Source organism: Onychostruthus taczanowskii, unplaced genomic scaffold (assembly GCF_017590055.1).
Source record: "Onychostruthus taczanowskii isolate IOZ18803 unplaced genomic scaffold, ASM1759005v1 scaffold111, whole genome shotgun sequence".
Lineage (NCBI taxonomy): Eukaryota > Metazoa > Chordata > Aves > Passeriformes > Passeridae > Onychostruthus > Onychostruthus taczanowskii.
This window is the reverse complement of record NW_024497741.1, coordinates 941,933-1,086,111: the sequence shown is the minus strand read 5'-3', so window position 1 is coordinate 1,086,111 and position 144,179 is coordinate 941,933. Positions and strand designations below refer to the sequence as shown.

The following is a 144,179-nucleotide window of genomic DNA, read 5'->3' as shown; positions in this document are numbered from 1 at the left end:
TGCCAATACTAGGAAGCAACTGATGATAACCAAGAATAGAACGCAGCAAAATTTAATTCCCAGAGTCAAACCAGCTTGTATTTTCCACTACTATAATAAGCAAACTCTAATTAATTGTACCAAGCAAAAGCCTGGCTTGCAGAAGCTCTGTACAGACAGCAAAAACTCTGAAGGGCAGGACATGCTTTATTTGACAGCCTCTGCTAGAAAAAATAAAAATAAATACTTACAAGGAACATTCACATAACCCCTTGCTCATTTCAGAGTCTGTGGTTTGTAGATCATTGCAGACAAAGTGAAATTGCAGTGCTTGGCTAAGTGAATTCCCACATATCTGTCTCAAAGTCTTGTTGTTTTTGAAGACAGAGGAAGTTTCAAGTATTAAAATCATCTTTAAGAACGTTATGAGGCAGTGGGACAAGATACTTGGTAGTTGTAGGGAGATGAAAAAACCAAAGATCTGTAATTTTTTCCCAGCTATTCTTATGCTGCTGGTAAAGGACCATGGTACAGGGAGATACTTTCTTCTCACCCATCCATTCTCCTCTAATCCCTAATCTCCCCTGCAGTTTCTGGCAGAGTTGCTGGTAGAGAACCTTGGCCTGCAGAGCAGAGACATTCAACTGTTTGAGAGTTGACACTTCCTAGGTCTCAGTCATGCCTCAGCTGTGCACCTCTCTACACCACTTAGTGGCCTGTAGAGGTGTCAAGGTCTCCAGATCCAAACCCTGAAGGATCAGGTGGGGTAAATTAAAAACATCTCTTCCAGTAGGCAAGATCAGAAGTTGCTTTGCATGAGTTTTGTGTCTACATTAAAACTTAAATGTATGGTGACTTCCAACAGGATCTGGAACTATCTGTCTATCATCCATCCATCCATCCATCCATCCATCCATCCATCCATCCACCCATTTGTCCATCCATCCATCCCTCCATCCATCCCTGCCAGTGTTAACTGGTGTTAATAAAGCACTGTACAGTCAGACTTAAATAGAAACACACATTTCAAATTCATAAAATGACCACCAAAGGTTGACTCCATGCTAGTCTCTCAGCTGGCTGCTGTCAGTGTGATGAACTAAGCAATTCCATTTTTTAATGCCATGTAAATGATAGTGCTGTGTTGTGATACATCAATTAAGTTCTTTGAATAAATTAATCAGAAAATTCTGTAAGGATGCTTCTTTGCTTTCTAAAGGGAAGAAATACTAAACCCAAACACAACCCCAGGCTTTATCTGGTGGTTTGTTTTCCTCTGGAGTTAATTTATGGGTTGAAGTCTCCATGCATATATATTCACACATGTAAATAAGGAATGAAAGGCTTCACATTCTGTGTGAAAAGCCTCAAAACACTTCTCATAATTTAACTTAATAGATGTTAGCAACATGCCAACTAAATAGAGTGCCTTACACACATTTAGATGAAGCATCAGTTTTGCAGCTGACTGACTACTGTTCCATTATTTCTACTAATTACATATTTATCTGCCTTAAGGAGCAGTTTTAACTATTGATTCAACTACAAACAGCTTGCACAAAGCCAAAACTAAAGCAGCATTATGAAGTCAGACTTTTACATGCAAATACAGGACCCAGTTAGGAGGGTATAAAGCAGCAGTCATGTAACTTCAGAAAGAGCTGCACCACCTCGTGTGACAACTAAAATTGTTTCATCTCAGGTTTTAACACAAAAACACAGAAGCTGACTACAATGGGAGGAACTTAGGAATGACACAGTACATGAGAATGTCCTGCGGTCAATGTAAACACGTCAGTGCTACACAAAAGAACTAGATTCATAAATGCTGAGTATTGCTCAACATGATACAAAGAGCTTGGGACCTTCAAAAGGGAGAAATGCTGTGTTTTGAACAGACCCCAATTTCTCAAAAATTAATATACTCTTCTTTTTGCTTATGTACTCACAGAATGATCTGAAATCAAATCTTGATTATGATTGACCTATGTTCAAACATTATAAGAGTCAACACCCTTGCTACCTAAGTCTGGATTGCTGCACCAAACTTACATCTTTATGTATAATTTAAATTCCAAATTAAATTTATGTAAATTAAATCACGATTTTCAGTGCTTACAGCTTCTCAGGAGTGGCTCTGGCCATCTGAGGAAATGAGTACAATGTTTATCTGTTGCACAGAACTCTCAGATGTTGATTTTGCTCACCCATCTCCAGTTATAATACACTTTCAGTAACTCAAACAAGGTTCATCCTGTCCCTTGTCTTCCCCAAACAAACCAAAAAAAGCAAGCATTATCATATGTCATGGACCTAAATATCACCTGGCATGGGCCAAGACACTAATGCTGAGAGTCTATGGAGTTGCACTGATTTATGAAAACAGAGACTAGGTGCTGAACTGCTGCAGTTTCAAAATATGTCTCTGTAATGTTCTCCAAGACTCAAAGCCCATAAGTGAATATCACAGCCAGGTCAGGGAGCAGAAGCTGAGGTCTTGCTGGTGATGAGACTGGAGCCAGCCTTCCTTCCTTCCTTCCTTCCTTCCTTCCTTCCTTCCTTCCTTCCTTCCTTCCTTCCTTCCTTCCTTCCTTCCCTTCATCTCTCTTTCTTTCCTTTTATCTTTTTTAATAATTAATGTATATGTTTATGGATTTTGACATCTAGCATATGAAAGGTATGTATGTGATCACTGTATGTAAAAGGAGAAAAGGTGTATACAGTATATAATGCTGAAAGTGTACTCATGCATGTGTAAATGTCCATATATGATATGCATTTCCAAGAGAACACAGGAGTGCTGCTTCTGGAATAATGGAGAGATAAGTAGATGATTGGGAGGGTGGAAAAGTCACCCCATCCCTTGGAAAACCAAGTATCGTCTGTACTGCAGGCTGGCAAATAATAAGCATTAATGCCCTCAAACAATGTGTGCTTGAAGAAAAGGGATGGATGTGTTGAGGGAGGGGAGATTTGTAAATATTGCCCACAAATCATTCAGTGCTGCATTCACAGTGCACTACTAAAGACAGACTAAATTAGCAGTCCACTTCCCCCACTCTCCTTCCCACTCAAGTCATGTCTGTTTACCCTCAGTAATGACAAAACGTAGACAACAGTCTGCTAGGACTGTGGTGACATTGGCACACACATACCAGACAAGCAGAATGTTGTGGGAAACAGAGATTGAAGCATCTTGATATATGAGAAACAATTATCATGGGAATTGTTGTTTCTCAATGCAACAGCTATAATAAATAGTTGCCATATGCTAAGCACAGATGCCTCCTTGAAAAGCAGCCCTGTGATGGCACAGCCCATGTCCTCCAGAGTCTAGGGCTTTGATGAAATGACTGGATTTTTGCAAGAACTGCTGCCCCAAAGAAAGGTATCTCAAGCCGCTGAAGACCTTAAGGGTAAAAAAAAACCCCAAAACATAAAAGGGCAAATGTGCATTTTGCAGGTGGGATTTGCAGTGGAATCTGAAGCTGATTCCTTCAGTCAGCTGAGAGAGCTGGGATGCCTCTCGGTAACATGATTTTTACCTGTGTCTGCTTCTCAGAAAACCAGGTAAGTGGAGGGGCACAGAAAACCTTTCTGAGGAAGAAGTGCTGCCCGCATTACACAGGTTTCAGAACTGCAGGAGCCGGGACCTCAGGCTTTGTTTGATTTCAGGACTTATGGGTGGAGTGCTTCATCTACATCTATGCAGACAGACACACACAGAGGCACGTATGCACATATGCATGCATGCACATTTCTGCATGCATGTATCACGAGACTGTTCTGTCCATCTAGACAGGAAAAAGTTATTTTTGTAGCAGAGGAGGATAAAGATGCAAACAGATGATGATGATTTTGTTCTTCCACCTATTTCGCTTATACATCACAGGAGATTTGTGCTGTGCGATACAGAAAGCGAAACAAAAAAAACCAAACAGGTCCAAATAAACCAGGCAGTCTCACTTGCACAGCGTCCTGTTGAGGCTGCCAGAACTGATGTTATTTTATAATAACACTCGCGATTCTGCATCTTTCTAGAGGCCAGGTTCTTTAAAACCCTATCTTCCTGGCATTCACAAAACCCTGCAGGCACATTCCCAGCCTTTCCCAAGCACAATGCCAAAGCTAGATTGTTTAGGTGCCTAAGAAGAGCCCAGCCCCCGGGCCATTCAGTGTCTGAAGGCAGCTAGTTCCCAGGTTATAGTGACAATTAGAAGGTTAGATTATGGGGAAAAAATCTTATCTTTATCATTAGGCATCAAAAACTTAAAAATAACCCCTGCCTCTGTATTCTTCAGGTTTTACAGCACTCCTCAGTCTCAACCCTTGCACTGTGCTATAAACAGCTACTAAATTTTTCTACTTTGCTTGAGCTAAAATGGAATTATGGCTTCAGTCTGGGCATCCAGGTGTTACTGTAACAGAAACATCTGTTTAACACTTGGGTCTTCCCTGCCAGGACACACAAGACCTGACATTCCAACAGGTTCCACTAAGTGAGAAAAATGGATGAAAATCTAAACCTACCAATGATGTGGGGTCTGTGTGTTTTTGTGTGTGTCACTTTAAGAACATGGCAGGGCATATATTTGGAAAGCCAGCTGTAAACCCCTTAGATAGGCTTTGGAAAAAGCCAACCCATCATGCACAGCAGATGCTGGCTTCATAAATGTCACAGAAGGCAATGATGTAACCTGCTGTACTGTTTGGCTGACATAATTTATGTGTGCTATCATGCAGAATGCTAATAGTGTTTAAAATATATTTTTAAAAGTGTCAACCAAACTAAGAAACGTGTTACAGAAATATCAGCTAGTTTTTCATTTCTCATATGATTAACACAGCAGTGTTTTACAGCTACGAGGAATTTCCAGTAACTTTTCACTTTTTTCATTCATGCAGTCCCTTTTAGTCAGAAACTTTCTTTCATCTGAATTCAGTTCTATGCTCTGCTAAGAACTGTTACTTCAACAATACCAGGAACTTCCTTATTATTATCCTATTTATGCCAAGGATTCTGATTGCTACCCCCCACTCTCATCTCAAATTTAAAGGAAAATGGGAAACTGTTAAGGAAAATTAAACCCTGCCGAGTGGTTGCTATGCATTTTGAATGGACCTTTTGTGCATGTATTATACATACTTACATACTACATGAACCTTTTATTGGCTAAATTTGTATGTAGTGTATGTTTATTAAACAGCCAAAAAAAAAAAAAAGGCACTGTGAAGAGGCTGCCTGTTTTCATCCCTTACTGGATTTGCAACAACACAAGATAGCTGAATAAAGGACAAATGCTGAAGTGTTAAAGATGCTCTTTTTTAGCATATGAAGACTTTACAGCTTCACACTTGGAGTTCTCAGAAGTGCCTCTCTTTCCAGGATCTTTTGAGCTCTTATTTAAACCTGTCAAACACAAAAAACCCCAAAAAACAAAACAAAAAAAAAACAAAAAAACCACAAAAACCCAACAAAACAAAACAAACCAAACCTCCCAAAAAACCCCACCAAGATTTTTCCCATCATCTTTTCTATTAGCCTATTCAAGATATCATACAATGATGACAACATCAATACACAGGCTATTTTAACTCTGAATTCCATATGTGAGGGACATACAGACTCAGATCCCATGGCTGCACTTGGCTGGTGACAGAGCAGCCTTTTCAGTCTCTCAGAGCTGACAAGAAGGAATTAAGTTCAGCACTGGCACTGGAGTCTGCTTGACTTTAGACTTAGGGCTGGAGCATCTTGCTGTCCTTACCTTAACCTTCTCCTCACAACATTTCTATGGAGAGCAAGGGAAGCACCAGCTGGAGTAAGAATCCCATCAGATTCAACCTGTAGGTAATTCCATGCAAAACAAACGTTTTGGTTAAATGAGGTTGCTCTTGACAAGTGTGGCACAATGACGCTGTTTAGCCTATGAAGTGCACCCAACAGTTTTCAAGGCTGAAACCATGTGGATGAGAGGGAGAAGTTCAGTTACTCCAAATTTAGCTGGAATTTTGCTGCAATGTGCAAGTTGGCAGTTGCCAGCTGTGAAAAGTAACAGAACAAGTCAGGAGCCTGCCTTTACAGTCTGTTTGAAGGAGAAGTTCAGGCACATCAAACACACTATGATGGACCAACTGTGTTCGTAGAAGACAGGAAGTATTCCTCCTCTTTTAGTCCATGCTCATTAAGGAGGGCAATTTCCTTCTGCTTCCCCTGGATGAGAAGGCTTGTTCTGGAGATATTTGCAAGTGAAAAATCTGACACTCAGATGAAGGGAAGGGTTAGAAAACCACTAGCTGGTGGAGATAATGACAAGACTGCTCCTGTGTGTTGCATCACGGTGTGTCTGAGAGGACAAAGCACTCTGCAGGACAGATCCCATTGAACAGAAGGACACTCACCTGCCGAGTTACACGTTTCAGCAAGCCCTGCTAGCATGAACCCTGCCTCAGCCTCCCTGTACAGATCTCCTAGCTGAGCACACTGATCAACCAGCAACACATAGCACTACAAATACACAGCCTCAGGACGTAAGGGTTGGAGCTTTTAGAAAAGATACATCTCTAAACAATTTCTGCATTTCTTCCTATGAGCTCAGGTGGAAATATGTTTACAGATAGTGCTATGGCAGTGTCTGCAAGGAATTCTCCAGGAATGCCCTGAGCTTGAACTCTAAATGCAAAGTGATGTCTCTACCATACCTCAACCCCTGCAATGACTTACAGCACACGCTGCTCCAAGTGTTTCCTGAGCTGCAGCAGCTGTGGGACAAGAGAGCCATCACTCCCATGTCTCACCAGCCACTGGTTACCATGAAAGGGACGAGTATGGGTGGCACCAGCATGTCACACTATGGTCCAAATGCCACCACAATGGAAATACTGCGGGAACAAAGGGCTGAAAAAAGACAAGTGCAAAATGTTACTCTTCACTCCTGCCGTAGTGCTTCTCTACAGCCACTCAATTTTGACATTTATTCCATCATCTCTAAGCACCTCAGATGATTTATTTCAGTAACATCTGTATGTTTTTATGGCAGGTCAGATCTCAAATATTGTTACAAATCCTACTGCCAGCAGTCACCCCATAGCCCTGCTCTGAATGGGGGCTACTGCAGCAATCCCAAGGGACACCTCACGCCCATGTTGCTCACTCGACTTGCAGGGCTCCCTTTCTTTCACCTCCTCTGTCCCAGAGACTGATTTCTGATGGGCAGTGAGGCCTCCAGGGAGCACGGCTCAGCCTGCTGGGCACAGTGGCTTTTGTTAGCTCTGCTTTCTGACACCTCTAATTCACGGCAGTCTCTTAAGCTTTTGGCTGGAGTGTCAAGAGTTCCTGTAGTGGGATCTTCGTCTAATCTCCTCTGGGATAGTCTTAAATGCCTTGTTTTCCCTTTTCCTTTTGCTTGGGCATTGTTCTTTTTAGTTTGCATGTGGCTAAATTCTCAAGTTGACAGCAGTTACTGAGAGTGTGGAGGCAACTTCAATTACTTCTTTCATGGTGAGAACTCCCTCCTGTTTTCCTAAGCTCTGCTTTACACAGACTGAGTAGTTGCTTTGCTAATTACCTTAATTGTCCTGCTCTAAGACAGAGATACTACCTGTGTTTGACCCTTAAGTTTTCCAAGGCATAGAAAAAAAAATAGGAAAGAATGACCAATGCTTTCAAGCATGTTTGAAATAGGACAAAACCTCACATTTGGAGACCTATGTCTAGGTTCATTGTACCTGCCTGAATTTTCAAAGGAGATAGGCTGTTAGAAAAAGTGACCTTCACATCACATTCCTAAATGGACACATCAACAGATAAGAAAGTGCCCGACGCATCATGGATTCACAATTGCAACAAAAGCAGGAGCAGGATGGAATATTATTAAATAAAGATGTTTAATAATATCAAACATCTGATGATGTTTTAGAACCATCAAGCCTGATGTTTAACAACCATTTTAAAATAAGTTTACTAAAAAAGAGGTTTGTTGATTAATTTTTCTGAACATTTGCCCAGATTCAGGTACACTTAGCTCTCTTAATATCCTTCAAGTTGACTGGTCACTCTCCACCAGGTTTGATGGAAGTTGAAATTGCACTACAAGTTATTAAATTCCTACAAGTCTCTATGTAAATAGACACCTGGGTTGAGGAAGGTGGTTCTGTTTGTGACTTCACTGAAGACAAGTCCCTATCAAATGCTAAAGCTTACTAGGTGCAGGGAATCTCTATGGGTGACATTACAAATTTCTCAGACATGGGGAAAAATCTCAACTAGAGCCAACATTTTATTAAACATCAGAGTATACAAACACAAAGGAGAAATCCTGCAGACATGATGCTTCTCAAGTTCCTCTATTCTTGCTGTGAATTTCTTGCCTTAAATTTTAAATTAATTTGCTTAGATGGATGATTCCCAAGTTTCTCTGCCTTACTCATTATGGGCCTTTTGAAATATCTGAATCAAAGCAAAAATACAAAGCATTATACAGGCAGTCAATCCACCTTATTAATCAGATTATTTAGTCTTGCATGTCTGTCCATCCAAATGCAGGTGATCAAAGAACGGTGAGTGGGAGAACCGTCCTAACAGTGTTCTGCACAGGATGTTGCTTTCTGAGAGTAAAATTTATTTCATTTATGGCACCACCAAATACTGTTCTCCAGGCCTAAAGAGGGCATTCGCAACCACATAAGTTTTTGCTAAATATGTTGTTTTATTAAAGATTAAATTCTTCCCAGGAACATATCCATTTCAACAATTTTCTGGTCCAGATCTATCTAGTCACTTCTTGTTACAGAGAAGAAGAGTAAAGAATGAAAGGAAAGGTTTCAATTTTCAAGACTATGTACATGAAAATCCAGTAGCAGGAGTCTTCTCTATCTGATTCTAAAGGGGAGACAGAAAATAATAGCAATATCAGAAATTTATATGAGTTGAATAAAGCAAAAATTTGAATGAAAGCAATTCATTCTGATGGAACAAATTTTGTTCTGATGGAACAAAACATCTTTGCATTATTTTGCTGTTGTATCTTACTGAAGTTGTAAAATTCTGCCTTTTTGCTAAAATTTCACACACTCAGTGTGATTAAGGGAAGTCAGGGATAGTGTAAAGAATATCTGTATTCCTCCTCCTAGTCCTGTTTGAGTGTACTCTGAGGTGGAAAGAGAGCACTTTTCTTCTTAATCAATGACCCTGGTAATTAAATGTATAATTCAAAGGCCAAATTTTAAGTTAGGATGGATTTATTATATTTTATTTTTATATGAGTCATCAGACTTTTCATCATCTATTTGGTTTGGCTGTTGTTACAGAGCTTACCTATGTGTTTTAACAGTTTGATGATGAATTACTGCTATCAATCTGGTTTAGCTTTTCCAAGATGGTAACCAAATAAATGAAAATGGAATGCCACAATATCGGTTTTCATTATACATGTGCTCATTCTGCTTATGTTTACATGATGGTGAACTTTGCTGCTGCCTCCTGTGCACACCTTTTGTTGCAAATTTGTTACATCAATGAAAGTAAGCAGTGGAGAGAGGAGTCAATGTTTCTGAAACAACAGAGAGAGTGTGTGATGGTTCAAACACTTCACACAATTTTGGAGTGCCAAGCTCTAAGCTAAAGTCACATTTGACTGTTCATTTGAAAATAGTCTTCTAAAAGCTGCCTAAATCTGCAACTAGATTCTGCTTCAGGATACTGCCTGAGGGTTGAACAAAAGGGAAGCATCACATATTTGATATTATGAAAAATATGAATAACCATGGCCAAAAATAGATCTTCTGGGGTGTCGTTGGGTAAAAGGACAAAAGCAGCAATGGCTGCACAGGGAGACATCTATAGAAAAACAAAAACCAGGATTCAAGTAGTATGAATTTGTGTTCAAAAAGAAAAAAACCCACAAAACTCAAAACCCACAGCTCCCCAAAATATTCCCCCCACGTGAAATACATGAGAAGACAGAGGAGTAGCAATTGCCTCTAAGATGTAATACACCATGTGCTGATGCTCAAGGAACATTGCAAAGAACCAGCGTCCTTGCCATTTTCAATAGAGAAACTGTGACTGCAAGAGTTCACTAATTTCGGATGGTGTTGCTATTTTTCTTTCAAGCAAAGGCAACCAAAATAACAGCACTGAAAAATACCAAATGGATAATCCAAATTTTGGATATTTCACCAGGAAAAACCCTTTTGCATACCAAGCTATCTTTGCAATTTCCATGAAGCGTCTTTGTCAATCCAGATATGACAGCAACTTTTATCTCAAAGCAAGAGTGATTCTATTGAAAGAGAAAAAGTAAAAACCAATAAATAATAGTTCAGGTGAGAAAAAAAGCCTTTGGAGCCCAAAAGACCAGGTTTAAAGGAGACACTGGGTATGTATCAGTCAGGGTGACAAAGGGAAAACAAATCACATATCCAGACAACTTGTTGATGGATATGCTTGCCAAAGATAATTTAGTGCAGAACACTGAGCTGAAAGCAACCAAGTAAAAATCAATAGGCATCCGAGTGGTGCTGTGTAGAGCAGTTTTACAGAGGACAGCAGACATCAAAGTACGCAGTGAGAGTGAGCTATGGCCTTTTCAGTCCTCAGAACTGAATTAAGTCGAATGCACATGGCTTCCTCATACAATGCTAACAGGATAGAAGGAAGACTTAAGCCCATCCGCAAGAACAGAGCAATGGATAAACCTCTTTGACTAAGACTTAGTTTATTTAGTCAGATGGGGAAAAAAAAGCAATCCTCCAAAGCCCCCCTGAAACCATCACTATCCCATCTGTCTGTGTTATTAACAAAGACTTGTCCAAAGGCTGAGTGGTGTTAACAAGATGTCTCTGCTCATTTGAGCTATACGAAGGTGCAGAAAGTCATAAAGTTAAAACATTGTTAAGCATTTACCAGACAATAACAACAAAAGGTACTGAGAAATCCAAAAGGATCCTCTACCAGCAAATATTTCAAGGACACAACTGCAGGACATGAAATCCAAATTGGAGACAAGTTTTTCTCTTGTCCCATCAGCAAGTCAAACGTCATGAAATTCTTTATTTAAAGATAGCGTGGGGGTGTGGGTGTAAATCACAACAGTAAAGTACATCTCAATTCCGCTGTGATCCTCTCTTTCTTCCTAGTCAGAAGAGACCACCACAAGAACACAGGACTTCTCAGAGAAGGAAGATGTGTGTTATACTGCATGCTGAAACAATGGGCACAACCCAGCAGAATTATAGATCTTGGCTAGTGCATGAGAAAGTCAGAAAACAGCCACAAAGCATCACTGCCTGACAGAAATGTAATGGTGTGCTCCCCCGGGAGTGACGCATGCAGGGCACTGATTGGCCTGCATATCTTCTGGGGATGCAGTGCTGTTGGTGTTTTTTTCACACAAAGGAAAACTGGGAGCCCTAGAACTCATGCAAAGAAAATGTCATTATCAATATAACTTCTCAGTGTTTGGACAACCCTGGGAGCTTTCATCAGGCTTCTTTCAGAAATTGCAAGAATTCACATGCCATCTGTTTGTCCCTAAAAGTGCAACAACTGATGCCATTATCAATCCTTCTCTGCCAAAAGGGATGAAATCGACTCCAGCCAGCTTCCCCCATGCAAAGATTGCTTATTCCAGCATGAACTGCGTGCAAACCATTAAGCAGGCATTTGGAGATGATTCCTGCAATGTGAACCCACTCTGCTGGATCCAGCGAGTTATGGCTGGACAACTGATGCCAAAGGGAATTTGGACATTCAGTGGATGCCTGAATCATCATCACCAAAAACTGTCTTGAAGCTTATGAATTACAGATGTGTAGTGTCCATTCCTGCCAAACTGATGAATGCTTATGCATTAGTAATGGATTCAAATGCACAGAGATAGGCAAGTTCCAAGCTGTAACAAGTAAAAGACTGAAAGGAACAGTTTGCAAGATCACTTCAGTGAAGATTTGGCAGAGAAAGATTAGAAAGGAAATAATCATGTTATACAAGACCTGTGAAGAAAATATCTGACATGGTTCCACAGAGGGAAAATATAATGTTGTTTATTACAGTATATTTAAAATTATCAGTTCCCTCCTTGTGTTCAGAGTTACTTTTTTAGCCAAGAATTATGTACTGATAAAGTGAAGGCTGTCAACAAAAGCATGCTTAGCAGCTCTGAACTACCACACTGAGGAAGCTTCCACATCTAAACAAAGTCTGGAGGTAGCAACACGTGTGAGGAGCTTCAGAAGAATTTTGACCACAGGAACCGCGAGCCAGAGGAATGCCTGACCTTGTCTCACCAGATGTTGGCTGGACAAGACACATATGCATTGTAAGATCTCCTCAACTCTCTTCTTTTGAAAGGTGATTCTTTCAAAGCTGCTAAGAATGGGAAACTATCATTGTTACATGCAAATTAAATCATTTTTGGTGGAGAAAATAAGATAGTGCTAACACAGGGAAAAGGTGGCCCTGGTCTCTCTGTGTCATGGCTATCGCTGTCCATCCTGGTGGCACATTGTCCTGCCTACTGAAACATGGCCTTGTATTCATGCAATGAATTAGACTGGGGAAAACAGTTTCAGGTACACCCCTGTCCTCTCCCAGCTCTAGCTGAATCTGCTCCAGTTTGCCATGAAGCTAGTAAAAGTACTGTGGAAGGAAGACAATAGCACAGGGTGAGAACAAGCAGTCAGAAGCAGAGGAAGTGTGGATCTACTGCTTTTATCAATACTGACAACTTATGCCAGCTTAAATTATTTGTCTGACTACAATCCTGAGATCTTACAAATAAGTTCTCATTCCAGCTTCCATATTACCACTCTATAATCCTGTCATCACTGCCTGAAGCTGGTCAAAACACTGCAAGGGAAAAGTTTTATGGAAAAGAGGGTTTCTTTTTCAAAAACTAAGCTCAAGGCTTTCTCCATGTGTGAAAAGGACTGAATATCTGAAGACTACTCCTGCACATTTGGATCACCCCAAAACCCACTTTGTCTCATTGCCCTTGACAATCATTACTGCCTGATTACTGAGCACTGAAGGTTTAAAGCAGAGAACATCCTACTGTGAAGATGATTGAAGAGACTGGGGAAGAAAACCAAAAACCAAAAGCCAAAGCTGAATGAATTGCTCACACTCATTCAGAAACCAGCCTAACTTAGCTTGAGCACTTCTCTCCCAAGTTATGGAAGCAAAACCATCCCTTTATTTCCCTTTTTTATTGCATGCCACACACAGTTTCTTGTTGAGCTCTGATAGTGTGCAAAATCCATGAACATCTCTCATCTTCAGTGGGAAAAACAAGTTTTAGTCACACAGCTCTGGCTTACTCATTTCTGTTCACTAACAGTGTCAGCAAAAAGTGCCAGCTTGAAAGCTTTAGGTCAGGATTTTAAAGTAAATATCTTTCTGTCCATTAGAACCCCCATCTCCAGGATGTTTTGATTTCTACATTGCAATGAAAAGAAAATTCTTTTAATTTTATTAATTTTGTCACAACTTCTTAGTTTCATTTCACTTGTTATCAAATTGGATTTTGTAATCAAATTATATTAAACACATTTTAATAAATATTTTGTTTTAAAAACTTACCATAATCTGCCATATTTTACCATGAATTAATATGCCTTTTAATATTGCATTTTTGAGTGCTTTAATATAAGGAGCATAAAGAAACTGGCATGACTGAAATAAAAATTTCAGTCTTACTGTAATAAAAATATTAGATCAATCTGAAAGAGTAAAAAGTCTCTTCTTTGACCTAGATAAACACTGATACTGAAAAAAAGCAGATTCCTTCCACACGATTCTGGAAAAAAGCACCCATGACATTCATGCCCTCTCACGTCCTCTCCACCCCTGCAGAGCCCGGCTGTGCTGGCTGGCTCGGTGGTACAGCGGCTGCTGCTTCACCTCCCTTTGGCAGAGCACACAGCTTCCAGCGCTCTCCCCAGCTGCAGCTCACTGCTAACAACTTTAGGGACATTGCTTTTCCTTGAAATTGATTGTTAGGCCAAGCTTCTGCGTTCAGCATCTGCAGTCCTCTTGACATCTACATTCTCATTTGCTTCACTGCTGAAAATAATTCCAGAAAAAGCTAGAAATTCATCCTGGAGGGAGGGGCGGTGCAGCCGGGAGGGCGGCAGGTAGCGCAGTCCCCTCCTTGTCCCCAGCTGTTCCTCCCCTCGACGGGAGCGCACGCGAGAGGTTTTATGAAGTGACATATGTCTAATTGGCTGAAAGGTAATATTCAAAGGCCCGCCGCTCCTCTCGGAGCTCAGGGACTGCAGCTGGCAGAGTGTTAAATCAGTTAACAGTTGGGCCCTTTGCTGCGCTGCACCACTGCTGCTGCTGCTGCTGCTCCCGGGGCCGCTGCCCAGTTTGGCTCATTGAGCTCCCCAGTCAATGGAGAAGGCATCTCTATTGTGCACCTCAAAGCATGCTCACAGCCCCTGAAAGAGAAACAGGCCCCAAACTACTGGGGCAGATCGTATGACAGGATTACTTGCTTGTTGTTCCTCTTTCTTTCTTTTTTTCTTCTTTAAAGGACTTCTATTGGACTACAGGAAGGAATTACGGGAGGGGGAGACCGTATTACATAGTGACAGCTGGAAAACTGGGGCTTGCAGGCTAGTAACGGAGCTGGGTTCCTTCTGTGCTGGCTGGACACCTACCTAAGGCATCTTTTAATTAATTTGTGCAGAGAGTGATCTCCAGAGCCCAGGCAGCTCAGGGCAGATCCTCTCATGACTAGTGTCGGTGGCAGCCCGCCCCCAGCACTGGGGGTGAACGTGATTTTTTCACAAAAGCACACACAACAGCTCCTCATTGCCAACCTCAGAGCACAGAAGTGCAAGCATTTGTTGTTCTTACAGGATCCAGACATCCAGATTCAGGAAATGTGTCAAAGCTGTGATTAAGCAGAGCCTGACACACCAGCCACAGCAGAGATCAGGTTCTTGGCTGGCAAAATCAGTATTTCTCTAATGGTGTCAATAAGCATTGCCCAGCTGAGGAACTTCCCCAGCAGCCCAGCAGTGCTTCTGTAACCGGCTGTGGTACACCTGCCTAAGCAACATCAGAGAGGCAATTTGTAACCACCCCTCTGCTTTCTGCAGCCTGAGGCTGTGTGCGCACCTCACACCCCTGTACCTGCGCTTCCAGTAAGACATCTGCAATTTGCCTTCCAATGCTGTAAACAGGCACAGCACCAGGGACCTCCAGCACTCCTCAAGAGGAGGACAGCAGTCATTCCATAGGTGCCCATGATGGCAGCAAGGGAATTGCTATCAGGAGTTTCAATGTGACCCTTGACCCCTACACTTCCCTAGAAATGCACAAACATTGCACATTTCTGGTAAATTACGCATATATGACTCATCTCACCTTGCTGGTAGTATCTCAAGGCTTCAAAGCTCTTTAATTGACCACTCTCACCATTCAAATAGCACTCAGTTAAGGCACAGCGTAGTCTATCTTCTCAGCGTGTGTAGAAGGCAGTGCCACCGTTTAATCTGGGCCTAAAAACTGCACAAAATGTGCAGTCCTGCCTGGGTAAAAATAGCACTTTCAGTTGGGAGCTACAAATCCTGCTGGGGGCTAGACTTTTAATGGCCTATGATGTTAGTATTCCTTCATATTTTTGGACTGAGGGAAAATCAAGATGTCAAATCTTGAAACAAATGTTAAATTCTGCTTTGTGTTGATTCAAAATGCAGAGTTGTCTATGTCTGTAAAGATACCAAAACTACCAAGCTCTATGATGTTCTTGGAGAGGAGAAAAGATCGGCCTAATTTTCATCTACATGCTGGCACATTTGCACCATTCTGGCAACCAACAAGGACACCAAAGTGGATTTAAAAGCAGACCAGACTGGCATGAAACAAGTTGCCACAAGAGAAGGTTTGAATTTAGAGTGCTCAGGCTCCATTGTGGTAATTGTGATAAGCTGCAGATAAAAGCATTTATCATAACCACAATAAAGACAAGGTAAGAGAACCAGCACGCAGCTTGACACAAGCACAGCGCACTACCCCACATGTGCCACAGAATAGGACCCAACACTCAGGCACTCACCACAAAGCAGATGAGGCAATGTAAATCCCCACCCTTACTGGCTTCGTGGTAATTTGTTCATGTGTTTGTCCCTGGGGTGAGTAAAACCAGTCTGCTCTGCCAGAATGTCCTGAAATAGCAGCATTTGCTGAAATTGTATGTTATTATTAACACCTAGGATTATGTCAGAATGGATCATATCTTATCCAGCTTTACCACATGTCATGTAGTCTCTGAGCACACAACATTATTGTACTATTCGGTCATTTAATTAAAACAATAATTGATGCATAGGATAACCTTTTTTTCCAAAAAACTTACAACTTAGCCTTACGAAAAGATGGTATAGATACCTGACAGAAATGGGAAGAGGATTTTGTGCTAGGAACAGAAGAAAAGGTGGTCTTAGAAGCATGAGAAGTAAGGGGAGCTGGTAGAAAGGTCAGCCAGGGTACAGCTGACTAGCCAGGCTACAGGAACGACTGGATTGAGGTAGGAAACAGAAAGGATAGGCTGGATGAAAGACTAAAAAGCTTGCTTTTGCAAGCTAGGGACTGCAAAGGGACAATATATTGGAGAAAAGATTTTCAGAAAACTTGAAAGAAGCAAGGCTGGGGGGGAAGGAAATTGAGAGAAAGGGAAGGATGATGGGATAGTCTTCAGTTCCAAAGGTGAGGCTGAGAGATCAGGTCATCCAGAAACCAAAACCCCTGTGTCAGTGAGGAAAACACTGAGGAATACCAACATAGAAAGTGAAAGACCAAGACATTTCACTGCTTCAGCATGTGTAACATTCCCAAGCATCCAGACTTCCTGTTTCCTAATGGCTGTCACATTTCACTCTATCTATGGTGGTTAGCTTCACCAACAGCATTGTTTATCAGATGCTGCTCTATCCCCTTCACACAGCAGACAGGAGGAATGACAGGACAGAGTCTTCTCAGCCCTGGTGTCTGAATGCAGCTCCTCTTGGCACCATGGCAGAGCTGGGGCTCTTGGTGAGTAATGAAGGGCAATCTGGTCTAGTGATCTCAGCAGGCAAGGCTGGGAGGCGGGCATGCCGCCCATCTTGTGCCAGCTCTCACACTTGCTTCTCCCCCTTTACAGTGAGAATGCCACCTGCCAGCCCCACAGGCTTGTCATGAGGCTTGATTAATGTTTGTAGACATTTTTAAGAGAGGGGGAAGCTTGCCCTCTCTTAAGAGGGGGGAGAGCTGCTAAAACGCTGGGTGTGGGCAAATGGTTTTATCACTGCTATGGCTTAAACAGAGGCCCACACCGTAAAAAAAATTTGTTACATTTGGATTCAGTTATGCCCAAAAGATCTGTGGCTGTCTACACAACTACAACATGCAGAAGTCTCAGAACAAGTGCCTCTTAACCAAGGGGAAAATAGCCTATCCCTTGCCTTTTGCTTTTCTCCAAAAATCCCTCTGTAGCCTTGCATGTCTTCAGGGCTATGGGTGTTTCTGCAATATGCCAGTCACAGTCTCTTCACAAAAGCTTTCTAACCACTACCAGACATGCTCCCTTGACCCGGGGCTCCCACTGGAAAGCATGCCTGGCCCTGTGTCCTAGCTGTAATATCAGCAGTTAGTTCACAGGCACATTAGCTCTGCTGCAGCCTTTTAGTAGTTTGCCCCAAAACTTGCACCCTGAATTTTGACTGCACTCCCCACCCAGGCCGAGGGAAAATGCAGGGATGGGGTAACCCCTGCCATGGCTGAGCTGCCATTCCAGAGCACAGATAAAAGTGAAACCTGAGCAGAAAATGTTTGCGGTGCCACTGGCAATCAAGGGCCGGGTTGTCCCAGCAACGGGAACACTTCATCAGCTCGGCTAACAGATGGTCAGTGAGCAACAGGCAGCATATGTTCCAATAAGCACTGACATCAGCACAGATGGAGGGTGGGCAGGAGGCTGGCCCTGAAACATAACCTGACATTTCCTTCTCATTTGGTGCTGCATTGTTATAACTCACACAGGAAGATTAGCAGGGAAAAGTGAATAGCATTAGGGAATCTGCTCAGGAACCGATTACTAACACTTCACTGCAGTTTTAGATTTTTACTTAACCAGAGTGCAACATTGTTAACAACATTCAGGGGCAGAAGAGGAAAATTCACTGGATTTTAACGATGGGGCTTTATTTTCACCGCAGACAGATTTTCCCAAGAACACTAGTCAACAGATTGCCACCTTCTAGGAGTTTAGATCTCCAGCTCCACTATTTCTACAGCTTTTTCTTTTACTCCTTCCATCCTTCCCCCAACAAAATGCACCCAAATACCCCACAGGATTAAATAACGCTCCACAACACATTGTCACAAAGGGCATAGCTTTCCTTGCCCAAAATAAACTTTAATGCTTGCTACAAAAGACAGAAAAACAGCCACAAAAAGAAAAAAAAATCCCAAAACATATATTCCTGCTGATGAACATTCAATAAAAATAGGATTCAAAGGAGACTGTAGTCCTTGGAATCAACAACTGATCAATCTGGGATTGCGGGTCAGTATACAAACAGGTTATACGCAAGTTATGTATTTATAGACTTGCACTGAGGATAATGGGCAAGCATGCTGCATGGCTTCAAAGTGTCTCTTTGTGACAGAGAAATGACAGCAAGATGTCAAGTAGATACATCCAAGTGATGTAAGTGTACAGCTGTATCACAGGCAGATATTAAAGAGAGGCAGCATGTGCAGCCACAGCCTTCTGTTACCTCATGAGATACCTTTAGAAGTCTTTTCCTCCACTAGCTCGTGGGAAACTTTAGCAGGCACCTCCCTTCAATGCTAATGGCACTTGTATGTACATCCATCTCTTGTGTCAGCAGAAGAACAGACCCTCCAGTGAAGCCTGTCTGCAGTCCTGGGGGACCGCCAAGCTGTTTTGGAAATGGCAAATGCTTCCATCTCTGCTCCTGCCTTTCTTTGGAGAGCATGAATTTGGTCAGAGATTTGCAGCCTGGATAACCTCCTGTACATCCTCCTGTTTAGTCACAGTTTCTTCTCGGGAGCTTTACCCAGATGCTCTGCAGTTGTATAGCCCAATTCATACAAGGATCTCCTGCCCTTCTTAAAACTACAATACCTTTAAGAGGTGAATACAGCTTCTCAGCAAAGAGCTGCACAAAGAGTCATCTGCTGATATTTTCAAGTGGTTCCTAGATTTGTACAGCTCAGTATCTGGCCTCAGCACCACAGAGTTATTGGGGTAATATTCCACACATTTAGTGTAGACTACACACTGCAGCAATCACTTCCCATGTCTCTCAGCTTCCTAGAAACTTCCAAATTTGGATCTGTGCTCCAGCTGATGACAATGAGTGTCACAAGATTCTGGTATAGCTTGAGCAAGGTCACAGAGTCAGTAAATGACAGATCTAAGAAGGTGCAGGGAATCAATCAGATTTCCTAACTCTGACCCCCATCCGAATGATTAGACATTCTCTTACAGCAGAACAAATTAGATCCTCATCAACTCTGAACACATGTGTTCAGTGAGAGCTCCCTAATGAACCGTGTGTGCCGATGAGCGGACAGACAAACACACTGCAGATCACTGCATAAGGAGCAAGGCATCCCAGGACTGTGCTCTTGCTGCTAACTGCCAGAGGCAAGCACTGCAGCTCTAGCAAAGCCACTTAAGAACACTTTCAACCTGAGAAGACTGAGTAGCTGAGCCATTTTTGATAAATTTCAAGCACAAGGATGCCAGACAGCTGAGAGATGCTCATTTTATGCTCTGGGCTGTGTTACGCTTTATGCCATCAATGGCTTTCAGTATCAGAAAGGCAATCTGCAAGTCTGGGACTGTGCTCTTGGAAGTCCACTTCTTTTAGTATTGTTTGGGGAATGGTGTTCCAGTCATAGGGGATGTTTTGTTCCTTCCCTCCACTGCATGTACAACCAGAGCTGGTGCATGCTTACTCATTTGGTGCAGCCTCACCCCTCCAGTTACACCAAAGACTGTATTTCAGTCATCACCATTTGGTCCTCTGGCAAATCTTCACTGATGTTAAAGCAGTGCAGATCCTTTATGGTGAACAGTCTTCTTAAGTGGAAGTTAGAGATGGTTAATGATCGCCAAAGTCAAAATGAAAAATCCAAAGCATGTGTTTTAATTGCAACAATAATGCTGACTGTTTACAAAACAGCTGCAGGGTGAGCATATATACCCAGTTTCTGCCAGTTAAGAACATTTGGAATCACATTTAACAGTTGAAGTCTTTCAGGATCCAGAAGGATTGGTTTGGTTTCATATAATGTGCTTTTTATGAGTAAAAAATTTTTTTGTATCTCTATTTGCACTACATATGTTTCAAAATAGAGGCAAGTGGGGCATTGGGATTATTTATCAAACAAAGCAGGACCTGAGTGTGCTATTTCTGAACAGAGGTTGTTTTTCTAGGAAAATCAGCAGCCAAAGTATGTTAACATTGCTTAGATCTCCAGAAGTTCCTGCCTCCACATCAATCAGTTAAGAAATCAGCCTGGCCAAGATACCTGAGCATTCCCTTCTAGTGAGTCCCTCAGTTCTCTGAAGCAGCATGGATAATCTGATGGGTAAGGAGATGGATAATCTGAGCAAGGAACAGAAACAGGGGAGACTGCTTCCACCTCTCCTTCACTCTCCAACTTCCTGATCCTCAGAAGGAGCAGGATATTCATGTTTACTGAAATAAGAAGACAAGGGGAAAGGAAAGGTTTCATTTCAATATAGTAAATAAATTCTTTACAATGAGACCAATCATTCACCAATCATAATCCTCTGCAGGGGTGTGGTATGGTCCTCATCAGTGGAGGTTTTCAAGGTGTGATCAGACAGGGTGCTGAATAATCTCCTCTGGGCTCCTCTCATGGAAGGTTGGGTCAGGTGATTTTACAAGGCCCCCTCAAACCTGGGCTGTTCTATGATTCTATATCCCCCACTAAAAAAACCCACCTAACAAGTTTTTTGGGAAGTGAGACTGGTTTCACCTTAATGTGAAAGGGAAGGGGAGGTCCCCTTCCTAAAGGGAAGGGGAGGTCCTGTGTTCCCTCACTTGCTTCCAGTTACCAGTGTCTGTCCCTTCTTTGTGCTGGCCACAACAGACAGATTAATTGATCAAAAGCTAGAGTTTGTTGCTGGTTTCTTGGGGAGGTTAGCTCTCAGTCAAGCTGACTCCCTGACTTTGTAAACAAGGCATGAGTAAAGCGAGCCTGTGGACAGTAGTTTTCAATTCGGTATAAAATAGACGACTGGAATTTTCAGGACAGAGAAGAGTAGTGTCATTTGACTTCTTCTGTGGACACACAGCCACAAATGTGACAGACACTGGTGGGTCTTGTCTTCAGTTCCAACCACTGAAACAGCAAAGTGTGACCACAAGCAAGACCTGTAGTGGATGTGCTGCACCCACAAGTAAAGTCCCGTTCAGGCAGAGAAATGAAACCAGAGCATTGTCAATCCATAAAATAGAGAAGAGTCTTGACTGAGAGCATGTGCTAGAGCATATCCTGAAAAAGCAGGGCAGCTTCTTCTCCTGATGTTCCCACCAATATGAGGTTAGAGAGTTGCAAATACAGAGATCCCAGAAAAACTTGCTCTGAAGCAGCATAAACAGAGCACTTCTAACCAGGCTCATGCAATGTTAGGGGCATATTTGTGCAGGGACTGGCAATGTCTTACAAATAATTGCAGGTGCCTGATCTTAATGCTAGCAACTGCTTCTTTTTGTCTGTACTGTAGCCAGGACTTGTGAGCCTGAGAGAGATTGAATGCTTTGTAATGAAGGTATATTGTAACATTTCTCTCCAGGTGGCACTTTGTTAACAACAATTAGATCCTGATTCATCTTTGAAGGGCTAATTCTTATGTGGTTTGCAAGGGTCCTACAAGGAGCAAGTGTTGAGTGGGGGCACTTTAAAAGTATTAGTGAGGGGAGGAAAAAAAAGAATAGTGCCATAAGAAATTTGCAATACAATGCCCAAGCCTCCTTTGCACCCCACAGTAATTTGTTCTTATTCCTGTTATTATCCCCTCGGGCACTAATGGTCACTTTATTAATTAGTTGAAAATTGCATTCTAGGTCAAATGGCAGCTTTTTTCCCTCCCATTGTTGCAAATTGCTAGTGGTATGGCCCAGTAAATGGCAGTGTTACTGCAAAATGGGAAAGATCCTTTGCTTTTCAAGATAAAGCCTATGGACCAGCTGCACTTTCCATGACATTTCTAAGCAGAGCATTTCCCCAGGCCTGCTTTTAAGCAGTTAGGAATTAAACAGAACTCACTGTCATTGTTAAGATTCCTAATCATAGGCTGTTACTGTATTTGCTCTCACTCTCCTCACCCTCCCCCCCATTTTAATTCTAGTCGAGCCTGTTTTCTAAGGTGCATCTCTGCAGCGCTTAGCCCCATCTTCCAGCAAAGTAGGCAGTGTGTTTAGGTGCCTTCATTTCTGGTGCTCTGATGGAAATACTTTAGAGACATCTGCTTTTGCAGAAGAGGACAGATGCTTAGCTTATTTCTGAGAAATAAGGCCATGTTTGTGGCCTCTGAAGTTAGAGACACGAAAATTACAAATCACTCTTGAAAATGTTTACTGGCTACTGAATGTAGAAATAGAGCAAACCACAGTCTCAGAAAACAAAATGGAAATTACAGATTTTGTGAAAGTTTTTTCATAAAGAAAACTCCTACTGGGGACAATAGATGTTTAGCCTTTAAACCAGAGGATCAGCCCACCAGAAGTGAACATCAAAGCTGTCTATTTTCCATTAACTACTTTCTGCAGCCTACTGCGCTGGATGCAATCTGTCATGCCAGTTTGTAGTCCAGCAGTCAGGGAAACTACCAGAAGTCAGGCCTGGGCTAATTTCCCAGCACTGTCGGCCTAACACATCTGAAAGGACGCAGTTCATATGAACTAAGTTGCACAAGGTGTCTGAGACAAAGCATAGCCTTTAATTTTTAGTTTTTCAAGCAACCCTGGCCTCATACCTGCTTAATTTTCTTTTGTAAAATTACTTTTAAACTTCTGTTCTGGTAGTCCCAACTTAAAACCAACAGAATTCAGGGAAAAAATTAAAAGGTCCTCCCTCTGGCCCTTCAGGAATTTTACTGAAGACATATAAAGAGTAAGAAAACTTTTTGTATGGGAGGAAAATGCTACCGAGTCTCTTACAGAAGCTTCACACATGCTACCCTCACATACCTAAAAGCACAACTGTTTTGTGACTGAAACTATTTCCCATCAAAAGATAGATCATATCCAGCACACAGAGAGGCATCTTATCCTCCATCAGGCTGAGCACTCATCCTCTCAAAATCTAAATGCTGGAGCTGGCACCAGCTGTAGCCCCTAGTGAGCATTACACAGTCAAAATACCCCGGAAACACTGCGCTCCTGGATCATAAGGACAGAAGAAAAGCTTTATTTATCTTTTTTCTTTTTGCCCTCTCCTCTCCCCCCTCCCTTCCTGTTTTTTAACATCATAAACGATCAGCCTTGCTAAGCTGGACTCTTTCTACAGGCAGATGGGGGTGTTTATGAGGGAGAGGGATGGTGGAGTGATTAAGCAATAACACCTTAGTGTAAACAAATGCACAGTGACAAATTTGGGATTTCTTTCCTGCTCCCAACAAGGAAGTGTTAAGACATACAAACTGGCTCCTGTTAGCACTTAATATTTTTTCTTTGATGCTATTTTTTAAATTGCTTGGAGCAAAAGTTTCTTACAGCACTATTTATTGCCAAGAATTAATATAGTAACCAGCAATGCAAATAAGTAAAAGAATTCCCTCCTCAAAATAAAAAGAAGGCTGAATTTGCAGGTTAGTATTTCTTTTGTTCAAAAAACGTCAGGAAATCATTATAATCTATTCTTTATCTAAAGCATAAACCACAATCAATGCCTAGACTTGCACTGGTGTCACACAGTTACAGATGAGCCTAGATAGGCAGGTAGTCAATAAAAAACACAAACAAATCTGCATTAAGTGGATTCCAAACCAGTATATGCTCAAGTTTTTTTATTTGTTTTTAAAACCCAGAAGTTTTGGTCTAGGTGCACTGGCCAGCTTCTGAATGCTCTGTGCTACTGTACATCAACTGTATAGCTGCTCTCCCTCTTCTGTTTGGAAATGCAATTTCGTAGTGGATTTGTTTGAAACTCTTCTATTTGCTCCTTTATGAAATCCCCCCTCTGCATAGGGAAGGTGGAGTAGAAAATAGATCACACCTACAAAATGAAGGCTTTGTTAAAGAGAGGAGTATTGCAAGTTGCTCAAACATTTGGGGGCAGCCTTATCATCCTATTTAAATGTGGTGATCTTTCATATGTGTATTATGTAACCAGAGGTTCAGCCTTGTCACCAGCACCCTGCCTCAGACCTCCATAAACGTCACTGGAATTGAAAACCCTCCAGCAGAATGTAGATCAGAAGGACTAAAGGACCTGATGGGTAATTAAACTAGGGGACAAAGATGATTATCAAAAGGCAGCACATTATGCACTTACATCCCTTTTAGATGAGCTGCATCATGATCACAAGTGAAAATTCAAGTGTTATCAGGAAGTAGATACAGAGCGTGGACGTCTGCTGCTATTAACAAACAACCTCCTGCCTAAAATAAAGCTGAATGTGATGAAGGTAACTCCTGAATGGTTACCTTGACCTACATTTTTCAAATGCCAAAAATGCCATGTAAGTTTCTCATCACTTTTCTAAAAACTGTGATTTCTTTCACTGATTAAAGAGTTTTTAAGCCACCTAAAGCATAGTTAAGAAACACATCTGATGTCAGAACATCTCTTACAGTACAGTTTTGCTCTTTAATATGAGTCCAAAAACCAGCTGCAGACTTGGCTATCTAATTTTTGAGACAGGGTGCACTGTTTTCTATTAAAAAAGCCTGCAGCTATTAAGCACTTTCAGAAAGCTTATATCCAGGACTGGTTTCTGTGACTAGTATTTCTTGTATCTTCTAGTGTGAAAAAGAGAAGCTTAATACATTTGAAATATCAATATATTAATATAAAAAAATAATGCCTAGATTAACTATATTAGCATTTAATATATCCCTGTTTATCTATGGGACCACTAATAATAAAAGGTCATTTGATAAGTGATCTAATGTGTAACTGGGAAAATAAGAATCAATGCAAAGACAAATACTCAAAAAGACTCAAAATACTGCAAAGCCTCAAAATACTAAATTGATGGGTTGTGTGCACCCATACCTTGCATTCTGTCTTGTCCTTGCTTCCCTAGCCTGTGTAACTTTGAGGTTTGTGCTTGTATCTGATCACCAAATCAAGTCCTTCATCTCCAAAGGAATGGTAAACAGTCACCACAAATGTCATCACTGAGGAGAAGAGAGTCTTTTGGTGATGCTTATTGGCAAGATACATTTTGATGTTGAGCCTGAACACTCAGTGCGGAATACAACACTGTGTGACTGAAATACCACACTCAGAACAGTTCTTTGCCCTGAAGAAATGCCTCTCTCCGTATTTCACAGAATCACAGAATATGCCCAGTTGGATCGAGTCCAACCCCTAGCCCTGCCCAGCATCATCCCCAAGAATCACACCACATGCCTGAGAGCATTGTCCAAATTCTCCTAGAACTCTGTCAGGCTTGGTGCTGTATATTTGCATTTGTAGTTTTTAGAGGTGTAGGAGATGACAGTTGCAATTGCTATAGCTGATGTCCTGCCTGCACTCTGATTTCAGGCGTGTTAGTGAGTTTTAAGCTGTGCGCTACCATAGATGCTACCCAGGCAATGAGCAGCACCTAGTACAGCATCACAGTCAGTAACCGGTTTGGATTCCTTACATGAACAAATATTCCAGACTCTAAGGTCAAAGGGATTTAATACAAAAAAGATGTATTTTCCCAGTTGGCACAAGCAAAACCAATTGTGTAGTAAGACTAAATAAATTTAGGCTGGCGAGTACTCAGACAGAATGCTCTGCCAGCTGCCCCTGTCTGTTACACACAACTTTTCAACTCATCATGTGTTTTCTCAATGCCATACTTCTAGGTAAAAACTGTAGGCTAAACTTAATGCCTGATCACCAGCCTAATGCTCCAAAAACAGCACAAGCCAGAAAGCTCTACAAGAATCAGCTTCAAGAACGTACTCTTTATCAAATGAGCTTCTGTTCTGAACCAGCTTCACAATTGTGGTGGGCACAGCTGAAACACAGTGTACCCATCAGCCTGGCTATGGGTGAGAAAGGTCTGGCTGTCAGCTGTAAGGTTTAGGAAAGCAATGAAAGCAAAGTCATAATTCTGCAGGGATACACAAAGACACTTGGCTAGTTTGTAGCCATTTTCAGTTTTTCCAGCTGTTTTCAGCCCACCAGCCATATATATTGTTTTGACACTATCCAAGTACTATGGTAGTTTCAGCCTAACTTCCTGACCCCCTGTGCTGTCAGGGTCTTAAAGCTGTCATGGAGCAGCAAGTGGGGCTGGCTCCATAAGGGAAGGCAAGCCAGCAGTGGAGGGGCAATGTAGGGCAGTGACCTCAGTGCTGAGGGTGCAGTCCCACAGTACCTGAAGAACAGCAGAGCAGGTTTGATGGTGGTAACCAGAATCACACAACAGTCCTGTGATCACTGGACAAGTCCATGGGGATGAGGGATGTCCATGTCACACAAGGAAGTCAAATCATCAAGGCAAAGGCAGAATCAGACAGGCATGCGACTGAATTCCTACAAAGCAGATTAGGCAAGCACCGAGGGCAAGGACCTGGGCTTAAACACTGCTCTTGAGTCAAGAGTCTCATGAGATTTCCAAGGAGGCTTCCCACAGCTCTCACACAGATCTTCCTCACTGACCAGCTGGATCCAAGGGCACCCAACTGTAGGCAGTCAAACCCCTTTGAGGACCACAGAAGAGCCTGGCAGTACCTCCAGGATGCAGGCATGGTGCTGTCAGTCACCTCTGCACCAGGGGCACCAGGAAACTCTGGTGCTTGTAATAGTCACTGAGCCCTGTGCTGGGCAACCTCAGCCACCCTGAATGAGATGCACTGAGGAGTTTGCCAGGCCAGCAGCGTGTCCCCAAGAGGGCAGCCTCACCAGACTCACAGAACCTTATGGCATTCCCATGCCCTCAAGCACCATGTGCCTTTATGGCAGAAACATACCAAGGTTTCTGAGTATTTACTGGGCTGACCATGCTTCCATAGAACCAAAAGACACCCTCTAAGAGAAAGAGGCTCTGCACCACACAGGACTGTCCCATCAAACTTCCAAGTGAAGGAGCATATACTAGCCTGTCTCCCAGTTAGGCTGCCAATGGGGAATCAGTGTTTAAATGTGAACATGTAAACTTTTGATTTTCCTCCCCAGCACTTAAAGATCACATTTGTAATATAATATGGTATCCTTATAATTTTGCTCAGACAGCATGGCACAAAAAAATCTGTAGAGCTTTAGGACTGCCGTTCCCCTCCATCTCAGCACAGCACTTGCTAAGATAGCAGAGCAATTAAAATTGTAGTCTCCTCTTTATAAAAGAGGCACAAATTATATGTTTTGATAATTGCAGTGCCACAGTATCATATGATTAATGCATTGTTTTGGGGTTTTTTCTTCAGTCCAGATTCAGATTCCCACTGTGATGGTGTCACAAATGAAAAAAGTAATTTGAGAGGAAGGATTCATAAAGAGGAAAGCTGATAGATGTGCTCCTGTCAGTCACTCTCTCACAATGACTATGTCACAATTTCTGCTGAGTCACTGTTGACTAAGTTATTGATGTAATAGAATGTCCTCTGGATCCCCTTTCAGAAGGGGAACACATAAAGCTAAAAAATCAACCCACAGTTTCAGTGAATATTTGATGAAAGGCAGTTACCCACTGCCCAGGCTAGAGAAGACTAAGCAGTACAGCTGAACAAGAATGCTTTCTTCACAAACATACATTCCTTCACTTCAAATCCACGTCTGTTTGTCCTCTGTTCTGTAACCATTCAAAACAACCCTGTGGTCCACATATTAAGGGAACCCTATTAAAGTGGAACCTTTACAGTCATGTTCTCTGATGTTATTTCTTTCTAGAGTCCATAAGCTTTGTGGTGTTGTGAATAATGAACAATTCCAAGTTCAGTGAGACAGGAAAGTAGCACCTCTATGCTTCAGCTTCATGCTTCTGCTTTCCCTCTACTATTCTTGGTGGGAAAAAATATCTTTTGGCTTGGAAATAATAATAATAAGCAGCTTCTTCTTATGGTCTAACATTAGGAAGAAAAGACAACCTCACAGAGATGCTATCAATTCTTCAGTAATCAGGGTAATTATTACCAACAATTCATACCACAGCTAGCACAGCAAAACTCCCACTCTGACTGTATTTAGCTTTGTTTATTGAGGACAACAGATATCTTTTCTCATATCAAAGCCTGAAGAGGGAATTACCAACAGATTCTGGCACACAATCACATTCTTTCAAAATACACTATTATACATCATAAGATCCCTGAAACCAGAGAAGTTTCCATAAAATTCAGACCACATTATTTCAAAAGGTTTGGAGGGGAAGGATAAAAATGATAGTACAATTACAGTCAGTGGAAAATCAATTGAAAAAGGAAGCAGGAATACCCCTATGATGACAGTGCATTTCCTGAAATGCAAATCAAGACACTGTGTTGTGTGAAATGGTGTCTGCTCAGACTTTTAATAAAACTAGAAATCCTTATTGCTTATTTATTTTGTTGGATTGTTGCTATATACAGAGTATGAAAAATATATTTATTGCGTTACAAACAGAAAAATACACAGGAGGAAATTGAGTATGGAGTTATGGATGTCTGACATTGCTATTCACTTTGACATAACATGGATACTAAAAAGGAATGAAGCTCCACTGACAGCTGACTCAAAGGAGTCACCTGCACGAGGCCTAAGAAACAACATTAACTGAATAATCACAGAATCACAGGATGGGTCACACTGGAAGGGACCACAGGGGGTCACCTGGTCCAACCTCCCTGTTCAGTCACAGAGAGGTCATCCCAGAGGACACGGCACAGGATTGAGGCCAGGTGGTTCTTGAACATCACAACCTCTCAGGACAATCTGTTCCAGTGCTCAGTCACCCTCACAGTGAAGTTCTTCCTCATATTCAAGTGGAACTTCCTGTGCATCAGTTTCTGCTCATTGCCTCTTGTCCTATTGCTTGGCACCACTAAGAAGAGCCTGGCTCCTCTCTTGACACCCCTCTTGATTTTAGAACTAAACAAATACATATATTACTAAAACTGAATCACAAAGTGAAACACACCAATTTTTAATTTTGAAGGTCAGTGTTTAAATTAGACTTCTGGGGCAGAAAAGAAATATTGAGCTCTCATATGTATTATTCATTATAGAAGCAGACCATGATAGATTCTTTCCTCAGTTGAAAAAATTACAAAAAGTTGCTTAACTAAAAGTATCAAATGTAAAAGCAATTTTTTCCTTTGTAAAAACGTGTTACATTTTCAGGAAAATGCCACTGTTTCACTGGCAGAAGATGCTTACATCAGTGATGTCATGTTTCAAACTTTTTCAGAAACAACGGTATAACCCTTAAAACACAGATATAATCCACAATCAAGACACAAAACACAATACAGCATAGACATGACACATTATTCATGGTGAGGAAAGTATTGTAATATAAAAAACTATTACAAAAATATGTAAAAATTACAGTTTAAATCTTAAATTTACACTCCAATGTTATAAAAAACAATTCAGACTTTCCCTTTGTAAATGGACAAAACAGTGTAGCTATACTGGGATGCTACTGTGCCTCAGGTAGCTGTACCTTAAGTTTCGGTGATTCTGGTCTCATAACAAGCTTAGACCTAACATGATAAGTGATTAACTAGCTGAACAGCCTCAGCTTTGTGTGATTTCCTCCACAGTCACACTGTCCAGTTACTCTGCACAGTTCATAAAAACAGGTGAAAGCCTGAATAAACAAAAATTATCCCAGTGGCAATTATTCCATTTGCCACTTGTAGACATGAATTCTTTACCGAGGAGGAAGGTGATATCTCCTTCCATGTGGATGTCCTGATCCTCTACCTGGAGAGAGTAAGAGAGGAATTAAATACATTCAGTAAACATTAAAGGAGGAAAAACAAGGGCTTATTAAGATAGCATGCAAGAAAAGTGACAATTATACATATCTTAAAAAAATACATGTCCCTGTCCAGTTGGTGTATAATTATGTCTAGTATTCTGAGATCTTGGAGGATAAAGTGCATGGTGGCTCTTTTTAAAACTCTTGGGTGACAGTAACTTTTAAACTTAGTCCAATTAATGGGTTGGGATAGTGAATCTCATCTGTGCCTGGTAGATCTGATTATATGAATTCAGGTAAGGATAATATGCTGTTTGGAAGCAGACATAAGCTACATTTACAAATATTTTCATCCTGCTTTAAGTACCCCTGTGCACTATACTGCTTAGTTAGAAAGCCCTATTAGCAAAGCAGTACTCACAATGTAAATTAAATATTTTCTCAGCATTGACATTCTACCAGGTCCCATCTGCATAACAGTTCTACCAAAATCCTATTAATCAGAAGCATGCTTAAAAGCAACACCAGTGTGGAAGACTTGACTAAGTATCTTGCAAAGGAGAGGCTGCTTGTATTATCAGCCGTTATGTGTTTTACTGTGTGCTAAGACTCAAGTGAATGTACCCTTTTGATACAACTATATTCTGTGACGAAATGGATAATAACAGTGATTTCCATAGTTCTTAATGCTCAGTTTACTTTTAGGTTCTTATAGAATGAGTTAACATTGTGATGTAAAGCAATGTATTAGTGGTCTTAACTTCTAATTAATGAAGCTTGTCTACCAATAGGGTATATGGGCTGTGGTGTGGTGTTGCAGCCACAAACCTAAAATCCATAAATTATCAAACAAGAAATATTAAGGGAAAATCTACCCTCCTGGGGCTTAGATGTCCAGCTCTGAGTAACACAGATGTGCTTTTATCCATTTGTAACACACAGCCAAGAAATTTATGGAGAGAAGTTAAATGAATAAAATCAAACAAACCCCCCCCAACCTTCCCAAAATGAAAAAAAAAAAAAAAAAAAAAAAAAAAAGCCACAGTTTAATTCCCTGCACTCAAAATACAGTTAGACGATGAGCTGTTTATTACAGCAGCTGGGTAGCTACTATTGGCCATATAATGAAGGATGCCTGAGTCCAGCTCTTGTTCTGCCTGAGGGGATTCAAGTCATCCTCTCAGAGAAATGCCACTGCTTCTCAGGTTGATGCTTTCTTGGTGGAGGCACTCTTTCCTCCACTGGTGAAGCTGAGACATTGTCACAGAATTCTTAAACATTAACTGATAAGAGAGAGCAAAGGCTGCCTAATCATTATATACACTCCTGATACAGAAGATATGGGTCCTATGGTTACTGTTCCACTACTTTTTACTGCATTTAATCCAATGATTTATGTATGATATGCAACAGCTAGAGCCATAACAGTGTGCCATGGGAAGGTACATAGAGGATAGGATAAGACAGATATCAGTATTATTGCTAGGGAGTTTTATCACATAAACTACCATGAACAGAAAATGGCTACTTTTTTTGTTCTTTTTTTTCTCTCTTTGCTGAGACACACATATAACAGACAACAGCTATATAGAGAGTAACCCAAATACCTGTGCTAATATTAGCAAACTTAGGAAAACAGTTTTGCCAAAATGAGTCATGTTGGCAGATCACTTTAAAAGGAGCTCTAAAACATTGCAGGGTTCTTTTATAAGGACAGATATATTTTTCCAATAAACTTGCTTTACTTATAACACAGGCAATTTAACTGCAGTTACGGGATCATGTTTTAAGAGTGTCCTGAGGGTAAGAAATAGGGATAGTGTAAAAGAAGCCAAGATGTTTACATAATGCTACTGAAAGACATTTATAACACAGCAGCACAGTTACTGTGGAACATACTTTGTGGAATACACCTAGCCATAAGATCTCTGGAGCTGGTCAGAGATTATCTGACCCCTGAATAATCAGGTTTCTTCAGATGGTCAAGAACTGGTAATAATGACCAGTTTGGGTTTTGCTTATGGTCAGCATACATACTCTATATTTTAGCTTTATATTTTACATAGAGGATCAAGGAATATTATTTGTGAATCAAATGATATTATCTTACTCTGAAGCATTCAACAGTGGCAGCTGAAACACATTAAAGTCTTCACTGTATCTATTTATTATTTATCTTTACTGATCACATCAGCAATCTTATTTGAAAATCTCACCTGGAAACATAAAAGTAATTCAAGGTTCTGCAGACTTAATAAAATAATTTATGTTTCTTAGACACCTCTCTTCCTGTTGCTTATTTTCTTTAATCTATGTGTATGTGCTTCAACTCACAGTAATGAGGAAGCACAACTGAATTAAGTCAGTTCAACAGTGTTATCCACTGTAGTGTTTCACTGAAATGTCTGTTCTTTTCAAGAAGTGAGGCTGGTGAATGACTTAAGATTAATGCCAAGGCAAGACAAAACTTGCATTTGTATCACTTAGGCAGTGACCTGGAAGCAGGGACGCTGGTCTAGAAAACCACTTAAGAATGTGTTTAACTTTATTCATATACTTTAGGGTTTTGTTGAAGTATGAACGAAGATCTGCAGCTAAAGACTTCAGACACATTTCTGTGCAGCTGTGCCAATTTGTTTTAGAACTGTTGCAATTTTAAGCACAGTTCAGCTGAGATCAAGCATGAAAATTACAAATACCACATGAAAGCTTATTTCCCAGAACACTGTGAGTAGAAGATGACTGCAGATTACAATACTACACTCCACCTCACCCTGCAGAGTTGGTTTTTGCAAGGGACAATACACAACTGTGTAACTGATACTGATGTCTTGTGAAGGCTGGCCTAGAACAGAGGCTAGACAGAGTTAAAGAATGAAGTAGGTATTTATTAAAAGGCCTCAAGAGATACACCTTGGGAAGCACAAGAGCCCAAGAGCTACACCCAAGATGAACCCAAAATGGATGACCAGTCATGGGGTCTCACACTTTTGTTAAGTTTTGATCCGTTAGCATACTGGAGCTAATTGCTCAGCTTTAGGACAATTTAGTTAACAGCTTTAGGTTATGAAGTCCCATCCTTCTTGTTTTCTCTCTTCAGTCCACCTTGTTTACAGTCTTGGGCCCAAAACTAGCATGGATTGTCCTTGGTCCCAAGCTAGAAAAGGACTTGTTCTGTCTACCTATTCTGTGAAGACAGCTTGTCAAGTCTTAAGATGAAGCTCAGGACTACACACTAAAGCAGCACAGAATCAGAAAAATATAAAAGCTAAAACTTAAGGCATCAATGCAATTTTTGTTACTGACTGCTGCAAGTTTACTGCACACATAAACATGAACTGCAGGTAGACACAGAGCTGTTATACTGGTGATAGGGACAATTCCAAACCCACAAACATGTACCCATCTCTTACCTTGGGATTGCAGATGTCTTTGTGTGAAACCCCTCATCTGGGTATGATATGGAGAAACAAAATGACTTCTGTGTGGCTGTTGTAACCTGGGATTAAAATCTCTTTGTTCTCTTTCTGAAAAACAGAATTCACTAAGCAACTCTGACAATATGTAAGATTAAATGGAGAAAAAGAGAGACAGTGTATTCTTTTTCAGGAAACAGTACTTCTTAGTTTTGTGCCAAAATACTCAAGCACAATTACAATCTTTCCAAGCTAAAGTCAGCCTAACAAGCATGGTTCTTGTCCTCATTTCCATCTATGCACATTATTATTACAAGCTGCTAACAAGTGTATTTAGAAACCAGATCAAAATTTTATGACACAGATTTGGAGACTGCAGTCATTAAAACAAACAGAAATCTCTCTCCAAATTGGAATCACAAATCATAATTAAAATGGTTAAATATAGCTCTCAAGGAAAAGCAGATGCTACCAAGGTCTGGTATTATAAAACAACAACAGATATGCTCAATTTTGAGTGTCCAGCATGAGCTTGTTGTAGAGTCACATCAGAAGTATTGCTGCCACATAATGCAAAGTACTGAACTAGCAGAAAATCATTCTGTCTGTTGTAATTTGCTCAAGGAATTCTGAAGGGGTAATTTTTATCCTCACAGACATTATAACTGCTCACGTATTAAGCAGGTAATAAACATAATATGAGCATAAACACTGAGAATCAATGTAAATTATTTCAAAGTCTCGAAGCCTCAACATTCAGCCTGATCTTGATGTTAAAAACCTTTTAAATGTTTTTTACCCCAAAAGTCAGGCAGCTCAGGTAGGGAAAACAATTTTGCAAACTCAGCCATAAAGTTGGGGGGAAAGAGCAAGATCTTAAGCAAGAAAACACAGTTTTTCAAATTGCCCAAAAGCTCTCTTCTATTTTGAAATATATCAGCAAATGCAATAAGAAGTATTTAATCTTCAATGCCTCATTCCGACCTTTAACTATCAATGTTAAATAACTCCCCTGAGGGATTGAAAGAAAAAGCTGGGCCATTTAATTTCTCCTACAAAAATATCTTTAGTCACTGAATAAATAGTGATGTTTCTGTCAATTAATGATACTTATTGCATATATCTCACTAGCTATGTACCTAGATGGAAATATTATTCTATATAAACTTAGGTAAGCAAATTCACATAAATTGCTAAAAAGAGCAATAGATCTAATATTTTCTTAGATCTATTCATTGCGTCTTGGAGAAAGAACTTAAAATTTACTTAGCTTGATGGGCTGCCTATGTAATTGCTACTGCTGTTGAAGGATAATTTAGCTCAGCTATATATGAACTTTATTGATAAAATTCACACAATGCCAACCTGTGTTAAATCCATTTCCTCTTGGTCTGCTCTGTATTGTTCTGTTCTTTGCCATGCAAACCTTGCAAATGAGAGATTTAAGATTCTGGAAGGGTGTGTACAAAGACTCCTGCATAAAACACAGTTAAAAATCAATTATTCTTCTGCTCTCCTTTCTTCAGGTGTAGCACAAATGAAACACATACACAACTATAAGACTTGTCTTAGCCACACTTGTGCATGCATGAAGCTGATAGATCTGGTTCACACTTTTACAGGAAATAAAGTTTGAACATTTAATATTAAATGTGGATAACTGGAGAGATGAGCAGGGGTGCAGAAGAAATGCTTTCACCTTTCTCACTTAACTAGACTTCCATCTGCAATACCACAGGCAGAGGTGGTTAAAGCCTCCACGTAAGGACTGATGAACTCATGGAAAATACACCAGTTAGAATCAGTCTCTTAATCTCAAACATCACAAACAGAACTTACCCAACAGTAATACATCTGCCCCAACTCCTGACTGATAAAGTGTAACTAACTCTAAAAAGAAATGGGGGAATTAAATTCAAGTGTTTACCTTGTGGTGTGATGAAAAAATCTACTTGTCAAAAGGACAAGCTGAAGCTATTTAAGGATGCAATATTGAGAGATGTGATACATCCTTAACTTTCTCTGATTTCTGTGAGCTTTGAAAAAGTGACAGATCTTATTTCCTGATTGGTACTGGGCATGTGGAATTTGCTACACAATGAAGAGAATCAGGAGAAGAGAGATTTTAGAACAATAGCACAATTTGTTATTTTCATAAAATTGAACTGATTTTTACAGGATGACATTTCCTTTTGAAGATGACAGGATAAACTAAAAAAATCTAATAGGCAGCAAGACTGCAGTAACTAGAGAGGTTTCTTAAATTAAAGGTAGAGTTTGACTCCCTGAATGAACCCTGCTGAGAACTTCCCTAATACATTTCTAAAGTTAACAAACATCTTTAGAGAGAGTTAACTAAAACTCACAGATTTTTTTAGAATTTTGTTTTACCACACAAACTGGGTCCAGCCTGTGAAGAACACAGAGAAAAACCTTTCATTTTATTCCTGGGAGGTTGGATGAAAAGTGAGATCAGAAAAGAACAAAACATATCAATTATGCTGAACCCATGATGTAATTTGGTTTTAATTTTAAAAATTGACCATGAACATACTCATTAGTGAGAAGCACAATAAAAAGGCTAATAAAGTGATAATATCATTGCCTCACTTCTTTATGAGACTATTACAGCAAATTTTCTGTGTGGATAAACAAACTAATATGATTACAGTTTTGAAAAATAGAACTAGCATAATAAGAGCTTAGTATAATTTTGTAAAGAAAACAAGATGGTTCTATTTTTAGTCTTATCAGAAGCTGTCCATTTTTTCATCTTTAACAGCTGCCAGGCTATAAAGTGCTGAGCTACCCAAAAACTTCCCGACAAAAATATCAGTTGTATTTAATGTACACATTTTCTTCTTTTGCTATAAGAATCTGTAGGAAGCAAACCCTAAGATGTTCAAAATTTTTGATATACATGTAAATATTTAACCAGGATTGTATTTCCACTGTAATTGTCAGAAACCTATTAACTGTATTTAAGCCTATCATATTCAAAACAATACTGATTCTGAGATTGCCTCAAGGCCCTGAAGTAATGCAACTGTCCAGATAATAGAGAAATGACCCCAGGAGTTAAGAGACAAGCACTGAACAACCAAACTAATACATTTTTCCTATTATTTTTCTTTTCCATAACAAAACATAAAATGTAGAGTAACTTCTTTTCTGAATACAATACTGTCACTATCACCAGATTAGATTTGTGGTGCTCAAGTTTAGATTGTTAACAAACAAGTGCTGAAAGATCTTGGCTTCCAGCAGTACATTAAGTTCTGCCAGGAACTAAGTACCATTTTTATTTATTAAAGTTGAACTTATAATAAGAGGAAAAACCAATCACATATACTTGCTGTCTTGCCAGTGTTCCCAACTAAACTGGCATCTCTTGGCAATTCTCCCCAAAACAGATTCTTGCCTCAAACTGATAAGCTGGAAAGCTATTTTATTAGTCTGGGTACATATCTCTGCCATATATGTACCATAAAATTGTATTAAAAAAGAAAAAGGTATTTAAACTACTCAGAAAGTTCACATAGCTAGAGCATTTTTCCTCACAACAGAACAGTTTATCTGGGGTTTGTTTAAAACAGAGCATCAGGCTTTTAAAAACCCTAGCCTAGATATTACAGTTGACCAAGCATATTTCTAACTCTGTTCTAGGAAAGTAAGATCTTTCTTCATTATAAAACAGAATAAAATAGAACTCCAACACTAACACAAGTGTTAGCTAAAACATACTACACAATAAATTTTAAAATACCTGTATCAATTAATATAAAAGTTGTACAGATTTAAATTTTTATTGTCAAAGTTACCCGCTAACCTCAATTCTACCCAAGAGGAAAACAAGTATCAATTTCATTTTGGATACTTTAACATTTTCCCATTTATTCTTTAAACGCTCTATTGTTTTGTAAAAGTCCTGCATGAAATTCCTGGATGAACCATTAGCCCAATCCAAAATCTACTGAAATCAACAGACCAATTAATAGGAACCACAGGATTTGGATAGAGGTTATGGTCCTAATCATATGACTGAATACATATGGAAAGGATTATTCTCCTCCTTCATGCTAAAAACATGCTCATTCCACCCACCCACAAGAGCTGCACTCCTCACTTCAGACCAGCACGGTATGCAGCTGGACACAAAATCACAGAAGAAAACCAGTTATACAAAAACAACTGGCACTGATGCAAAAGATTAAAATAAATCAAAACTGAAACCTTTTTTCTCTGTAATTACTTTAACCTCAAGTGATACATTCAGTAGCAGGTAAAAGCATTTCAAAGGTAAGATTTTCAAAAGTAATTAAATGATACAGGCTTTTCAGATACATTAATTGAGAAAGACACATTAATTGAAGGTCTTTAGAGCTACCTTCCCAGGTGGATACAGATCTACCGAATCCCTCCACATATTCTGTGCTGGTGGGGCACGAGGCAGGTTTGAGGCTTCAGCAGTGCATCAGCACAGTCTGGCACCGAGTCCAGCAGACCTCTGAGCCTGGACACGCTGCCCCTGAGCAATGCACAGTGCTCAGCAGGACCTCCCTGCCCAGACATGTCTGAAATCTCACTGCTCTTTTGGTAACACAGCATGCACATCTTATAAATCCCCAGATTTGTAAGATAAAGTGGGACTGAGAACCAAATAAGTACCTAGAGCTACAGGAAGGTACTTAGTGAGATTGTAAAATAAATACCCGTATTTACCTATTCTAAAAGACGGTACCTTCTGATTTGCACCTCCTCTTCGAAATTGCCAAACCTTCATCTCAAAATTTAGGTTCCTTTAAAAATATCAGTCTTAAACACCTTTTTTAAAAGGTGTTCTTAATATGTTGCTTAAAATCTTATGGGAGAAAGGTTTCATTAATATCTCAGTACTAGAAAACTATTGTGGGCATTTTCATTTTTGAAATTGACAACTATTTTCCTTCTATTATTTTCTGAGTAGTGGGAACAAAAATAAAGGTAAAATTAAAGCTTCCTTTATAAGCTCAGTTTTTCTACTCTTTTTTTTTAATTATTTTTTTGTGGAGAGAATAAAAAAGAATAAGAAAGAGAAGAAAAATACAAAGAAAGGGGGAAAGTGTAAACATGAATACAAAAACAACAAAGTGGACAGGTACATTTTTACAAAGAATGCAGAACTGAAAGGAAGTGATCACTTACATTGCCTTCCAAAAGTTCTTCCACAGAGCAACCTCGGTGTGCCTTCTGGTATTTTTCTTGAAAAAGTTTTCCATCAAACACTGCCCAAGGCATCAGATCATCCATCCTGAATGGAAAGCCACAGGCACTGTTGGCCATGAGCAAAGTTGTAAGGCCACGGATAAGGACAGCACCCAGATGTACAGCTCTGGAGTCTACCTGTGCAAGCTGTGAACACACACACACACACACACACACACACATAAAAAGGCAGGTCTCACAAGTCAGGAAATATGACCCATCTTACCATCACATATAAACACACAAGCAGCAAAGAAAATTGTCAGCTGTCCTGATGTTGTGACAATGACGACCCTCTACTCCACAGCAGAATTCATCTGAGGGTTCTGTATCTAATTTTATTCAATAAAGTGGAAGAAGTGAAGTTTAACAAACACAGCATCTCATTAAAGTTTTTAAGACCAATACATTCAAAATGTAAGTGGAAAGACAAAATAAATGGCTCCATAGTATTTTTCAAGCGTTAGCAGCTCTGCAGGAAAAAAGTTCTGTTAGTGGAATGCAAAACATGAACTGGGAGTACAAATTGATGTGTACAGTGATCCACTGACCTTCCAGAGTTTGCTTACCCCGGAAATGTTACAGCATTTAGAGATCATTTAAATTGCAGCATTTGACAGAACAAAATCCTAGCTTTTATATTAAACACTCCAGAATTTCCTTTGACTATAATCTGAAAGTCAAATTATTTCACTTCAACCTGGATGTCTCCAGAAGAAATACTGGAATCGTGTGACAACATTTTGAAAATGAAAAATGAGAAACTCAACAAGACAATTAAAATTCACAGCCAAGATAAACTCCATGCGTGAATTTAACATCCTGTTGTGGCAGAGGACAGCAAAAGATAAAAATCTTGAATCCAGTATGGGGAAAACTCTGATTTTAAGTGTTGTTTAAACAGTACAAAGCTCTCAGTGGGCAATGCCTTTTCCAGTCTCTTCCACAGCAGTCCGTTAGGATCGGGAGAGATTCATAACAGTGTAGCCATCAATACTGTAATCCCTTGTAGCTGGTGTACCCTTAGGGTATAAATTATACCAGAAATAGAATAGTATCCAAAACAGTCCAGAACAGAAAGGGCAAAAAGTGACTCACGTTGTCTTAGCTCTAGCTCCTGCAGAGCTGTTGAACTGTTTGTCTGAAATGCAAAGGAAAGGGTTTGCCATTGTTACTGTATCTTACACCTTGAAAGATCTTCAAAAGACTTAAAGGTATGAACATACAGCATCAGTGCCTTATGTTTTAAAAAATGACAAGTAGTAGCAAAATCTGTGAAATGTAGTACTAATGAATGAGAATTTTTCCTTCCTAAGGTCCACATAACAAAATCAGGAAATCTTTGCTAGCAATAGAGAGCTACAAAGCTTCTTCCAAAAATGAAAATCATAAATCATTTGGAGAATAGAGCCAGAGCCTGGTGAAGGAATTAGGTTTTTTGCACTATTATGCAAAAAGCTGAATTCTGTTGCAAAATTTGACTACGTGAAGCTGACTTCCGTGATGGGGTTCTCCCCAGCCACAGACAAGGGGCAGTAGGGTTGAAGATATGAGGTGCATCTCCATGGGCTGCTTTCTGTAAAATGCAAAAGCAAAAGAGGACTCAGATATGAAGACACAGTCAGGGAAGATGCCAGGCAGGGAGGTTCAGAGCCCTCTGGGAAGAACTTCTGTCTCTAGTGATTCCTGGAAAGGTATCAAGCTGGCCACCAGGGCACTGACCCAACATGACAGTCAGTAGCTGAAATTCATCCAGTGCAGACAGCTGGAGACAACTACTGACATCCAGACAAACGCAGACAACACAAGTTAATTTCACAGAACTGTAAGATGGTTCGGGTTGAAAGGGACTTTAAAGTTCATCTAACTTTAAAGTTAACCTTAAAGTTTCAAGCCTCCTGCCATGGGCAGGGGCACCTCCCACTAGAATTTGCGTTTGACACTTCATATTAGAGTAAGGAGACTCTCTCCTGCCCTCCCTTTAAAACAAATGTATTTTCAGTAGGGTATCAGGCCACTGAGTTTCAGGAATTTATTGCCTCCAGATGTTAGCTACCATTTTGCCAGCTGAGACTACTAACTACATGCACACTCATAATTCTCTTGCTCTGGCAAGTAAAGCAGGGGTTTGCAAACTGTTTAACGATGCTGAAGGGTACTTGAAAGAGGAATGTGGTTTAAGTGAACCAGTATTTGTACTAAAGTAAACTGCTAGAGTTTACTTTACTGCACACAGTCACTTATCATGTTGCAGCTGAGATTCTTACATTGCATTTACTAGATTGTTTCTGATCACCAGATCAAACCTGAAGATCTGCTAAGGAAGTGTGTCTGCATCATTTACAACCCTAGCTGTGCTCTTTACAGTTAAACTTGAGACACAGTGACCAAAAAGATAAAATAAAGTTGCTGCTGACAGGCTCTGTGGTTAGAAGATTTCATTATCTTGGGATATCAGTCCAGGACTTCCCTAAAGCACTTTAGTATTGGGAGGTGGAGGGTTTGTGTGTGTGCATGTGTGAGTGAGATCAGGTAAGGCTTGGTGTTTTAATGGAAATTAGTATGAGCAAGACCAATGCAAGAGCTATCAACAGTGATTTCTTTATTTTAATAGGACAGGAAATACATTGACTAAAGGGTCATTTCTATTTTCCATGTCTGGCAATGAAAACCAAAGAAAATGAAAGCACAGTGAGTCTGTAACAATGAGGCTGGGTACATGGCAAACCACAGAGTGGCCTTGACATGGGAATGCTCACAACTGCTTGGTGTCTGGAGTGTTAAGACATCATGATGAGAAGTGGAAAATTCCGAAAGAAAAGAAATCTTGTCTTCCAGGGCATTCCACCCTAGAGATTACTTCCTTTTGGAAATTGTGTCTGCTCTTTTTATCATTTCTGTAAACTCAGGACCCCCGTGAACCACGTGAGATGCAGCCCTCTGATCTTGCTGCTGCTACTCCTACCACTGGCTGATGACATTTGTGTGAGAGACACAGGAAATGTGTGAGAACTGCTCCTCCTGCACCAGCTGCCTCAGCTGTGACCCTGCTGCTGAGCCTACCAATGGCAGCTCCCCACCCTTCCAGCACTTGGGGAAAAAGAACTTTTTCCTATTTGAAGACTCAGAACTCGAAAGTTCCCAGTCCTTTAGCATCACTGCACCAGAGATTACTGATATCAGAGGCTTGATCTGAACAGGGTAAGCTACTTCAAAAGAGAAAGGGAAGTGCTACAGCATCCACAACACTATGCATGAAGTTTTTTTCTAACAATTTCAGAAATCTCTTTGCTAGAAGACTTATATCACTGAGTTCAGGCCAATCTCTGTGGCTGTGTGCACGTGCATTGGTGACAGAAAGCCTTGGCAGGGTGGAAGGTGTTTGTTCACAGCAGCACTTTGCAAGTCTAGACAGAGACTGCGCATCCTGCTGAATACTTTTAACTTACAGGAAGAGAAAATACATGGCTCTTGTATATGAAATGCAAATTTCCAGTTCAAATTTTATCTAATAAAATAATAATTTTAAAAAATAATCAGGATGTAAAAATACCTTTATGTTTTAAGGAAATACTAGTAGTCCTCTGACTCTTCTTTGTAGATTCAGAAGGGATTTTTTTGATAGAGTGCAAACCTGATTCTTTGCATTTTGAAAGCTGTACAAACTATTTCCAGGAGCATACTAAAAGAATAATTTGCCCCTCAACTGATTGGAGTTTAAAAGCTTCACATTCTGTCAAAATGATAAATAGGTTCTATGACAGTTGAAATGTGAGGGTGAGTATCTGAACATGCCGGATGTCTGCAGATACAGCAAAGCCATCTCACCATGAGAATTTTTTGAAACCAAGGAGAAAATATATTATGACAATTTCACGCTTCTTTACTTGTGCTGCTTTACATGTCCTCTGTATCTCAATGTACTAAATACAACATTTTCATTTAAAAATGTGTTCTGTTAGTAGGATTTTCAACAACATTCTGGGCATGCTCTTTTTCAATGTAAAAAGTCTGTATTAATAATTGTTACTTAGGTTAGAGTTTACTTTTTTCCTTTCCGTTGCCTTCTTCCTGTGATGAAGTTGAATACAGAAGACATGACTATGGCTAACATTTTGGCATAGAAATTTAAAAAGAAAAAGCTTTAACATTACATAATGCATTTCTCCACTCCTCCCTTCCCTACCTTCCCCACACACGTACAAAAGAATACACCTGTTTTTGAGATGAAAGGGAAAACATAACACTCAAGGACAGGTTAGTATTTGATCATTCCTACTTAAAATTAACCAATTCAACAACAATAGTTAAAAATCAATGTAATTTGTCCCACAAAGTAAACTACTGGGATTCAAGTGGTAGTGATCAAAATGTGTGTACTTGTCTAGTTTAACCAGCTCCTTTTAGATCCATTTGAACTCAGCTGGTACATCATCAGTATTGCTGCTTCTTACATTAACTCCCCTAGCAGCCACCTGTATCATAAATGATCAAATATTTAACCATAGGCAATTTGTGCTTGGGCAATAAAGGCAGCAGGTGGATCCTATCTCAGGAACTTGTCACTAGAGCAGTAAGGCTTAGCTTTGCCTGAGAACTCTAAGGCACTCCGTGTTCTAAACACAGAGAGATGAACGCTCAGCTGACGACAAGTCTTTGCAATGGAAAGCATCACTAAACAACCTCAACCCAAAGACAGAGCCCAGATTGTTCTGCCTTCAGCCATTACTCTAAGTTCCCAGTGGGAGGTGGCAAAAGATGCTAAAGCCCCTGCACACAGGAGCTCTACTCTCTGTTCTTGAGAAAAAGATGACCTAAACTGGTGCAATGTTGGTAAATTACAGGAGTGTCACCCTGCAGAGGTGGGCTGGTGAAATAGTGCATTTACTAGGTATCAGTCAGCTTTAAGCAATAAGCTGCTAGGCCTTGTCCAACTGAGGAAGGAGAGGAGTACCAATGTTTTGAAAACAGTCTAAGGTTTATTCTGATGGAAGATTACAGCTTAAATTAAGCTCTTCCTGCTTAAACAAGGTGTGTGCAAAGGAAAAAGGGGATTGAAAAGAGATCCTATGAGGGCATCGTCTGCAACAGAAACCAGAAAAACCAGTTTTTAAACACTTCTAAGACTTTGAAGTAAATATTTAGCTGTAAACAACCCATTTGTTTAGTATTTATATGTTCAGGAAAGTTTATTTACTGGATTTTATCAGGACTTTGATGTAAAATGATACCTCTCTGTGGACCAACACTCATATTTACATTAAGCCAAAACCACCACTGAAGTAAACTTAGAAACAAAAATTTAAAATTGCTTTTACCATTAAGCACTCTACAAATAATAACACAAAAGTACTACTGCTAACCAATTCACAACTAGAAAAAAATTTCCTTCAGTTCCAAAAAGATTACATATCGTTTCTTGAGATGACTGAAATAACATTACTTCCCTTATTTTAGCCACAACTGCTCACTCTGATCTAAAATGCTATGACAGTCCACAATACCTAAGACATCTACAGAATGTTGATATCAATTTTGAATTATAGTCATCAAGCTAACCATATGACTGTAGTCCAGCCAGCAGCCACATCCCTTCTACAAATGTGAACAGATTTTAATTTTTAGTGTCTTAAATATTTGTTCATGTTTTTGGATACATACTTATCCTCAAACCTCCTCACCTTTCCATCACATGGACAGTGTTGAATTTAGTTGGTAGGGAAACACATTTTAATTTTTAGGGACTCTGAAAATTCTTGTAGCCCTCTGTAATGATGCTTGCATGGATGCCCTAATAAAAGTGATGCCACAATAAAGTTTCATCCTGTTGTGCAACTTAGAGTGCCTTCTCCATCTTCCCTGCTGCCTATTTAAAAAAGCCAGCAGTAAGTATTGCTCTCCCAGACTCCTACATTTCTGTCAAATGCAGCTGATATTGGCCAACACATTCAAACTTATTAGGGGACACAGAGAAAACATTTAGAAAGCATGAAAAAGGTCCCTTCTCTCACAGTAGCTTTCCATTGTAAGCCTTCAAACACCAAAGTTTTCCACTCTTTTACTTTCTGTCACTCACTATATATTTCTGTATTCTACTCTACACTGTCTAGCTCCATTACCAAAATCTTCAAAATGAGGGTCTTCGTTTGCTGCTGCCTCACCCTGACCATACTCCTGATCTGAAGTCCTTATCCACACCTTAATCCAGCACTATCCCTTTGTTTAATCATAGGACTGGTCCATGGAACATAGTTTTAGGTGTAATAATTCTGCCACCGACAGAACTACTGGGCAGTGTGCTTGGCTGCCTGTGCTGATGCAGGCTGTCCTGCCACAGCCTCAGACTCCATTGGCAAATGACAACTGCTTAGGCCTGCAACTGCTCAGTTCACTGCTACAATTGTCCCAGGCTTAATTAGCCAACCTTAAAAATCATATTCTTTATTTTTCTCCCAAGATTCAGAGTGGAAGTTCAAGATTTATTCAATTGTCCTAAGGTAGGACCACCCCCTCTCTTAAGATGTTTGAGTTTATATTTCTTAAGTTTTTGTTTTATTTTGCACTGCAACCAACAGAAAGATCAGTGAATTTCAGAAGAATTAGATCTCACAAAATTTAGCCTGTCTGCAGCACTGCAGCTTCCAGAAACATTATCACAACTGTTATTCATGCCATAATAATGTGCATAAGCTCTTCAAATAAAACTGTCATTAAACCAAGATACCTTGTGTAGAGAATTCCAGTAGAGCAGTATTGCTTGCTAGTGCAATATCGGTTTTGTAGGTTGATTTTTTTCCCCCCTTGACTTTCTTTGTATTGCAAAGCAGCTGCACAGTAAGATTGTTGATACTGCGGTTCACCCTTTGAAGTGATATGGTTCACAGCAAACAATTCTGGCTAAGGAATTTTCTAGGTGTTAAGTCCATAGGTTGAGGAGGAAAAGAAGAACTTGTCTGCTTCTATTTCATGACAATCCCGAGACAAATCAAATGAGTCACGCAGCAGCATTTCAGATGACCTGTGAAGGAAACTGACAAACTGTAACTTGTGATCAGGGATGTTCAAGAGATCAGGATTTCATTTGAAACTAAACTACAGTAGAATATCCACTTCCAGAACACCTATTCATTTCAAAATGGAAAACTGCCATACACAGCTTGAAAGCTGCTGCATTTGGCACAAGAATGCCAACCCTGTGCTGTGGTTTAGATGAATACATACACAGAAATTAGAGAATCCTTGTTTGGTGCACACAGCTGTTGCATAAAGATGGTCTTCTGAGCAACTGAAGAACTGACTACAAATTTAGGTTTTAAAGAAAATACAATTATTTACAGGTAGTATTCCACATTTTCTTGTATTAGCACTATGTCAGAGCAAATTAAAAATAAACAGATAAAGAGTTTATGTGAGAGTAACTTGGCCATTTTTGAAGACTTATTGAATACAGAGAAGAATGCTGTTTTAAAGAAAATGCATGCTCTGTAATAAGCCAAACTTTGGCATTGCAGCCCTTCAGGCAGCACTGGACTCTGCAGGCACTTTGCTGATAACATTTCAGCCTCAGGAACTGATCTGCAGCCATTTTAAAACAAAGGGTACCTTTGTTTTTTTGGTGTTTTTTTGTTTTTTTTTTTTTTTTTTTTTAATGCAGAAGGTGCTGTGCCAAAATAAACTTCCTGCAGAACACCACTATGCTTTCAGCCTCTTGTAATTGAAAAATAGTACTGACCATTGCTCCTAGCCTGAACTATTCCTCTATTGTACTGGAGCCTCAGGGTGCAAATACAACATAAAATTGTATGATTTTGCTAGAAAGTTAAACATGATGATGAGATTATAAACAATTAACTAAATCTCTCCATAAATCACTAATTTTCTTTGGAGGTAATACAACACTACCTTTACACATTTGGTGTTTATTGTCCCTGTTTGTTCCTTCCTCACATGTAACATTGGGATTAGAATGTCTTAACAAGTGATGACGTCTTTGGATGCTAAAAAATAATGCTGGTAAGGGATATTATAATGTGCTTTTATCACTTTTCTCTTAACACAGCTCCATTTCTTTACAAAAAGTTCCTTCAACCACATCTCAGCTGTTTCTCAGTGAACATCAAGTGAAATAACCCCAAAACAAAGATGAAGGGGAGAAGAATATATGCATGACATCAATATTAATGTTGATATTTTAAGTTCACTTTCACACAGCAATTTTGGCTAAAAAACTTAAATTACTGAGACTATTGTTACAAGCAAGAACTAAAATACAAGAAAGAACTGAACAATTTGACCAAAGTCATAAAAGAAGCAACAGATAGGAACTGGACAGTGTCTTGACTTTTAACCCCTGGACAGTGGCCATGTCAATCAAGAATACACATGAAAAGAAAGGGAACAAATCAGTTCTTGCTGTTTCTGATACCTTCCAGATGAACATTTCTACTATAATAATTTGAAAACCTCCAGTACGTCCAGCAAAGCACTGCAACCACACGTCTATAAATGCATCCACCTCCAAGCAGCTCATTTCAGCAAACACTTGGCTTCTCTGAAGCTGCACACAGCCATCTGCTTCTTTTGCCAGGGAAAGCCCGGACAGATGTGCAGCTCGCATTCCTGTTCGGGCGTGACAGAGGTGTGCGGGCAGGTGCAGGCGGCCCCGGGCAGATAATGGGCAGGTGCGCGCGTGCCACTGCTTCCCGACAGCTCCATTCCCTCCCTGCTCCAGCCCCTGGATGTCACCTGCCCTGGGGGACACAGGTCACCCTCAAAGGCAGCGGGGAGCAACCCCACCTATGCCACACAAACACCACCTCCAACCTTCATGGGCTGCTGGCTCCTTCCAGCATACAATATGCAAGCAAGTGCTAACTATTGAACTCAGAAGTAAACGTACACTTTGACCAACACAAACTTGGCAGGAAAATGCCAATTGATTCCAGAAATATTTATTTTTCCCTCTCTATAATAAGTTATCTCTGACTTTTTCAAAGCTGTCAGTTTGCTTGATATTTTGGGAGAGCTTTATTACCCTCACTATTGACAAACATGTTTCACTTCCTGCAATATTATTTGCCATGGATTAAAAATTAACAGCAATTTTGTTATCTGAAATTCCAGAGTGTCTTTTACCTTAAGCATCCTGAAATATTCTTTACCCTATATACAGTCTAAAAGCAATTTATAACTGAAACATTGCTGCTATTTCCATGTTGTTGAAACTTTGCTAATTATGAGCTACAGGACAGTAAAGGGGAAAAGTCACAGAAATGCACAGCAAACTTTACACAATTATGCAGAAAAATGCAAGATTATCTTCCGCAAAGGAACAAAAATCATAAAAATCCTCTTTTTAAGACCCTTGCTCAAAACCTTGAGCAAGATTTTCTTCCTGGGTAAACTGAATCCATCTAAACAAATTAATTTTTTTTCACAAAGTAGAAGAGATGACCTACAACTCAGCTCTCTATGGCTACCTGAAAGAGTCTGTAGTGAGGTGGGGGTTGGTCACTTCTGCAATGCTTCAAAGTGAAAGGATGAGAGGCAAATGGCCTTAAGCTGCACTAGTAGAGATACAGGCTAGATAATAGGAAATTTTTTTCACTGCAAGAGTGGTTAGACACTGGAGTAATTTGCCCAGGAAGGTGGCAAAGTCGCCACCTCTGGAAGTGTTCAAGAAGCATCTGAAGATGGCACTTGGGGACGTTGTTTAGGAGTAAATATGGTGGTGCTGGGCTGATGGTTGGGCTCCATGATCTTGGAGGCCTTTTCCAACCTTGACAGTTCTGTGATCTAGTTATGCTGTGGTTTGTATTTGTGCCAGTTTCATATAATAAAATTGACACAGCTATGTGAATTCTGGCATTGGGGCTCACATCAACTGCAAAAAATGTTCTGGAAAATAGACTCTAATAATACTAATAAATATCACAAATTTTGTCAGGAAGAAAATGGGAAGAGTGGGGCAGAACACCAACCATGTCAGCAAGTTGAATAGGTTAGTTATGCCCAAGATTTTTTTTAATATGCTTATGAACAAATAGCAGCAAAAAAGGTAGAGCTAGTTGTCAATAGACTAAGAAAACTTTATTCAGAACTTCAAAAGATGCTTATGAAAATAGCCACAAATTTAGAGATGGGTCTTTGAAAAATGCTGTAAGCAGAGCGTAACTACAGCTCCTGAAACATAATTTGTATTTGCACTAATGCTTGACCCATGTAAGTGCAGTGGAATTGTTCTATTTTGACTGGTTCATTTAAGATCTTGAGTATATGAGAAGAATATTTCTAATTTTGAACAGGAAATGAACCAATTCCAACTTGAAATCACATTCCATACTGCTGCACTTTAGTTCCAGATTAGCCCAGAACACTGAGGAAACCTAAAGACTGCAGATGAGAAAATGGGCTGGAAAGTAACGCCAAGATCAGCAAATCACCTCAATTCCCCCTGCTCTCCACCACCTGCCAGTCACAATCCCGCCTATAATTTTCAGAACACTTTTGACAGATGCAAATTTTGAGGGAATATGAACCCTGATTCAGTAAAGCATCTGGGAATGCACTCAATTCCATTTTAGTTAATACTAGTGTACAATACAGAAGCAGGTCCTTTCGTATATAAGAAGGGTTTATCCCTAAGATCTTTACAATATTCTTACTTGCATTTTATGTTTTACTCAATCCAATTAGACTTCAAGCAAATATTAATTAGGAAACAGTCACACAGACACAATAAACATATACTCCCTGGAGGAAAAAATGATTTTTTTCAATAATCATATTTTGAAAAATACAGATAGCTCACAAAGGCTGTTTGGGGTCTCTTTGGAAAATATCACACATAATGGTGCTGACAAACACACCTTGGCTTGCCAACACATCAGGAGACTGAAATTATCGAGTCTTCAGAATATGGGTATTATTTATGTCTTTCTGTCGGCATGGCACAGAAGAAAAAACACAGAATAGATGCAGCAACATCCTTTAAATGTGAGGGATCCCAACCAAGACATCTACACTACTACTTATGACTCTAAAACATAGTGATATTTTACATGGATGTGGCCAAGTATCCCTCAGGAAAATATTCATAGAAAAGTTCCTTGTGTAATATTGGTATAATACCAAGGTAAACCAAAGTAATTTTGCTTCCATGACACTCACAATGAAAAATAGCCAAAAGTTCTGTGCAACTAGAATTCTTGCTAAAGCTATTTCCAGCTTTCAAGCTAGTTAACTAGTTTGCTGAGTACTTCTTCTATTATTACTCCAAAAGTTAATTAAATAATACCTAATACATATTGTGTGAAAGTTCATTTGCAACCAAGTTGCGAAGAGTCTCTGAATCTTATAATTTCATCTAAAATGACTGCACTAATTTCACATTGGTAATGATTTTAAATAACAAATAGCTCTTGAAAAATTGAAGGAATATATTTCCGTGCTTGACTGTCTTCTATCTCATACATATGCAGCCAAACTGCTCCTTTTACAAGCAGGACAAAAGATATTCTGGCAAAATGGGACATTTTAAAGCAAAGCTATCAAGGGTTTGCAAATGCCCTAAATTCCAGCAGTGATGTGTATGTCGACCCATGCACCAGCTATTAACTTTGATTTCCCATTTGCTGACATACATTTCACTTCTAAAATAATTTATCAGCTTTCCAGTTTTTATTTCCTTTTTAACCAAATTTTTCCATTTCATCTTTGGTCACAACTTTCAGAAAAGATGTGATTCACAGCTTTACACCTCCAACACAATTTTTTAATATTGTCACGTATTTAGAGAAATCTTAGAAAAATGTAATTGTGTTTATAAGTCATTATGGTTTCTCCTGTTTGGGCTGTATTTTACATGCATTATTGTAATTGCACTTGTAAGCCAGGGCCAGCACAACATAAGAAACAAGTCTGGAAGCACAACTGCTGGTGCCTCTTTTTCTCTGCAATGGCCAAAAGTTAGACTGATGGCTCTCTGGGCTTTTTGGCAATACCACACACCAGATTAAAATAGAAAGAAGGGAACTAGACAACCTGGGGTCCAAAATTTAATTCTGACCTTATGTCTAAGCTCTATGGGAGGCTTGGGCAAAGTAGAATGCTAATCTACTGTATAAGGGGGGCACCACAAGAAAACTAGAAAAAATATAACCAGAAAAATGTCTTTTTTATCGTGTGCACATTTTGGCATTTTGAAACCATCAATATTGAAAAATAATCAAATCTTCATGTATAAACATTATGTTATTCTCAGAAAGTAATATTTAATGTACAGTGTTGTTACATGTTCACAGCCCACTTTCTTTCAGCATGAGATAAACTATATTTTTTATGGCTTTAACCCACTTTATTCAAAGTAGACTTTTCTGTTTCATAGATTTGTGGGTTTATGGATCTTATTAACTATGAAATATGGAGAGCATATTAGAAAGTAGATTTGAAAAGGAAGGTTGAAACGCTCTCTTCATTCCATCAGAAGGGGCTCTATTTATATTTCCTCTCATATTTCATAGTGGAAGTTAAGTATTCTGCTAGAACATATTTGCTAATTGACTTTTTTTAAAAAAAATTAGTGTTCTTCAAAGAAATATTTACAAGAAATAAACATTTTTTTCTGCATTTAAATAATACTAGAATGGTAAGTCCAAAATGGCAAATAAGAAAATATCTTCATAAAATTTTGCAGATGCTGACTAATTTTACCATTTTCTTTGGAAGCTCTGTGATTTAGCTGTTTTTAGCGATCGCTTTTAACTTTTCAATGGAGAACAAAAACTACGGTAAACAGATTAAACTCTATTCCTGATTTCTTACTGTAAACTCCATTTATTATTCAACCACATGTTAGTGTAAGTCATTGCACTTGGATCCTTTGATTTTAAACACAAATATCTAGAAAATAAGCTGTTAAATACCTATTGATACCTTATTCACTAACTGTTAAAATAACTCAATAACACTATTGAGCATAACTCAAGTTTGTAAAATGACTAAATAAACACAGTATTGAATAAAAACTGTTTAAGCTATTCTGAGAAAGGATCTTGAAAATTAGATGCATGAATGGTAATTCTCAGAAAGCTTGCTTTACTGATCATTATTCTTAGAATATTTGTAGAAGATATTCTATTTATTTAGTCCCCTGCCCTTTCAAGAGAGAATTCCCAGGTCATCATTAAGTTCTCTATTCTTGATACAGCTTGACAGGACACAGATACACATACAACTGAGAAACAGCAACTTTTTTTCCACAGGGAAATTCAGGTCATGAAAATACAGGAAAAGAGGTTCATTTGAAGGCAATGAGGGAAAGTTTTGAAACTCTTATTTATTTATTCACAACCTCAGAAGAGAAAGACACCAAAATCTTTCCTCACTATTCCCTTCAGAAGGATTTTTTCTGGCTCAAACTATTACCAAAGGCACCACGTGAATCTTGATAGAATAAGACAAGGAGCTGATCTACAAAGTGGCCTGATACAAAAAATTTCAGCTGTGTTACATGGAGAGAAACCAACCACTGTGTTGGTTTCTAGCACAGCAGAAGGCATTTTGGGACAGTGCATGAAGTGCTTATATAAGCAGCAGAATGACATAGCTTTGGAAAGGAGTTGCCAAAGGCAGAAGTCAATTCCAACAACATTCTGTCCACTTCATAAAGTGATACATGACACAGTGTAAGACCAGCTTCATACTTCCTGCACTTCTGTGTGCACAGCTGATCTGCCATAAGCTTTGTGAGTAAATAACAAAATCTTGTGAGCAACTTTCAATCAGCACAATGCTGATAAGTAGCATACATTGATTAATGTTATGTGTTTGGATGCAGATTTGTATTTCCAAAGAGCCACAACACAAATGAATCAAACAAAGACCTCTAATTCAATCTGAATAAACTCTGAAGCACTTTAGAAACTTGCATAACAATCCCTGTAAATGCATCTATAAACAAGTTGTTTCAACACTTCCTGCTTGGGCTTGATTTCTTTTATGCTCTTGCTTGAATGACTGCCATGCAGACTTGAAGTACTGATCCTCCCAATGCTGAGTGCAACACCATGTGCAGTAATGTATCTGACAGAAATAAATCCTACATTTCTGCTGTGTTCCATATTGCCTTCATTTCATTGTTTCCTTTTTGTTACACAGTCAGCTACAAATCAAATTTGTGATAACTTTGAAGAAACTTGTAGGTGCCTGGACTTCATCTGTTATAAGGAATCAAATAATGGAACTGGGATCACACTGGTTTTGTTATTTTGGTACTCGTGCACTAGAAACAAATGGATAGTAACAGGAGCATTAACTTGAGATCAACAAAAAAGAACTTTCAAAATTCTCTCATGGACTGTACAAAGAAACATAGGGAATTTATTGGAAACACAAGCAAGATTTACAGAATAAAGATATGCTAAGGTTTTAACCACTTCTAACCCTTTCCCACTTACTTTTATGTAAACCCACAACTCAAATAGGAATCAACATGTGGAGTCTGTGCTACACATTGCTAATACTTTAATTGCAATTTCAGGCTATGAAATAAAAAATACTCCGGCACAATTTCATATGCAGGAAGAACTTTTTAAATGGTTGCTCTGCAACAACCATCTAGGAACCTTCAATCTACACAAGGAAAGGCAGAAGATAAGAAAGGAAAAAAACAGATTTGCATGGAGTATATATAAAATATTTAAAAGACCTTCCAAATAGTTACAGAACAGTGCAATTCAAATGGTTTTCACTGCAGTGAGTCACCTTAGGTAACTTTTTTCTGGTTAGGTTTATATTGTTTATATTCTCCCTCAAGCAGTAATACCAAAATTTTATTTAATCTAGAGATTTTCATACAAATCACATCCAAAACCAAAATCCTCCTCAGTTAAAAAAAATGAAGCAATGTTGTATGACAGGATTCACGTTACCGATTTTTCATTGCATGGAAGTTTGGAAGCTAAGGAAGGAAGAAATCTGAGAATAATTTGCTCACTCTAGGACTGCAACCACTACAAAATGTCCCTTCCATTTTAATTTTTTGTGTGATTAGCAAATATAAGTATTCATACAAAATACAGCACATGAAAAGCCTACATATTTACCTTGACCCTTAGCTCCTGTATCTGTAAAAAACCTAATGTAGAATGATTTACCTCCAAAACATTCATCACAATGTTTCCATGAGTATTTCATGCTACACAATTATTCCAGTCCATACCTGCAGGCCTGTCAGTTGAGCTGCTGATTTCCCTTTGAGGCAGAGAATGAGTGCCAGAAATGCATTTAAGTCCTCCAGAGAGAGGCTACTGACCTAAAACAGATGAAAAAATGACACATTATCTGAAGGCTCTGAAAAGGACCTTTCTGAAAATTGAATCCTCTTGCTCAAGCACATCAAACTTGGAACAGTGACCTCACATACTGATGACCACCATGAATGCATCATCTAGGAAAGTTCATAGGGAACCAAATTCTTTCTTTCATTCAGCTTGAATGACATGCATACCCCAATGCTTGTGGATAGTGTATACACATGGATTTCCACACACCAAACAAAATGCCCACCCTTCATTTTTTCCTTCTCCACTTCCCTTGGAGTTTCCTAATAACAGGAAATTTCTCCTTCTCTGTTACATCAAGCAGAGTAAAAAAGAAAAAAGAAAGACTTAAAAAAAAATTCCTTTATAATCAAGACATAGGACAAAAACCACCTCAATGAGCCACACATATGATGACCATCAGGAATTTTAAAAATTGCGTACACATTTATCTGTTAGAAATGTCAAAATATTCTAAAATATTTCAATTACCTATTTTAACCTAAATTTCAGGATTCATCAAAACATATTTAATTTCTTTCAAGTTTTAAGGCTACATATGGAAGCAGGGAAACTAAAACCTAAAATGTTCAAGTGGGGAAAAGGAAATGACAAGTCTATATTGATGTAACAATTCACTTCTATCAGTAAAGGGGAAATGGACACTTCTTCTGCTGTGAAAAAGTGTTTAGAGATGTTGCAGAGGCACATGATCACCTTAGAAGAAACCCAGCACCTTGAGAGCAGCTGGCATGATTCCATGACAGTACTAGTCGAGTTCTACTCCTTTCCTTCCTCTTAGAAAACACTGTACATTACACAAGTACACCAAGACCACATATCTGTTACAGCAGTCGAGGATATACAGAGAGCTCCCAGGTGAGATCCACAGAGCATTACAATTCCTTATCAATTGGAACTTGAGGAAAGGTTTCTCTTGCAAAATGTGGAAATGTGCATTGTGGGTGTACACTTAAGAGGCTGCCAAAACTTCTGCATTGCCTTTCTTTTAATAGAATAAAAATCAATCATGATTCAGATTTTTTTTTTTTTTTTGGTAAATCAAGCCTCACTGCTTGTCCCACTGTAAAATACTTTCTCCTCTACGATGCTGTTAAATCTTGCATAAGGCGCAAGAATGCGGGGGGGGATGCCAGAAACATTTTAAGCTTTCAAAATGCTCCTTGGTATTCATTATCTCCGCCTGTCTGCTAAGATCTGATAACAGTCCTAACTTTACCCTGTAATTCAAGTCAGGTGTCACCTTTGTGTAGATGGCAACAAGAGGGGTTTACTAAACCTGCACATTTCATACACTGAAGTAACAGAAAAAGTGACTTTTATCTACAAACAGTTCTTGATACCTGGACAATTTTGTCCTAAGAAAAGGAAATCAAAGATTGCTTGCAAGGACAACAGCAAGAAAATTTCCCTAACAGAGCAGATCGACCAAAAATGCTTACGAATGTAAAAACATTTCTTCAGAGAAATATTTTATTCAGTGATCAAACTTGGTGAGCTATCACAGTTCCATTGTCACATTTAATCCAAAACTGCTGGAGATTGAAAGAGAAAATTCCCCTTTGTCTGGAAGCCTCACTGTTTGATTTGAAGTCATTCACTGTTTTGCCAACTTTAAAGACAGACCTAGCATTTTGTAATTTTTTCACTATTTTTGTTCTTAATTTAGAGAATATTTAAAAGGTACCCCTGAAAAAAACATTTTACATATCAACACTTTTTTTACATAGTTAAGGTTTGTTACTTGGAATTTTTTTCTTACTTTAAAAAAATGCATCTGAAGTTTTTATTACATACTTGCACATACATTCTGAGGAAGCCAGATGGGTTGGTTAGTATGCTGGTTCCCGCAACACCCTCATTTTTAGCTCACATTCAGTTATAAGTAATGAAATTTTAAAGAATTTTATTTTCCCTCATATGAGCTGAAGGAAGACTTCAGGCCTGCTTCAAGGCAACCTACAATGTTCTCAACTTAAATAATTTATGAGGAAACAATTCACCTTCCTTCACTAATAAAAGTTTAAGACCAAAGTGTAAAGACAAGAGTCAGAACACAGCTAGACAAGCCTTGTTTTCTCAGCTGTAAAACAAATGGAAGCAATATGGCCAGCTCAAAGCATGGCTACTTGCCATGGCTACTCTTGCCCTCACGTTTTCCTCTCAAACATCCCAAGAGAACAAACAGACAATATCAGAGAAATAACCAAAGTTTAAAATAACTCAGCAATGAAAAACATTTTACCCCAAATCAACTCCCCAGTCTGGTTCCCAGGGTAGACTGTATCACTGCAACTCTGAGGGAAGAACAGAATCAGGAAAATGGGGCAGTTCTTGAGAAACTGGCACTGCCATGAAAAACCTTCCAAAACTAAGCCCTTTGCATGATCTCTCTGCTCTTACTTCTGTTGAAAGAAAGAGCTGTAAATGTGATTTTGTCTCTGTCTATAACAGTGGCCATTGGATAGTAAGTTCTGAAACCATTTTCCTGACAAGCATTTTTTTCTATTTTATTAATATCCTGTGATCAAGGTTCAGTAAATCCACATCTCTGTAGGTGTTTCATCCCGTTAGTCCTCTTCTTAATCCCACTAAAGAAACCCTTCTTAAATAATTCAGTTATCATGCTATGAAAGGATGCACAGTATAGGTCAATAAATAAGTGAAATAGTGATAAATGAAAATGCATTTTTATATTCTAATAGGAAAAACACTTCAAGTACATTAAAAGGTATTGCTGACTTGAAACTGCAAAGCATGAAATTATGTTTAATAAGCATTATCTGCAAAAAAATTTCAATTTGTATTGTGTTATACAAATATTAAAGAAAAAAAAAAAGACCCATACGGATCATTTGTGTAATTCCCACACGTACTTCCCCAATATGTCATCTAAGTTTGAGTAAGCATATGAAGGGAAGTGAAAGGAAAATTCAGGGAGAACTTGTTTTCATGTATCATACACCAGTACAAATCTGTTATTGAGGAAATTGAAGTCTAAAAAAGCAAAACAAAAGACAAAATGCAGTTCAGTTTAAGTACAAGTGAAACTGAGCTTATCAGATTAGATAAATGCATCATTTGCTAATCCTCAGAGAGGAAAATCTGCTCCTGAGATCACCATTGAAATGTGGCAAGTACAGACAATATATTAAATACCCAAGAGAAAAGTAAATAATGAAGCAATATTGTATTTAATCTTGTGTCCCTTTTTATTACAATTAATGTAGTCTGCAGGATGCCAAGTATTTGGAGTTATAACAGAAGTGCTACCTAATGATCCCCTATTATTCAGAATTTAATGAGAAGAGCCATATCCTCAATTCTGGCTTGAAAATCAGTAGACTGACAAGAAGGCATGAAAAAGTAGTGGAGCTGACTAAATATTTATATTGTCTGTTTGCACAGTCTGCATAGTCACCTGAGAGAATGTCTCCTTTTGATGACACAAAAGAAAGACAAAAGGAGCTATTTTAATTTGCAAACAGGTCCCAAAGAGCAGGGGAAATCCCTCAGTTTATACTCTCTCTCCTAGACTGCCCAAGGGGTTGTGTCATGGGCACGTGAGAGTTATGATTAGCTCCTAAAAACCCCAAGTATTTCTTGAACAGGATGGTGCACGCTAAGTGGAGTAATTAAAAATACTGTAATGCAGTACTATTATGTTTGATCAGCTATGCCTACAGTAAGGATTAAGAGGAATGCCCAGCACAGGCCAGCAAAAACCACTTTCCTTCGACTTATCAGGACTGACAGCCCTGACTGAGGAAAAAGCAACTGTCCCTCTTACCTGCATCATAAGATAGGCCAGCAAGCAGCAGAATCCTGCAACAGGTGCTTCCAGAGCTTGGAGTTCTTCCATCCCGTCTTGAAGGTGAAAGCATGCCAGAAATGTACTATACCGTTGCTTCTCCACGTCAGGCCCTTTGGCAAGCCACAGTGTTTTCAAATTAGGTGTTCCACCTACACAAGAAATCCATTATTTTATTTTGGCAGCAACAAGATGAAACATGTCTACCTCATTACAATCTGAAAGGAAATGACTGTTCTGGCAGGAAAGGAAATGAAATGTTCTTGGCACTTGCCAGGACCACAGAGTCAAAAATAAAATGTATTTGACAAAACTTGTGTTTGAAAAAAAAAATTAACAAAAAAAATGGCCTGTAATTTAAACCAAATTTATTGAATACAGGCATGTTAAAGCAGAGTGGACTGAATTCAGCCCTTACAATAACATACTCAACCTTGAGACAGCAAGCATTTAACCTACACAAGGGTGAAGTTTGCCTGCAAGTGTGTTCTTTCCCTTGGGAATGCACAGCATTAAAGGAGGCTCACTTCACCGTAAAACAGTGATTCAGCAGAGAACCACTAGGTCTGTTTTTCTCTTTCTCTGCTGGAGCTAATGTATCAGGGGTCCCCAAAGGATGCTCACACTGTCTCCCTCATTGTCACCTGTTTCAATGAACACCTATGCCACTCGGTGGAGAGCAGGCACTCTCCACTAGGCACTGCGTGGGTTTGGCTCCTCTGCAGCATGTTCCAGTTTGGGAACAAAAACCAAGGCGATCTGGTATTTTTCACTTCCTAGGCTACTGTATGTAACACTGTTGCAAACACACACAAAAGAACTGTCATCAATTATGAATAATGGATCTTTCCAGACTCTCTCTAGTATCATTTATACTTGTCTCTAAATCCTTAATATTTACACCATGCTGCCATCTCCCAGCTTGTGACACATGTGGGCTAATGCAAAATTTGCCCCTCATTTAAATTACATTTAATCTGTTATCAAAATAAACACTAAGACATGTGAAATAACAGAACAGAGAACTGGTTATGCCTGAGAATCTCAGTAAAAGACAGAATTGTACCATAAAGTACGGCTGCTTCTGTAGTTAAATAAAATGAGGTGTGAATTTTAAATGTGGACTAATTAAGCTACATTTGGTAACACCTCTTCCTTTTTTATGTGACATGCAGCAGCTGCAGACCAGTTAGGAACACTTGGTGATAATAAATGGTTAAAGTGACAAGGTGCTGAAATCTACATAGATGATGTTTATTTAGCCAGGAAAGCCCATTAACCAAATGTTACTAATCCTTTGGAGAGGGGGAAACTAGAAGAAAAGTTAGTATTTTCTTTCTTTATCTCCCTGATGGATGTTTCCTTTACTATTTTCAAGGCTAACTCTCCTGACAAAAGTTTTATCATAAAATCCTTAAGTTTCTAAACTTATTTCTAAGGGAAATGTATTATTAAGAAAAAAAAAAAAACACTTGCTTGCTTGAAGGTAGAAATGCAGAAAAGAAATAAAATAAATAGTGGCAGTGAATGGAGAGTAGTACAGACAGCACAGTAAGACTCACATTACTGATTTTGATATCGGAAATTGCTGCCTTAAGTAAAAAAAGAACAGTAGAGACTGACTTCCAGGAAGAAAATTAAATATAACATGCACAAAACAAAAAAAAAGGCCAACTTTTGCTACCAAGCCTAAGCAACCCTGATTGCTGTACATGGGTAAACTTGAGTTTAAACTATTTGAGTTTACTCATGTACCCATGGTAAAGTCAAATAGTTTTGATGGTTTCTGCACCATCAAAAGAGATGATACGATGAAGAGATGAAAATAAGAGATCAACTGATGCCAAGAATCAGTCAAAAGAAAAGTTCTCTTTTTCATCCAGGGGCATACTCAATAACAGAAATCCTTCCTTCTTCAGAGTAAAACCATTAACTTTGTCGATATTCAAGGCTACAGATCGATATTAAGAGAACTCAACAAAAAATTCAAGACATCTCTCCCATAAACAGTTTCTTACACTTTCAGAAACATCTACTTGTGCCTGGGAATAAAAAGGTACAGATAAATTATGAGTTATTTACCCTGGAAAAGAAAACCTGTTGCTGTCTCCTTTTGGAACACATCAACAAAAGGCACTTTTTTTTCTGAAGGGTTCTCTTCTTCAAGTAATAAAATTCCATGTAATACCTAAGACTAATCTATTAAATCAAATGAAAGATAAGTAAAACAAAGAAACAAATATCCTAAAGTTTAATGACTGTCCCATCATACATGTAGTCCACAGCAGATCTAAGATTCATTTATGGTAGACCCTCAAAGTGTTCTCTGCTTTACGCACATCCTCACTACATTACTTACAGTAATTAGAAAACATTTCTGAAAGAGAAATTTACTTGGATAGGCAGGAGAAATATTATATTTTCTGAACATGTCTATACATTTACTAAATTAACCTGGAAAACAACCAAAACTGAGTAACAAAAGGAAAACACACCAAAACATATTTATATGTACCTAATTGAAACATCTTTACTATAAAGATTAGTAATGATAAAACTATCCATTAGGGTTGTAGGAACCACAATCTCCCATGAATTACACAAACATATGCAAACACAATTACTCTCAACATGCACAAAATTGTGTGAAAACCATATTCAGCACTATGTCAACTGCAGTCCTCAGGTACCTCAAGAAGAGGAGCTTTAAAAAGACTCCATGGACGTGAGATATTACTTGCCTAAACACAAAACCAGACAACACACAAGTTAAAAAATAAAAAGCATGGACAAATCACTTTTTACCTTTTTCCTTTATACTCACACATTTAATACCATTATCATACAGAAAGCAGCATGAGAAACAAAAGCACTTCAAGGGACTACATAAACATTTATTTCACCTGTCTGAATTTCAATCATCGATTTATGGATATGCAATACATGCAAAATGTTAAGGAATACATTAATTCTATTATAATATAATTCTATTAATTCTATTATATCATCTAACTCAACACTTAAACAAAGGTGATCCTCACATTTGTAGCAACTTGAAACACACCATTACTGTGTATATATGTTATATGTATATATGTTATAAATGTTAATGTATATTTGAAGTAATGACTATTGAAATTTTATTTTATAACACCAGTAATAGAACTTTAATACTTCTTCATTGTTACACGCTCATGTAAATACCAAGCAATAAAAATAAGTTTATAGAAATGTACTTGCTAGGAACATTCAACAGTGACTTCTCAACAACTGTGGCCAAAAAACTCGATTGCCAATTAAGTCTGACCATTAAAGACAGAGACAGCATTTTGAACTTAAACATATTCATGACACATTCATGAAGGATGCAATGATTAGAATACTGAAAGTACATCCAAACTCTGGTATGAAACTACAATATCCTGTGCATTGTCAGAAATAAAATGAACAGCAGAATCTACACATTTCCAGCAAAGCCTTTAGAACTTTTTCTGCTCCACATAAACTGCAGACATATCAAATATAGCTGCTATGTTCACAAGATATGGATGTGAAACAGTATTTTCCTAGATCATGGATCTTCTAACAAAATTGATTTGCCAGTGACATTTTTTATCAATGTAAGTGCTGCTCTGTCAATGTGTGTAAATCATGATCATATTCATTTAAGTGAAAAGAAACATTCTAGAAGGAAGAAAGAGACACAGACAATGCAAGCAAGCACAGATGCTAATTCAGAAGACTGTTTCTCAAAAATAAAAAATATAGTTAATACATACCATATTTTAAATATATTTTAAGTTATCATCTTACTTACCATCCTGCCTTTAGGATTCGATATTTTGTTTTTAAAAAAAGCTAACATTCAATCTATAACCTGCAACCTTTCCAGATGCAAGGCACTTCTGCTGTTTTATACACACACAAAGTTAGTAGGAATTCTACTTTTTTTTTTTTTTAAGATCAATGCAAAATTTAAAGTATTTATCATTATGTACACTATAGTTTAAAGTTCACAGTTTCTTTAGACTTTTTGATCTAAATCAAACTGAAAGAGAGTCAGGATTTTCCATATATTCTCAGTACAGTTCTAAGGTAGTTTTCATGATCATATTTTTTCAAACTAAAAAAAAAAAAAAAAAAAGAGCCTTCCCAAATTAATTGCACTTTTGATGTTTCAAATAGGTTTTTGGTAAAATTCTTTTTTGTCTTTTTGAGTAACCTGATCTTGATTGACAGCCTTGAACTCTAACTTCCTAAAACAACTTTAAATTTAGCTCTAAATAAGATCCCTGTCTGAAAAATGTGATGTGCTGTTGAGAACCTTATTTGGTGAATTAGAAAGTCATGCTGTGGAAAATCAAAGATGCATGAGTGAATGTAAGGCATACAAATATGGACTGCAAAAATTTTAGAAAAATATTTGTCTGCTGAAGGAATGACAACAGAACACTAAAAATAAACACTAAAAGTCCTCCTCCCGTTTTTTAATAGTCTGCTTGAACAGCCTTTCATTACTGAGTTAGTAAAGATTGTATCTGAGAAGATTCTGTTTTTATAAACTCCGCTTATGTGGTTGCTATAAACAAACACACTTAAAATCCTGTTTATTGTCAACATGAAGGTGTGTTCTATGTGTTGTATGTTTGCAGAGCTATAGAACCAGAGTACAGGAGATTAAGTGGATTCTCCAGTAAGGGAGGAAGGAAGTTTACTATCTGGGATGGAAAACTTCACAACAATAAATACAGCACATTTGCCAGACAATTTGAAATGTAACGACATATGTACGATTTGTACTTTGTTGAGTTTTGTTTCCTTGTTTTGCAGCATGTTCCCAGACCACTGTATGCTGAAATAAAACAGTTGCACAGGACAGACTGATCAATTTTCACTCTGCATATTCATATTCCATTTGGAAAATTTCACAGCAACTTCTTGCTATCATAAAGCCAATTAGATAATCACTCTCCTAATATTGTGTCAGGGGTACCGGACAGTGAAAGTACTGTATATAAAATAAAAACTCTTTTGTACTTTGTCTATATAACCTATTTCTTTCTGAACAATCCTTCAAAAAGGAGTTTGAAAAGGCTGATATCTAAAAAGCAACTGGTGTTCCTTCATCTTTGATTTCAAAGGCTCTCATTAAATATATGAGTTTCAAATATGAAGATATATGTGTAATCTTTGGATATTGAAAAAGAAAATTTACTATAAATTTACAAAGAAGTGCCTGCATTTCAGCTTCTGAATTTGGATTTAGACCAGATCAGCACAAGGACTGCTATAGAAGGCTCTGGATGCTGAGGGAAGATGCACTGGTAATTACTCTCCAAAACTGGGTAGACAAGTAACTTTTCTTAACAAGATATCAATGCTATTGTGTATCAGTGGAACAAATACATTTTATGCCAAAGACTAGAAAAATCCCTGAGCTGCTGATCTATTTGCTAACAGATGACAGAGAGCGAGAGAGCTGTGAGACCAAGGATGACTACAACTGCATGGACAAATGAACACTTAGAATGATTTTCTCCTTGACATAATAAAATTGTTTACTCCCCATCCTAAACTAATACTGAATGATACAATTGTATATATATATATATACACACACACAACTATATATATGTACAGTGCTCAATCTTTTCACTGAAATGTATGATACTTCCTCATAAATGTAGCACATTTCTCATAACTCCAATTTCACTAAGACTGCTCATTAATGTGGTTTTTTTTACTAAAGGGAAGAAGATAAAACCACACAATATACTTAAGGCTTAAGAGAGCAGAAACAGCTTCACAGAAACAGCATGGGGTTTTTTGTTTGTTTGTTTGTTTGTTTGTTTTTAATTAAAAGCTGGAATCTCTCTCTGAGTTGTCAGAGATTATATAAAAATGACTCCTTTTACATTTTCCACTGTTCTCATTAACACAATCTATCAAACAGCTTAAAGGATGAATTTTAATATGGACCCACACACCACTTATCCTGGCCTCAGAGCAGTATTTAGAACTTCTAAAAAATTGTCTGTATTTTAGAACTCATGTTTGAATTAGCACTGGGTTTAACCAGACGCAGCAAAAACATGTATCTCAAAGTTGAATCCTATTATAATTACAAAGGGTAATTAAAAGCAACTACAAGCATGCAGCTCTTTAGCTCCTTGCTCTCCACAGTCATCCTGGATTCCATATCAAACATATGATGGATTGTCCAACCTCATTTCAGTGAAATGGTTCTTTCAGCCTAAATTAATATACATTTTATTCTACCTGTAACAGAAGGTTGTACAGGTTGTATCAGGTCCGGCTGCTTGAGAGGATTTCCAAAATAGACAAACCACTCTTTTACCAAAGGATAGGTTCCACCTAAAGAAGACAGAATTGGAGCAGTAAGTCAAATGCAAGTATTGACACTACTGTAACAGCCGGAATAAGCTGTGATCAGGATTCTAAATAGAAGGTACTTCTTGATTATTTGTTTGCTCAGCTTTAGAAAAAAACCAAGAAAAAATTGTTTCAGTATCTTTACGACAAATCATCAGAACAAATAAAAAGAGTTTCAATTACGTACTATAAACATAAGTTTGGACTGGGGAACTGCAACCAAAACTGTAAATACATGAGTCTGTGGAAAACATTCTGAAACAGGCTTAGGCCTTCCCACCCCAAGGCAGCTCAGGAAGCTCTGGAGGCACGTGGCATAACTCAGGGACCTGCATAAGCTATCTCAAGTCTCTCAGTGCTGTCACGCTGCCACATATCCAGGCAGAGCTTAATATGATTCCCCTCCCAACTTGCCCTGACATTTCCTGTGTCAGGGTTTGAGCCAAAATCTTAACAGGGAGGCCTTGATGGCTATGTGAAAGCTGACAGCAATGGAGTCATCCCACCATCAGATGCAGAGCTTTTACAATCCATTGTTCCAGACCTTTTATGAAGCATAAAGGAATTGTTAATACATAATACTTCAAGTGGCTTTCCTAGTCCCTAACCTCAACACTGCTTAGTTCCCCTAAAGATGCCCTTAAATTAAAAATTTCACTACAGGAATTGTGTATCTAACTACTTGATGCTTAAAAAAAAAGAACCCAAACAAACCAAACCTCAGAAAACAAACCAAACATTTAAGAATTTTTGAAATGCAGACTATACAATTTATAATAGTCAGCTCAAAATCATTCCAATGCAAGTCTTCATTAAAAAGAAAAACAAACAAACATAGAAACAGTGCTACTATCGATGGGGCTTCTCATTCTATCCAGATTTTTGCTTATGGTACCCATGTCATAGTGCCCTAAATTTCCTCTCCATAGTTTGTTAAACAGTGTGAATTAAAAAGGTTTAGCTAGTCCTGAGCACTTGGAATAGTGCTTTCCAATTTTTTTTCCTTTCCTTGTCCCTTTCCAGATTTACAGGATTGCATCTCTAATTTCTTCCAGCTCTCAACCAATACTGAAGCCACTATCCTTAAAAATTCCTGCCTTTTATCACCAATTCAGATCTCCCTGAAATTTACTGCACAAGTATTTTTGATGCCATGTTGTGAACCCTAATCAAAAACTTGCCCTAGATTAAAACAAACCAAACAAATCTTTCCAACACTGTCCTCTCCTTGTCCACCCAAAAAGGTTTTGTCACATAATTTCCTGATCTCACTCATAGCTCAATGCTGGAAACAACTGTTGACATTAATGAAAAAGTACTGTGCTATGGTGCAAGGGCAGAAATTCCTCAGATGTATTTCTAGTGTCAGGGGTAAGAGAAGGGAAAAAGAACACTACAAAATCTGTTTCCTTCCTTCCTTCCTTCCTTCCTTCCTTCCTTCCTTCCTTCCTTCCTTCCTTCCTTCCCTCCCTCCCTCCCAATGGGTCTGCAGCACAAACTCCCAATAAAGGTGAGGGACTCAAGAACCAACACATGGAGTATGAAGGACCGTGTTGCACATGACTTGCCATGCTTAAATGCTCAAAAACCAATTACATTAAAAATAAAATTTAAAATGCCTACACTAGAGGGGGGAAAATACTTAAACTGTACATTCCAATAGCTGAATAATCTCACATCTTGATTATAAATCATTGTCTATGATAATGTTATTTCATGAACAAAACCCTTCCACTAAATAACCCAAAGTCACTTTCAGAAACATTCTGATGTTTTAACATTCGGTTTTAAGACTTAGTGTGTGGATTACTTTGCTTTATTCAATTTATTCAGCTCACTCAGACTCCTAAATTTTAGCCTGGTTTCTTAAGGAGGCAAACCTAATACAATTAGGACATCTGTCTTATAATTAATTAATGGATGCACTGCTCTGCTTCAACTAAATCTGCCAAAGGAGAAGTGATTTCAAATGGATTAAAGTCCTAAACATTTTGTGAAACTGAGGACTCAGCTGACAGAGGGATCCTATTAGGGCACCAACTGAAAGAAAGGCAGGAAAGTCAACTTACCTGTTGTATCCAAACAGACTGAATGGCAAATCAATACACAAATAGCCGTAGAAGAGCTAGAGATGAGAGAAAAGGTAGATGGGAAGGGCAGGAAGCAATAGGGAACATGCTTAGGAACACCATATACTGCAGGAGGGAGTTGTCAAGGACATAAGAAGAAGTGAAGATGGTATAAAGAAGCATGGAAATAGAAAAACTTTGCTGGTGAGGAGCATTGCTCTTTATGAGTTCCACAACTCACAGAAAAACACATCAAAATATGTCTTGATTCTAAATACCAGTGAGATATTATTTTTGACATCAACCATTGAACTCATGCACAGTAAAAAGGGAAGTTGACAGGAAGTCTACAGTTTCATTCTTTTAATGTTTGTGAATGTAGGTACAGGACATAGCACCACATCAGCTGAATGCTTTTCATTACTATAGCCCATTAGTAACAAACATATATCACTGTTCACATAAACAGCCAAATAAATATAGCTGAAAGCAAGGTCCTGCAAACTGACAGCTCATTAGCATACAAAGAACAAAGTGGAGATATGATTTCTAAAAGTCAACCCTCTGCATGGAAATGTCTTGGGGGAAAAAAACCCACTAAGTTTTCAAACTTTTTTCTCCACGATGCATATAAAGAATATCATCAATGAAATGAAAAAAAATATAGCACTTCATTTGTTTAAATAAATTCTGTGAAAGCACAGCTTAGGAAGCCTAAGGAAAGCTTCAACTACGTGCAAACCACGAGAGTTGGAAAATGTTATGTGTGCTCCTCTATACCTGCAACAACTCCAACTCTCCAGTGCGGTCACTGGTGATAACTGGCAAAAGTTCTGCTAAGGGACTGTTTTTGACAGTGTCAAAGCAAGGATCAGTCTGGCCTGCTAATGTTAGAACTGGGAGTGATGCCAGGACTTCGAGGAGCTGGCCATGGGCTCAGGCTACATTACATAACCTCCTAATTGGCAGTGGACATGCAGGTGCAGGTATTTTCATTGAATGTGTTAGTGCCAAAACCTGCTGGCTTTGTTCTGAACCCTTTGCACACATAAGAAAGCTTGGCTGGCCTATCAGGGTGTATTATTTACTGTTATTTTCCCCTCCTACTTGAATTTTTCCAGAAGTACTTTTTTCTCAGAAAGATGCTAAAGTGTTGACCATTTCTATCACTGTATGCAATATTTCACATATTGATCAGAATGGCTCAATTAACTACAAATGCACTTTTGAAATACAGAGACAACAAATGCCATGTTGTCAGAATCCCCATCAGCCCCCTATTTATTTCTGTAGGGTCAAAAATAAGGCTGTGATTCTCAAACATTTCCATGAATAAAGGTACACACACCACACACCAAACTATACCAAAGGTAGTGTTATATAAGCAATTCTTTCAGCAGCTCTGCTACCTTTTACAGGCAGGCACTGATTTGCTCATTCCCACTCCCTGCCATTCCCTCGGGGTGTTTCAGCACAGCTGCCTGTGGCTACACAGAGCCAGATAGGGAAACAGACCAGGTTAGTTACCTGACTACAAAAAAGGCAGGGAAGAGAGACAGAGGCTATTTTCAGTTTCTCAAACTAGGCCACCACACAGCTGCACAAACAGCTGCAACAGCACAACTGAGATGATGTGCAAGGATTGAAATGAGTGGCTGTGCAAGAAAATGATTTAAAGTGGCACTGATAGCAAAAGCAACACATCCCACTATGGCTTCAGGCAAAGTGGCATGGTATGGGCTGATAGCTTCAAAGGATATGACATTCTGCTCCTATGGATTTGTTGGTCTCTTAAGCACCCTTGGAAATCACAATCTAGACATTCAGAACTCACAGTCTCTTGTTTCAGAGGAGGGCAACCAGTTTATATTAGCTTTAACCTGTTCTTACTAAAACTGTAACCACTGCTTTTACTAAATTTTGGCTGCTTTGCCAATTAACAGTAAGTAAGCAGACCTGCAAACTGCAAAGAGGTCAGTTTCCACCATATTTTAATTGACGATATTAAGGAGTAAAAATGAGGATCACTAACACATGCATGACCACTGCAAACTAGAACAAACATTGTGTAGAGTTAGTCGAGTTAGCTTCAAATGTGCTACATCAGCAGCTGTATAATGGTGGCAGACTCCACATGGACTAATTTAATTTGTTGTCTTGTTCCAGTAAACTCTTTTATAATGCTAATCCAATGTCATTCTACATTATACTACAACCTACAGACAGTGTAGACTACTTCTTCCCATCCTATCCCTTATCAAATTACAAAAAGCAGTCAACTTGACCTCATCTGAGGGAAACTGGCAAATTCTACTTATTTTGTAAAGAAGAAAGCTTCTTTGTAGTTCTAGCAGTGAATCTATAAAAACTAATGCTTACACATACCTATGCATTCCAATACAGACTGTGACTAATGACCTACACTCTTGACTTAGAAGCAACTATACAGTGGAATAAAAAAGTAACTCATGAACTACTAGGAAGTGACATGGTTAAAGCTGTTAGAGGTAGACACATGCATTGAAAATGCAGATTTAATAGAGGCACCCATGCAGACACAATCTACCTACCTTTCTGGAAGGGTTAAGGACTGATTTTCTGAACTATGACTTAGTTTAGAAAATTATCTTTAGAATTGGAAGCCCGAACTGAGAATAAATAACCCACGCTATTTGTGGTTTTATTCTAAAATCACTTCCTTAAAAGAAGACAACTTTCACATTAAAATTTCATTTTCAATATGACTTTAAATAAACACTTCTGTATTTCGATTCTAATCTTCTCGGAGTACTAAACCCACTATAACACAAATGCTAACCTGCCTACTACCCTGCCATCTTGCAGCAACAGCTGTTAATTAGGAATTTTGGTCTGGGTGTTTCTGAAAACATCAATGACTATCCTGCTGTTTAGATGAATAAGTAAAACCCAAACAAGTTATAATTATCTACAAAATTTGGAGGCACTACACCAAAAAATGAATAATGACAGATGTGCATGATTACTGCTGAGATTTTTGTTAGTCTCTCCAAATTGCTATGTAAACTCTGTTTCAGTTTTTCCTATTATAGCACAACTTCAGCCTCTGACTGCTGAAGGAAATCATGTACTTAATTACCTTTTTGCGCCTTTCTAAGCAAATAGTTTGAATATTAGGTTTGATGACAGTGCACTTTCATCAATAAAATTTAATGCAATTACCACGGAGAAATAGACACATTCAAAAGAATAAAGTTCAGTACACTTTTAATTTTCAACTCACTGGCTGAAAGACACTGTAAAGATAACACTTAACTAATGGAAGTCTTAAGAACATGAAACTGGTCCAATGATGTGAATAAAGAACTCTCTGTCTTCAAGGAGATGAATGCAAGCACAGATATAAGTACTTGCTACCGAATCTGTTTATACCACTGGATAAGGAAATCATATTTTCTAGCACTTGGATGAAAGCACTAATAATAGCTGGCATGACTACTTGCATTTGTATTATTACAGTAACTGTATTTGACTACTCTGAAAATTGCAGACTTAAAATCAACAGAAGGTAAAACTTTAACAGTGCATTATTGTTCTGTAAAAGTGTATTACAACTCACTAATTCATCCAGAGCCACACTTGTCCAAGCAACATTAGGTTTCATATACCTTCAAACTTTCAAAAATCTCGTAAAGACCATGGCTTTGCTCAATCTTTTGATCATTAACAACTTTCACAACTTCCTATTTAGCAAGGAAAAAAGCACAAATTTTTAAAAATCACTTTAAAAGCACTGACATGGAACAGCATATAGAAAAAGCCCCACAATTTCACTCACACATTTTCTCTTACTTCCATAAGAATTATATTTCAGCTGCTCAGAGTTTTTATCCTAAATGTATTTTCTATCCCAAATGCTGATAGAGCCACTGAAGCAATGAATTCAATATTTCATATTTCAAAATTGAAAGTATAATGGTGTAAGTAGTTTAATCCTTACCTTTTCCAGATTCCAATAAGATTGAATAAATATGCTGACGAGCAGGGCGGTAGATAAGTGCCTGTCCAGGAATCTCTGTATCATAGTCATCTTCCAAGGAGTTGCTGCACTCAATCTCTCCATGACTTAGGATATTGAAGATCGAATAATTTTCAGATTGGATATGCTGTTCTTTAGCTAACTGTTCATTCAAAGAAGGAAGAAGGCATTATCTCCAAAATTAAGAAGAATCAAAAAGTAACAAAATGTATTCACTGTTTGAGGAAATAGATATTTCTCCATCAGTAGAAATGAGGGAATATCCAGGAAGGGAACAAATGCTTTTTCAAATAACACCAGTATAGTATATTTTCAGACATCCATCTTTCTGTGGATAGGAATCCGCCGGAAAACCATCATTACCTTTCTTAGCCCCACCTTCAATTCTTAAAATTTAAGACCTTGAACAACAGTTTTCTAGAAAGTAATTATTCTTAAAATTAATTCTGAATTCCAGCATAGCTGCCCTCCTTTTGTCACCTGAAAAAGTATCTTCTTTCTTTAAACAGTGAGTGAAGGCACAACAAAATGCAAACTTTCAATTCTATTGCAAGATGAACTATATAAGACAGCTGTAGTTCTTTCCTGACCTGACTTGGTGTAAGCTTACATTCTGGTAAAATTAGAATACTTAATTTCACCACACTTTTACTTTGCAATAGTTCTCCACCACGAAAAGAAATGCCATCTACTCCAGTGAGGAAAACCAGGCCTGCAGGCATGTTGCTGAAAAGCAGAACTAACAGCATCACCCAGGCTGGACATTAATCACGCACTGGACGCAGACACATCTGGCTACAGCAGCTGGCTACAAGCAACCTCAGTACCAGCAAGGTCTGCTGGTCTGGAACAGCCTAGGTGAGAAAGCAACAAGGATGCTCTCAGCATCATTCTCTTCTCATCAGCACAGAATTCTCACCAGTAACACTGGCCATCTGGATTGGCCAAGTGCACGGACAGACAGACTTTCTACTTTGCAACCCCAGACCAAAACTCAGGGTGTTCAAACAGCTGAGCAGAGTGAATACTTCCATGGGGTGCCACTAACAAATTGTCCAGGACCTGTGCCATATGGTGAGTAGGCACTGACGTTTCTCTGCTCTGCACTCCCTGCATGTGTCATGCTAGTTGTACTGTTTGGGTTGTGCCATACAGCTGCAGCTACCACAAATTCTTTCACCAGGAGTTACTGGACCACTGGCCAGAAACAAATTCACTATTTCTGCAGAATTCTAGTATCTGCAAACCTGGGAACTCAGCAGGTCAAAGCTGCAGTCATTGATTGGGTAATTAGTGATCAAAACTAATTCTACTAAAATGTCATACTTTCTATGTACAGTGCAAATCAAAAGAGCACTTATATGACATATTAAAGGTTTCCCTGCAATAAATACTTCAATATTCCTAATATGTGTAAACAATGTAATCCCCCCAAGTATACTTTTGTACAAGATAAAAAACAGAGCATCAAGTATTTCTAAGCATGATATTAATGAAGCCCTGAACTATTGCACGGAAACCAGCCACAGATGAGACCATCAACAATGCTAGTTTATTGCAATTTGTCAATAATCTACACATCCTTATGTACTGAAAAAACTACAAGCTGATTTCAAAAGTGTTGCTCTATTCAATGTATTCAATGTATTCAATGTCTGTATCTTGAAAAATATTTCTCATTCATACCTACAATCAGCTAGAAAGTTATGGCCTTCTGAGAGAAACAGAAACATCAAGCTATGCCCTCATGGTGGGAATTGAGCTTTGTGTGCCATTTACATGAAGTTCAGACAATGTGCAAGGTAAGCAGAACGACATATGGGTTTCAAATATGAAGCAAAGCACACACATTACATACACAAATATTTGAACACTTGTAACAAAAACAAAAGAGAAGTCAACATGTCTAACATTTTGACTGTAATTTCCTTGGCCCAGGGACTGACTTCATGTAGGATTCTTGCAGCAACAGGGACGTGTTCTTCAATGGAGTTTCTAAACATTATTATTTTATTAGAGCAGTAGCTCAGCAAGATGCTTCAGAACTTCAACCCTTCAAATTAAAGACCAAGCCAAGAAATAATGAACATTTGTCATAAAGACCACACAGTACATTCTCTTAAGGAATAAGGATATAGCCACTATTGTCCTGGCCATAATCCAACCTAGATAATTGCATTCTGGCTGTTTTTCCTTGCACTTCAAGCAGAAAGAGATTTTTCAACACCTTATTATGATGTATGGCTGCTGAGTTTTAAAAATACCTTCTATTTAACTACAATAGTCAAAAGTGATATATACTCTATTTATGTGTGGTGAATATAAAAACCAAAATATATCTACAGTTTAGCTGAAATGAGCATTGCATAGGTTACAATGCAGTTATGAAATGTTTTAGTATTTTTAGAAAGAAAAATGTAAATTATATTGTTACTTTAGAGTTTTATGAGGAAACAGAAAAATAGTTTTAAAAGAAAATGCTTAAGATAAACAAGAGAAAGAAAAAAAAAATGTATGTGTTTGAAGTCTCTAAGGACCTAATAAAATAGGGAGTAACAGATGGCTAATATAGGGTCTAAAATACACTTCCTTGTATAGATTTTTTAAAAAATCTCAATATGTTATCTTAATTGCCATGAATTGACAGAATTGTACTCTAGACTTACTACTATACCATAAACTCTGATGCAAGGTAGCACATTTTCTATTAGCCAGGTACACCACCCTAAGCTAATATATCCAACTTCCCAGAGTGACTCAATCTGACATACCGTATCTCACCCCAACACCAGTGCATCCCTGTCCATGTGGGATACCATAACTAAAACTTGCTACTGCACCCCTGCCCTTTGGGAATTAATAAACCCATTGTAGTGCTTTTGGGTCATTCAGGGACAATGAAAGTAAGGGTAATTTAACCTGAATCAAAAAGACAAAATACAGACGTATTGCATTTGACACTGTCCTGTATAATATCCTTGTCCCTGAACTGGAGAAGCATGGATTTCACAGATGGACCTCTTGATGGATGAGGAACTGGCTGGATGGTTGCATTGAAAGAGCTGTGATCAATGGCTCAATGTGCAAGGGGAGGCCAGTGACAAGAGGTGTCCTCAGGAGTCAGTACTGAGACCAGCAGAGTTTAACATCTTTGTCAAGAACACGGACAGCAGGATTGAGTGCTCCCTCAGCAAGGCTGCTGGTGACACCAGGCTATGCGGTGCCATCAACATGCAGGAGGGAAAGGATCCATCCAGAGGCATCTGGACAGGTGGGCCTGTGCAAACCTCATCAATTTCAACAGGGCCGAGTACAAGATCCCGCACTTGGGTTGGAGCAATCCTGACCACAAATACAGGCTGGATGGAGAATGGATTGAGAGCAGCTCTAAGAAGGGCTTTAGGGTGTTGCTGAATAAGCTGCTTGACCTATGAGCTTGACCAGCAACATGTGCTCCCAACCCAGAAAGCCAGCTGAACTCTGGGCTGCATCCAAGGCAGTGTGACCAGCAGGGTAAGGAAGGGGATTCTTCCTGTCTACTCTGCTCCGGTGACATCCTACCCCGAGTGCTGTGTCCAGCTCTGATATCCCCAGCACAGGAAGTACTTCGACAAGTTGGAGTGAGTCCAGACGACTGCAAAGATGATCAGAGGCCTGGAGCACTTCTGCTATGAAGATAGGCTGAGAGAGCTGGGATTGTGTAACTGCAGAAGAGAAGGCTCTGGAGATACCTTAGAGCAGCCTTCAAATACCTAAAGGGGGCTGCAAAAGAGGTGGAGAGGGACTTTTCAAAAGGGTGTGTAGTGACAGGATGAGGGGAAATGGATTTAAACCAACAGAAAGTAGGTTTAGATTAGATATAGGAAGAAGCCCTTTGCTGTGAAGGTGGTGAGGCACTGGCTTAGGTTGACAAGAGAGAAGTTGGATCATCCCTGGAAGGATTCAAGGCCAGGTTGGATGGGGTTCTAAGTAACCTGGTCTAGTGGAAGTCTCCCTACTCAGGGCAGGAGTTTGGAACTAGGTTATCTTTAGTCCCAATCCCAACTATTCTATGACTCTATGACATGATTCTGTAGGAGTTTCCAGGTCTCCACCACAAGCAATTTCAACTTCTGCATTCTTAGCACAGATACCTTTGATACCTCCATTGCAAACCACAACCAAGCAGATCACTGACCAGCTTATGGTTGACCTGTGGGTTCTCAAAGTAAAAACTAAGTCAATACACAAATCATATTAACATGGGAAATCATATAATACATGGGAAGTACATTTCTGTGCCCAGCTGCTGGCCTATACAGGAGCTGCTCCCCATTATGTGACCTACTTGACATTACAAAAAGACAAAAACTTATTTTCATTAAATATGCTGGATCTGTGCTCATATTAATGCATGCAATAGTCGTAACTGGGGCTCTACTTAACAGACAAAAGATTTTTGCACAAGCAAATTTAAATCAATAGGATTGACGTACTCATTAGTAACTTCCACTAACTAGTCACAGCAATAAAGGGATCATTAAGCTTTAAAAAACAAGTTACCTGAAAGATTTCTTTATCTTGACAGAGAGCTGATTGTTGTTGAAGGGACAACATTTGACAATTTGTTTCATTGGGAGGAACCCATGGAGACTGCTGCCCAGGCAAAAGATAAGAGTTCACTCCTCTGCAAAGCAATGTCTTGTCTGATCCCAGAGGTAGAATCTCTTCCAAGTGTTTCACGCTGCTGTACGAGCATGGAATTTTTGAGATGTAATTTGCTACAGACAGCAGTATGTTTGTTCTTCTGTTGTAGCTATTATTCCTGTGTGGACTGGTGGTTAAACATTTGTGCCAAAAGCCTTCCAGCATGCTTTCTGGAACAACATCATTGCCAAGCAAGCATGCAAAGAGAGGAAGGTGTGCCAAACTAATACCCAGCACATGGCAAAGAACTTCTCGAGAGTACATAACAGTGACCAGTCTGTCCAAACGGAGGTTCTCAATGGAAAAGTAGGGACATGTGTTATAGATGAGATAGTCACTATCTTGCCCCAGAATTCCTATACAGTTGTGCTGCAAACCATATGCAGCCACCTCAAAGTCTGCCTCTTGCAATGTGCAAACTGTTTTTTGACCAAGTGATTTCAGGGCATAACGTGTAAAAGTAGGCAGAGCTGAAGGAAGGACAAACATTTCTCTCCCTGGCTGTTTCCTGTGAGTCTTGATAAACTGAAATAATCTGGCTATTTCCTCAGTATTCTTCATCCTCCGTTTGATCCACTCATCTCTCTTTTTCTCTTCTACTACCCCGTCGAAGTAAAACACCAACTTGATACCAGCTGCCATAAAAGCATTGATAAAATCCTCTAAAATGGCAAGGTACTCCCGCCACTGGCCACCACACACCCAGGATTCTGGTGTGTACCAGCGTCTAACGCAACTCATAGCATCTACCACGATAACAGGTGGGCAATCAGGATGATCAATGCGATGCTTTTCTGCCATTTCTCTCAGATCTACCGTTTGGCATGCATCAGGGCAAACTCTTGCCACAAATCCCTGCAAGCCTCTAACACCCATGGCTGATGTCCAAAACTCCCAGCAGTCTGAAAGAAGAAAAATAAAACAACGTTCTAAGATGTAATCCTGGAAAACAATGAAATTCTACAATAATATTTTTTAAAGCTGCTTGGAAACAAACTGTTATTTTTCTGCTTTTGCTGATAGTTCATTGCCGTATCCCACTTTTAACAATTTGAAACAGTTTACTCCCCCTCTGCCAACCGAACATAAGTACTCGTTCATTTCCCCTTCTACCTCTGATTTTCGTATCAGTGAAAAATAAAAATATCAAGAGATTCTCGTAAGTTTGACCAAACAAAATTCACAGAAATCACTGAATGAGTAAGGCTGGAAGGAACCACAAGGCCAACCTCTCTGCTCCAGCAGGGCCATCCTAGAGCACACAGCACAAGATTGCGTTCAGACAGTTCTTGAGTATCTCCAGTGAGGGAGATTTCAGGTTAATAGCATGTAGAGAAGTACACAATACTAGAAAAACAAGACTAGATTTCGGTTTTTTTATTAAGAAATATACATGCTGATGGTATTCAAAAGGCAAAGAAAGGACGGTGAGTTTACAGAGTACTGTGAATTCTAAAAGCATTCCCGAAATCTGTCAAAGACAGAGTTCAGAATACCACCCTCTTTAATCACAGTTTGGAAGGGGTTTTTCACGACCTCTCAGGATGCGGTGGGCGCTGCGCTCAGCCCCGGCAGGGCCGAGCCCCGGGGTCCGTGCGGCTCCCGAGACGCACCGCCCGCGCACCCCGGAGCCGGGGCCGCTCGCCTCGCCTCGCCCCGCCCCGCCCCGCCCGGCCCGGCCCGGCCCGGTCCGGTCCAGTCCGGTTCCGAGGAGCCCCTGGGCCTCGGCCTCGGCCCCACCGCCCGGCACTGACCCGACCGCCGCTTCCGCTTCCCTCAGGGCAGGGCCTGCCCCCCGCGCCTGCGCCCAGCGGCGGGGCGGGCCGTGCCTGTGAGGGGCCGGGCCGTGCCTGTGAGGGAGGGGTCGGGCCGCTCGCAGCGGCGGCTGTTCCTGTCCGCGGGCTGCGGTTGCTCGGCGTTGTACGGCCACAACGGGGTCGGAGGGGCCATTGTGCCCCCGAGCCCGGCCGGCACGGAGGGACGGGGCGGGGGACATGAAAGCGTCGCGCACCGAAATCGCTTCGAACCCCCCCACCCCGAGTCGCGCTTGAGAGATTTATGTTCCCCCGGGCAGCGCGACCTTTGGCGGGGGGCAGGTTCGCTTTGTCGTGCCCGACGATTGCCAGCGGAGGAGAACCCCCGTTGTCCCCGGGGCCGCACATCCTGGGATAACGCCCTGGGTGCGGGCCAGGAGCGAGACCCGCTCGCAGCCCACCGGCAACAGGTGGGGACCTGAATAACTTCACTCCCTTTCCGGGAGGGGGAAGAAACACGGGGGACACGGGGGAGCCCATGGGAAGATAAGATCAGATGTTATTGCCGGTGAAAAATTAAAGAGAGCGGTGCTCTGGGGAGTGCAGATTAATATATTTGGTGACTCTGAGTGCACAAAGCCTCACCATTGTGGCTGTGTCTGAATGCCTGTGAATAGGATGGAGCATATGTGGCCTGTCACCGCAGGTGCCCACATCTGTTCGTCTCCGGGCAGATGCTCTCAGAAAAGGGGGGAGCATTTCCAAAAGCTCAGGCCTGCCCCATCCATACGCATCCTCTTTCTCATAATCACCTTTTGCAGAGTAGTTTTTGCCTGCACCTTCTCTCATCCCCTGCCTACCCTGAATGTGAAGAAATGAAGAAAGAAATAAAAACTGCACAAATTGGAAGTGGCTTGGAAACCTCTGGAAGCATGTAATCAAACTGCTGCCCCCTCTCCTCCCTCAAAGTTTATTAGCAGCAAGTTTTGTGCTGCAGCCAGCATACAGTGCAGAAGATGCACACACTGTGCAAAGGGGGAGAACACAAAAACCCTTCATGCGTGAAATGCAACACAGTACAGCAGCACTCTGTGCTGCCACAGGGCTCTAGAGAGTGACCTGTGCTGGAGTGGTGGTTTGCAGCTACTATTTATAGTTCTGGCTTAAGATGATGATTGATAATGCTGGGCAAAAGAGGGAGTTTTCCTACAAGAAGTGGCAGAGACAGTGAATATTGCTACTGAAGTTGGTAGCAGAACAGCATCTTTCCAGCCATCCAGCAGAATCTCGTAGCTGCAATGCAGAATATTTTTTTGAGGAGTGCCATCACATTTTTTATCACCTGGACATGATCTGAGTCCTACCGCTCACCCTCCCTCTGTGACGCTGCTCCCAAGACAAGCCAGGCCTCAGCACTGCATGGGCTTGCTTGACAGGACAAATGGGGTGCTGGGGCACAGGATAAATATCAGGATCAAGGGATATTTCATGTGGTAAGGCACTTCAGAAGGTTTTCTAGTTCAAATGTGTTCCGTGGCTTCTGGTGTGGTGAAGACCTTGAATATCCTACTGGCAAAGATGCCAGTACTCCAAATGCAAGGCCAAGGTGCTCCCATGGGGGTATGGGCAAGAAGAGCATTTGAAACTGCCCGTTCCAGAGCAGGGGCAGGGGAAGGAATGGGACCTGCCTAGCTCAGGGCACCCACAGGAGGTTTTGGGAAAAGCTATGTTCCAGACGGGGGTGGGGGGAACCCGAGGGCTAAGGGAGGGCAAGGCAGGGGGAAATTTCCCCGAACCCCTTTTCTCCTGTTGTTCCCTGGGGGATCCCGTGGTTCTGGCCCTCTGGGCAGAGGTAAGCAGCCCTTCATCCTTCCGACTTTGGGAGCAATGACAGCTCACGCACACGAGTGATTAATTTTATCCCACAAGCTAAATCCCGTCGGAAGCAAGCCAGGGAGCAAACCCAAACAAACAAGTAGCGGAGAGAAACGGGGCCGGGGTGGGGGGAGGGGGTATCTGGCTTTCTCCTCGTGTGCAATCAGTAAAACACATATAGGGGCCACTTCGGGATTTGCCCAGGGAAGGGTTGGAGAGCAGCTGGCTGCGGTAATCTCCTCGGGAGACAAAGGAATGCCCCGTCCCAGGATCACAGGTAAACACACAACCATTGTAATGAAAATGAGGGGCTAGGATAGGGCCGGAGCAGATGATTTGCGATTTCAAAAAGGGAGCTGGGGGGAAGGGAGGACCCGGAGCTGCTTATCTATCATCTGGCCTCGCTGTGTGCCAGCTGAGCCACGCGACTACCCTTTCTTATTCTAATCAGCACATGCCTTTGCAACTTTGGGCTAACCTACACGCTAAACTTCTTAATGCTCCTCCCCGCACACGGCAAGGGCGGCGGAGCGCCCCTCCGGCACCGCGGACCCTCCGCGCTCGTCACGCACCCGCCTCGGGTAGGGGCGCCCGGCGGCTGGGCTCGGGGCAGCGCCAGCACCCCCGGTCACGTCGCCAAGCCTGGGGCAAGCGGGGGAGCCAGAACCCCGGCCCAGCGGCACCCTGCCTGCCCTCACCCCGCTTCTCACCCCCTCCCTGCCCGGCCCGGCCCGGAGGAACAGGTGAAGGGGGCGTGCGGCGGTGGGGCAGCCGCGCACACATACCTCCGTAGGGACTATAGATCTAATTAAAATATTATGCACACTCGGCTACACATAGCTTCACACGTTCACGTCCCTCCGCCGACGCACCGTTCGCCATATGCCCGGAGCCCTCCGTCCCGGGAAAAATCAGTGTTGCACGCCAGCGATGGCAGCGCGTCGCCCTAATTAATACACGCACATATCCTACCCACCCCCCTTTTTAAGTGACTTTTCCCATCATCTGGCTCGCTTAGAAATAAAATCTGCGGCTGGTGGGGAGCTGTCGGCCGCGCTGGTCCGCGGCGCGACCGTAAATACTCGCCGGAGCAGAAGAGGGGGGTCGGCGTTGCGGGAAGGGTATCAATTAGGGGCAGGGAGGGAGAGCACAATACCCCACCAGCCCCAGCGAGCCGCTGGCAGGCGGGGCCGGGCCCGCCGCGTCCCGGCCGTGCGGGGTCACCGCGCCCTGGCGGGGCCCCGCTTCCCGCGCCCGCCCCCGGGGGTCCTGCCGCCGGCTCACTCGGCAGGGCGGGTACAGCCACGCAGGACGTCGGGCGGGACGGGACGAGATGGGAAGGGACCGGGCGGCTGGCCGTGCCCGGCAGCGGGGGCCGGTGGCGGTGCGCGGGCACGGCGAACAGCGCGGGGGCGGCGGGGGGCGGCGGGCGAGCGCGGTGCGGAGACACGCGGTTGGGAGCGAAAAAGCGCCATTTGGTTGGGAGCAGATGGCTGGCTGGGGGGCTGATCGCGTCTAAAGGCGTGTCATCCCCCTTCAGCGAGAATCCCTAAGGGCTCCCCTTGTCTTCGAAATCAATGAAAATTAAAGTGCAGAGAATGGATGAATAGTTAGACCTCGAGTCCCTCCTTTGTTCGCCTCAGCTACTGGTGGGCAGGAGTTAAACTACAACAGCCTCCTATAGAAACACTTAAGTTAAACAGTCTCCCCGTTAGTCCAGCATCTGAAAGAGAGAGGGAGAGGGGGGAAAAAAGCAAAAAAAGGAGCTTTCTGCTTGATTTCCCCAATACAGAATCGCGTGGCATAAATTAAGCCAGAGAAGAATGAGCGCCGTGGGCAGGATCCTGCCGGCTCTCACGGCGCCTTTCAGTCACGCTCAGCAGCGGTAATCGAGAAATCTGTGCCACGTCAATTTAACAAATACCCGGTACCGAAGGGGGGATGTTAAGGATTTGGGGGTAAGTTTTTTCGGTTTGGGTTTTTTTTTTTTTTTTTTTTCCCTATCGCTAGGTTAAAGCCCTCGCGCGTGTAACTTTTTATTTCCAATTTCTTAAGCAAGGAGATGCTAATGGACCAACTTTCTATCTCTCCTAGATTAAAAGATACGCGTTGATATATCACTTCTTGCCTCCACCGACGGGCCACCACCCAAATTTCAAGAAAGATATTGCCGCTCACCCCCGCTCCCCCGCCCCACTCGCTTAGTAAACCTCATACGAAGTGATGTTTTCCCGCTCTCTCTCTTTTTCCCGGGGATAACGCCGCAGCAAAGTTTGCGAAGCAGCGACAAGCCACTTGAAAAGATGTTGACGCTAGGTGGCAAAAGTAATGTGCAGTGAAAACCGGCGCTGCTGCGGGATGCGCCCCCCCGCTCCCCGTGCTGATGCTGGGCACGGCGGGGGCGGGCGGCCGGGCCTCCGGGGATCCGCCGCCCGCTCCGCTCCGCTCCCTCCTGGGCCGCCTTCCCTACGTCCTCGCACTATGCCTGCGGGATTGCTGGTCCCTTCTCTGCCCAGACACAGCTCCCGGGTAAAAAAAACCAAACAAAACCAAACCAACCAACCAACCAAACAAACAAAAAAAAAAACCAAAACAAAACAAAAAAAAACCAAAAAAAAAAAAAACCCAAAACCAAAAAAAACCCCCACCAAACCCAAACATTCCTGTACATTTTAAACTTTTGCTTATGCGTCGAGGGGCGGGAAGAGGTGAGAGGAAGAGCGCCTGGATGTAGATGGCTCGTTCGACTACAATTAGATGTAAAGGACGCACGTTGAGTAGCAAAACGTTGCAAAGATCTGGATGCTTGTACCAAGGGTTGGAGTAGGTGGCCTGGGTTTGGGGTAGGTGCCACAAACCCCTAGTAAATGAATGTGGGCAGTTACAGTCCTGGAACAGTCAAGAAGAGCTGGGCTGAATGAACTCATTAGTGATTTTCTTTTAATTGGTATTACTCAATGCTTTTACTTTAAGAAGTCTTTAAGATTTTTTTTTCCTAGCGCATTGTAAGATAATTTGTGATCAAGACATCTGCTTCAATGGAAGCCACATTTTGCCATGCAAATGCACGTTTCAACCCAATAAAGTCGCCATAATAAGGCTTTTAGCACGGCATACCTACAGTGAGGTTATTGTAGCCAAATCCTCTCCTTTCGCACACAAGCTTAATCTGTGCTGAAATGATCTGTTACAATTAAAATGACATTTACAGAGACAGTTATACCTTGCATCCTAATGAATCCGCCTGTGCCTACCAAAGGTGTTTAAACAGAGGGCCTAAACAAAGTGGAAAACCCTGCTTCGAGTGACATGCCAGAGTCGCCCTCCAACTTTTATCCCCTGCTTCCATCCATTATTAAGAAACTGCTCAAATGGTAATAGTCTCTATCCCTTTTTCACTGCACCAGTAAACTCCTTTCTGTATTTTAAAGATCAAAACAAAAGTTGTACTGTCTAATGAGTACGTAAAAAATTTTACGTACGTAAAGGTGATGACTGGTGTAAATTTGGGCCAGTTTATTTTGTGCTCGTATGTGTGTGTATGTGAGTGTGTGTGGATGTGTGTTGCGGAGGGGGGAAGTGCTGGAAGGGATTTCTTTAAAAAATGTGCGGACATTGTTGTAGAGGCAGTAGCGTGCGCCGAGGGGAGCTCTTTCTCTCCCTCGCATTGTGCAGGGAGCAGGTGCTGTCTACATTACCATACAGCTGAGAGCACAAAGAGCTAACTGATTCAGCCCTCACACAATAACAAACGGCCTTAATGACAGCCACGCGAACGACACACACCAAACTCACTTTTTACTAAGCTGAAGGACGAAAAAAGAGAGAGGGAGAGAGAGAGAGACGGAGAGAGCGAGGGAGAGATTGCTGGTGATGATGATAATAATCATAGAGGGGTGCGGGACCCCGGCGCAGCGAGTGGCTCTCTCCAGCAGCGGTGGTGGCGGGGAGGGGACCCGCGAAGCCCCGCAAACCGGTCCCCTCCACGAGTCCCCGCCGCGAGCCCGCCCGCGTCCTCCCTCGCCGCCGGACCCCCGGGGATCCCCTGTGCCTCTGCCGGCGGGATGCGCGCCATGAGCGGAGCCACGGGAAGAGCGAACCCCGAGTCACTTCGTCCACGTTCGTTGTCCCACTCGCCAGTTACCCCCGTTATGCCAGGGTAAATGCAGTGTGAATTTCACGGGATGGGACTCCCCTCGATGTGGCTCGATGGCTCCCACCTCCCTCGTCCCTTTAACGCCGGAGAAGCCCCTTGGAGTAGTCACGATCACCGAGTCACTTTTTTGGGGTCACGGCGGCTGCTCTGCACGTTCCAAGAGGCAATTACAGCCCGCCGTCCCCGGGGCTGCTCTCTGGCCGGAGCGTGTTGCACTGTCTCTCCCCGGTGCAGAGGGGGTGTTACCCTCTTGCCGGAGCAGAAGGGGGATTCTTGCGGTTACCAAATTTGCAGGAATGTAAATGAACACGTTTTGTGAGTGCGAAGGGGAGGGGGAGGAGGGTTGCACATTTTACAGCTCACTGACCATTTGGCGATCCATTGAGAGGAGGGTTTGGAAAAGTGGCTCCTTTGTGACAGCTCTAGCCAGATTGGGGGGCTGCTCATTTGCATCTCATTAGGCATGCAGTCGGCCGGCGGGATATAAGGGCGGCAGGCGCCCAAGGAGAGGCAGATCCTTAGCGCTTCACCCTCGGAGAGAGCCGCCGAGCCGAGCCGAGCCGAGCCGAGCCGAGCCGCGGCACGGAGCGGAGCGGAGCAGCGCAGAGCAGGCACCCCCTCCCCCGTAGGAGCACACCCGGACACGCTCTATTCGCTGCTGTTGAGACACGAGCTTATTTTTGTTGGCTGGGATTCCTCTAAAAACAAAAGTAAACCCACAACAAGGAAAGAGAGCTTCGCTTCCTTTGCAAAAAAAAAAAAAAAAAAAAAAAAAAAAAAAAAAAAAAAAAAAAGGAAAAGAGAAAAGAAAGGGGATCAAGGCTCCGACGTGACCTGCCCGCCACCGCTGCTGTTTGACACCCACCAGCCCCGACGTGCGAAGGGCGAGCGCAGCCGCGCAGAGCCGCTCCCCAATCGCACCGCCCCGGGAATTATCGCCGCTGCCTCCGCCGCTGCCTCTGCAGGGATTTCCAGATCACCAATTTTTAATCTTCCGTGGGAAGCCTTTTCTCTGCCTCTGTTGGGAATTAAGTTGCTTTTATTTTATTATTTTTATTTTTTCTTCCTGGAGAAAAGGAGGAGCATCGTGGATTGCGAAAGAAAAAGAGTTTAACAGATTTTTTTTTTCCCGTCCTCTTTTCCTCTCTTTTTCTTTTGCCATCCGAAAGAGCTGTCAGTTGCCGACAGGCTACATCTAGAGGTGTCGGCAAAAGGGAAAAAAAAGTCAGAGACACTCCTGAAAGGAGACCGTGACACTAACTCTTCCAGCTCTGCTGGGACGAGCGGCTTTGGCCGCTGTGTTTTTTCCCTCACCCCGAAAGACACTTTCCCCCTTTCCCTCTGACGAGAAGATAAGCGGGAGGAAAGCGAGGGCACCAGAGCTGCACCTCCAAAATGGGAGGTCGGTTCCTGCTGACGCTCGCCGTCCTCTCGGTGCTGCTGAGCCGCTGCCAGGTAAGTGCCCGCGGGGTGGGGGACAGGAATGCCTGCGCCGTGGGGTCCCTGCACCGGGGAGTCCCGCGGGGGATGCCGGGGACTGTTGCTGCCGGTTGCAGCCGTGAGGAGCGGGGAGGGGGTGCCCGCCGGGGCCGGGGCCGGGGTCGGGCTGGGGAGCGGGCTGCTCGGTGGCTGACGGCCGCTGTCCCCGCCCCGCAGGTTGGCTCCTCCGGCGTCTTCGAGCTGAAGCTGCAGGAGTTTGTCAATAAGAAGGGGCTGCTCAGCAACCGCAATTGTTGCCGCGGGGGCGGCCCCGGCGCCGGCGGGCTCCAGCAGTGCGACTGCAAGACCTTCTTCCGCGTCTGTCTCAAGCACTACCAGGCCAGCGTGTCCCCCGAGCCGCCCTGCACTTACGGCAGCGCCATCACCCCCGTCCTCGGCGCCAACTCCTTCAGCGTCCCCGACGGCGCGGGCGGTGCCGACCCCGCCTTCAGCAATCCCATCCGCTTTCCTTTCGGCTTCACCTGGCCCGTAAGTGGGGGGCGATGCTGGAGGGGGCGGTACACATCCATCCCGTACCGACCCGTGCCATTCCAAGAGGCCACCAATCTTCTTGAAGTGTCAAGATGGGAGGGGGACAATGACTTATAATTTCTGGGGACTGGTGGCACTGTTCCTTGGGCCTACCTGCTCTCATGAACTCCTGGTGGGTTGTCTCTGCTCCTTCTTTCCACAGGGCACCTTCTCGCTCATCATTGAGGCTCTGCATACAGATTCACCTGATGACCTCACCACTGGTAAGTGTCCTGAAACACACTTTTCCCTGTAATAATCCCAGTCCTGCAGCCCTATTTGGCCCCTTTCTCTGCAGTGTGTAGCACATTCTCCTCTACAGTAGACCTGTGGCAACAGAGGCCAACCTGTTGGCATGCAGCCGTGTCATCCTGCCTCTGCAATTCCGCTCCCACCAGAGGCCCCCTATGCCCTACCTGCTTTGCGCTCTCTAACCACTCTCCTCTCCACTTTCACACAGAAAACCCTGAGCGCCTCATCAGCCGCCTGGCCACCCAGAGACACTTGGCAGTGGGTGAAGAGTGGTCCCAGGACCTGCATAGCAGTGGCCGCACTGACCTCAAGTACTCCTATCGCTTTGTGTGTGATGAGCACTACTACGGAGAAGGCTGCTCTGTCTTCTGCCGCCCCAGGGATGATGCCTTCGGTCACTTCACCTGTGGAGAGCGTGGCGAGAAAGTCTGCAACCCGGGCTGGAAAGGGCAATACTGCACTGAGCGTAAGTATCCACCTCCTTGTCTCCTTGGGTGCCCCTTGCAGCAGTGTCTCCTGAGCTCTTGGGGTTGGCAGAGGGGTGTTTCTCTGATGTCAGGCCCCATGGGGAGGGAGAATGAGCAATGGTGGATGGATGTCTGGTTCCATGCCCAAGCCTTACCAGTGTGAGGGGTGAGAAATCTCAGCATTGCCACAGAAAGTTAATGCAGACAGCCCCTTCTCAAGCCTACAAAATATCAGTGCCAACACTACACTCTTGCTCATTTGCTTTAGACCATTTAATCTGGTAGCAAAATGTTCAGCAGTTGCTTGAGGATTTATTAAAATATATCAGGACTACTTTTTATACCTACATCCTCCAACCATGCAACTTTGATATCATCACCTACAGAGTACATAGCTTCAGGGGAGGGAGCTAGGCTTTGGCAGCATCCATGTGATAGCCTTATGGGTAGGCTTGCTATGGTCTGATCCTCTGCGGCCTTGTATTAAGAAAAATACCAGGAAGTCCAAGACATTCTCTATGGCTTCTAGACTGTACATTTTCATTTGGGGTACTCATATACTGCCACTAACAGAAATTTCTGCACATGGGGCCACGAGAACATTCAACTTATTCCCCAGCTCTCTTCTGTCCCATTGCAATCATAATTAATACCAATAAAGTAGTGAGGGACATGAAACATACCCCAGAGCTTGAAGTTTTTGAGGAATGTGGTGTGTTGATACAGCAGGAAAAGCTGGGACAGTAAGCAGATCACAGACAGGATAGTCCAGGATGTCAGATACTTTCCGGTTGTATGAGATTCCGCCCTTTGTAGATCCATAGCAGTGCACACCCAAACGCGCACACAGAGCCCCTGCTGCAGCCTGTGATGGCATTCTCTGTTTGTGTGTATACACGGATCTGAAATATGTTGGCAGATGACGTACTGGGCCAGTGCTCCTCTGCAGTCTTCAAAGGGCCAGGCAGGCAGGAAGAAAACAGTTCCAGGCTGTAAAGCAGCCTCTCAGCTTTCTTGTTGTATTTTTGTTTCTCTTTAAACCCACCTACACTGTGGTCTCAGCTGAGCTGCTATCAAACCATTCCTGATTGATTATTCACACTGTTAGTGACTGCTAGGATGCTTTTAGCAGTTCATGGTACGATGTTGCACAAGAAACAGCAGGAAAAGGGGCTCACATTTTCTTTGATAGTGTTTTAAATGAGAGCTACAACCTTTCCTATGATCAAAAGTGCCTAGCCCAGTTGTGTCAAGGGGTGGGGAAAAAGGAAGCATTTTGATAATGAGCTCTTTTGGGGCTGTCAGCACTTTTGAATGCCTGTACATCTCTGCTATTCCCACAGCGAAGCAGAAGGCTGTCCATCTTTCTTGACTCATTATGTACGTTCTTTGCTGTGTTTTCCCTCTCAGAAAAAAACCAGCTTATAGCACTGACACAAACCTACTAGGCAGGGGAGATGTGTTTATGTGTGCATGCAAAAAGAATGTTTTGCCGTTAGTGAGTGGAGCTGCCAGTTGCAGATTGCTTCCCGTTGCCTTGCCCCCAGCTCCATTCTTTCCAACTTGGAGGCGATCTGATTATCAGCGCTGATTCTTTCTTTCTTTTTCTTCCCCCCTCCTTCCCCTCGCATGCCATTGTCTCCGGCTGGCTTTGTTGAATTAAAACTTTGCAGTGCCTGCTTAATGAGTTCCATAACCAGGCGAAGTAATGAGCAGAAGTCCCTTTTTTCCCTTCTCTCATCCTCCCTCCCGCTGGCCCGCTTACCTCTTTTACCAGGGCTGCAACAACCCACCCGCCCCTTTTCGGAGCAGGGAGGAGGGGGGAAGGAGGGAGGAAGAACTTTAGACTTATTTATTTGAATAAGAAAAAAAAGTTTTTTTGCAGCGAAATCACGCGCGTGCCATAGATTAGCTGTGGGCAGGGATAGGCTGCCCGGTCGCTGGCCGCCAGTCCCATTGGCTCCGGGGCTGGGTATTGTTGCAGTGGGGCAGCTGCTGGGAGAGAATAGACAATAGAGCAGCTGTCTTGCACTGGCACCCTGCACACCAGCTGTCCACTCTTATCTGCACACACACTTTCGGGGGATATTAAGAGGTGGAGCTGTGTGCATAGAATTGGAAAAAAGGACTTCTGACCCTCACTGGGAAGGGAAGGGGGGTGAGGGGCTGTGGGGAAGGGAGCAATTGTGAGCCCTCTTTTGTCTGTGTGCAACTGTATTAAGAAGAATGCTCATCCCTGGTGATAAGTAAAGTGCCCAGTTACGGGGCAAGATCAATACTCCTTCAGACTCCAGAGATTAATTCAGCTGTGCTTAACTGCCCCAGCCTAGTAAAAGGGACTCAGTCCCCACCCACAAGACTCAGACTCAGACTTGTAAAAGAGAGCTGTTTTGGCACCAGTGCTGATGTCTTTCCCTGCTCGGTTTGTTTACAGCGATTTGTTTGCCTGGATGTGACGAGCAACACGGCTTTTGCGACAAGCCGGGGGAATGCAAGTAAGTTTTCCACTCCCTTCCTGCTTCCTTCTTTGTCCTTCAGTGTTGATGCTCTGGTGTTAAATAAGTCATTGGACATTTGAAGGGTTGGTTTAAAGGCCTTTCTTCATATTAGATTAAATTTCTTCATATTAGATTGGAATTCCTGGTTGATGCCAGATTAAAGTATTATTCCATAAGTCAAACATCAGTGCCATTAATATTAACCTAATGGGTTTACAGTGATGTGTGTAAGGTTTGGCTCTTTGTTATTAGAGTAAACAAATTAACTATCAGAGCCATGGGTCTATCTAAGGAAGTGGAAGAAATAGCTAGGACTGATGAAAGCTGATGCTATGGTTGGACTTGATGACTTTCTCACATGAAGGATCACTGAGGGCTTTTAGGAAACTTGATCTCTGGCATCAGTGTGCTTGCAGGTTTTGTGATAGGGTTTCCAACTGTAAGAAGTCTAAATGTGAAGAGACTTTTTTGTTATCTTTTTTTTCAGATGCAGAGTGGGCTGGCAGGGGCGATATTGTGATGAGTGCATCCGATACCCAGGCTGCCTTCATGGTACCTGTCAGCAGCCGTGGCAGTGCAACTGCCAGGAAGGCTGGGGTGGCCTTTTCTGCAACCAGGGTGAGTTCTCAGTCCTTGCCTGAGCATCTGTTTCAAAATGCAGAAACCAGGCAACTATTTTCAGCTCACCCATTGTCTGCTAGTCTTGCAAAGTAGCAAGCACCTTGGCTGCTCTCTTTAAAAAAAGAAAATATATCTTTTACAGACCTGAACTACTGCACTCACCACAAGCCCTGCAAGAATGGTGCCACGTGCACCAATACTGGTCAGGGGAGCTACACTTGCTCGTGCCGACCTGGATATACAGGCTCCAACTGTGAGATTGAAGTCAATGAATGTGATGCCAACCCTTGCAAGAATGGTGGAAGCTGTACTGTAAGTTGTTTGTTAAACTCCTTCAAGGGAGGAGTTAATGTCAGTTTTACTAATTTTTAAAATCCCTTTTTGGATTTCAGAGCAAGTTCAGACCAATGTTTTGATTGTTTCTCATTTCTTCCCCTCCAGGACCTGGAGAACAGCTACTCCTGTACCTGCCCCCCAGGCTTCTATGGAAAGAACTGTGAGCTGAGTGCAATGACTTGTGCAGATGGACCATGCTTCAACGGTGGGCGCTGCACCGACAACCCTGACGGGGGCTACAGCTGCCGCTGCCCACTGGGTTATTCTGGGTTCAACTGTGAAAAGAAAATCGATTACTGCAGTTCCAGTCCTTGTGCTAATGGTAAGGCCAAACAGCATACACTTACTTTGGTGTCTGGTCTGGAGTTCATAACAAGGCACACTGATCAAAGCACACTGATCAATCACAGAATCATAGAATGGTCTGGGTTGGAAGGGACCTTAAAGGTCATCTAGTTCCAAGCCCCTGCCATGGGCAAGGATACCTTTTACTAGACCAGGTTGTAGAAAGCCCCATCGAAGCTGGCCTTGAACACTGCCAGGGGTGGAACATCCACCACTTCTCTGGGCAACTTGTTCTCTCACAGTAAAGAATTTTTTTGTAGTATCTTATCTAAACCTGCTCTCTTTCAGTTTAAGCCATTCTGCCTTGCCCTACCACTACATCCTCTTGTAAAAAAGTCCTTGTCATGTCAGTAGTTGACTTGGTGGAGGAGGATCTGTACTAAGAAAGCAATGGTGTGCCTTGGGCCATTACTGCAGATTGCGTTTTCTGATGGGGTGGCTGTGGCCAAGTAACTTGGTCTGAATCTTCATTCATGAAAATGTGGAAGATTATACTTTCAAATCCTTTACAAAGAGTCTTAGAGGTCTGTGGATTGTGGATGCAAATGCCACACAAGTGCTAAACATTATTACTTGTAATCTGGTAACAGTAATTTTCCAGTTTTGATTAAACTAGTGAAGACTTTCTGTACTGTAGTCCTCCTTATTCATTGCCATTCAAACTCTGTAACATGACATGTGGTGTTAATCTGACCTGGACTAATGTTCTAGTTTGAGCTGAATGAAATGTTAAAAAAGGAATAGGATTGAGAATAAAAAATAAATCTGCTTAACAAAAATCTTTCTTAAAAACATGTGCTTTCTATGTTGGATTAGACTTGTCAAAGGTCAAGCTGACCTCTCAAAAAGAAAGCCTTCCTCAGCTGCTGGTTGTACCTTTTGCCCCAAGAGCAGTGAGTGGGGGGCTGTTGTGTCTGGCTGCCCATCACTCAGCTCTTCCCCCTTCCTGTCTTGCAGGAGCCCAGTGTGTTGATCTGGGGAACTCCTATATCTGCCAGTGCCAGGCTGGCTTCACTGGGAGGCACTGCGATGACAACGTGGATGACTGTGCCTCCTTCCCCTGTGTCAACGGTGGGACCTGCCAGGATGGCATCAATGACTATTCCTGCACCTGCCCCCCAGGATACAACGGGAAGAACTGCAGCACCCCGGTGAGCAGATGCGAACACAACCCTTGCCACAATGGGGCCACCTGCCATGAAAGAAACAACCGCTATGTCTGCGAGTGTGCCCGGGGCTATGGCGGGCTCAACTGCCAGTTTCTGCTCCCTGAGCCACCTCAGGGACCCGTCATTGTTGACTTCACTGAAAAGTACACAGAAGGCCAGAACTCCCAGTTCCCCTGGATTGCTGTCTGCGCTGGGATTATTCTGGTCCTCATGCTGCTGCTGGGGTGTGCTGCTGTAGTTGTCTGCGTCAGGCTCAGAGTGCAGAAGAGGCACCACCAGCCTGATGCCTGCAGGAGTGAGACCGAGACTATGAATAACCTGGCAAACTGCCAGCGCGAGAAGGACATTTCCATAAGTGTCATTGGTGCCACTCAGATTAAAAACACAAATAAGAAAGTAGACTTTCACAGCGATAACTCTGATAAAAATGGCTACAAAGTCAGATACCCTTCAGTGGATTACAATTTGGTGCATGAACTCAAGAATGAGGACTCAGTTAAGGAGGAGCACAGCAAATGCGAAGCCAAGTGTGAAACGTATGATTCAGAGGCAGAGGAGAAAAGTGCAGTACAACTAAAGAGGTATCTCACATCTGAGTGCAGGGGGCAGCTTGGCTTTGAAGGGGGAGTGTATATCTTATCGGTAGCATTAAACAACAGTCATCTGACTTGTTTTTTCTCTTTTTGCCTTCAATAGTGATACTTCTGAAAGAAAGCGACCAGATTCAGTATATTCCACTTCAAAGGACACAAAGTACCAGTCCGTGTATGTCATATCAGAAGAGAAAGATGAGTGCATCATAGCAACTGAGGTTAGTAGGATTGGAACAGCAGAGAAAAGTCTTGGTCTGCAGCTCCCATCCAATACAATCCTGGGCAGATAAACTCCTTTCCATAATGCCACAGTGGTTTGTACCTGTTGAAATACAGCCAGCTCAAGTTTATGATGCTGTGGACGTTGTAAAGACAAGCACAGTGACTTGCTGCTGTGGATATTGTGGGTTTGACAAGTTCTGTAGACTAGGGTACAATGGTTGAGGTGTGCTGACCCTTGGTGGCTTACAGGCCTCTTCATATGCTTCATGAACCTCTCCTGATCTCTGCTTGTGTTTTCTCTTTCCAGGTGTAAACCAGAGGTCATATGGCAAGGTGGTTGTTCAGAACAATTTCAGAGGAGACATGCCCCAATGAATGCTGCTGAAAGAGGAATGGGAGATAGATTCCTTCACTGACTGCTGCTGAGAAACTAAATTCAGGCTTGAGCTGGTTCTCTACTGAAGTTAGCAAAATGACTGCAAAATAAAGAAACAAGATGGACACCAGGCAAGGGTCTGTGTTCAAGGATTACTGTTGCACTGCCTTTTATGAATTTTATCATTGCACTATGGTCAGTTGCTTTTCTATATATATTTAAATGAATGGACTTAATTACTACATAAGAAGCATGCACTGCCTGAAGTGTATATTTTGGATTATTATGAGCCAGTCTTTTCTTGAATTAGAAACACAAACACTGCCTTTATTGTCTTTTTTGATACTAAAATCTGTTTTTACTAGGTGAGAAAAAGTGTGTTATTTTTTTGAATCTGTAAAAATATTTTCATGATAATTGTAAAGCTTGAGTATTTTGTGATGTTCATTTTTTTTATAATTTAATTTTTTTGGTAAATATGTACAAAGGCACTTCGGGTCTATGTGACTATATTTTTTTGTATATAAATGTATTTATGGAATATTGTGCAAATGTTATTTGATTTTTTTACTGTTTTGTTAATGAAGAAATTCATTTTTAAAATATTTTTCCAAAATAAATATTATTAATGATAACCAGAGTGCCATGTTTATTCCCTATCTGATGATGAACCAACTGAACTTTGCAACCAGGCATCTGACAGACCTGTGTGGACTCATGGGGGCATTGAGTAGGACTGAGACTTATTACAAAGACTGGGGAACAACTTGTGTGTAGACCCTCCATCTTTCCCCTCCTAACCTCTGACCTTTTGACCCCATGCTTGTGCTCAGTCTTACCCCAAAGGCAAATGGCAAAACCGTAAGTAATATTTGCCCAGTCATGTTGGGCTGTGTGTTTATGTAAACATATATGGAGTCATTTCCTGAGGAAGAGCAAGAGTTGAGTGCACTCCATGGCAATCCAGACCTGGGGCATGTTATGACTCAACTCCTAATTTTTTGCAAGCTCTAACACTTGCCTGCAGACCAGGGGAGTTTGGGACACACCAGCGAGGGAGGACCCCTACTTCAGGTCCTCGATGTGCTCCCACAGGCTGTGTGCTCACCCAGACTTCCCTCTCCAGGAAATGGTAACAGTGAACTGACTGGTGGCCCCAAATCCCCTGACTACTACATCTACTGAAGTGCCAGTTGTGTCTTTGGTTTCTGCTCTGCCCCTGGTGCCTGCTGCCTTCATAGTGGGACAGAGTGTGATCCCATCCCCTGGCTTGGCTCTGAACGCTCAGGCAATTTCCCCAGTTTAGTTTGCTCTAATGAGCTCGCCCTCATGTTGTACTGCATGTTAATCTAGAGAGATCCTTCAGAAACAGGCAAAAGGTTCTTCCACTTCAGGAAAATAAGGAAAATCTAGGGAATAATCTCATTTTTACTCCATTAAATCTGAACCCAAATCATTGTGGGCCACCTTCTGCAGCTTTGCAAAGATCATGCAAATCCTCTGTCCCCATTCACTTCAGGGGAGGGTGATGATATCCTAAACACAACGAGTGGGATAGCAGATATAATTAATCAATTATTGTGGCTGGTGATCTTTATGTATTCCCCTTATTTTAGTGTGCATAAGTACATGAACGACTGGAATTCCACTTTTGTCTGAGGTCAGTGGAAAACTCACACTTAACTGCAGAGTTAAGTGTTGTCTGTTCATAAGCTTAGCTTTTTGCTAAGTGAAACCTTAGACAAGGCATACAGGCTCACTTCCTACAAAGGGCCCTGATGCAGTTATCATCTCCATCTATCCTAAAAAGTGTCCTTTTAATGAAAGTTTTCATAAGGAGAGTGATCTGAGCTATTGAAAACCAGCCTGTCGGTGATGGTCTGAACAGCAGTTTAAATTTGAGCAGTGACGTAACAGCCTGCCAATAATCAGTCATATATTAAATCATATATTAATCATCATATATTAAATAAGGAATGATGGTGTGTATGGCAGCAGGTGCTCAGTGCAATGTAATCTCACAGATTGGACACAAAAGTGAGCTTTGGAAGGTGTTGTTGCTATCTTTGTTGCTCATTTGTTTTTCAACCTTGGCCAAAACACTTTTATTTCTCTGTATTTACTCTTCCCAAGCTTTATGGAGCAGGCTCATCTCTTATGATGTACTAAACTTTGCAGTCAGTGCCATGGTCGTGGCTAGGCTTTCTTAATGCTGCTTCTGTAGAAACAGCAGTAACAAAAGGAAGGCCTTCAGTGGTTGAGTATCTCTGTAACATCAGGTTTTTGGTGCTACAGCAAGATCTACTTTAATTTACTGTCAGGTAAAGGTTTGGAAAAGCACACAGCTCCCTTCTCTTGTGAAAATGCGCAGCATTGGTATCTACATATCTTTGTTTAAAAATAAAACAGCTTTGGAAAGATAAGTTTGTCCAAGTGTGCTAATTATCAGCAGTGCTGAGTTTGGTGGATGACAGAAAACTATAGGCAAAGGGAAGGGCATGGTCCTGTCCTTCTGAAACACCTCCTGAAATGATGGCTACACAGATCAGCCCAATGGCTTCTTCTATTTCTGTCTTAAGCAGGGCTACAGTCACACAGAGGATTTACTTCTCATACAGGATTACCAAGACCCCTAGCCCTGAGTATGTATGTATATAGTGGCTCTCAGTGACCAGAGTGGGTTGAGGTATGCAGTGCAGAGCATGGGTTCCGTCTTCCCCACCCATAGTACTTGGACTTTACTGGGATAAAAAAATGGGTGATCTGGGCAGGGGGATGGAAGTGGAGCATGTCTTGCTTGAGACAGAGGATGGCAGATGCAGGTGGGGAGCCATGTGTGCAGGTGGTACACACTGTGGCCAAGGGGCAATGACGGGGCAGTGCTCACTCCAGGATGGGAGCTCTGCTGCCAAAGAACGGCAGGAACCGCCTGGTCACCAGGGTTTCTGTATGGCCTCCTCATTCTAAAACGAGAGGAGAGCCCGCCTGGGGAGTCCATTTAGCTGGGACAGCTGAGAATTCAGGGCCCAATCCAAAGCCCATTAAATTAATGGAAAGGTTCCAGCAAGCTGCAGGGACACATGGCACCGTGCCCCTCCTGACACAGCACATCCCCATCTCTCCCCAGGGAAGCTGCACGCACTGATGCAACGTGTGGCCCTCCAGGTGGTGGATATGAAAGCCTCCAGCTGGTCCAGCTGGCCCTGGGCACTCATCCCCCTAGAGCCAGGACTTTGGGGACCTGGGGTTCCTCCTCAGGCTGTCACTGTGGCACTGTTAATTCATATGCATACCTCAACCTGCAATGTTTCCTTTTCTCCGTCCCACAGCAGCCCTGGAGGACTTGTCCTCCTTGTTAGGGGCCAGTTCTCAACAGGGTGGCCAGAGAGGGCACCCCTCAGCCCATGCCTTTGCCAGCCTGTGTCTCTGTGGCAGGTGGCATTTGCATTGTTGGCACAGACAGAACACGTCAAGGAATTGGAAGCACTGGAGAAGCAGAAGAGATTAGCTGCTGGGGGTTATTAGCTGCCTTGGTGGTAGACAGAGATTTCTCAAGAGTGTCACATCTTTCAATACGTAGAAAAATTTAGGTTCAGATAGTAGTCTTAGGTTTAATTGCAAGACACAGCTTTATAAATTGATTAAAATTTATATTTGTGCTTATTTTGTACACAGTGCAGGACAGTTTGTGTGTCAGGAAACTTGGGTGCTATTCCTGGCTCCGCCATAGGCCTGATACATAACCTTGGGAAGGGAAGGATGGTCTTGTGGTCAAGGCACTGCAGAGGGACTCAGGAGGGCCCCCTTCTATTTCCAGCACTCCCTCCAGACTTCCTGTGCAACCTTGGACCTGTGTCACTTAATCTTTCCAGGACCTTAGGAAAATGGGGGCCTCCTGGTTGCTCTCATAGGGAGAAGGTCATTTGTGCTTGTGAGAGGATACTGTGGTGGTGGGGAATGTTAAAAGACCCTTTGAGGCAAGTAAGGCTATTTCCTATTTCTGTGCATCAGACCACTTGTCTGTGAGGTGTGAGCTATTTTTGCAAAGCACTTTCAGATGCTTGCATGGAATAGAGCCCCCTCTCACAATTGAAACATCCATCATCTCAGAGAGGACATGCAAACCCTGCAATGGCAGAGGAGACAAACTGGAAGGGGGAGGCAGGCAGATGTGGTGGTATGTGTGTGCACAGTGTGTGCAGGGGGAATGTAATACAGCTGTGTGTCCATGGCCCAGAAAGGATGTCACACACCACAGTGTTGACATGGATGGCCACAGTGCCATCAGCCTCCTCCTGCAGATCAGCATCTGCAATCAAGGTCTGTAGTCATCTCTGCTGTAGGTAGGTTCTCTTACAGCAAAACAATTTTGCAGGTATAGATACAAATTGGAATCTCAGCTTGGAACTATGAGGGTCAAGGAGGAAAGCCACAGAAATTACACAGATATGAATTTTTTACTGACAGACCCTGGAAAACTTTCCTGTTGTTACAGCCTAACATCCAAAGTCATGTATTCCAAATCAAATTACCTGAGAACTATTCCTAGGCCAAATTCCAGCCTGAGAAGCAGTCTCTTCTGACACCTGACATCTACTTGTGTCAGAAGAATGAGGAACCTCTCTGTTCCCTTCCCTTCTTGGGAGGTACATTTTTCACCTGGCTATTAAAACCTGGCTTTCTGCCTGTGTCTGCTATGCAAATCAGAGAAATCAAGAGCCTGGCCGGAAAAGACCCAAGACTCAGCACCAGCAGGTACTGAGAGGCAGATTTTCAGATGAAATCTGGAGCCTACTGTTGTGACAACATGACAGCTGATGCTGCTACTCTCAGTGAAGCAGAGGTGGATGACAGACCCACTGCCATGTTGGGGCTTGCTGCCTAGTCAGTGGGCCAGGGCCATATGGGAGGTGGGGCTGGAAGTGACGGCATCCTTGTGACAGGTTGGCTTTTTTTCTTAGGAAGAAACATCTCAGTCTTTTTTCCTGCTGCTGCACCAAAAAATTCAACACTACTGGGGCTGCTCTCTGGCCCTGCTGCCAGTCAGTATAGATCAGTCTGCACCCACAGTGTTAAACTGCCTTACTCCATCAAATCAGCTGCTTACATCCACCCTGCCTGTGAGGGATGGCTCCTGCTTTGTGCCAAAGAACAACCTGGGACTCTGATAACTGTGGGGGCAAAAGCTTGGCAGGGACCACCATAGCAGTCCAACCCTACAAATGATTGCATTTTAGAAACAAGAATCTGCTTAGTTTTACAGGACAGGTGTATCCAGAGTATCTCAGTGACATGTTCAGGAATGCCTTACTCCTTGGCACAGATGAGGAATGGTGTGTGTCAGCTGTAGGAGTAACTCTGAGGGTCAGTGCAGATCCATTTCACCTGCTAGGGCAACTATATAAACTAGCACTGCTTACTTTACAGCCTGCATGTGTTACATATGAACAGGGCAATTTTTTCTAATGGTATACAACTATACCATCTGAACGACCAGTGTGGATGAAGCTATATCTGCACATACATCAGTGCAGATATACATATCTGCATTGATTGTTTATCAGTTTATTCCCCTTGTTTATTTATCTAAAGTGTGCCAGTAAAGGCAAGTTTGTACCATTGTGTTCTCCAGAGCATGGCTGTGCAGCTATAAAGAAGCAAGTATCATTCAAAAGTACATGGCTGTTCAGACAAGGTTTGAGTGCTTACAGCAAGTTAGTGTATCTTCACAGGGTGATTTCCCAGGGTGCTGGAGGGTGAGCAGGAGAAAGGATCAGAACTGGGCTGACCTGTGTTCTTTTTCATAACATGAAACTGGAACTTTGTGGGGACAGCACTTTTCTGTGGGAAAGAACACAGCAGATAGACAAATCTGACCAGCCCTTATTGCAGCAAGGATGTGCTGCAGAGTCATTTCTGCTCCCACCAATGCCAAGACATTCATGCTGGAGGCAGCTGATGGTAATTTCTAATTAGAATTTTTACATTCCTGAAAACTGTGTTTTATGACACAAGTCAATGCTTTTACAAAAGAGATTTTTAGTGGGGAAACTATTTTTCAGCAATGGTAAACTGAAATACCCTCTTGAAAACCTCTTATGAGTTTCATTTTCTTCATGAAGCAAGATAGCAAAATGACAAGTGTTTCCCAGCAAACAACAAATTATCTGGAAACTTCCTTTTTTTTTTTTTTTTTTTCCCTTCCCAAAAATAGAACTGATCTGGGAATTTTATCTCATTAAAAAGTTGTATATTTTACTTTTGATTTTGCTTTAGAATGCAAGCATTTTTAAAGATAAGTTCTGCCCCCTCATCCCATTTTCTGGCCCTAAGTAGCACTTCTGTCCTGAGGAGGGCTGTACTTAGTATAAGCAAACTGCATTTTTGGCCAGATATCAGAAAATAATTTTTAGCCTGGATAAGGAAAAACTGGTATTCTCAAGGACATCTAATTACACGAGGCAAAATGTGTTATGAGGTATGAACGTTACCACAATATTTTACCATTAGTCTAAATAATTCAGAAAGTTTTAAGTGAAAATACCTTAACTATACCTTAACTAATACCTCAACGAAAAGCAAAGCTATGTCAAACCACGACACTCATCTATATTTAAAATAAACTTTGTATGGAGAAGAACCAGCCTTCTGCAGGATCCAAGTTCTGCAACCAAGATAATTTGGCTATTAGTTGTGTGCTTTCCTTTTTAAGGCACTAAGGGATTTTCCTTTACAAGGTTTTCCATACATGCAAACGGGGGTGTTTACCAAGGCCACCTGTCTGAAAAATGTAAGCCTCTCAGTTCAGTCTGGTTTTACCTTAGTGCGAATCAAAGGGCCCATGGAATTCTCCATTGCCCTGCAGTGGTGATGGTTTGGCACAGCTGCTGCTTCTGTGACTGTGGATGTCTTTGGAAAAGGCGGATGCCCATTACTCAAACTGAGCAGGATTATTCAGAGCAAAAACTAACATGGAACTACTACATATCCTGCTTGTTGTAGCCCGTATCTTAATTTTCTTTCTTTCTTTCTGTATCCACTTAAAGAAAGGAATTGTGAAAAATGTATGATGTTGTGTAAGTTCTTCTAATTGACTTCAGGAAGTGTTATCTGGAATGGCAGTTGTGAGCACACAAATTCAGCAGACTTATCTGTGTTATCTAATTACCAGACTATAAATGTTCTGCTGACATTTCCTTTTGATAAATACAATACACTGCTTTATCTATCTGTATTAAAGAAACAATGTTCTCCTAAATCCAACCCCATGCATACTTTTTACTAAAACAACATTATAAACCCCAAGACTAACAGAAATGTTGTCACAACGTCAACATTCCTAAATGAAAACAGTGGCTTTCAGATGAAAAGCATTATCTAAAGGTGGTAGGAAACCACTACAAATCTCAATGTTTTAACTGTGAATAAGCATGAAACAGATTTCACAGATATTTATTAAGCAAAAAGAGAGACCTAGAAAAAGAAAAGGGTGACAAAGAGCGGCAGTATTACATGTATGCTTACATTTCTTCACTGGTGCTGTGTTCAGCTACACACAGAAATAGAGAATCAGAGTCATTTAGGTTGGAAAAGATCCTTAATACCATGTCCAACTGTTAACCCAGCACTGCCAAATCCACCACTGTTAAACCATGTCCCCAAATGCCACATCTATGCACCTTTTATATGTTATTTTATACTATATATTACTGTTTAGGATAAGGATTTTAAACCAGGCTAGCCTTTCAGGCCTTACTTCTGCACATGCACAGGAGGGTTTTGGATGATTGTGGAAAGCAGCTGTGCCAAACTAGCTTTGTTGCTGAAAGTCTACAGGTAACACACATGAAGGAAAGTGCCTCTGAACTACACTTGTTGCTGTTTGATTTTCTGTTATCTCCTGATTCACCAGGCTTAGATGCCTCCTGCATTGGGAAGAGAAAGGGCAAGAGGCAGCCAAGGGTTGTTGTAGGAAGAAGTAAGGCACGACATGATTTTGCCTGGGAAACCCTGCTCCTCTAGACAGTGTCAAGGTGGGAAAAGGCAGGCGAGGAACCTTCTCCGCAGCTCTGTGGCGTACCCTGGCAATGCTTGATCTGAGCAAGGAGGCTCTGACAGAAGGCAAAACTGACACAGAAACCTGTAGCACAGAAACCCCAGTTCGTATGCTCTCTGCATTTCCATTTTCCTCAATGAGAATCAGGCACTGGGGGGGGCCACACTGGTTGGGAATCCTCTGACACCTGTACACACCCCACAGGCACTGTGTACCCCCACCTTGTGACCAACTAACGAGGACACACCAAAAATTAGAGGCTGCACAAATGGTGAACAAAAGAAATGGTATGCTCAGTGCTTTTAGAATCTAGGCTTTAAAAAAAGAAGGAGCCCACAACTGAAAAAGAAAAGCTGCAATAAGATGTAAACACACGTTGTAGATCAAATGTAGCCACCAAGTTCTGGGGATGTTCCAAAGATCACTTTTCTATCAGTTAGAAAAGATACCCATTTCTGTCAGAAATGCTAAAGGAAGTGTTAATGACTGGAATAAATAACAGGTGCTGGGAGCAGCTGTTACTGATTAATGACTTGTCTTTTTTTAAATAGGTTTTCTGTTGGGGGAATCAGAAGTTTTCAGTAATACTCCATTGTAAGACATTAGAGGAATGTTTTCTCCTTTTTCTAATAATGTGCTCCATTATTTCTAAGGCTAAACAGATTCAAGATTTAATCTAAATTAATATTTGAATTTCAGGCCATCAATTATTGAGGAGGGTTCAAACTATAATACTTTTCAATTACACAAATTACTTGCTTGCTTTATTTTTTTCTGCCAGTTTCCTTCTTGTGTTCTCTCACTGTTTTTTGTTCCCCTCTCTCTCCTCCCCTTTATCTCTCCACACCCCTTTTTCTTTTTACTTGAGATATCTGGAGATGGTGCTTCCAATGCTGGTTAAATTTGGCCCTGAAATTAGTTTTTTAATAAGCATATGAAGGATGATGAGATTGAATGTCACAAGAAAGACTGCCACTGTTGCCATTTCTCAATGATGAAGTAATTTAAAAGTCACTGAGGACAGCTCAGTGAAAACATCTGCTCTGTGCCTTGGGGCCATCAGGGAAACAAACAAAACAGTGTGATGGAAAATAATATGGAAAATATAGTAATATTTAGAATTAATTCTTATTTAATAATTTTATATGCATGTAAAACCACTTCAGAAATAGTGGCAAGTACCATAATACCTCAATTTTAGCAAAAATGGCACAGGGGCTTGTATCCTGGCTCCTTTGAAGTCAATGGCAAGGCTAGTACTGCATCAGATGGAGACAGAATTTCTTACAGAAATCAAGGTCACTCAAGACTGCCTTTCCAGTAGTGTAGAGCCCCATCTCCCTGTATCCTAAAATGGACAGAATCCACAGCCAATTCCCATCTCTGCACTTCAAAGCAGGTGGCCTCATAACTGAATGGATTTCAGGAACTGGTGGAGGTGGTGGGGCATATGGAAAGGCTTTCATATCATAATAAAATATTAGAGTTTCCTCACTAAAGAACAGGTAAATATGAACAATAAGAACAATTTCAAGAGCTTAGCATGCTTGTTCCTATCAACCATGTTCCTATCAACCATGAGGCAACAGTAAAGATAATAAGTAATAGAACACAAGCCTTAATAAGGTGAAGCATAACTTCACCATACCTAGGGCATGTCATGTGTTACATATTCTTCCTAGGTGAGTTTCTGTGCTTACTGTTCATTAAAATTCATTTTCTCTTTCTTTTAAAGTGGTTATTTAAAAACATCACCAAAGACTAGATGCAGTATGTAATAAACACAAAGATTCTTTCCAGTTTAGAGACAGAGGTGAAGTCTTGCTTTGCATCCCAACTGTCTATGAGCATGCAGAAACTCAGTTATCTTCATCTGATCTTGTTTTTTTCACTCAGAAGATAATATTAGAAATGCTGCCAAGCCATGACTTCCATATACTGACACAATTATCTCTGCTCACACAAGGAAAACACACTTATTTTGCAACAGAGCCTTAGCTGGGGAGAACACTGCACTATTCTATACAACACTGGTTAGTTGTGACAGTTTTGAAGACAAAAGTAGATACAACTGTAAATATGAGGGGAGGAGGAGAAGATTATGGCTAGGCAGAAGGCAATAACATGGATGACAAGGGCCATAGCTCATCATTTATGAGGATAAATCAGCCCCTGTTGTGTGCTGTGCACCATGGCACACACCGAATGCTGTTCCAGGTGTAATGCCATTTGCTACGTCCCCACTGCCATCTCCCAAGTGCTGTGACACCAGGGCTGTGTTTGGTCGCACTGCAAACCCAGCACTGCCCTCAAACCATTTGCAAAATGTAGAGATTGAAGGCTGATGGAGCAAAGACACATGGATATGGTCCCAAGCAATTCTAGAACATCCTGCACAGTGCTGTCTATTTGCCATCCACCCATTGTATTTCTCACCTGTAACCACATCTAAGATTTTTTTAGCTGACATGAACAAAACAAAAACAGTCTCTACATTTAGAATTACTGATTCCTATGAACACTTCACAATGGATCCAAGAAAACATCCTGGGCTTAAAACAGTTTCCAAAAACATGAAGTACCACCCCTAAGGGATGTCTTTGGATGTGCATCCTAGTCATGACCACCTCCGACTGGTTTGAAGTTCTTCAAGAAGTACTCCCTCTCCCCAAAGAAATCCATTCCACAGTTTTCAGCATCCCTCTCTGACAACCAGGATTTAAAATCCCTTTATCTGGAGACAAACAGAAAGAGTGTGCTTGTGGTGAATAATTTGAGCTGATATTCTTGCCAGCTGTTAAGGGACACATGCCAAAAAAGAAAAAAAAATCAGTGACATCTGGTCAGCACTGATATGTCCTAACAGAAGTATTTGTTTGGGAGTGGGGAAGGGGTGGTGGGGGTAAAGAGAAATACCATCTCAATCCACCTCCTTGCCCCCTTTTTGAAAACTGAAAGCGATAACATTGACCACAGCAACTGGAACAAAAATCGCAACTTACATCATGGGGAAACAGTGACATTACATTAGCCCGTATTACACAATGGTTGAGCAGTTGCTTTCACACACTAAGCTTTCAACTTTAACTTTTTTTCCCCCTTAAGCTACACAATGGATTTTTTTGCTGAGTTGGAAAATATCAGGAGACAGCCAGAAAACCTTCCTTTTGTTCCTTCATCCTGCCAAGCACCTCATCATAAAGATTTTTTTCCTTCAGTTCTGTTTTTCTTTCCCAACTTCCTTTCCCCTTTTCACCCTCCCCTTTTTTTTGTCAAATAAATGTGACTAATTCACAGCATGGCTTCTCTCCATTAAATCGTAAAACCACCTCCTTTAATTTCGTGAAGGTGATAACACTGCATCCTGGTTTCTTCTTGGGAAGTAGACTTGTAAACTACCTTCTAAAGTGCTTTGATTCAAGTGATGGTTTTCTCGGGCCTCAAACTGGAGGACAAGCTGGCTTTAGTTCAATAGGAACTTCAGCTCTCTCCTTCTCTTTTGGGCCTGCTCACTGAGGTACACCCAGCACAAGGCAGTAGATAATAGAAATCCCAGAATGGAAATGCATTAAAAAAAGTTGTTTCCTGGGGTCAAAAAAGGACAGGAAGAGAGCCAACAATCACTTAAATAAACAGTATTCAGAGAAACAAAAAACCCAAAACCACCAAAAAAAAACCCCAAAAACCTCACAACAACAACAACAACAACAAAACCCCAAAACATCAAAACCCCACAAAAAACTCCCAAACAAAAAAAAAAAAAAAAAAACAAAAAAAAAAAAAAAAAAACCAACCAAAAAAACCCCCCAACAAATGCCCAACCCCCCCTTGTCTGTATAAACTGACTTACATATGAGGGAAGCAATGGTTTAAAGCAACCCACTGCTCATTCCACTTATGTTTAATACTGTTAGGAAAAGGAAATCAAAACCAAATAAAATTTGGAGGGCACTTAGTCTCAGAAAAACAACTTTTTCCCCTGCTTCCCACCACATAATTATAGTCTGTTTTTATATAACACTTTTCATCATCAGAGCAGTAATGTCTGCAGGGTGGACATTTCCTGGGGATTATTAACTAGCTGAAAGTTAACAATTTTCTGCTGCACCTCAAACCAACAGCTCCTCCTGACTTCTCAGTAACTCTTTAAATATATTGCTTATCAAGATTAGAACAGTCGAAGACTAATCATGAGTTTTGTACCCTACAGATATCTTAGAAGAAGTATGACAAGAAAGACATTAAAAATGTCTTTAGCGGCAAGAAAAAGATACAACAGGGGGAATTCAGTATTTGCTTGCTAATGACTACGATTTACTGTTAATATGGCAAAAATCACCCATACTAGCAATAACACCAGTAATTTCTGACTTCTCAGAGAAACCATAAGGCAATTGTAGGGGAGAAAAGGCAAGTGAATTCACCCCGTATTCACCCCGTTGTGAGAAAATGCTTTGCCTTCAGCTCCAGAATGCTCAAGGAAAAATCCAAATTTGACAATAGGCAGATGATCTGTAAATTTAAAGCATGGAAAGCTGTTTGCTCTGCAAATGCAATGGCTCAGCTGTCAGAAGATAGCCTTTGAGAGTTTCCCAGTTTGAAAAATTTAGCCTTTTGCAGAAAACAGTTTTAAGGCAGGAGACCCTAAGGCAGGGTCTGAGAAATCTGTGGAAATGGTGGGTCTGGCTCTTCTTGAAAACCTGTGTAAAGAAGGGCATGTGAGGATACGTGATTTATCTTTGTCATTCTTTTGAGCTCTGCTTCCCATATTTCCCTCTGCACTTTGGTGTTAGACACTGGCTCTCAGCCCACAAGGTGGGTAAGGTGTTCTGAGAGAACCCATTTGTTTGTCTCCTTTAAAGGAAGGAGGCCTAATTCTTGAATAGCTACTTCCAGAAACACAAAACCTATCAGAACACATGTGAAGATCAGCTGAGCCACTCAATTCTATCTAATCTGCTTCTTCCTAATTGTAATCTCTTCTTGGAAGCATGAGTTCAAATTGGTGAGACATTTCAGGCCAAGTGAGAAGAGGAATACTTGTGTCTTCAGTTTGCTGTGGTGCCACTTTTTACCTTGTGAAGCCTTGTGCATGGAACTCATGTCTTGCAGGGTATCAGTAAAAAGCTATATAGGTCCCTAGCATTTAAGGTCTCAAAATAAGAATTCACTGGCACACTAGTTCCTTCTGTCCATATGTTCAGAGGCTGTCTTTTCTCTATAAGAAAAATCCAGTATATTCCATATCAACATCAAAAGGTTCAAGAAAAGTAATTCTTGACTCTAGTACATAGAATTACTTATGTCTTTTAAATTTATTTATCAAACACTTAGAAACAAAGAAATGAAGCAATAAAACTAGTGAGAATAGTTAGGGAGCGACTATATATTTTTATTTTCTACACATGTGTATCCCTATCTGTATCCATATCTCTGACATACATGCACACATACACCACACACATCACCATATTTCTTCTTTCTATGAACTCCTCAGAGATTTTAAAATTTATTTAATGAAATTGAATTGTTCCTTCAAATATTTTTATATTTGTCTTCAATAAATTTCTGGCAGAGCTAGTGGCAGCCATTATCTTCCTCAGAACTCCCATGACTAGAATATATTTTTGTACAAAGGTGTTCTCACAGTCAGGAGAGGGGTCTAGTACTTCTGGATCATAGTTCTCACACTGAATTGATGACAAGATATTGGGCTAACTGCTGTGCTCCGATTTCCTATCTCCAAAAAGTGAATTGTTGCACTTGTAGTATTTTAGAAGCACCTCTGAATATTATTACTCCAGTTATTCTCTCCAAAACAAAGCAGAAATAGCAGTGGGATCACTTCTGTCAGGAAGTAAGCAGCAGCCTCACAGAGATGGCAAACAGCCCTTCAGAGAGCATACAGCGCTCAAAGTACAGTATAATCAGCACTTCAGGTGCAATGTCTTGGGAAGAAAATTGTTGTATAATTAGGTGAGCAGAAGTGGTGAGGTTCAGTGGCGAGTGGCAGTGAAAGCCTTTTGGATTATGAGTTCTTTTAGAGCAGTCAGAACTATTTATTTAAATTGTTGATCTTGTGTGGTTGATTTTCAATGTTTTTGTCACTGAAGCAGCATTGAATTACAGTGTCACAGGTTGAATATGAGAGCAGAACTATCAGATGATCTGATAAGAAACATTTCTGCAGTAGAATAACAGAAAAAATAAAGGCTAGTCACATCAGGAATGTTGCTCAGAACTGAGCTTAACTTTATGAGGATCAGTTTAAAGGTTGTGATAACAAATAACCAAATATTAATCTTATTTACATGATTCATTCAACTGGAGCACCTTGAGTCAGCAGTGAAGGATCAGGTACTAACACACAATAAAGTCATAGGGTGGGATTGAAATTACCCCTTCCAGGACCTTGTACAGGAGCTAAACAAGACTGAGGCACAAAGGGATTGATTTAGAAACCCAGTTCCCCATTGCTGGGGGCATGCTTAGTACCATTTAGCTTCTGAGCTTTGGATCACATAGTTCCCTAAAATTCCCCCATTGCTACAGGAGCTTTATGATTCTGGGGGCAGGCACTTGCCTTCAGGCCCAGCTCATTGAACTTTGGAGACATCTATGTTCTGCCTGAGAATCCTAACGTTGACCTCACAGTGTGTCTGGATCCTAATGCACCTCAAGATATGGAGGCCTGTACAAAGGAGGCTAGGCGGGGTGGAGGATGTGATTGCTTAACTCACTGAGCACAAAGAGAAAGACAAAGTGTGAGCATAGAAGGATAAAATATATGGTTTGCAGACATCATAGTTTGCTGATAAACTGGCAGCAGCAGAAATTATGCAAATGATCCTCTCAGCTGAAAAATTAGGAAATTTAGTGGGGAGGAAGGCAAACCTAGTCCTACATTCTGCCCCCCACAAGAGAGTCCAGTTGAAGATAATGGCATTCATGCAAGCAGTTCATCACTCATAACCTGTGATGGTCAAGCTGATAGCCAAATTAAATAGCTGAAAAAGATTAATGTTTAAGGAGTGAGAGAAGAAATCCTGCTTTGACAGAACTAAAGACTGACCTATCCAGTAGGCCAGTCTAAACTAGAAAGAGAAACAAATGCAGATAACTTCTGTGAATTTCAGACGGAAAAATCTGAAGAATTAGTATGTGCTGAAAAAAAGTCTGCTGGGGACAGTTTGCCAGTAGTCTGTGACTCTACTATTCCTATGAACCTTGCAAAACTTTACAAGCAGCTCAGAATTAGAACTAATGGAGGCTATGTTGGGTCACAGAGAGTTTTCAACTGTGAGGTATTTCTGATTTTTCTGAAAGCATCTCTTGATGCTTTCTGATCCTCAGCTGCATTGCAGAGCCTGACATGGCAGGGAGGTCAGCTTCAGCAGGTAAGATCAAAGCCCACAGGCAGGCACAGCTTCACACTGTGCTCTCCGGCCAACCCATTTTCATTAATGGAGGCACAATCCAAAGATTGCTGCAACTCTTGGCACATATGCAGTTGTGGGACTAAATCCCTCCAAACTGGTTTTTGCAGAAACACAACAGGGATCCCTGCTCTTTGCTCTGGCCTGTCATCTTTTCAGTGATTGCAAGTAACCAAAAAGAAAAGTGTGTGTGTTTGGGGAGAGAATACCACATTCTGCAGTAGGTGGATGGGGTCACGGCGAGTGAGCATGGCCCGAGTGGCAGTGTGCAGTGTACGCCTGAAGCAATATGCACTTACAATTAGTTGAATTTCACTGTGTTGGAGATGGAAGCTGACAGGCCACCACACAAAACCTCCCTGCAGCCAGACTCATGCTGAGATCCAGAGCGGAAAAGGATTTTAACTGAAAGGCTTTGAAGGCTTTAAATATGGAGGCAGTGAATTCATGCACTGTTTACCTTTGCAGGCCTGGCTTTTACTCTGTCTTTCATTTTGCTTTAATGAAGTAGGTGGTCTCATGTAATTCTCAATTACCGTAAAACTCCAGTGCCCTAAACCCCCTAGCTTACAAGTTATGAATATTCACTGAGGTTCACCCAAATTCTGAAGAGCTGACAATATGGCAATATTTAGACATAAACAGCTCAAAACAGGTGTTTCTTCACAGAACTGTCTATTACAGGCATGTAACTGCTTCTGAAGAAGCATGTGGTGGTGACTCCACTGGGATACTAGATTAAGTGGACCAGAAGTCTGAGCCACTGTGAAAATTTGTTTCCAACTGAAACAGCATTCTGCCATTCACAGTCTATTTATTCCAATACTGATCTAATTTAAGAATAGATCAAATTATTCAGAGGAAGGTCAGAAACCTCACATGTGCAATTCACCTCTGGGTGATGTTTCTATCTGTCCCTGAACTATTTTTTCTTTTGTAGTCTAAGAGATGAAGACTAGCATATAACATACAATGCATGTTCAGCTTACCATTTATGATATCTGAATGACATTCTTCTTAATATAAATCCTCACCCTTTCATGAATCACAGACCTTATATCCCACAGCATACTGTGGAGATGGGCTCATGCTACAAACTCTACATCTTGGCTCTGCCATTTAACTTCCTTGCCCATGGCAGGACATTTATTCCAACTCCTTATTCACGTAGCAAAATTAACCTTGCACCTACCCTACTAGTAAACCTCTGAGCAAAAAAAGCTTAACTTCATTTGAACTGAGAAAGGATCTTAGAAAGTAAAGGCTTCAGCCAAAGCCCAGATAGCTCAATTATCATCACAGGTACCTCTGATTTGCAGTCCTCTAAGTGGTTGCTCTTCATCCTCCTGCCTAGAGATGACTCAGGATCAGGTGAGACAAATGCCTACTAAACCACTACTTCCTCCTACGGCCTTCTGAATATTTTTAGCTAACAAGCAAGCAACAGCTTTCTTTTAGATTTTGGAAATATCCTGAGAATTCCCACACTTCAGACTGTGAGCTACAAGGGAATTCAGCGTGCACAGAGAGCTTCGCTTGTGGGCCATGTTCATTAATGTTCAGACTGAAGCTGCTGAAAGTTTCCAGTTTTCTTTTCTTGAGAGAAATCAAATTGGGATCACCAATGAGAACTGAAAAGGAATATCTTTCATGCAGATGTATCACTTATTTCTCTCCACCTCTAGAGAAATGCAGTAGAGATTATATTATGCCTGTGAGGACCACTTCCAGCCTTCCACATGGATTGCCTCTAGCCACAGTCCATCTGATGCTGGAAGGGGAACTGTGGGAGCTCAGGACGGCACCACATGAGGGACAACCGTGTCTTTTTAAAAATCTACTTTGACAATTGAGGTGCTGCTTTCCTTAGTACCTAGTCTGCCAATGAACAGTGATGCTTGATGTAGGTGGTGAAAAGGACATTTGTGTATGTGTGAGAGGAGCACATATGGTACAGACTTGCACAAGGCACAATGTGCAAAAGACAGATTCCTCCTAATTTTTAAGGCCTCTTTCATTCCTTGTCCATATCCCATGCATCTATGTGTCATAGCTGTACTAGCACACAAACTTCTCATGAACTGCAATCTTGGGAGTAGCTCATTCAGATGCCAGGTAATCTACGAGCAGCATGGATCCTTCACTTGGAGATTGCCTAATGGGAACTCACCCTCTTAATACTTCTGTATGTGTCCCTGAAAGGGAAAACAGATACTTACAAGGTGCATTTTCCTCTTCTTGAGGTTAGGTTTGACAGCGTTGCTGGCAGTTCTGACACCCTTCACTGCTTTTCTTCTTGTCTGCAGTGGGGTAGGCCCAGATTTACCTTGTGGAAAACATCACTGGCCAGCACCATGTGAGCAGGCTTTGGAGAACCTGTTGGTGCCCCAGTTAGCCAGACCATCCTGGCATCTCTGATGTCCCATGGCAAAATCAGCATTCCCAGGAGGTGTCTGAAGGACACAAGGTAGGTGGCTGTGGCTTACAGTGTAATTGAAAGTCCTCCTCATAATATCCCCTTCCTAATACTTTATCTCCTCACAACAGGGGAGGTATCAGCTGCTCAGAGAAACACTGATCAAATAAAAGATTAAAGCTCTCCTCTCCAGGGCGTTATTTTTGTTAAGCTATCAAAGTTCATATTTTATTTCTTCCTACATTATTTTAACATCTTAGATTGAGCTCACTTTGTCAGGTCCCCCCTCACATAAGCTTATTAAAGTTCTTTGGACATATCTGCATGTGAGGCCCAATGTCCCTTCACGTACATGAGTGAAAGCTACGCTTAGGCCTTGGTCCTGCTTTGCAGACAGATTTTTAACTATAGACCCTTAGGCCCCGGAGAGAGGCCTTGGTAGCCTGATAGGTCCTTTCGGAGCCCCATGCTCACACCAACACTCTCCTAGGGCCACCAACAAACAATGGTATCCACCTGCAGGGCACTGCAGGCCTGAGGCCCTACTACCCCTCAGCCTCCCGAGATCTGTGTTGACAAGAGGTCTTTACCACTTCAGAGGAGTCGCCTTTGCCCTGAAGTCTTTTGTTGGCTCAAAGAGCAGATGCGGTGCAGGCAACAGCAGTGCCAGCTTCCCCCAGCGCTCACCTGGAGGGAGCAGCTGAATAAGAGGAAGAGGTGGTTCAGCCCTACTGATTTTTCCATTCTTCAGCCTTTTAGCTGAGCTGGCCTCAAAAAAGCACCAATTACTGCCACCTGTAGCAATGGCCTGGATGATGGGGAGAGCTGTCAGCTGGGAAGTGGACTGACACAACCAGTTCATTTCACATAGGTCAGCAAACAGCCATCAGATTAAAATGATTTTTGTTTGCTATCGACCTGGGCTCGATTGGAACCAGTGACCCAGAGATGAAAGGCTCAGAAAGAAGGGTTTCTATCTGGTGTATGGTCACACATCACTTCTGTCTCCATCTCACTCATTTTCTTGTCCAAAATGCTTTCTTTTCTTTTTTTTTTCTTTTTTTTTCCTCCACCCAAAAAATTAGAAATCCATCCTCTACTCTTTTAATTGCAATGCACCATATGGGGATCTGTTGAGGTTTTGTTAAGGCTTCAGTAATCTATTAGTCATTCTCCCCTTTGTGTTGCAAAAGGTCTATCCTTCAAGAGGCACATATTGATTTCAGGATTTCTGCAGCTTGTTGGAGAGGTACTGCAGCTTATTTGGAGGGTACTCGGCGAAGTAAACTAGAGCATAGGTTGAAATCACAACAGTAGCAAAAAAGCATGAACAAGAATCAGTCTTACAGAGACTTCAACATGCAAACTATACAAGCAAAAATTAAAATGAATGGGATAGGAGAGCTAGTAGGCTAGTAGCCCAGACCTACTTCTTTTGAGGAATAAAGCAATGTTCTCTTGGATCTGAAATGTCTCTATCCATTTTTAAAATATGGATAACTCTTCAATTTTATCACCCCATTCTCTCTCATTTTTTGTTCCTTAGTCTCCCCTTACAACATATAAATGAAGCTTCTAACCTTTTTTTTTGTTAGAAAAAAGAACATATACTGGGAAATGAATGTGCTTAACAATTTTTGCGATAATATACTATTCCAGAGCTTCTCCATTTGTTCTTTGTTAGAGAGACCTTCCCTCTCATCTATGCTTAGCTCCCACTGTAATAATAGGAGCCCAAATATTCTCCTGAATTGTTGCTTATGAAATTCACAAGATGCTCACAAATCTTAGTTTTATGTTAGCACATGCACAGTTTTTTTTTTTTTTTTTTCTTTTGATGTCAGGGACAAAACAAATAATGAGAACCAAGTAAAATTTTAGGTCTTATACAATTGATGCCAGTAAAGATGTGGAACTCTCCAGTGGTTCTCCTTGCTATGATCATGACATTAATACCGATTTTTTACGGATGGCAAAAAATATCTACATAAAAATGCTTCTCTCTTCTTCTAAATTAATAGTGCAAATATGGTAGCCCACTACTTAAATCAATGTAATTTTGAGGCATTCAGAACAAGTAATTTTTCTAGGACCATATTCCCCTGTAAAATTCATTATATGTGATAAACTACTTATTTTGATTAAACCTGTAATCCGTCCCCTAAAACACTGGTTATTATCATCCTCGCTACAGTTCAGCAGTACCATCATCATCCTCACCACCATCATTACCATATGAATCACTGGTAATAACTGATTTTGTTGGGATAATTGCTTCTTTGTCATGTCTGCAGTTGCATTTCCAGCACATGGGTGATGGTTGAGAACCTGGAATGGGCAGAAGTTAATTTCTCCCGACACTTTCATTTAACCCACAGAAATCTGCAGGCAATAGCCCTTATTCTGAAGCTTTTAGCATTTACAAGCTGAAGCTTGCTAACACATTGGTCTTTGGGTCTTTAGAGGGAGAATTCTTTCATTTTTTATGGAGAGCCCTTTATATTCAGGTTGTTATACTGAAAACACAGAAAAATAGTCTTGGAAGGTACCCTGGGAGGTCTTCAAGTCTATAGCACTGCACCAAGGCAGACTCAACCTCCTTCCTGAGAAATATTTTCTATCTGCTTCTTTCAGATTTTTAGTGACATAGATCCTGCAACCACTCCTAGTGATCCAGTTGGGTGCTTCACTGTCATGACAGTCAGAAAGACTTTCTCATGTCTGTCTGTTTTCTAATGTCTAAGCTCTTGACTTGTGGATAAGGAGAGCAAGTTATTCTCTTCTTTACTGGAAACCTCTGCATATTTGAAGACTCCTAATCTAGTGCCAATCAGACTTTTCTGAATGTTACAGGCTGAAATTATTCAGCGTTCTCTCATCTTCTTGGGGGTTCCTCCAATTTCTGTGCATTTTGCTTCAACAGCTATACTCAAATTTGCACAGAGCACCAGTGGTGAGCTAACTTCAGGACTGTCACACACTGACAACACCTGCTGTAAAGTCAATATATACATATAACATAGAGGATAAACTATAAAATTACATATATTTATGAAAATAAACAGAACATCTTATACAAGCCAAATTAATACAGCAGTGGCATCATTCATTCAGAGTGTACAGCAACTGCAGTCTGACAGTCCTGGCATGGGGCTGGTACCTGTGGCTTTACCAGTTGTTTTTCTTGGGAAGAACACTATTCTGCCCTTGAAAAACTGCTAGACTAGATATTTTTGCCTCTTTCCTGGAGAAGTCACTTCCAGATTAGAAGATTTTGACCTGTTTTTGTATAACTACAACAAATTCTAGAAATAAGATTTTTTTTTCTTATGAATTGTACAGCAATATTTTTTGCTAAGGGGTCTTATGCAATGGACTTTTGAGTAGGTTTTGCCCATCTCTTGTGCACAAAAGACTATACAGAATACATTTTTGTATGGTGCTGTGTGATAATCTGCTTGTTCAGTGAGGTAACTGGACCCATGGCAGCTCCAAACTGAAATCTGTGGCTAAAGGGATGTTGAGGCTTTGATAGGAAGTCCTATTGAGAGATGCAGAAGAAACCACCTTGGATCCATGCAGCACTAATACAGCTGCATGGCTGCTAAAACAAAATTTCCTGGGTTTTGACTAGGATGGAAAGAGTTTGTGCTTCCCTGAGTATGGGCAGAGTGAGCTTGTGTCAGCCTACAAAGGTTTCTGCAGCCAAACCCTAAGACAGTGATACAGAGTCCAGGCATTTCTTTATTATGTTCTGATTCATTTCAAAAACTCTGTCCCCTGGAGCTTTTATGAAATACTGCCTAATCAGTTGTTTTCCAGCCTGAGTGCAGTACACCATCAGCTGTCCAAGGAGCTAGTTTATGAAACAGTATTCACATTGGAGTGCACTGAGCTAAAAGGTGAATGTTTAAGGTTACTTCATGATAGAAATGTGAGTGGCTGTCACAAGCCTCTGATCCAGAAAGCCTGATAACTTCCACACTGAGAAAATCTCCCAATTCTGCATTACTTCTTCTCCAACCAGTAGCTGGTTTGCAAGACCACAAAATCTGGTATTGTTCAACAAAGTGCTGATGCCTAAATATAATGGGTCCACAAATAGGACTCTGCAATGCTACAGAAACATAAACAACACAGGAGACAGTGCACAACACAACTAGTGACGGAGTAGTTCACGTTTGAAAAAGTGTTTCTTGCTAGATATTGTGCAAGTTTTTGAAAAATGTACACATAGCACCAAAATCTCTTTATTACTGTGTTTAGTTCCCTTGCTGACTTATTTTTAGACACAGATTCTGTCTACAAGCTATTTCTGGGTAAACCAGGGATTGCATGGTATGTTGACCAAAGCAAACTGTGTGAATGCTGATAAATGGAAACTGTAGTTTTGTTCAGCTTTCCTGACTATTTGCTGTGATAGGAAGTTCACTGTCTCTGGCTGAAGCATTAGGAATAAAAATGATGTATAATAATAGTAACAGCAAATATTATTATATAACTAACATGTACAACTATAGTTACTTTTGCTCTTTCCTTATTGATTTGCAGGAGTATTGTCTTCATCCCTTTTTATAATACTACGTTGGGTTGCAGTTTTTTGCTGTAAGAGGCATTAGTGCTGAACAATGTGATGACTCTTCTTAAAACCCAATAGCTTCCTCTATAGGATATAATAAGGGACAAAATTTAGAAAATTGGTAAGGGAAAGCTAAAGTTCACTAAATTGGTATTTGGAGTTGCTAAAGACAATGAACACAAATTTTTAAACCACAGTAGGAACAAAAGAAATCCTGTTGATATGATAAATATTAAGAGATGAAGATTACAAAAATTGATTACTCAGATGTGGAAAAATAAATATTTCACAGCTTGTTTTTCCCTTTTCTTGATGTACTCCTATTTTCATAGAAGTATCTTTCAGACACTGAGTTACTGGAAGAAAAACAAGGCAACATCTTTCAGTGATAGTCATTCATGAAACATCAGGGATCAGTAATTTATACACAGAAATTTGGAAACCACTGACTGATGAAATCCTCAGTTTGTTGACATTGAGTTTAAATCCACCTCAGAGCCAGATACCACAGCTGTAAAGGGTGCAAAACATTCAAAGAGAGCAAGTAGGATGATTCAAGAAATAGTGACCCAATTAGCCTACCATTTATCTGAGGCAAATAATGCTTAGACTAGTAAAGATTTTAATCAATAAGGAATTAGATGATGGAAATATTTTTTGAATTAATGACACCAAAGAAAGTTGAACTTGCCAGATAACTGCTAACTTCTTTAATGAGATTCGAAGTTCCACTTTTAAAGATAACTATGGAAATAAAATACACTTCATACAGCATTAATACTATGGGACACAAAATAAGACTGAAATCCTTTAAAATATCACAACAGATCATATTATAAACAGATCAAGAGCTAGACATTGGCATGTATGGAAAAGAAGGTGTCCCTGTTTAATTATCTTTCAATGAGATTGTTCCTAGTGTGCTTGACAACAGCCAGATGCAAGCCTCATCCTGCTTATCTTGGAGTAAAAAATTGCCTTTCTAAATATAAATTTACATAAAAAGATTAGTGGAATGCTTGAGGACACACCAGTTCATATAGAGTAATGTGATCATGTGTCAGACAAACAAAACATCTTTAAAACTCCAAAATAATCCATACTTAGAAGCAAAATAGATGAGCCACTCCTGGAAAAAGTGGATTTGCTTCTTGAAATAAGACCATTTTGGAAACGGGTGGCAAGCTGCTTGAGCTATGGCAAAGGAGTCAAAGCAGTCCTTGAGTGCCTGCACAGGATTTGCAAGTGACAGCAGTCAATCCTCACTTAATAGCCAAGAAAGATCAAGGAAGCGGCTTTCACTGAACACCTTAAGGAGTTCAACCAGTTTATATTGTCAAAAAATTTAAATATAGACACAAGTTTGTGAAGAAATATATTTACAAGGTGAAAAAGTCAGTTCAGGAAGGCCAAATCAGGCAAAAATGGACATGGAAGCAAGGCACACTCAAATAAGAAATTAGATACATGACTTTCAGAATTAAAGTCATTAAAATACTGGCACAAACTACCACAGGAGCTAGCAGTTTCCTTTTTTTTTTTTTTTTTTTTTTTAATTTCTACTTATTAAAGCAGGATGAGTGATCTGTTTTAATCAAGTACAGGTAATTAGACTCAATATGGGAATAACTGGGAAAAAATATGATGGCATATGGTATGCAGAAAGTCAGAGCAGATAATCTAAAAATCCCTGTGGTCTTTGACTCTGTGCAAATATGAAATCTGTCTGATCAAATTTAGTGCTAGCCAAGTGCAGACCTCCAAATCTAGGCTTGGCCTAGGACTGTCTTCAATGTCTTTGGACCAAAGCAGATCAGCCTGGTGTTACCTTGGGCATCACAAGTAGATGGACTCACTGAAGCAATGGAATGTTGAAACTGAGCAAGTTTACAGTATCTACCAGCTGTGACTGGGTCTGGCTGGGTTGAAGAAGGAGGTAGGCAGCAGCAGATGTTAATCTTTTGGCAGTGACTGTATACAGATACACTGTATGCAGTGGCAGGCCAAATCTAGAAAATCAGCACGATCAGTGGAAGCATTCTCACTGATTTAAGTTGATTTAGGATTATGCCAAACCTGGGTGATTATATTTCCACTTATTTAGATAGGAACAATTCAAATTCAGAAGAAATGTTAAAGGGTTTAATATAAATACCATACACATGCTGCTAATGGAAGTTGATGGTGCAGTCATTCTAATTCAGCAGCTATTACATGCTGAATGGTCATCTCTGACATTTCAGACATGCAAGGCTTTTAAATATTTACCATACTGTAGACTCATAGATTTCAATGTCATCTTTGCAGTTACCTGTGACAGAGTCCAGGCTTTGATTACAAAAAAGCTGTGGGGGGAAAACACTGCAAAACTAAAGAGCACTTAGGGTCAGGCCCAAGCTAACAGGAGGCACAAACCACCAAGTCCAGACTGACAGGCAGGCCCCTCCCTGCTCTCCTTGATGCCATAGAGCAAATGGCCTTACAACCTATGGTGGCAACAGCACTGTCTCCTTCCACTCCATCCAAATGACGCTCCAGCACATGGTGTGGTGTTGAGTCAAGCTGCCCTCTCCAGGACTAGCCAGCAACACTCTCTTCTACTTCATATTACATCCAAGGAAGGTATTAAAACTAATCAAAGCCATCTCCTTTAGCAGGCACTTGTCTGCAAGTTAAAAAAAAATGAATGAGTTAAAGGCAGGACATCAGACATAATGTTGAATTTCCTGTCTTTTATGGTCAGTCTCTTACAACAGACATATTTCCAATATCAGACATTACTTCCAGGCCATAGTGGAGAATGATATAGATTTGTATTTATTAATGATTTTAGTGAATGTGGGGTCTAGTCACTCTTGTGTGCAGTTTTGCTTTTTAGGATTTTTTTTTCATGTTCTGTTGTTCTTGCTGTTGCAAACACTTGCCTGGCGAAAAAAAGAATTAAAACGGGGAAGAAAATAGATCAGCCTCTATCAATTGGCCTGTTCAGCAAAGAAGGAATAGATTTTACTCTAATCTGTACCATTAGCATAACAAGAGAAATGCTGGAGCAGTTGTTAATAACAGCAAAGAGGTTGTTTAAGTCAAGCATGTGTTTCAGCTCCACGGGTTGATTAATCTTGTCACCATTTTTTTGTTTTTTGGTTCAGAAAACTTTTCACTGGAGGCAGTGGGGAAGGGAGGAGGAGTTTAAAAAAAAAAAAAAAAAAAGAGGCAGCAGAATAGCCACGTCCCCGCCTTCAAACCTGTCTCTGTGTCTACCCTTCTGCCTGGATTAGTCGACATAAAGCTGTTTTCTACAGCCAGGGCCCTCAATGGCAAGTTAAATTCAGACAGATTGTGAGGAGTGGAGAACATGGGCCTGAGAAAAGGGACCCGGCTCCCGCCCTGACCCCGCTTTGTTACCCCGCCGTGGTCACCTGCCACCCCGCACAAAGGCCCGCGCCGTCGCCACCGCCGCGGCCGCCACGGTGCCGCCCTGACCCGCCACGGCCCCATTGGCTGCCGCCCCGCTGTTGCCGGGGTAGGAAGGCCGGCGAGAGGCCAGAGAAGGCCGGGAAAGGCCAGAGGAGGCTGGAGGAAGCATCGCAGCCGGCCCCGCTGCTGGGCGCTGCTGCAGTGGCGGGCGGAGGCCGCTGGCTGATGACACATGGGCGATGGGAAGGAGGTCACGCGTAGTCCGGAGATCTGAGGCGAGCTCCTGGGCGGCCGCTGCCGATGGCGCGATGAGCGATGATCTGCTCCCCTTGTGACCCCTTCCCGATCCAGGACAGGCCTCTCCTGCCGCTACTGCGCTGTTATTTCCAGCTCTGTTTCGCGGGGCGGGAGCTGGAGCCGCTTGGCTAAACCCATGCCAAACAGAGGGTGGGTGAGCAGGGGCGGCCAGCAGCTCTCGCTTGCCATCCAAACCTGCCTGCACACAGCAGGGGCCCTTTCCTAGTTTGCAAACGTATCTGCTGGCAGTAATGCTGCAGGGAGGAGTAGAGGCAACAGCTCCTCACCTAAATACCCTGCACACCCATCCTAAAAGGAATTTTGTCCATACTTGTTCCTGCTGCTGGAACAACAGGGAAAAAAGAAAATCACTGCTGCAGTATTTCCTGACACACAAAAACATTTATACACAGGCGTTTCTGTAAATGTGCCAGTGCTGCTCTTCACTCAGGGCAGCTGCTGGCAGCCTGACTGACGCTGGTTCAGGTGGGGCTTGTGCCCCTGGCTGGCACCTCTCACAGGAGCCATGTGCTGGCTCCAGCGAGGCCACCAGCAGAGAGCGGTGAAAATGAAAAGCTTTAGAGTTTGTACGGTTGGCCTGAAGCTGGAAAAAATACCCAGTGAGGCTTGTTGAAGCCATATTGTGCCAATAAGGTGCAAATCTCTTTCTGTTGAAAGCAGCACTTATGTGCCTCCTTGCATCACATCTGGGGTTTGCTGTGTTTTACTGAAGATCTCGAGAAGGTCATAGTGCTCTTCATGGCAGGTCTTAGCTTGATTCACCCTGTTACAGGAAATAATAAACACACAGGTCCTTCTGCAAAAAAGGATCCCATATCTTAATGGCAGTAGCAAAGGATGCAGTGGTGCCTCAGGGACCTACAGAGTCAGGAATGGTGGGTAGTAGGTTTTCAGTAACTTAGCTCTCAAGCTGACCTGGGAAGAATCTGTAGCTTCAAATCTGTCATTCAGAGCATTTGTATGTTATAATGCTGCTCAATGTCACAAGTCATGTTTTCTGCCTGCTAAGATAATTTTATTGCTTTCTGACTATGGATATAAAGCTTTATAAATAAAGTGGATCATACACAGTTTGTACATGTGAATTCCTTCACATACACACTTTTTCATCCTCCATTTTTTAAAATAATTACTGAATTTCTCCATTGCTCAGATTTTGTAGCCATTGTGGAGACTAGATACTACTTCCAGGGGTCCAACTCTATATAGTCTGTGCTTCCCCAGGCTCATCTCATTTTAGTGGTAGAAAAGCTGCAAGTGAGTTACCCATACATGTTTTTCTGCTATCTGTTGCCTGTGGAAAAAGGGTTTCAGACTGCAGAGAGAACCTTGATCATGGGTTCAGCAATGTATTTTAAATGGTCTTAACCAGCAGCAACTCAGCAGATCTGTTGTCTAACATCATACCTGGCTTAGCCTGTAAAGTGTCCTTATTCTCCCTAAACTTGTTACATGATCAGAGAGAATACAAACCAGTTTTAAATCAGAAGTCCTCATTTAAATTTATGGTAAAACCAAAAATAGATGTTAAGTAACTTGCAAATGTGTGAAGGCAAGGTGATCTGGTGCTAAAAAGAGTAGTATGTCTGTACAGTACTTGTTCATGTTCCTTCCATGCTGTTACTGCACTTGGCCTTATTTGAGCTGGCAGTGTTAAATACTGTTAAAATAGCACAAGTCCCCATTTAAAATAAGAATCACAGAGATATTAAATGGTATAATTTTTTCATTACCTCGGTATTTTTCCACCCAAAAATGTAATAGAGATGATGCAAAATATAATACAAATGAGACTAAGAGAAAGAGTAGCCAAATGCAGTCTTGTAAATGCTTCTCTGATATTTGTTTTGTTACCATGTGTTGTATTGCACTGCCTGACAGTTCCTTGAGACTAGGCGGAAGGCGAGATGATAATTTGGGGAGTGGGGGGCTTAGTTTTAAAAGCCTTCTTCACAAATTCCATAGTTGGTTGTTTTCCCTCCCTCTCTCCAGTATTTTGGTCAGCACTAAAACGGATTTAAAAATTCAGGTAATTGTCAGTATTACTTCCAGAGTCAGCCACCTTGGTTACTTTAACTACTGTGAAATTTTAAAAGTATCTCTGAAGGGATTAAATATGATTTTATGTGTAGTCAGAAGCTCCAAATTAATGAAAAGTTGAAGAGGAAAAAAAGAGGATAAGAGATGCATGAATGCATTTGAGGAGATTTATGATCTTCGTATTATAGGAAGAGATACTTACAATGCTTATGTGGATAGAGAAATTGCCATAAATACAGATGTAAGTGATAACTATATGAGTTGAAAGTCCACAGTGTTACAGATGATTCGGGGGGAATGGGAGAGGCACATACATATGAGAGGTGTGAAGTCTCTTTTAATAGCACTGGTTCTCTACATGAAGATTTATGTGAACAGAATTGACTTAAAAAATTCAACCGCTAGGAACCTGGCTGTCTTTTGAGTTGGTTTTGGTCAGAAGGTACACAAGGGCAATAATTTTACTGAATTGTAAACATGGTTTTACTAGTAACATCTGTTGTGCTTTCTTTCGCCTTGCCCCATAGTGGACTATTCTGAGCTGACACCAAGGATATTGTCATGAGTTAAAAGTGGCTCTCTGGAGACAGGACCATTCTGTGCTTCCAGTCTCGTACTCTAAAAGTTCCCAGGAAAAGTGCTTGACACACTAACTGTTTGACAGAAGGACAAGGCAAGATGACAGCTTGGGACGCCTATGTCCATCTGAAGTCTCAGTCTGTATCCCACTAGCAGAGGGTATTTAAAGATCAGACACATAAATAATAGCATTCACACACATTTGGTTACAATGCTTAATAGCCGTATCAGGAATCAGGAGAAAAAACAATGCATCCTTTATAGTATTTTTAAAGGAATTAAAACTGCTAGTTGGGACATTTTTTGCTTTTTGTATCTTTGTTTTTAAACCTTGACTTAATGCCAAACTGTCACTATTTTAAAAGCAAAAAAAAAACCCCCAAACCAAAACCAAAACAACCTAAAAAAAAAAAAAAAAACCCCCCAAACCAAAACCAAAACAACCTAAAAAAAAAAAAAAAAACCACACCAAAAAAACAAAACCAAAAAAACCACAAACCAAACAAAAAAACCCCAAAAAAACCCCCCAAAAAACCACAAAAAAACCTCAAACAAAAAACCAAAACAAAACAAAAAAAAACCCAACCCCCCCCCAAAAAACAAACAAACAAAAAAACAACCAAAAAACCCCAACAACAACAACAAAAAATCTGCTTCATTTTCCCATCCATTGCAAGATCTGAAGCTTTTTCTACCAAAAATGGTCCAGCCTGTTTCTTTTTATTTTAATGGTTTGATGCATAGGAGAAGGGTTAACTGCATAACTCAATCACACAATATCTTAGATTACAGATAGCCTGCAAGAAAAGGTTTTGCGGCATGGTAATAACTACCATTGCATCGTGGGAACAGGCTGTGGCAGACAATGATGGAATTGACAATGGTGCATACAAAGGCCACCTTTGGGAGAAACCATATCTCACAGCATGCTGGGAAAAGTGAGAAATAGTAGCAGATGCTGTCAGGACTGTAAGCAACAGATGCCTCCTGGCCAGCGTTCAGCCAGTACAACCAGATCACACCATTCATAAGCAGGGAACATTTTTTTTTCTCCCTCTCTTTGTAGGAGGGAGGTAGCAAATACAAATATTGCAGAGGAATTAAAAACAGCAGATGGTGGCAGCAGGATTTGATGAGATCAGGGTCAGGTATGGGTATACATTTGGTAGTGGCATTAATCATCCTTTCCCTTTGGGAACTGAAAGTTCAGGCCACTAACACAGCATTAAATTGACCACCTTCAGGTTATGTTTTACTTACCCAGTCACCCTCAATACCCCCTTGTCATCCTCCCCCCTCTTGAACAGCATGGCCGCATAGCTCTCTCGTGCAAGGCTCTGGTAGATTTAAGAGAGTTTAAAAGAACATATGTTCAATATTTGGTTAATTCAATTTGTGCTTAAATCATTAATAAGCCAGCCAATCCTGAACAGGAAACGATAAAAGCCTCCTATTAAATCCACTGCATTATCTCCCTCTCTCTCTTTCTCTTTTTCTCTCTCTCTCTCCCCCTCTCCCTCTCTCCCTCTATCCCTCTCTCCCTCTCTCTCATGCCAAGCTGGTTGTTTTCACCTACAAATGCTCTCTGTTTATTACCCACTTGAATATATTTTGTCACATTTCATCTTCCATGTATTGCTCGAAACATTTAGCTTATAGCTCCTGTCATAAATGTTCCAAAGGAAATGAGGAGGTAAATAATACAGCTCCCTTGGAAAAACAATGTTGGAAGTGTAAATGAGCTTTCTTGTACGGGCTGCTCAGTGCGTTCGGTTCAATACAGTCAGATCATTAAAGGAATGTAAATGAACAGTTCATTTCAGAAAGTGACACAGATTCCTTTTCAGAAGGTTGTTTCAGATTTTAGTTTTAAGAGTGGTTTGAACTTGTTACAGGCCTCTGTGTGAGGACTTGTCAAACCTTGAGACAATTTTACAAAACCAAAGTGTATTTTCTCCCAGTCATTGCTCTATTACTGGACTGTTGAGTAAACAGGATGGTGATGATGGTATAATCATTCCAGTGCTAGAGTTGTGGGTTTATTTGGCAATTAGAAGAACACACTCCAGTAATTAGAGGATCTGCATTCTAGCATTGTCTGTGATGCTGGTTTTCTCACCTTAGGTAGGTGATACTTTTTCCATTCCTCCATTTTCTCTGTTGTGAAATTGACATTTTCATTATACCCGCATCAAAGGAGTAGTGTGGATGGTTAAACAAATTATTCTTCATTTGCCCAGTGAGTTTCTGGAGTCTGAAAAACATGCCCAGTAGGCATGTTGTGTCAGATGCCAAAGTCTGACAGTGAGGCGCTTATAATCTGAAACTTTGACACATAAAATGTAGGTTCTGAAATTCAAGGTGCACGAGAGGTGAGGCTTGGCTTCCCTTTATTGAATTTTTTTTTCAAACTCTGGCCCCAGGCTTGTGCAGAGTGTTCTGGGAAGACACCCAGCATTGCTCCAGCACCCTGACTTTCCAGGCCAGTGGACCTTCCTGGCCACCCAAAGCATTGATTCCCTAGAGACATAACAGGATATCTGGCAATGAGTTGTGGGTCAAATCAGGTCCTCCAATAAAACCATCAGATTTAACTAGACATGATTTGGTCGATATTTGCTATGTGAATGATAAACTTCTGCATCCTCATTAGAGGTTTTTCTTCTGATTCTAAAATTCATCCTATCCATGCTGGGGATGGATTGGAGATTAGGGAGCTACTATTTAATTTATTAATCTGTCTGTTGCATAAATATGCTGAGATGAGCAAGAATGAAGAAGATATTTTGTGCCCAGCAGGGGAAGAAAATATTTGCAGTCTCCTTTTCATATATTTTCCTTCTCCGAGACTGCTATCTTTGGCATCATGGAATTCATTTGCCTTAGGGTCTACTCCTACTAAGGCCAGGTGACTCATCACTACTGAAAGGGTAAAAAACCTGAGCTTTCATTATCCAACATACTCTTCTGTTGTAATTTCTTAACCAAAAATGGGGGAGATCTGTGTATTCAATGGGAGATTGCACTGGAGATAGATGTTATTTCCTACTTACTCTAGCACACAGAGTACATGAAAAATGAATTGTCTCCATTAAGAGGCAGAGGGTGTAAAATTAGCAGAAGGGAATGATTTTTTTTTATGCTAAATCATTTCACAGAGCTGTGGGCCAGATGGGACAACTAAAAAATTTAGTTTGACCTCATGTTTATCAGAAAAGATTGCATTTTTTCCAGTTACCTTTCTCTCAAGTCTGGTTGAATGCATGCTTGCCTAAAGCATAGCTTGTGCTCTCTTGATGCACAGCTTTGGGATATTAATAAGTAAAATAAATAAAAAAGCAGCAGAGACCTGTGTGTATAAAAAGATTACCTACATGAATGTTGTCCAGTCTTTTATTATGAATGATAAGGCTCTTCTGGGACATTAACATTCAAAGTATCTACACTACAATATTGAGGGGTTTATGATGCATTTTATTATTCTTTTGAAGGCTCTGGCTTTGACCAATATATTTCTGATACTGGCAAAGTTATGTGAGAGGGGTATTTATTCTGTTACTGCTGTGATATCCTGTTATATGGCAGGCTTCTACTGGATCTTCCTGGAGGAAATAATTGCATCACAATCTGGGCAAGCACTGAGTTTACAACTAGCAGCAGCTAAATGTCTACAGAGTAGCATAATCTACATGTCTATGGAGACTGCTTTTACTAGGTAGATATGGTTCCCCTTACTGAAAGAAACCAATGAACCATCTTGGCTCTGACACCTTTGAAATTTTGAAATGTGTGTGATTTTTTTGTACAAAGTGCCAGGCTGAAAGTGAATTTTTGTGGAGTCTAAACTAGATCTTTCTTTTCCAGAGGTATGAATAACATGCTAAACTAATCCCTAAACCAGACACTACAGAGCCCTGTAAATATGAATTTGAATGATGGTATTTTGGTATCCACATTGAGTTGTGGAGCCAGCTGTTCAGAAATAGGAAAAAGATTGTCCTGACTATTGGACTTTGAAGTACTGAAATCTTGCAAACAGGGTTATAGATTTGTTCTCCTGAAATAACTTTGTAATAAAATGACATGTTTAAATGTGTTGGCTAAATGGTCCTATTCCATATTACCCTTTGATAGGATAAGAATGATATTCGGTATTATGTACATGCCACCTGGCCCATAAAAAGACATACTGGGGGCTGGCAATAAAGACATTTCCCAGCAGAGACGGCAGAGTTGTGTTCAGGGTGGTGCTGGTGTTCAGGGTGGTGCAGCATAGAGACAGAGATGAATGTAGTCAAGGATGTGGGCAAGACAAGACATGTCCATGCTCCTTTGGGAATATGGGGATGTAGCTTTGGAGACTTTGGAGGGACTGCAATGCTCTGTTACTCTGGCAGAGTGCAATCCATGTTGAGATAGGTATCTAGAGTTATCTCCTCAAAGATCTGGCCTGTCTTCAAGAATATTGACCTCCCTTTTTAACTTATACGGAGGTTACCAAAAGCTTTTTAGTGCCTCTGTAGATCACGTCTTTGATTGAAGTTCTAACAGCTGGATGAAGCTCTGACCTCCCACACCTGTCTCAGACAATCAGCAAGATCCATTCTTCTAATTTCCAAATTGAAAGAAAATGGCTTGAGAACTTTTTTTTTTAATAGCCAATTGTGTGTAGTCAACACAATTCTTTTCCCTTGCTCTTTCCACAAAGTTTGAAACTCCTGTGATTGCTGGTGAAAGCAAAAATTAAAACCCTCATATTTTGAAACCTGACCAAGCTTGTGTATTTGTTTTCCTGCTAGTTTTGGGACAAATCTTTCCACCCAATAGGAAGTTCTTTTGTTTTAACTTTCTGTCTCGAGGAGCCAATCATCAAACTTCCCCCAATGCCCACTAGTTCAGCTGTCATTAGTCCTTTCTTCTGAAATGACTAATTTCCATCACTCCATGTCATCCATGAATGGGAAAGTAATCAGCACCATTTAGAGAGAAAAACCACTTGAGCTGCAGGATCCTTTTCTCTCTGTCGGCTGATTGTGATTTCATATCTTTTATGTAAAGCAGACTTTCAGAGCTGTTACCTATTTAAGGAATTTTTCAATTAACATTTTTTTTCTTCAAGAGTGACCAGGGCCTTTCGATTCCATCACAAAGGATTGGCTTACTTTTCATATAACACTGTGCTCAGCTCAGTTCCTTCATCCTGAAAGTCTTTTATTTGGCAGTGATAATTTAGTTTAAACTCTCACCAATCAATAGCTGATCAATGCACAGCAGGAGACGATTTCTATTGAAAACCCATTACACTTCAAGGGACTAAAAATTTCTCATTTGAACAAAAAGTCCTCCAACCTTATTCAAAATCTGTCTAATTGGCTCTTGGTTAAAAACAAAAATAAGCTTAAAAAGGGAAGAAAGTCCCATATGAACATTAAGAAGAGACTGAGGACTTGTCCTGAAAGGTAACAAGAACCTTTAGTTTTGGAAGAACTTGGTCTTTCAGGACATGCCAAGGTTAGGTTCCAGTGTTAAAGTACATATTATGAAAAAAGTTGTATTTATTTTTAAATGTTTGCATTAGAATTTGCTTTTTCTGGAGTATGAATTATATTATTTCTGAATATTAAGTCATTCATAGCTTTTCTGCCTTCACAGACAAAATCAAATCCTAAACAATGTGTGTAATCCATTATCACTAAGTGGTTGTTCTCCTAACCAGGGAGCATCATAATCACAGGGTGTAAATATTGTAAAGCTGGGCTCAACACTACTTGTGATGTAAAGGTTTGTGCATTCCTGCAGGATGATCTTCAGCTTTCTCCTGTGCTGTGAACCTCATGTAACTGACACTGTGGGAAACTTTGTAATTTATTTCTGTGTCTTTGCTTCTCTGTCCAGCCAAGATCACAGAACCACACTGACAACAGTTTTGTGATAATTTCTGAGGTTGCTCTGTGAAATGGCCATTGCAGACTCCTGTTTTGGCAGGTGCTGGTGGTATCCTGCTTGGATTTCCCGGAGTTTTGTCTCCTTCTCACTTCTCATTCCTGTGCTACTCTCTGTTGTCTCAAGCAGATGAGGCAAGACATCTCCACAGCTGCAAGAACATGTGCTTCTGGGAAAACCAGTAGCTGTATTTGTGCCCCAGCTGCCTGACTCCTGCCACAGAGCAGTGGTGGCTGCCTCCTGGCCTCAGAAAGAACAGAAGTACCAGGAGTGCACCTGTGCAGGCAGTGCCCAAGAAAACCTTCTGCTGAGTGTTACCTCTCTGAACAATGTGGGGATCCCCTATTCTCCTAGTCCAGGACAGGCTGTGCCCCACATCACCTCCCTGGGGAATCAGTAATGGCCACAGGCTTCTCAGAAGTGGGGGAAAATTGTACTTCTCCACGTGATCTGCAGAGAGAAGGGAGCATCTTGATTTCTCATCTTTAACTCCACTGGGCAACAGATACTTGGGCTCTGGGTTGCTTTGTCCAATCAGACTAACCCAGAGGCCCCAGAGAACACTGGTATCTCTTTGACCACTCCTGCAGTGGCTCTCTTGATGAGGGAGACCCCATGTCAATGAAAAGCCTTCTCCTCCCAGCTTCCCTCTCTTGTAATCCATGTCCTCTGGAACTACTGATAACCCCAAACTGTGAGACCTATACCAGACTCACCACCGAGACTTGAATGTCCTTTGTGCCACAGTGGAGTTCAGATTGCCCCTCCTAGGCTGGCATGATCCAGAGATGAACTTAGGCTCCTCTCTGTGGAGTTAATGCCCCAGTTTTCATGCCAGAAGCATCTTTTTGAAGAAGATCCTTTAAATGTTAGAGACAGATCAGGCAAATGTTAGGTAAAATGAGGAAGCATGGGAAATCTCAGAAGAGGTCCTTTTGTCAGACTTCAGTGCTGCCTGCAGATCTGCTAGGACCAAAATAATAGTAGTGTAGTAATAATAGCAGCAGAAATAACAGTTGCACATAATGCCTGCTTTACAGTAATTTACTCAGGAAATCACACTGTAATGCTGGTTCTTGAGCATTTTTTGCAGGAAGTGAGGTTTCACAGGTTGTCATTGTAGTGCTCTTGATCTTCCATGACACTTTCTTGCCCATTAGCCAAGATTTATTTTTAGGGTGATGGTTTGCTTTACTTTGCAGAAGAATTGGGTGCCCACATCCATTTCTCTTTCTTTCTTTCTTTCTTTCTTTTCTTTCTCTTCTCTCTCTTTCTCTCTTTCTCTCTCTCTCTCTTTCTCTCTTTCCCTCTTTCTCTCTTTCTCTGTCTGACTCAGCAGCAATCAAGTAAAGCCACTGACATTTCCAGGAATGCAATCTTCTATACTGATATAAATAGTGACTATCACCTTTATACTTGTCTTTCCATACACTGAAAAATTCCCAGTCTAAACACATCCAATGATTGTTAAAAAGTAGATAAACAAGCATAAGGAAGAGCATTTATTTTGTCAGGACAAAGTTTTGGCACCTTTACCCACACTCTCTAATCTGTTAACCCAAGCACTGGCTACAGCAGGCTCCTGGGATAAGGTACTATTCAGCAGGGCAGACTGAAAGCCCTTACTTTAGTACTGAGTAGTTAAAAACCAAAAAGGTGCATTGTGCTAGTAGTCTTTTCATAGCCGCTGTGCCTTTAATGATAGCCATTTCTCCTTATTGAACCCTTTCTACTCCTTTTCTTCTCTGTTCCTTGCTTCTCCTTTAAAGGCTCCTTTGAGTAAATGCTGTGCCTCTTATTTTTCTTTTCCTTTTCCTGCTTCCTCCCTCTTATTTGTTTAAACCATTCCCTTGTTCATCTGCTCTCATTTTCTTTCTGCCTTTAACCCCCTCATTCAGTGTTATTCTCTGTTGTTTATTGTTTTTTTTTTGTTGTTGTTGTTTTTTTTTTTTTTTTTTTTTTTTTTTCTTTTGGAACTGATTTCAGCATTTTATATTTTATTCAGTTTGAACACATAGTTAAAAAATATGGGTAAAAGTGTTACCTGTTTTTTTTTTTTTTTTTTTTGTTGTTTTTTTTTTTTTTTTGTTTTTTTTTTTTTTCCTGTGTGGGTGTGAGCACATTCTCCTGCCTTATCAGCTCTCTGGCCCTTTCTCTACAACATCTGAGTGGATGCTGGAATGATCTTTAGCCAGAATCTCCCTAGGGGTCTCAGTCCCAGGCTCCATAGCTTCTGAAATGAGATGGAAAAAGAGAGACACCCTGGCAGCAGCTTGTCCCTAATGGCCAGATGGCCAGCACTCACATTAATACAATATCAGGCATTGCTGTAGTTCTGCCCTGGAAACTGCTTGCCTGTGCTGGCATCTTCTCACACTACTCTGACAGCCATGCCAGTTCCAGCACCCTCTTGGGAAAAGAAATGGAAAAGACCACATAAATACTTTGAATTCAAGTCACTGTGCAACAAGAATCATCTAATATTTTCATGCGTGAATGTTTACGTTATCCCCTCCCCCTGCACACCCTCCCTTCTGTCTCCCTCCGCTTCCATTATACATTGTCCTTTCCTGTATGTTTTGCTGATATTGAATTCAGCTCCCTTGCAGCCCGGGACTGATGTTTTTGAATTTACCCTAGCTTTCATGTGTACATCCTTTCACACTGTGCTTTGTCGGGTGGGACGTCAGAAAGTGATTGCACATGTCAGGGCTGGAAGCAGTCAACTATCTACAAAGGAACAGTCAGTTGTTAATGTTTGGCTGTGGTGAGATTGGAGGAATAAGCAAGCAGGCAGTACCTTTTTTTTTTTTTTTTTTGGTTGCCTTTTTTTCATGACTTTGTGATACTGTGGGGCTTTGCTTTGTGTCATGCCATTCCCAGAAAAATACAGATGTGAAACAGAAAGTTTTGTCATTGATGGCAGATCAGAAGAGGCAGAGGAAAAAAGCTGTTGACTTCATATGCGCTCACAACCACTCTTCCTTATGCCACCAGGAGTGTATGAGTCAGCCTACCTCCAGGGTCAGAGCTGCCCTTCTGGGTCTAGCTTACCCTGTGCTGAAAAAACCCCCAAAACCTGTGCTGAACGTTGTGCAGTGTGAGCAGGGCTGCCTGTAGGGCTCTTTTTCCTGGGTCTTTGTCAGGGTGCATTTTGGTTCAGCGTTGGCTCTTGTGATCTCAGACTTGGCCTGCTGTAAAGAAACTCATGTTTGGTGTCACTTGAATGTCCAAGCTGCAGTTGCTCACCCCAGTGTGTAGGCCTGTCTGTGTGCAGCAGCCTCCATCCTGTGTGCCACAGGCGGAGAGTTACCTGCCTGTGTGGGAACATTGTCTCCTCCCATGGATGCCAGAATGCTCACGTGTTGTGATGGGTGGGCAACCCAAGCACGTAGGAGCACCTAACACCTCAGTACAGCATGAAAGCATATACCACTGAGCAGAAAGGTGAAATGTGAGGCACACTTTAATTCCTCCAAAGGAGCTGTGCACGGAGTCCCTCATTCGGGTTGGTAAGGGACTGCTCATGTGGACATTCCCCTGTTGGTGTGAATAGGGGCACCATCCAGTGCAATGCATGCAGCTTTGTTTGCTCTTTAACCTTTGCTTGTCTCTTGCTTGTCTGTCTCCTTGACAGCTTTCTAATCTTTCCTGGTTTTCTTTTGCTTGGAGTGGAAAGAGGAGGGAGACTTAATCCCATTTTTTTTTTTTTTTTTTTTTTTGTAGGATAATCCTTGCTTGTTTAGGATCTGACCCTGTTCTCCCTGACGTAAATCCCAAAACTCCCATCTAGTTAAATGAAAACAAGAGTAGACTCTTAAACCATTACTGTTATTAATTACATTACAATGATGCTAAATGCAACTGCTATGACTGTTATGACTGTGATGTCTTTTATAACTATTAGTATTGCCAGTATCATTATTGCAACTAATAATATGGCATTGCCTATTGCTTTTCTCTTTGGAGCTCTTTGTCAAAGCTGGGAGCAACCTTAAAGGATTTCTGGTTGAGAAGACAGAAATTATTTGGTGAGAATCTAGACAGAAAATTACCTCCTATGCTAGAAGAGGCAACAGCATTTAGTTGAGTTTGCATCTAGGGAGGGGGTGTACAGTAGCTGGAGTTAAAAAAGATGGAGGCTGAAACAAATAGAGCTTGGCAGATCTGGCTCAGCTTTGTTGAAGATGTTTATGAGCCTCTGAAGTGGCTTGAATGTTGTAGATCTAAGCAGGCTGTGTTACCTTTAGACTTAGGGAGACATAATGAGAGGGGAGAACAGGTGGCCTATCGCTTTATGCACAGAAGGTTAGTAAATATTTGTCTGCAAACAGGGCTGGCATTAGCACACAAGTCTGAGTGGGGCTTCATTAAACACAGTTTCTGCTTCAGATCATTAATTCATTTTAATTATGTGTCCACTGGTCAGCGTGGTTTGGGGCAGACATGGGAGACATGTGGGGTGCAGGGATGCCCCATGCGCAACAGCCGGAAGGGCGCCCTCCATGCACCCAGACCACGTGCACCTTTCTCCTCCCTCTTCCTCTCGCCCAAGAGCTGACAAATTTTGCACAGGACATTTCCTCTGAGATTAAATAATGCCTGGCTGGGGTTAATGGCACTTGGCTGTGCTTCATGTCAGCAGCTCCACCTAGCTGGTCATTAATCCATGGCCTCAGGGGAAGTCCTGTATTTCAATTATTGTTGGATTAATGAGATTAGATCTAGTCTGTACCACTCAACACTAATTTCCTCATTTGAATGTTTAAAATTGTGTAGTGATGGGAAAAAAATTTATGCTTTTAATATATGAAAAAGTCTCCTCTATGCAAACCACATCTAGGGCCTTTGTTTGATTGAGGCAGCACCTGAGGAGACAGTGGGTATTGAAGGAATCAGAAAGTGCAGGAAGGTTAAGGTCACTGTTAGAAAGAGAAATTGCACTAACCATGGCCATCACATTAGAGCTGGTGCAATGGACTGACAGTGAGTTCCACTTAAACACCAATCAATATTAATGGCAGTGGAGAGAGCAGCTTCTGGCCTGAGTAGCGTGTGAAGTAGTTCTTGTGCATATTTATTAGGACATAAATGTGTAGTATGGGTTCCTCTTCTGCTGATCAAATCTGATTATATTGTCCAAGACAGCTAAATATATGTGGATAATAAAAGCACATGCTGATATATCATTAACTTCAATGACAAATATCCTATTTGATTTTCCTCTGTGGTGGGAGATAATCTTGATTCATCTGTTATAATATCTCTCTCTGGATTGCTGAGCTTCTATATCTTTTGTTCATGTCTTTTCCGAGGTTTAAGAAAAGATATTAATCTGCAAGTATTATTCTCAAATTCTAACATATGTGCACCTTTGTATATGCGTATTCTGAAGCCATTTGGGTTCGTCTTCCCTCCATGCTGGCCTCTGCCTTTACATTTCATGCCCAACAGTTAAAAGCACAACTGCTGCCCACTTTTCATTCCTTCATATTACTGCACACTGATGAGGTGCTGCTGTGTCCCTTCCTGGACTCCAGACTTGGCCTCCTATCCTCTGTTCTTGGCTGCCAATGGGGACAGACAGGAGATGCACCCTGTGGGTTCTGTGGTGTTGTGCAGCACTGCACAATGACTCTTGACTTTCCTGAGAAAGAGGAGGGAAGCTTATTGATCTCTTTAAACTTCTGATGTGTTTTCAGGCAAAACTGAAGCAGCTGTGAGAGTTCTATGAGAAGAAATACAATATAGGCCGAATGTTCTTTTCAAAAGCCTAACTAAAGACAGGGATATCCCCATTACAAACCAAAACGAGCAACTTCTGTCCAAAGACTGGATCATGTTAAGTATAAATCCACCGAGGGGTAAGGCTGAGAAATTGAGACTCATGTATGCCTTTAAATGTGAAGACTGCAGCACAGGGCTTTGTTTGACACTGCTTCTCCTTCTAGCCCTTGAAGCCTTCATGCAGTGGCCTCTTGTGGAAGGAAAGATGGAGGCATTGCCTCTCCAATCAGCCTCTTCCTCAAGGCTTTCCCTCCCCAGACTGGTGACAGCATGGAATCAAATCCTGTGGGAGCGGTGAAGGGAACAAGCTGGGTTTTCCACTTTCTTGAGGGTTGTTCCTAACCCAAGTACACCACATCAGAAGGTCAGAGGAGCTGCTGGCATTTGTCCTCCAGCTGTGTTTAAAGGGTAAGAAGGTCCTGTTCAGTCCTGGGACATAAAGCATTGAGGAATTAGCCTTTAGAAGGGCAGTCAAGGTGGTAGATAAGTGTGTGGTTTGTACAATCCTCAGTAGCATGGTCAGAGATTTAAGACACGATTTTCCCCTAGCTACTGTATATGAGTCCATCATGGCATAAACTGCTTTGGACACCTGTGGGCAAAAAGTGTGCAAAGTGCCTGGGGTGTGGGGAGGCTCTGCCCTTTCTCCTTAATGCAGGTGTTGCCAAGAGTCCAAGGGCTGCAGAGACCTCACTGGGGCTCTTTCTCAAAGAAGGAGAAATGAATGGACAAGAAGATTGGCCACCATTCCTTCTATCAATATGAAAAATTTCAGTTAAAAAATAGAAGCAGGTAAAACCTGCAGGTATCCTGGGATCTCATCAGTGATCTTATCTAGCCTATTGTCCTGTCTTGCTAATGCTACTATTTGGAACTTGTCTTCATTAGAAGAAGGTGTATTAATCTCAAAATAGTTACAAAATAACTAATTCTGGCAATGTCAGTCATTGTCTGGATTACACTGAAAGCCCACAATTCTGTATATCACATATATATATATATATATGTACGTAAAATGATTCTGTCTGCTATAACCAGATGTCCCCATTATCCATGTGAAGGATAGAGGGCATCGTGAATTTTTCATGCAGAGTGATTTCCATTTAAGTGCTGATCTGGATAACATTGATCTATAGTCCCTTGGTCATGCTGTTATTCTTTCATAGACACTAGCAGTTTTGATTCTTCCAAGGGAAATATAATTTTTTTTTTTTTTTTTTTTTTTTTTTTTTTTTTTTTTTTTTGCCTCTAGATTGGTGTAATGAATAGGACACAGAAGAAAAAGAAAGGTTGAATGGAGCAGGAAGCCTGCGTGTGACATAACAAAGAGAAGAGTTTGTTAGAGAACTTTCTAAAAATGCAAAATGTTGACCATAAGTATCCTTTAGGAAAGTGATACATTTGATTATTATAGCCGTAACAATGAGCTTTAGTTACAGGAGTGGTAAATTGAATATCTCACTGGGGACAAGGCTGCAGATTAGAGTTCAACTTGGAAATGATATACATTCAAGTAAGCTGAATTTGATCCCAGCCTGACTGTGTAATGTGGTTGGGGGGGTAGGGAAAGCAAGAAGAAAAAGAGAGAGAGATTATGGGGCGTGTGGACCATATAATTCTGTGTTTGAACTTGATCCACCTGAGGAACCAGCAGGATGATATGGTAGGGGCCCACCTTGTTCCTTTTGTCTTAAAATTCAGGGAAAGGAACTGTTTGCATCAAAATTTGTCCTCTATTAGAGGTTTATTTTGTCATAATCCTTGTCTGTGCTAGACAAGGATGGGTAAACATCTTCTTCCATGTAAATCCTCTGTGTTCTCAAACACACAGCAAACATCAGAAGAGCTGCTAACATGTGCAGAAAGGTGGCAGAACATGGTGAGGGAGAAGAACTTTACTATCTTGCTTGAAAGTCAAACTGAGGAGAACAAGAAAGCCACCACTTGGTTTGCCCATGCCATTTTTTCTGGGTAGAGATGACAAATATCCATCTTACTTTATGACTGTGGCCTATATCCTGTGTGATGAGATTGCTGCTGAGCAATGGAAAACAGCGCCTGTGAGAAGTGTCCCACATGCTCAGGCTCTCTCGAATGTTAGTCACTGTTCCTGGCACTAGTTCCTCTTTGTCCGAGCTGAGCACTTTCCCAAGCATGTGGTGCAAGGCTTTGCCTGCTCTCTTGCCACAGCAGAGCCAAAGCTGAGAGGTGCAGCGTACTGTGGCAGGGCTTAAGCCTGTAGCATCTGCCCCCAGAGAAAAAGGAGCAGTGTGTTTAGTCTCTCTCTCTTTTGAACAAACATTCCCTGAAATCAGCGGATTTGCACACTTCCATGAATTTTTCACTTTTGCTTCCTGTGTTGAGGATGTTGTTTGAACAGACCCCTGGGCACCAGGTAGTAAGAGGGCTGAGGCAGTAAGATGTCCCTCCCTCTTCCCCCACCCCCCTTTCTTTTTTGGAAGCCACCAAATTTTACACAATCTGTTCAACTCATCTCCAGAGGTAGAAGACAGAAACAGTTGCCAGTTATGTGGGGCTCAGTGATCAGCGGTATCAATGCAGTCCCTTCATTTGCCTCCTGGCTCTGGCTTCCTGATCGGTATGGCCGTTAGCAGAGACAATGCCAGCAGAGCAGATGCAGAACTACAAACCACTGAAGGATGAAAGGGAAAGAGAAAAGTCTGTTTATTGCACCCAGCTCTAAAGGGGAGGAAAAATGACCCAAACTCCATCCAATTCAATTTTCTAATTAAACTGGGGACACACACATATACTCTCCCTCTCGCATTCCCTTTCTGCATACATGCACACGCTCATGCACACGCGCATCCCGGTGCTTTCGAAGTGGGGGTCCTGCCATGGAGCTCATCCTCCCAGTTCCTAGTGGGGCACAGTGTAACAAACAGAGAAGCATGGTCAGGCTGTAGAAATGATAGTGAATTTTTTTTTTAATGAAAAAAATTCACTGCTTCAGCAAGTGTTTATGGGAAGAACAGCCAATAAGAAAAATATAGAAGAAGCAGTAAGGAAAAGAAGAAACAATGTGAAATAGGTCAATCCCCTATGTTGTATTAGCAGAATCATAAAATTAAACCAACTCTCTGGAAGACTTAAACATTCTGTATGCTGACACAGTGTTTTGTTACTTTTCCAGTTCTTCTGGCTGGAGAAATCCTGATGTGACTAGCTGAAAGTCCTTGGCCATGCAGCTGGCCCTCACAGCTCCCTGCTTTGTTCCTATCATTGGGAGAGGATGGTTGCGGGGACACACTGCTGGAGCCAGCCTCTGCCAAAACCATTAGAGTCTTCAGGATAACTTTTCTTAAAGAGGGCTTAGAGATGGATTGGTCTCACTAGAGCTCTGAGAAGCTTCTGTTCCCCCAAGCATCTCTTTCCAAAGTAGTTGCAAGGGAAATGTACAAGGTCAGTTAATTTAGAAAAAGGTGAGCTGTAATAATACACTTGATAGTAAATACATCCAAGTTAAGCATGAGTCCCTCTAGTAGTTCAGCTGTACTTTGAAACAATTTTTTTGAAAGGCAAAAAAATTGTCTTGAATTGAGACTTAAAAGACACATAGCCAAAATGCAGTATATGATCTCAGACACAAGAGAGACATAGGAAATTTGTTAGCCTGAGCAACAGGCATCTGTTGATGAGTGTCTTGGGGCTTATCACCATAAACATGCACCGTGCTGCTCAAAACAGGAACTTGAATTTTGCAGGGTCATACCAAAACACCAAGTATAAATGAGAATGTGAATTAAAGTGTGTCCAGCATGCTGAGAATAACAGAGGCCAGGTCAAGGGCATTGCAAGTAGATCATGGCAACACCCAAAGCTACAATCAAGCCAATCAAGCACTGGTCACCTCCATCACTTTCCTTTGGGAGATCCCAGAGGCTTCAAGTGTCCAGTCCCTGAGGGTGAATCAGCAAGCACCACGTGTGATGTCTGCAGCATGGGGCTAAACCTAGTGTGATGTTTTCACTACAGTTGGTGTTGCTGGTGTGGTGGAAAAGATGATCTCATATATACAGAAGGTTTGGGCTGGGATGAAGGTTTACTGGCAGGAGTTCACACAAGATGACACAAAGGGAATGATTTAGCTACAGACAACAACCTGTAATTGTATCCAGAAGGGCTGGATACAATTATATCACTGTCACCAATTATGTATAGGAAGCTGTGATTTATGAATCAGGCTAAAAAGATGTCACCGGATACTACACTTGATAGGCTTGAGTTCCCAAGTAGCCTCTGTGTTGAAGACCCCACTTGGGCTTGGTGCTTATGTGTTCACCCAGGACTGTGGCACCTTCAGGCGAGACAAGCTGGGTTGGAGGTACCATGCAAAGGCATCGAGGTTCTGATTCTGTGATTTGCTTTCCTACCTCAGTTGTCCCTTCTCACAGGCTCCATGGAGTGGGCTGGGGTTTGAGATTGGCACAGCCTAATAAAAGACTGAGCCCAGCCTGATCATGGTTTTTCTGTGTAGTTGATCAAAGCGAGTTAACATGGACTTGCAGACTTTTGGTTTTGTTCTAGTGAAGAGAAAGCTTGAGGTCAACTTGTCTCAGTTTGACAGTTTCTGAATCAAAATGGGTAGCACCCCAGGCTTTCTGGTTGTGAGCAGTTCTGTGTACAGGATTGACACAAAATATAATAAAACTGAGAAGTAGACAGCAAGCCCTCCTTAGTATGTCAGCACACAGGTGACCAAAAATGAAACTGATATAAACTCAACATGCAGTCAGCCTGTAGAGTATGTTTTTCACAATCAATCCTCTTTTCAGTCTTTCCTGCTGCCCTCCATGTAGTCTTCTACCTGAGCATCTGCTCTAGGGACACTGCAAATTATACGTGTTGACCAAGTTCACAACATCAACCTATGAAAGTTTTTCAGGGACATATTAAAGATCTCTTACACTAGACACATCTATTTGTTGGGAGAATTGTCGAATGTTTCAGGATGTCGAATGTTTCAGGATGAAAAGGCTGCTGAGATCCTACTTTTTAAATAGGATGAACCATGTAGTTTTGCAACTCCATAGATAGTAATTCTCTGATATAGGTGCTGATGTTCTGCCATATTAATCTGCAAGACTGACTTGGATTAGAAAATTAGTTTTTGCTGATGGTACTAAGTGACAGGGAGGCAGATCTGAGGAGAAAATAACAGTTGACCCAGTTTTCAAATCAGGAACAGGTGCCAAATTACTGTGTCTGAACATTCAAATGAGTGCACTGTTCCCTAAATACCTGTTTTACTAATTTAAAAGAGACTTGAGGAATGTGTTGCAGGGTCAGGGTGCTGAACTTCATTGACTGAGTTTGAAAATGGGGCATTTCATCCCAGGAGTGCAGAAGCAGAAAGGAACTCTGATCGCCATCCACTCCAGTCTCAGAGCTTCATTGGCAGCAGCAAGGCAGTGTGCCTCAGGCAGAGGCTGAAGCAGAGACAGAACTCTAGTTTTAGAGGGAAGGAAAGGCCTGGGATCTGAGGTCAGGTCTGGGTGTAAGGGCTGCAGGAGGGATCAGGCTGGGTTTGGGTTGTGTGGCCATCTACCCGTGCGGAAAGCAGAGGTAGTGTTAGTTGAGTTTAAAGGAAGAAATATTTAACAGCTCTCTTGGCATTTGGACAGGCTGTGGCTTAATACACAGGCAGCTGATCAAGACACCTTCAAGCCACCTTTGGTCCTGAAAATCTGCTGCTCATACTCCAGACACATATGACCAGACACAAGCAAATCGAATTTGTGCCACTGACATCTATGTGGACACACTGTCTGCTCAACAGTTAGATAAGCTATTTTCTGAACAGATTATACTTTTGCTTATGTTTCTAAACCTGAATGACTTATTTCTACTTAAGGTAGTCAAATGCCTGTTGTTAGCTGCTCCTGTAGATAGCCTCTGGCCTTTCCTTTTTCTGCATTCTTTTGGACAAATAGGAAAATACATAATTATTTTCTTTAATGTATGTCTCCTCTGATTCCCACTGACAGTGGGACCCCTGGATGCTTCTGTTCAGGTTCCACCTCATCTCCTTGATGAGAAAGTGTTATTCCTCACCAAAAGCATGAGTTGCTCTCACCTTTGTGAGGAGTTTGAACTTATTTACGTTTGAGGTGTTACAGGTGTGTCTGTGGGGAGAACAGAAGTAGATGGACAGAGAGAAAGATATGCAGAAGAATAATCTATGGTCGGATTAGAAAGAAGTACCACAAACCCACTGTTTTCATAAAAATAAATTTTTGTTATGTAAAGGAACAATGGTTTAATATTGCAAGTACCTTCCTTAGGAGTAGATGTTAATTGGCATGTAGTAGGCTTTGATTCTGTTCAAGGTTTTCTTCATTCAATCTTAACTTTTTTGCTGCCATGAGGTTAGGGCAGTATTTGTTATACACAAACAGAGCAAAAGCAATATCACATTTACATGCTTTCAGTGAAAAAACTAGTATCAACAGTTTCCACAGGATGACATATACCTCCTGATGTTTTAAAGTATATTTCAGGTCAATACAAGAAGCAATTTCACTTTGAAAGAACTTGTACACCAGATTTCCCTGGGGAAAGTGATTCACCTGCTGCCTCTAGAAGAGACCTATTTCCATTCCCCCCACCACCTCATATCTGAGGTCCCCTTCTTCTGCCTGACTTGGTGAGATGGTAGGGGATCCTCTGTTCCTTGTGATGCAGCCAACTGGTGCATTTGCCACAGGGATGGTGTAGAGTAGCTCCACCAGCCAATATCCTTCTCAGGGTCCCTGATTCTTCTTTAACCTTTCCACCTCCTCTCCTAGCGCTGCCACCGTGATGAGCACATCATCTGCCTGGTTGCATTTCACACAGCTGTTGTCTCTGCTGTCATCCAGTTCCAATGCCAGACTCTGGCACTTCCTGCAGCCTGACACCTGGACAGCTTTATGTTTTTGTGGGAGCTTAGTCTGCGCCACTGCATCCCTTCAAGTGACTGCAGAGGACATTGCTCCCTGCCAAGTGGGTACCACAGCTGAGACTGATGACTACCAATTCAGCCCTTCTTTTGAGCTGGTGGCTGACTGCATCCTCCCTCCCTGTGCTTCCTGCGTGAATTACTGTGCCCACTGCTGCAGGGAGTTGGGATTGAAGATGGGATTGTCAAAGGTTCTAAAAGGAAGCAAGATGCTGGCTTTCTACCTTCAGCTCCTTTGAAAACTCTCACCTGATTTAATTTCAATGCTGTAATAATGTGTAAAACATCTTAATTTGGAAGACGTTTGTTAGGAGTGAGGTCAACAGTGGGAAAGCCAGCCAGACAGAAAGTAAAGCTGTTGGAGCATTTGAGTGGGTCAGTATCTTCAGAAAATAAATCAAACACTTCCGGGTAATACTGAGCCAAGCAATATGTGTCTTGTGTCTTTGAGAATTCCCAGCAAGCCTTCTGCCTTGCTGCCTTGAGTGAATCTAAAGCTGAGCTGATCAAAAGATAATGACACTTACCTTTTTGGATTTTTTTTTATTTTTATTTTTTTTCCCTAACTGAAATGCCTTTTATTGGCCTTCTGAGAAGTCTGCTCCCAGTAGGAAGCTGGAGGGAGTTGTAGATAGCTGCATGCTCAATTTTGGAGTGGAGTGCAATTCAGTAAGATGCAGACTAGACAGGTCTGGAAAAGGAATCTGGCTTCTGCTTGGATTCTTTGGTGTCTAATAATGATTGAGAGACCCCAGAGAGCAGGGTCCTTCTGTATAGAACCTAAGAGGGACTCTTTCCTCGCAGAGCCTTTCACAAGCCTTGTGAGAAAGTGAAGTACAAAATATCCCTATCCCTCTGACAAAATTCATTGACATTTTCCTATGAATTCAAAAGTTTTTAAACAAAAAATAGACATAAAGTCACAACTAGCTGAATTAAAAGATAACTTGAGGTAGAAAACTTGCAGTGCAGGATTATGTTTGCTTTTTCTGTAGCTGTTAATACTGTACAATTGCTTCTCAATACTGTTAATTTGAATGGGTACCTTTTCTACATGACACATTACCTGACAAGATGACATCTAAGAAGATACTTGAACAAGAAGAGCACAAAGACAAGAAAGGTGAAAAATCTTTTTGAAGGAGTTTCTCTCCATGCATGTCTGTGCCTCCCACCAAGGTGGGGATTACAAGTAAATAGGAGCTATTCATTCTCTAACCAAGGTTTGATCCATCTCTGTATCTGAATCGGGAGCTCAGTCCCACCAAGTCCCTGAAACACTGTTTGCATTGTTTACTCCATGTGGTACCAGGAAAAAGCTGGTGTTACTGTTATTTAGCACCAGCATTCTCCAGGCTGCCAAAATCCTTGTGCCAAAAAAGAAAGGTCATTTGAACCTCAGTGTCTGACAAAACAAGCTCAAACTGTCTACTGTGGGAACATGCTTTTTCTTGGGCTGATCCCATTCTGTAGCCAGAATGGGTAATGGCAAGCTCTTCCCCTCCCGCTGTGTCTGGAGGTGAGTTCTAAAATCCCAATGAATCATTGTGTTTGTTTTGTGACGCCTTTTATTTTTTTAATAGACACTGCCTTTTGTTAATGACAAAAAAATGGCTCCTTCCATCTCTGTGAATAGCAGTTGCTGCTGTGGGCGGCGTGTGCATCTCGTGGCTGCTGGGCTGCGCAGTGGGGCTGTGCTGTGCTGGCTGGGCAGGCGGAAGAAGCTTTTTCCAAGCCGCTCTCTTTGTCTCCAGGTGCCTGTACCAGTTTTATACAGCTGTGTTGCTGATTGAGACCTTTACGTGGCTACAGTCCACAGAAGTCTGATCCCTGGTTGCTATATGCCCCTCCAGCTAAGTCTCTGAATGCCGTGGAGGGGTTAAAATGATTGATCATGGGGAATAAAGGCTCTGAAATCCACGTGTTTCGGATGCTTAGTGCCTACAGCTCCCATTACTCGGAGAAAACACTGGACCTATTCAGTGGGTCTGAGAAAATAAAGCCACAGAATCACTTAGGAGGATGAGGAACTTGCTTTGTGGTCTTATGTGTGGTCTTGTGAACCTGCCTGTGGTCTCATGGAACAAGCCATATTTTGGAGAAGGAAGGGAGCCCTCTCTTGCAGGCACGTCCATCTAAAGCAATCTATTGCTGCACCACAGTCGGATTGGGACTTTTTTCAAGCCTGGCTAGAATGCAGTGCCTCACTGGCACATGCAAGTGGCATAGCAGCTTGCAGCACTTGCTGTTTCCTGCAGGACCAGGAGGGAAGCTTGGCCTGGCTTAGGAGGCACTGACTGGGGATTTGGCAAGGCCAGAGGGCTATAGGCTCTTTCAAACCCCAGGGGCATCCATGTCGGACCCATGCCCAACCCAAGGAGATTTGGTGGCTAGAAGAAGGCCAGGGGAGTTTCATGCATAGGGCACTTTGTCTCCAAGGAGGCAAGAAATTCAAATATTGTAGCACTTGAAGTCACTCCCAATGGTAACAGAGTGTCTGGGGAGTAGTTTGTGGCAATTCCCATGGCTAGGAATGATTTCTCAGTGGATGGCAATAATCTGGTAGGGGGTCAGTGTTTCCAAATGCCAAAGCTTCGGAAGGTTTTCACTCTGCTAAATGCCCCTTCCAAGCGCTAGTGGCTGGGAAGCACCTCACATCACCTGGCACCACATTAAAGCACCACATTGCTCCTGGGGTATTACCAAGGAGTCCACAATTATGACCTCAATGATAATGCTCACCAATGTTTACTGATGTGCATTTTAATGTTTTCTGAACCACTGTGGTTGTGGAGTGTCCTTCTTTGGCGATATTCAAGAACTGCCTGGACACAATGCTGTGCAATGTGCTCTAGGATGACCCTGCTTGAGCAGGGAGGTTGGGCCAGATGAATTCCTGTGGTCCCTTCCAACCTGACCCATTCTGTGATTCTGTGAACTAGTGTCCGTTTATCTCTTTCATGCAATGAGTAAGCAGTAAAAGATCCATAAAAAGAACCCTACTGGGGGAGTTGGGGTATTGACTTTGTGGTCTAAACACAAGTTTATTTTATCTCTGTACTCTTGAACTGTAGATATAAATCTAGGTAAAATTGATACTGTCTTAAGCCACTTTGAAACTGATAAACTGAGGAGTTTGCTATGCAGAATTGGCTAAGCCATGTAATTCATTGTGTTTCTTATAAAATTAGGGGTTTACTCAGAAGGACTCTGAATAAATTTCCTTTTCTCTGAATCAGGCTTGTCAGCTGTGTGCACTTCAGCTCCTTAACTTTCTTGACATGCAGTGTGCAATGGTGTATATGAATTTTCAAGCCTCACAGGATGCCTGTGCTCTATAAATATAAATATAATTAATTCAAAATAGCCTTACACTTTATTCGAATACATGGATATCTCCTGCTCTTTCCATGTTGCTATTGGTCTTTACTGATGTATCCAAAAAATAACCCCTCTGTCCTGTCTTTTGTAATGCTGTCAGGTCCCTTCCAGCACTGTGGATACATCTAATTTACTTTTTTGGAAAATCTTTCCACAATAAAAGTATCCCATCAGAAGTAGTTCTGTGACCTTGAAGAGGGTATCCCCTAGTGCCAGTGGAGAAGTTCATTTGCAGAGCTCTGCCTTCAGCCTAGTGCCACGTACTGCAGCACCCTGCAGGAGTGTTGCCACCCCTCAGCACTGTGGCTGTTTTCCTTGAACATAACACTAGAAAGGGCAATGGGGCTGGTTTTTCTGAAGCAGAAGTTGGGGGAGTCACTTACTAATATACAGTAGTATCCCCTGGAAATGGGCTTTCAGTGTGTCATATCTGCTGGCAAAGTGTCACCATCCTTGTGGAAACCATGAGTGCTAGCCGAGCACTATTAACCAAAAACCAAAATATGGGTGCTGCAGCTTATTTGCAATATAACAGCTAAATATGGGTACATTTTCAGTCACCTCAAGGGGAGTTTGGCATGTAGATAAAGGATAATAAATGGTGCCTTGCTTTGATATGGAACAATCCAATAAATTGTTAAAGTGTAAGTTGCAACAGACCTGTGCTGTGGTGGAGCCTCACATGGGTATGTTCTTGAAGAATAACTGCGCGTCAGCTGGGTGAAAGCTTCCATCATGGAATGTAGGACACAGATTTCACAGGAAACTGCAGTGACAAGAGATTTCAAAACAAAGAACAAGATAGGAGAAAATCTTGTTCTGAGTGCCTCTGCACCTGTCCTGGTAAAATACAGGTGCTTACAGTCCAGAAGGGCAGAGAAGAAAAGAACAAACAAGATGATGCCCTGCATTTCAGGAGTGTATTTGTAAATAGCTCTCCTCTACTGAGGGCTAGCATACTCCAGCTTTGCCTTCCCTTCCAGGAGGAATGCAATAGCACTAGCAAGGAAATGTACCTGCAGCTCACAAACAACTGGTAGAGCATAGTCAAGGCAGTTGATATAAAGACTTTTGTGGAAAAGCCCAGTTTGCAAATATTGGTGCTGTTCACAATTGCCAAACCCTGGTACAACACTTCCCCTGCCTGTTGGGGAGTTGTATGTTGTGTTCAGACTTGGCTTACAGCCCAGAGCAGCCTGGATTTTATTTTTCTTTTGTATGAAGATTTTCCAGTAGGATGGCTGGCTTAGCAGATAATGCACTGGCCTTTCAAAGTTTGTAACGTGGTTTGGGTTCAGTTTGAGGTCTCAAGCAAAATGATATTACTGGTCTGGGCAATTCACGGTTAATTTTATACAACAGTCTGTATGCTGTAAATTTGCCCCTGATTTGCCTTGTGCAGATTTACTGTATTTAAAGCACAATGCCAGCAAGGTAGTGGTGTTACATCAGCCTTAGCTACTTCCACTCCACTCTCTGCCCTTCTATGGCAGTTCATATAGTATTTGAA

General features: G+C 41.4%; 2 protein-coding genes and 1 long non-coding RNA gene across 4 annotated transcripts; 2 read left to right on the top strand and 1 right to left on the bottom strand.

Moving 5' to 3' along the window:
* Positions 1-28,388: 28,388 nt before the first annotated feature.
* On the bottom strand, positions 28,389-76,855 carry FAM120B (family with sequence similarity 120B). The gene is made up of 10 exons (XM_041424111.1): positions 76,837-76,855; positions 74,939-75,984; positions 70,358-70,538; positions 64,196-64,291; positions 57,896-58,068; positions 53,985-54,077; positions 38,705-38,911; positions 34,886-34,994; positions 33,518-33,631; positions 28,389-30,106 (listed from the first exon to the last, which is right to left on the bottom strand). The coding sequence occupies exons 2-10, from the start codon at positions 75,956-75,958 to the stop codon at positions 30,054-30,056; spliced, it is 2,046 nt and encodes a 681-aa protein (XP_041280045.1). The 5' UTR covers positions 75,959-75,984; positions 76,837-76,855; the 3' UTR covers positions 28,389-30,053.
* A 1,991-nt stretch (positions 76,856-78,846) lies between these two features.
* On the top strand, positions 78,847-82,079 carry LOC121346363. The gene is made up of 3 exons (XR_005954069.1): positions 78,847-78,988; positions 80,504-80,669; positions 80,806-82,079. It is a non-coding gene; the product is annotated as an uncharacterized LOC121346363 (long non-coding RNA).
* Positions 82,080-83,200: 1,121 nt separating this feature from the next.
* On the top strand, positions 83,201-92,365 carry DLL1 (delta like canonical Notch ligand 1). 2 transcript variants are annotated; one of them, XM_041424097.1, is made up of 11 exons: positions 83,201-84,322; positions 84,524-84,835; positions 85,041-85,101; positions 85,338-85,595; positions 88,031-88,091; positions 88,582-88,712; positions 88,858-89,027; positions 89,157-89,373; positions 90,354-91,146; positions 91,262-91,376; positions 91,688-92,365. In XM_041424097.1, the coding sequence occupies exons 1-11, from the start codon at positions 84,263-84,265 to the stop codon at positions 91,691-91,693; spliced, it is 2,184 nt and encodes a 727-aa protein (XP_041280031.1). In that variant the 5' UTR covers positions 83,201-84,262; the 3' UTR covers positions 91,694-92,365. The 2 variants fall into 2 exon arrangements, with proteins under 2 accessions (XP_041280031.1, XP_041280021.1); XM_041424087.1 differs by lacking the exon at positions 83,201-84,322 and having other exon boundaries at positions 84,352-84,835.
* The last annotated feature ends 51,814 nt before the right edge of the window (positions 92,366-144,179 follow it).

Excerpts from the sequence above, each read along its gene's own strand:
- FAM120B (XM_041424111.1), bottom strand. The coding sequence starts at position 75,958 with ATGGGTGTTAGAGGCTTGCAGGGATTTGTGGCAAGAGTTTGCCCTGAT. Across the intron at positions 70,539-74,938 it reads AAGATAAAGAAATCTTTCAG|TTAGCTAAAGAACAGCATAT; the intron begins GTAACTTGTTTT and ends TTGAATGAACAG. Across the intron at positions 64,292-70,357 it reads CTTATTGGAATCTGGAAAAG|GTGGAACCTATCCTTTGGTA; the intron begins GTAAGGATTAAA and ends TGTCTTCTTTAG.
- DLL1 (XM_041424087.1), top strand. The coding sequence starts at position 84,395 with ATGCCGGGGACTGTTGCTGCCGGTTGCAGCCGTGAGGAGCGGGGAGGG. Across the intron at positions 88,713-88,857 it reads TGGCCTTTTCTGCAACCAGG|ACCTGAACTACTGCACTCAC; the intron begins GTGAGTTCTCAG and ends TATCTTTTACAG. Across the intron at positions 89,374-90,353 it reads TTCCAGTCCTTGTGCTAATG|GAGCCCAGTGTGTTGATCTG; the intron begins GTAAGGCCAAAC and ends CCTGTCTTGCAG.